The sequence below is a fragment of the Phycodurus eques genome, chromosome 15, assembly GCF_024500275.1.
Source record: "Phycodurus eques isolate BA_2022a chromosome 15, UOR_Pequ_1.1, whole genome shotgun sequence".
Classification (NCBI taxonomy): domain Eukaryota; kingdom Metazoa; phylum Chordata; class Actinopteri; order Syngnathiformes; family Syngnathidae; genus Phycodurus; species Phycodurus eques.
In genome coordinates this window covers 9,156,756-9,281,997 of record NC_084539.1, presented here as the reverse complement: position 1 = coordinate 9,281,997, position 125,242 = coordinate 9,156,756, and the positions used below count along the sequence as shown (strand labels likewise).

General features: G+C 41.5%; 1 protein-coding gene across 5 annotated transcripts; it reads right to left on the bottom strand.

Annotated features, from left to right (window-relative positions):
• Nucleotides 1-27,226: 27,226 nt before the first annotated feature.
• On the bottom strand, nt 27,227-108,829 carry ctif (CBP80/20-dependent translation initiation factor). 5 transcript variants are annotated; one of them, XM_061697996.1, is made up of 14 exons: nt 108,634-108,829; nt 102,451-102,578; nt 96,245-96,494; nt 91,974-92,045; nt 91,760-91,882; nt 91,583-91,656; nt 90,995-91,099; nt 90,807-90,885; nt 72,355-72,431; nt 57,367-57,874; nt 54,034-54,327; nt 49,558-49,713; nt 37,739-37,792; nt 27,227-35,570 (listed from the first exon to the last, which is right to left on the bottom strand). In XM_061697996.1, the coding sequence occupies exons 2-14, from the start codon at nt 102,495-102,497 to the stop codon at nt 35,346-35,348; spliced, it is 2,064 nt and encodes a 687-aa protein (XP_061553980.1). In that variant the 5' UTR covers nt 102,498-102,578; nt 108,634-108,829; the 3' UTR covers nt 27,227-35,345. The 5 variants fall into 5 exon arrangements, 4 of the variants coding, with proteins under 4 accessions (XP_061553980.1, XP_061553981.1, XP_061553979.1 ...); XM_061697998.1 differs by lacking the exons at nt 102,451-102,578; nt 108,634-108,829 and adding exons at nt 35,713-35,805; nt 96,586-96,835 and having other exon boundaries at nt 35,482-35,570; XM_061697997.1 differs by lacking the exon at nt 102,451-102,578.
• Nucleotides 108,830-125,242: the final 16,413 nt, after the last annotated feature.

The following is a 125,242-nucleotide window of genomic DNA, read 5'->3' as shown; positions in this document are numbered from 1 at the left end:
CCTGTAATATTTCTACTTTTCTTCTTGAAAAGAAATTACAAACATATTCTCAGAATACCTATATTTAAAAAAAATTCTGAATGAAATCTTTGTTTCAATCTGTCTTTGTTCCGCAAAACAATTTAATTGTATTTTCATAGTAAGACTTTGTTTGCAGAAAAAAATACTTTAATCTTGTAATATTGTACCTTTCGTTTATTAAAAAAAAAAAACAACACTGTAATGATAATGAGACTTTAAAAAGCAATATTAAGACTTTTTTTTTGGGGGGGGAGTGGTAATGTTCTACCTTTTGCCTCGAAACAAAAATAAAAAAATGCAGTCTCATAATATCTCGATATATGACTTTTTCTCAGAAATATAACACTCAAATCCTGTAATAGTTCAAATTTTTTCCTGAAAAAAGTTTTTTTAATACTATGCACATTACAAAAAAAAAAAAAAAAGTCTCATTAGCTTTTCCGTTTCAGTTACCATGCTAATGATAAATATACGCATGTTGTTCTGAGCACCGAACAGAAACTATACGTGCTCTGCATCTCTGGCAGAAAGATGAGGTCAATCTAGAGTGGTATTTTAAAGCAACAAGTCCTAAGGCAGTTTGATTTAATTGGCGGAACTCAGCACACTGTAACAGACAATTTCTCCTGTAGCTTCTAGTTTCTTAAGACAAGAGAACCTCTCCGTGACTCCGATCAATTCCACAAGGAAATAGAAACGTTTGAGTTTTCTGTCTGGTATCCACTCGAAGATGGCGAGGGCTTGCATGTCAGTTTGGCTACTGTCCAAATCCGAGAGGAACCGCGGAATTGCTATGCTGAAAAACACAGAAGTCAGTTTCAAGAAAAAATAAGTGATCCCTTTGGAATTAGCTGCATTTCTGCATTAATTGGTGATCAAATGTGATCTGATCATCATCCAACTCAAAATAGAGAAACAGTTTACTTAAACAGAAAAAAAAACGTATTTCTTGAAATGTTTGCAGATTTATGAAAAAAGTAAAACTGAAATATCACACAGCCATAAGTATTCAGACCCTTTGCTCAGGATTTAGTAAAAGCACCCTTTTGAGCTATAATACAGCCATGCGTATTTTTGGGAATGATGCAAGTTCTTCACACCTGGATTTGGGGATCATCTGCCATTTCTCCTTGCAGATCCAATCCAGTTCTGTCAGGTAGGATGGTGAACGTTGGTGGACAGCCATTTTCAGGTCTCTCCAGAGATGCTCAATTGGGTTTAAGTCAGGGCTCTGGCTGAGCCATTCAAGAACAGTCACCGAGTTGTTCTGAAGCCACTCCTTCGTTATTTTAGCTGTGTGCTTAGATGTCATTGTCTTTTTGGAAGGTGAACCTTTGGCCCAGTCTGAGGTTCTGAGCACTCTGGAGAAGGTTTACGGTCAGGATATCCCTGTACTTGGCCGCATACATCTTTCCTTCAATTGCAACCAGTCGTCCCGTCCCTGCAGCTGAAAAACACCCCCACAGCAGGATGCTGCCACCACCATGCTTCATTGTTGGGACTGTATTGGACAGGTGACGAGCAGTGCCTGGTTTTCTCCACACATACCGCTTAGAATTAAGACCAAAATCTATCTTGGTCTCATCAGACCAGAGAATCTTATTTCTCACCATCTTGGAGTCCTTCAGGTGTTTTTTTTTTTTTTTTTTTTCAAGCAAACTCCATGTGGGCTTTCATCTGTCTTGCACTGAGGAGAGGCTTCTGTCGGGCCACTCTGCCATAAAGCCTGGACTGGTGGAGGGATGCAGTGATGGTTGACTTTCTAGAAGTTTCTCCCATCTCCCGACTGCCTCTCTGGAGCTCAGCCACAGTGATCTTTGGGTTCTTCTTTACCTCTCTCACCCGATTGCTCAGTTTGGCCGGAAGGCCAGCTCTAGTAAGGGGTCTGCTCGTCCCAAATGTCTTCCATTTAAGGATTATGGAGGCTACTGTGCTCTTAGGAAACTTAAGTGTAGCAGACATTTTTTTGTAACCTTGGTCAGATCTGTGCCTTGCCACAATTCTCTCTCTCTGAGCTCTTCAGGCAGTTCCTTTGACCTCATGATTCTCATTTGCTCTGACATGCACTGTGAGCTGTAAGGTCTTATATAGACAGGTGTGTGGCTTTCCTAATCAAGTCCAATCAGTATAATCAAACACAGCTGGACTCCAATGAAGGTCGAGAACCATTTCAAGGATGATCAGAACAAATGGACAGCACCTGAATTAAATATATGAGTGTCACAGCAAAGGGTCTGAATACTTATGGCTGTGTGATATTTCAGTTTTTCTTTTTTAACCAATCTGCAAACATTTCAACAATTTCGTTTTTTTCTGTCAATATGGGGTGCTGTGTGTTCATTAATGAGGAAAGAAAATGAACTTAAATGATTTTAGCAAATGGCTGCAATACAACAACAAAGAGTGAAGAATGTAAGGGGGTCTGTATATATATATATATATATATATATATATATATATATATATATATACACACACACACACTATGTGTGTATATATGCATATAAACATGTACACACACACATATATACGTGTATACATGTATATATGTATATATATATATATATATATATATATATATATATATATATATATATATATATATATATACACATATATATATGTACAGTATATATATAAAACCCATCTCTCATAAGTGAGAGAATTTGCATTCATGTACACAGAGCAATCAATATTGTTTACTGACGCATACAAAAACATAAAAAATTTTTTTTTTTAAAAGGTGGATACAGCACTGCTGTTGCTAGGCAACAGCACGGCTCCAAGTCAGTGGAATTTAAGCCATGGGAGAGATCCAATTTTCCCCGGGACCCATTTCAACATTGCGCCAGTCCTCAGAAGTGTGTGCGTGTGTGTACATACAATATGTGTGTGTGCAGGTTAAACATAAGTGGGGGAGAAGTGGGTCTGACCATGTGAGAGGAAGAGGAAGGCCAAACGTGTAGTTTGTGCGTGATCATGTTCTACCTGGCGGGATTTGGACAAACGCTAACAACCTTGTTACAACGACGAGAAGATGAAACATCAGCACTGCAGAAAAGGTTTTTCCAGAAGCACGGCAAGCATTTTTAGATGTAAAAAAAAAGGGGAACGACTCCATATTTAAGATAACATAAATAAAAAATTAAATTAAATAAATACAAATAAAGGCGGCACGGTGTCTGACTGGTTAGAGCGTCAGCCTCACAGTTCTGAGGACCAGGGTTCAATCCCCGGCCCCGCCTGTGTGGAGTTTGCATGTTCTCCCCGTGCCTGCGTGGGTTTTCTCGGGCACTCCGGTTTCCTCCCACATCCCAAAAACATGCATGAATTGGAGATTCTAAATTGCCCGTAGGTGTGACTGTGAGTGCGAATGGTTGTTTGTTTGTATATGCCCTGCGATTGGCTGGCAACCAGTTTGGGGTGTACCCCGCCTCCTGCCCGATGATAGCTGGGATAGGCTCCAGCACGCCCGCGACCCTAGTGAGGAGAAGCGGCTCAGAAAATGGATGGATGGATGGAAATACAACTAAAATAAAATAACTTATTTGTCACTTCTCTAGGACCTTTTTTTCCCCGTACCGCTTCACCTCACAAGGGTCGCGGGCGTACTGGAGCCTATCCCAGCTATCTTCGGGCGAGAGGCAGGGTACACCTTGAACTGGTCGCCAGCCAGTCGCAGTTCTGTAGGACCACATGTCCCAATATCTTTGTCCATGTTGAAGAGACAATATATATACTGTACAAATTGTCTAAAAATACAACTCAATTGTCTGATATTTATATTAATAACCGTTTAAGTGGCAAAGGTGCAGTCTTCGCCGTGAAGATTACAACTCCCATGATTCTTTGGTACCTCACGATATTATCCATATTTCCCCCTTCATTTAAAGCCAGTTTACAAGTGTGTTTATTCTTTTTTTTTTGCATCCCCTGCTGTTTTCAGTGAACTGTCCTTCACGTTTTATTCCCTCTTGTGAGTAAAGTAATTTTTTATTGTCAAGCGGATTTAAAAAGACCGTCAAGCAGACAGAGATCGATTTCTGTGCCCAACAACGTCGTCGTTCACCAGTTGGCATTTGCTTCTCGTGTTTGGGTGTGAGTATTTATATTCAGGTTTGTCCGGTGCAGTACAGAGCCGTACGAAGTACCCACACAGAACATATTAGGTAAGCGACAGGAAGTGCATCTGTCTCGCGTTCAAGCCACTAGCTTACTACTACTTAAACAAATACAGTGCAGCTCAGCCTCTGGCTAACAGTTGTCATGGCGAGCAATATGCTATGGTGGTATGTCAAACTCATTTGAAACTGCATTTAAAAATATAATATTCTGTACATGTAAAAACAAAAATAATAATAATAAAAAAAAATAATAATAATAAAAAACCTCTTTATTCTTCTTAACTTCTATAAAAGTGGGTTGCGACTATGCAACAATCGTAAAATGTTGTCCCATGGTGACATATCTCCTCCAATACATTTACTTCAGTAACTTTTGGATAAATTGTACTTCCCAGAGTAGTTTTAATGCAACATACAGTACTTTGACTTGTATATTTTTTGTTCAGAAGAAACGTTCCTTTTACTCTGTTACATTGAGCCACTCGCTACTTTTTATCAGACAGGCAAGGCATGTTTAGCTCAGCCATGATTGGACCTTACTCTGATTTTATTCATACCAATTGACATTTTACAATTGATTAACTGAATATTCATTCAATATCCAACACATCTTTATTAAACACAATTGTATTTACATATTTGTGGCATCGATTAGATTTTTTTTCAATTTTATTTTATCTCTATTACATAGCATAATGTTTGTGACATAATACACAATGCAACCGTACTAATCATTTAAATTAAGCAGTAAGGTGCTTTTAACACTACAGTAAAGACGGCAGCTCCCATGATTCTTTGACACCCCAATACGACGTTTTTTTTAAAAAACAATTTCATTTAAATCCAGTTAAATCAAATGTACAATTTGAATTAAACTTGCCTTTTAGGTGAGTTTATTCATCTTTTATTCTCCAGTGGATTCAATGAAGCCGTCTCACACACTACAATTGATTTCTCTGCCTGACAACGTTGGCGTTTACCTGTTGGGATTTTGCCGTGACGTTTGGGTGTGAGTGAGCATTAGCGGGCAGATTTGAAGAAGATTATAAGCAAGGAGAGGAAAAGCTGTCTTCCTGGGCTTTTCTGCCAGCCAGCTGCTTGCATTAGCATCGCTCTCTCTTGACTCAAGCTTAGTAGTTAGCTAATTGGCTTGAAGCCTACGGGAAAAGTGACGTTAAACCAGACGGGTGTGTGCAGTTACAGTTACCAATAAAGTGTGTGTGCGTGTGTAACTGTGAATGTGCGGACCTCCTGGGAGAGAGCAGGACATCTGGAACAATTTACTACGTCGACACCACAGTAGAAATGTGATGAACCTTAGGGAGAAGTGGAGTTCTGGGAGTTACATTCAGTGACTAAGGTATGTTTACATTTTATGCCAATGACCTAGTTAAAAACCCTTTTTTTTCACAATTTTTGAAAAAGGTGCCACACAGACAATCGTCCAACTTTGTAATGAAAACATTACATACATGTGCACCAACTGCTTGTCTTAGTGTCATTTATTCAAAGGTGGGCCGATTGAGCTTAATAGCAACATTATGAATAATAGCGTTACTGTTGATACCAGTGTAATGAGATCAATACAGGGGGCTCTTGGAGTTCTGTTCCTATGGCAGCAACATAACCTGAATTTGTACAAGTTGTTCAACGCACACATTTTTAACCTTGAAATATCACATTAGGACCGTTCTAAACCAAGGACCCCCTGTACTTATAGCTGGGTTTGTTTAACCGATGTGAGAACCTACATTGCATGTAAACTGTCATACCACAGAAAAAAAAGAAAGGGGGCCCCAGTATAGAGACCAGTGGCACACCGTATGTGCTTCCTGTTTTTAGTCCCTATCTATCTATCCTGTGTAGTTTCCTGACAATAAGAAGTAGACTATACACCGATTTTCTCGGCCTAATCGGTATCGGCCGATAATTAGCATTTTATGCTGATCGACTTTAATGTCATAATTCGCCGATCTCTGCAAAAGACATTTTCTCTGCGTCGCCATCGTGCACAGTATATTTGAATCCATAAGCTAGTTTATTTTTAGCCTTACCGCGTGTCTTTTTTGTACTGTAAATATCTGACGGCCAATAAAGTTATTAAAAGAAAAAAAAACATGTCGGCGGTGTGGGACAGACAACACGTCTGAGACAGACAACACGTAATGTCTGGATCACATTACAAGACACATTTGCTCTTTCACGATTGCACTATATCAGACTACTGCAATAAAATCTTGCATTCCGATACCACCGCATCCCGTTTTTTAACGATCATTGGGCTTTATCTTGTCAACGCAAATGTGACCGGATACACTCGTTCCCGAGGTGACGACAACAAGAGTGGATCGCGCGGACTGTATTATAAGAACAAAATGGAGAAGAACGTGTGTTGGTGGTCACCGGTGCTCAGGACAGGAGAGGACGTTCGTTTAAGGCTTGCTTGAGGTATGTTCACGTACCTTTAATACGATATGGCTCGTAAGCAGGCAACAAAAACGTTATGTAGCCTAGCAAGCTAGTGCTAGCACTAACTGTTGTAAGTAAACATGCTGCCGTTCTGTCAAATCATGCTCTAAAGTTTCGGTGTAGGTGAAGTAATTTAATTACAGTAAAGTAATTTAATTACAGTAAGTTAGCACCCATTATTTCTGTCATGTTGTAATGTTGGTTTGACCTGACTGATTAGAATACACGACCTGACTAGAGCAGTGATTTCCAACCTTTATGGAGCCAAGGAACATATTTTACAATTGAAAAAACCCACGGAACACCAACAAACAAAAATGTCATCAAAAGTGGATACATTCATTTACTGTATGTACTTCCTGCCATCTAATAGAAGACCATTCATTTTTTCTGTCACTATGCCTCAATGGCATAAATAGATGAACAAAGATACATTATTTCTTGTAAATATAATTTTTTCAGCAATTAAGTACACAAGAATAGACAGTAAACGAACAGGTCATTTAAATCTTGTGATCGGATCGGTTATGGTTTTTTTAGACTCGCTGATCGGTCCCAAAAATCCTGATCGTGTAAAGCCTAATAAAAAGTGGGACAACTCTAGCTTTTGTAAAGATTTTGCCAAACCTTTTACCCCAAAAAGTTTTTAAACAAATTTTGTTTTAACTGTTTGTTATTGTCTTTATATTCGAGTAACTCCATTGCTAAGCTGCACTTATGGTTTGCCCTTTTTTCTGAGTCATTTTTGTTATTTGCACCTACCGCACAAACTCATTTCAGAATTCTGATTGGCTCGCCTTACAGTTAAAAACTTCAACACCTTTGAATGTTTGCTTTTTCGAGCTCCGAAATGCAAATCTTATAAAGGTGTCTGCAGTCTGGCATTAGTGTTTGGCCTTGGCGGAGGTCCATGATCTAGTTACTGTTGTTTTGTTATCAGCCACTCCACTATTGATCCACATGGGATTTCCCCTTTTTCTAGACATTTTTGTTACTGAGCTTTTTCGACAAAGTACTTTCTCTAGATTTCTGATTTATTTTGAAATTATCAAAACTATTTGCTCAAATCTTCACATTTTGTCACTTGTGCACATAAAACAGCAGTTTCCAATTTATTTGAACAAGTTGCAAATGCTTTGGCATATCCATGCAAATTATTATGGATAATTCTCTACTGTTTCTGACATTATCGTTTGCTTATGTCAAATTGCTCAAAATGTATTGTAATGAGTCCCACGACATTTAGGCATTTGTTCAAGTCTACATGGAAAATGGATGATGATGATGATGAGTTTTCAAAAGATGTCGAGCATATTTCTGTCCATTTCCAAGACCGGAAAGCAGCACAGATGTGCCAGCGCCCGTCCCACCAAACCTGGTGCCAGTACCCCAGGGGACCCTGAATGAGATATGAGTGTGCCCAATGTGCGGCGTATGTATAGTGCGAGTTCTAAAAATGTGCAGTGTGTGTGAAGTGTGATGTAAGACTCCTGCGGGTCCGGCCTGCCCCGACTGACTGGCAGACCACAGGGGTCTTAAATGACAAGAAATGATTGAGTCACATTACATACAGAATCAAGCTGCAAAGGTTCACCATTTGAATTAAAGGTGACCAACTTAAACTTATTCATTTGCTTATTACGTTTGGCAGAGATATTTTCTAGTGTTATATATTCTATGACAAAGTTCAATCGGATTCTTAAAATAATTGCGGCGTGCTGATAACTGGGAGGTCTGAAAGTTTGGTGCTATCGCAGTCTATCTGTTCTAGTTCCAGCCAAGATTGTTGTTCAACATTTGGATGGAACCATTTCATGAGGTACTGTATTTGGCTAGTTAAGTAATACTGTTTGAAGTTGGGTGCGTCAAGTTCCCCTTCTGCTTTACCTTTCTGAAGGGTAGCTAGGCTGATTCTATTACTCTTATTTCTGCAAATGACTTTCTTCAGAATTCTGATTGCTGGATATGTGAAAGGGGCTACAGCGCCACCCGTCTTTTTGATCACTTGGGAATGGGGTTATTTTTTTTAAAACCTATTTTGTTGCCGTTGTTTTAAAAAATAACCATGTGCATAGACGTATATGTAGCCTTTTTGTGTGGTGAGTCACCTTGCAAATAATACAAGACGGCACATCTTGTGCGTCTGTGGTGTGTTAGGTAGACAATTCGCCGCGAAGCTGCCCGCAGATAAGACGAGCAGCGGGCAAGATAGTGTCTGAAAGTGAATGCTCGCCACGCGGCGCGCAAGAGGTGGCGAGTGACAGATTCCCCATCCCGCGCCGTCCCTTTACGACCATAATCACACAGCCGCGTGCATTTAATCATGCGCACAGCGCCGAGGCTTCGCATCAAAGTGACAGGGGGGAAAGCGTTTATGCAATTTGAGAGGGCCGGCCGTGGGAGGGCCTGTGCCAGGCTTTATTTAGATCGACTTGATGTCTGCCTGCGCGGAGGCTGCGATTCAATCACAGTAGCAACCAAAAGGCTGACTTTGCACACCCAAATTTCACAAAATGACAACCAACGCTGCTCTTAATAGCCTGGACACGACTCTCTATTATTATATATTATTATTTAATTACGCATAACTCCCACGCCACCATTAATATCACTGAGTTCATCCCAACTACAATATTGTTGATTCATGTATAAATGCCTCATACAACGCTGCCGATTATTCTGGCTGCTTTTGTTCCCATTCACATCTGCATATTGCGGCTGGTTATTTCATTCTCAGCTGATCATATACATTATTTATTGATACATGTAGTTATTTGCTACATACAATGTTGCTGACTATTGCTGCTTCACATCTGCAGGTGCCGTATTACTGAAGACTCCTGTTGTTTATTTCATTCTCAACTACTTATATTCAGACTATTAATACATGTATAATATTTTATTTTTTGCACATATAGGTGTACTGAATATTTCTAATATTGATTTAATTCTTTGCTGCTTATATATAAACTATTGCATTGTATTATATTTTGCTACATACCTTGCTGCTGACTATTCTCTGCTGTTCACACTCACTTCTTTAGATATAGCTATTCATGTAGATACATTTTTATCTGAATATAGGTTGTTTATTGATACATTCCCCCCCCCTACAATGTTGCTGCCTAGTCTTGCTGCTACTTTAATACACTTCTACACATACAATATCCACATACTATATTTATGTAGCATTACCATTCACATTTGTATATACAGAACACTTTATTGATACATGTACAGTATATGTATTTTTGCAACACATAATGCTGCTGACTATTCTTGCAGCTGTTTACATTTACTTCCGTATACAGTATAACATTCTTGTCCGCAAAAATGACAGAAAATGCTATAATATGAATGCTAGGCCAATGACAATATCATGAATTATATAGCAAGCCGTATAAACCATACGGTGTTTCCTCTCACATCCGGGACCCGAAACCTCGGCCAAAAATATACAAAAATATATATAGAAATGAGTCAACAGTGAGATCCAAATGGAGAATACAGTAACATGGCGGCGCTGCCAGCTCACCCGCCAGTAAACTCTGTGACACACACACACACACGCAAAGGGTGTGAGACAGAGAGGAGGTGCGACCGCTTCTGAGAAAAAGCCAGATGAGATATTAAGTGGTTTGTTTGTGTGCGTGTGTGTGTCACCTCCTTTTTCTGCACTACTACCTGAGTGTGACAGCCACCCAGACAACAGGAAGCAGATGAGACTGCGTGCGTGTGTGCGCGCGTGTTTGTTTGTCACAATCAATATTTAGTGCCCCTAAAAGGGACATTTCCGGAAATAACAAAAACTTTCATGCTGTTTTTTTTCTCCAAAATAATCTGCACTGATGGACCGCAAAAAAAAAAACAATATTGAGCACACATTAAATTTTATAAAAATCAACTACCAGAGCACTTGATAGAGGACAGACCACCAAGGCAAAACAAATAAAAATAAAATAAATGTGATCAGGACAAATTTATATGCTGTAGTCCTGCAAATAGTGGCTAGTCATTTACTCAACTGAAGATGCGCGTGACAGGCATCTATAGGAGTGAGCACTTTATTTGTAATAATATTAAACAACGTTGCGGGTAAATTATACAATTTATGTCACATGAAAGTGGAATTAATATGAACGCACAAAACATTGTGGAGCGAGCACTTGTCAGTCTAAGGAAGCGGTTCTCAAACTTTTTACACCAAGTACCACCAAAAAAATACTTGGCTCTCCAAGTACCACAATAATGACTAACAATCAAATACAGTAGCGTAGTAGGCCCAAGTGTTCATCCAAAACAAGGTAGAGGTTTTATTCCTAAAATTCATTCATTCATTCATTTTCCGTACCGCTTCTCCTCACGAGGGTCGCGGGCGTACTGGAGCCTATCCCAGCTGACTCTGGGCGAGAGGCAGGGTCCACCCTGATCTGGTCGCCAGCCAATCGCAGGGCATAAATAAACAAACAACCATTTGCACTCACATTCACACCTAGAGGCAATTTAGAGTCTTCAACTAACCTACCACGCATGCTTTTGCAATGTGGGAGGAAGCCGGAGTACCCGGAGAAAACCTACAGAGGCACGGGGAGAACATGCAAACTTCACTCATCGGAGGCCAGATTTGAACCCAGGTCCCGAGAACTGTGAGGCAGATGTGCTAACCAGTCGCCCACCGTGCCGCTATTCCTAAAATTAAAAAAGTAAATTTCATATTAATATTGGCCACTGTACCATTTTGCACAGTTTGAACATTAACACTGCGCTTAACTATGGGAATGTTTTTTTTTTTTTTTTTTTTTTTTTAAAGTACTTAAAAGATAATTAACTTAAAGTATATTACACACAAAAGTTAAATAAAGATAAAAAACACAATACCGAAATGACCCAAGAAACCTGAGTCTAGGCATGTGTGTATATAACAATCTGTAACATGTCTGTCCAATTAAAAAAATCATAATGGCAAGGGAGACAATGCTGTTTCATTCTAGCCCTATAGGTGGTGGTAGATGTTGACCCAACAACTTTTTTTTTTTTTTATTATTTTAACCTCAGCTCCATCTGATGTATTGGATGGCCCCACTTGGCCCTGATGCAAGCTGATTCTAAAAAATAATTCCTCACTGCACCTTTATCCCAATCCGCACCAAAATAAATTCTGCAAACTTTTGGTGGAAATGTTTTTAGTGTAAGTCGTCCTTGGTGCCACAAACGAAGATGCCAGGTCACCCATGAATGAATAAAACAATATGTTTTGTATTGAACCTTTTTAGTTACATTAAAAACATTGATGACAAAAACCGAACAATGAGCTCAGAGGATCTGCCCATCACCTTTTGCTCAGACGAGTGGAGACATGACCTTTGAAAGCCCCTCTGGATGCTGACACTTTGATGCTAAGTGCTAGACTCCTCCACAGTAGGATTTCTACATTAAAAGAAAAAAAAGTGTCGCTGTGAGCCACACTGTTTACTGGCGGCACCTCGCATGAGCGCACATAAACGCATGTGTGAGCCCAGGTGGTAGCCGCTTTGAACCCATTCAGTTTGAGATGCCCTAATGAAAAAGTATATTTTCACTTTGACACTATGGACCTGGAATAAGGAATATATATATATATATATATAGCTTTACACTATGCCACATATTAACAATGAAAGAAAGGCCTGCGACCCTAGTGAGGAGAAGCGGCTCAGAAAATGGATGGATGGATGGATGGATAGTATTTCATATGTTTTAATGTTCCGGTTAATGACAAGTTTCCATACATAGGAAAATACTTCTTTTTTTTTTTAATGAAAACCATTTCTGTTTATGTTTTTCTCCACATTACTCCCATTGGTTTGAAAACACATTTCAATATGTGTCCTCCACTAATAGAGAGGTTAATAAGCCATTCATTATTAAAGTAATATTAATTATGATATTGAAATGCATCAGCGGTTAGATCAACAGTTTCCAGATCCTTGGATTGGATTGGTCCTGTAGAGTGACCTCCCGGATCCCCAGATCTCACCCACCTTGATTTTTATTGTTGGGGCCATTTGAAAGTCATGGTGTATTATAAAAGATACAAAACATAAATCATCTCGACGAATCTATCGCCAAAACCATTACAAGCATAACTCCATCTGTGCTAATACGTGTCCTTCAGCAGTGGAGGACACACATTGAAATGTGTTCTCAAAACAATGGTAGTCATGTTAAACAAATGATATGAATAAAATGGTTTTCATTAAAAAAAAAAAAAAAAAAAATATATATATATATATATATATATATATATATATACATACATATATATATATATATATACACACACACACACACACACATACACAGTTCAGGTTGGACCCCGCCTCTCAGCCAGAGTCAGCTGGGATAGGCTCCAGCTGACCTGTGACCCTAAGTGAGGATAAGCACTACAGACACTGTATGGACAGACAATGCTGCTGACTTTCATTCACATTCACATCTGCACATATAGTTGTACTGAATATTTCTAGTATTTATTTAATTCTTAGCTGCTTATTTATAAACTATTGCTTTTTGTATATTTTTGGTACATACAATGCTGCTGGCTATTGTTGCTGCTGTTCACTTTGGTACATATAATAACCATTTATTTATGTCTAGTTACCATTCACATCTATTGCATCGTATTATATTTTGCGACATACCTTGCTGCTGACTATTCTCGCTGCTATTCACATTCACTTCTGATTTTTTTGGTCAGGGGGTGAAAGATCACAACTTTTTTTTTTAATTTTGGAGTGCTTATATCTGAAATTCTATTTTTCTTTCAGAGAACATAAAGAAGAAATTGTTTAAGAAATTTCGAGTCAATCTGACTACTACTATCTGCAAAAAGGCTTTTGTGTTGGATGTCATGAGATTGTGCAGGTGTACCAAATGTGAATTTTAAAGGCCCACAAACAATGTGTGGCGTGCAGACGACAACAACCATTCTGTATTCATGACAGCATACACAGCTGGCAGCCAAGGCTTGACGCTGACTCGGGAGTGTGTGCGCGTGTTTGTGTGTGCGCGCGCACACGCGCACATGGTGGCCGCATCTAAAGTAGCCCCCGTTGTACACTCATGGCATCATGATTCAATTATATAGAGCCAGTGCTTAGCCTGAATATTAATCTGGGAGGGCCCCCCCCCCCAAATTTACCCTCCCCCCCCAAATTTAATTTGTCTGGCGATGGGGGTGGGGGGCACAAGCCCATCTGGCAACATGGCGTGTGTGTGTTTGTGTGTGTGTCTAGGTGAAGGGGGGCGGGGGGACTGTCTGTCTATTGACACACAGAAAAACATGTGACTTACTCTGAGGAAGATCACTTTGACGCAGGCAGTATCTAGATCCTATAGATGCATATACAGTACATACTATATACAGAATACTGCACGCATAACACACACATTGTGTTTATAATGGTGATAATCAGCTTATCACTTATATCACATTCACATTATTATCACAGCAGCATTACCGCGTATACTGTCGGCACCCCTGGAGTTTAATAAAAAAAAAAATGAACTGATAAGTGCAAAATGTTTATAGGGTGAAAAACCTGCTCATATTTTTCACAGGAGGCTGCAAATTTCCACATTCAACAGTGCATCATCCCCCTTTAAAGCGCCCTTTTTTATGTTTACCACAAATTACAATTTCCACAGATAGTGAATGTGTCATCCTCACATCTTTACCTTCTTTTTAAACAACACATTGAGGGAGGAACAATCTCCATAAATTGACATTATCATATCGGATGCTTCAAATTCCCACTAAAATTCACTTATGAAATTTTTACGTTCTTCACCTTCTTTAAAAAAAATGTTTTAATTATTATTATTTATTTAACTAGAACGTCTGAACAAATGGTTCAGTGGCAAGAACCTGCTTAAGTCTTTCACCTGAAACTGTGAATTCCCACATTCACTAATCCATCCTACCCACTGAAGGCACCCCCTTTTTCGATATATTTTCCATTGATCCATTCTCTGCAGGGTTGCGAGTGTGCTGGCACCAATTCTAGCTGATTTTAGGTGAGAGGCGGGGTACATCCTGAACTGGTCGCCAGCCAATCGCAGGGCGCATATAAATAAACAACCATTTGCACTCACATTCACACCTATGGGGAGGTTTGCATCTCCAATTAACCCACCATGCATGTTTTTGGGATGTGGGAGGAAATCAGAGTACCCGGAGAAAACCCACGCAGGCACAGGGACAACAATTTTTTTTTAATTATTTGTTTTTATTTTTTTCAAATATCTGCTAAGAATATGAGCATAAATGTTTACAGTGCCGGACATTGTAAACTCCCACAGGCTACAAACCCGTCATCGCCTTATTGCCTCGTCCTTGTCTCATCGCCAAGAGAACCCTTGGGAGCTAAAGTTGGCAGCCTCTCCTTGACCTCCCCCTCTGTGTGTGTGTGTGTGTGTGTGTGTGTGTGTGCGTGTGTGTGTGTGTGTGTGTGCGTGCGCGCGCGTGTGTGTGTCTGAGACCTTCCTGTGACGCGTAAGTTCAACTTTTTCTGCAGGGGGGCCGAGGTCAAAGGCAGCGTGAGGAGGATGTTATTGTGTGTGTGTGTGCATGTAGGAAATTAGCAGTTCGCGCAGCGTGGCTCGCACACTTTTTGTCATGTTCTTCTCTCTCATCACTAGGAAGGCTGCAGGGGCGAGGCGGGATGGAAGTGGGGGCGGGGGCGTCTGATAATGCAAGGCGACAGACATGCAAACCCACGCACAGACACGTCTGAGACTCTTCGCACGAACACATTATCTGTGTGAAGAGGTGAGACAAAAGAATCAAGCACATGATGAAATACACACAAACACACACACATTCAGTCATCTTCCGTTCTGCTTATCCTCACTACGGTCGCTGGCGTGCTGGAGCCTATCCTAGCTATCTCGTGCGAGAGGCAGGGTACACCCTGAACTGGTCGCCAGCCCATCGCAGACACACACATTCTCCACCCAAAAATGTTTAGTAAGCAGGCTTTACACGATCAGGATTTTTGGGGCCGATCACCGATCAGTAAGTATAAAAAAAACAAACAAAAAAAAAACAAAACAATAACCGATCACAAGATGGAGCAACGTGTCTATTTAAATGACTTGTTCATTTACTGTATATACTTGTTAACTGTATACTGAGTATCTTCAAAAAATATTCTCTAGTCAGGTCATGTACTCTAATCAGTCAGGTCAAACCAACATTACAACATGACAGAAATAATGGGTGCTAACTTACTGTAATTAAATTACTTTATTGTAATTAAATTACTTCACCTACACCGAAACTTTAGAGCATGATTTGACAGAACGGCAGCGTGTTTACTTACAACCGTTAGTGCTAGCACTAGCTTGCTAGGCTACATAACGTTTTGTTGCCTGATTGTGAGCCGTATCATATTCAAAGTACGTGAACATACCTCAAGCAATCCTTGAACGAACATCTTCTCCCGAGCACCGGTGACCACCACTACCACACATTTTTCCCCATTTTGTTCTTTTTTGATCAACACAATACACGCGTGATCCATTGTTGTTGTTGTATTTGTGGCCGTGGTTAACAAGTGTATCCGGTCACGTTTGATTTGACAAAGCCTAGTGATCGTAAATGACGTCAAAAGACGCGTGACAAGGCTAAAAATAAAATAGCTTTTGGATTCAAATATACTGTACACTATGGCAGCGTGGAGTAAATGTCTTTTGCGGAGCCGATCGATGACGTCATTGATCGGATCAGCGAATTATTACATTAAAACCGATCGGCATAAAATGCTAATTACCAGCTGATACCGATCAAGCCGATCAGATCGGTGTAAAGTCTATTAGTAAGAACGAATAAAGTGGAAATATAAGAATAAATAGTTACAAATTTTAAAAGTATATTTAAAAAGTTTTATAAGGGGGGGGGGCATCTTAGTTTTGCTACAGAAGTCATAGAACTACAAGACTAAAGTGAAAATGTTATGACAATAAAGTCAGAATTTTAACAAGCCTAAAGTGACATTTTGTTTTAAAATTTGTTTTAGAATAAAGTCAAATAATTACAAGAATACATTTTTTAGTTTACATGGACACTTTCAGAAGTGATGTGGTTTGGTTAAATACATAATGAGTAATTTAATATAATAATAATAATAATAATAAGTTATGGTTAAATGCATAATGGGTAATTTAATGTAATAATAAATTAATCTAATTTACCTCAAGTAAATATCTTACTAATGGTCTTTTTTTATTTTCAACTTCAACTGGGAATAGCAATAAACATCTTGAAGCGTGTTTTGCAACTTTTTGAAAGAATTGTTGAAGTTCGCGGCCTCCATTTAGCGCTTGTAACTGAAATGTTTGCCAGCACTTCAAGAAAATAAATTACACGTGGAAAAACTTCTAAGTCAGGTCACTTGTAAGTCGAGGTACCGTACGACTGCATTTTCTTTTTGCTGTACTTTGTGTCATGAGTCTGTGCAGGTGTACCAAATGTTGGCGGTGTGGTGTATTTTAAGGCTTTAAAAGCAAACAGCGTGGTCAGCACTTGTATTTCCTAAGGTCAGCTGTCAGTCAGCGTTCTTTAAATGGCTTCTTTTTTTTTTTTTTAATTCTATAAACATTTAAACACACATCGGCACTGTTCCGTTTCCTTCATGAGGCCCACTGACACAAATATAAATATGGCCGGCGAGACCGCTCAGGGTTGGTTGTTCCACCTGCGTGTTCATTCTCACACCAGGTCGTTTGCCTTGGCCATGCATGCGGCGTTAAGACAAACCTCTGTTTTAATTACGGCCACGTAGCAGATGAAAAGTGCGACGTTGATGAACGCGCGCTAGAGCCATCCCTCGACGAATTTGCCTCTGCGCCCGCCACCGACGTGAAAGTCAAAGTAACGATTGAGTCGTCAAAACACACACGACGGCCGGCTGTAATGAGGGATCAATAATATAATCAATCCGTCTGGGCGAGGCGGGAAAATTATGACGAGTCCGATGACGTCGCCAGTCGCAAATCAGTTTCAAGAGGAAAATCAATGGTGTCGATTGGATTGTCTCACAGATTTGTCAATTGGACGCTTTCACGTTTACATTGCTCCATGTGACAATTCGCAAATCAATTAGTAACTAATGAATGCTAGCTTGTTTAGTTGTTAATTCATTTATTCTTATTTGTTGATTAATGTTACCTGTTTTTTCCACCTCTTTATTTTATTGTGAAGCTCAGAGGGCTTGGAATTGTTTCTTCCGCCAAAGTTTTTTGTTTTTCCAAATGTCACCAATGCTATACGATTCCACCAATGTGTTTGTAAAAAATATGAGAGCGCAAACTCTGCCAAGGTCAAACTGCTAACAAAAGTGACTTGTGTCTTGAAAAAGACACAAATATTACGTCGATAAAGTCAATATATTATGAGACGGAGAAACTTGTAATTTTAAGAGCATTAAGTAATATTACACAAATTAAGTTGAACAATTACGAGAATAAAGTTGAATTAGTATGAGAACAAAGTCAAACTACAGCGGACAACCGCATGTTCGCGGAGTCACCTATTTGCAGACTTTTTGGGGCAACCTATTCCCCATTATTTGTGGAAACTACCTCCTATTTGCTGTATTTTTCCTTCCCGATCCACGGCTTATTCGATTTTTTACCCTCAAATTTTTTGTTCTCCTCTCCCCTCTGAAAAGTAAAGATATTATGAGAATAAATTAGGAATATTAAGAAAAACAAATAAAAATATTATGAGAATAAAGTCAAACAATTACGAAAATAAAGTTGAAATACTATGAAAATAAAAATGACTGTGGAAATAAGGTTTAATTATTAAGTAACATTACAAAAATAATGACAAAATTCTAGTGAAAATAAAATAAAAACTACTACAAAAGTATAAGAAATATGACAAAAATAATGACTAAACGATTTTGAAGTTGAACTACTATAAGAATAAAATCTCAAACTACAATGAGAAGAAAATCCATTAATATATGCATTACATATATATGTATTATATAATCTAATATGAGGATAAAGTCAAAATATTATATGATTAAAAATGAATCATTATGACAACTATTCAGTTGAGTCAAATTCCAAAACGAGAAAAAAAATAATCCATACATTTATAAAGATTTTCAAAGAAAATGTCCCACCCATCTACAAAATGTCATAAAAAACAAGGTTGTTTTTGGTACGTTTGGCTAAGACACCAAGAAAGGTAGCTCTAAACCATACCTCTTGCCTTCATGGTTTTGCAATAATTGATAATAATAACTTATTTAAATAAAGTCTTTGATGCACTGTATCGTACACACTCAAGAGGGAAAAAACCCCCAAATAAAAACACCCTTAAAGGGCCACCAATATATGAGCTATAGCTAAGTTGGCGCTTTTGCGCTGGCATGTTTAATATTCAGAGCCTCAGGCAGAATCCCAAGGCGCTGACATCAAACAATGTCGCCATTGTTGCCGCCACCGCTTTCGCCGCGGCGCTCGCCGGCGGCCTCGGCGTGACCGCGATGACTCCTCAATGCTCCTTTGTCTGCTGCCTTGTATCTCAAGTGCGGCCGTACGACACGCACACACGCACGCGGGCACGACACGACACCAGGGGGGAAATAGATCTAATGAAGGACTCTAAAGTGGTGCGAGATGCTCCCAGCCAACACACAATATAATTACCATATATATTATACTGGTGCTCAACCTGCAGCGAAATGAAAAAAAGTAGTCATTTAAATACAAGCACATACTGTGTGAGTTTGTGTGTAACAGACATGATATAATTAAGCTTATTATTGTTGTCATGAAGGAACACGGGCGGCTTCATCCATCCATCCATTTTCTGAGCCGCTTCTCCTCACTAGGGTCGCGGGCGTGCTGGAGCCTATCCCAGCTGCCATCGGGCAGGAGGCGGGGTACACCCTGAACCGGTTGCCAGCCAATCGCAGGGCACATACAAACAAACAACCATTCGCACGCACAGTCATGCCTACGGGCAATTTAGAGTCTCCAATTAATGCATGTTTTTGGGATGTGGGAGGAAACCGGAGTGTCCGGAGAAAACCCACGCAGGCACGGGGAGAACATGCAAACTCCACACAGGCGGGGACGGGGATTGAACCCCGCACCTCAGAACTGTGAGGCTGACGCTCTAACCAGTCGCCCACCGTGCCGCCACGGGCGGCTTCATGATCATGAAAATTCAATGCTTGACTCAAAGAGGCAAACTTTAGAGGATGACCTCAGCTTAAGATTTCGTCGAGTGAAAAACGTTTTATTACTTGTGTGAGTGAAAAAGACATTTTGGTTTGACAAAAAAAAAAAAAAACTTAAACCAGGAGAAAATGACTTCAGAGCTGAAGCATGATGATGATGATGTGGAGGCGGCACGTTGAGCGAGTGGTTATCACATCCGCCTCACAGTTCTGAGGGTGGGGATTCGAATCCGACCGACAGTGTGGATTTTGCATGTTCTTCGTGTGCTTACGTGGGTTTCCTCTGGGTACTTCCTCCAACATACGAAAAACATGCATGGCGGGTTCTTTGAAGACTCTAAACTGTCCTTATGTGAATGTGAATGGTTGCATATCTAAATCCGCCCTGCGATTGGCTGGCGACCAGTCCAGGGTGTTCCCTGCCTTTCGTTTGACTGAAGTATTGATTACATACAGAATTGCAAACAGGTCAGTGGTGCAAAATAGGATGCGGACTGCTGGACTAAAAGACTTTTTTCGAGCAAATCCATCCATCCATTTTCTGTACCGCTTATCCTCACTAGGGTCGGGCGTGCTGGAGCCTATCTCAGCGCGTTACAAAAATAGTGTCAAAAATACTGGTAGGAAAAGTACTGAGACTTTGCAAAAAAAAAAACTAACTACTCTGGTAAAAGTAATAGCCCTGAAGCCACTCCCTTAAGTACAAAAGTACACACTTGTGTACAATACAGGAACACAATAAATGTCTTCCCAAAAAACACTGAACTATAAGGTGATTTTTGAACACCCTTAACAGTTCACATGTAAATATAAAGAAAACAAAACACCAATAAGTTACAAGTCAATATCCACTAAACAGGCAGGAAAACGTCAGGACTACATTTCAGTACAACAAATTGTAAGAAATTCAAGTTTCCCAATCATTTGAAATGAAGCAGCACAGGCATAGCAGGCCTACATTTCAAGTAACACTGAACATGCAACACTCGAGTTCATCAGAACAGGTTGGTCATTGATGCACATTTCAAGTACAAAATAATGTTGTTTACCTGAGTTCGAGTAGTCCGGTCAGGTGCAATGACACTCCTTCGCATTTCTTTTACGACCGAAACGTCCCCAAATGCTTGTCGCTGCCCCAAAATCCACGCTACCCGGAAAGGAACATTCATTTGCTATTCCGGCTTCATTGGACATGTTTGGCTGGACTTGGGATACGTCTTTCATTTGGAAGAGCTGCTTAACGTTAATAAAGCCACGCGCTCGCCACATATGAGACACAACAGTTTGCAGCTGGCTTCTCGTCCATCCATTCATCTTTAAAAACTCGCTTTTCTGAGTTCACTTTCCTTTTGAACAGGCAATACAGCGTCCCGCTTCTTCAAGTCCGGAAATCTTTTCCGCTAAACAAACTATTTGATTGGCTCGCCTTGGTCACGTGATCACACGAAATACCGTAATACTGAAAATAGTTACAGCGGCGTACGTCAGGGGGAAAAAAAAAAAACGACGATGCCTGCCGTTTAAAGATACCCGATTTATAGAAATGAAGGTCGATTTTAAAAACACACTGGACATCTCTGGTACGTTAGCATAAATTACTGATAAACTTGTTACGGCATGGTGTCGTGGACTCAGAACTTTGTCTTGAACCATTCCGTATAAAGGCCTCCCCGCTAGGAATACGAAGGTGGCTTTGGTTGTTAGTCACGCATGGGGTACGGAGTCTCCCTGGACAAGCAGCACCTTGTCGACGAAGCCGACCTCTGAAGCCTGTTTACACGGGGAACACGGCCTTGAGCCACCGGGCCCGTTAAAAGTGGGCGACACGTGCAGATGTTTTCATAATGACGCCGCTCAAAGCCTCCCTCGGGGGTTAACTTGTTTTCTGACTTCATTTTTACCATGTCGGGAGAAACAAAAAAAAACCTAAAACAACACCAAAAAAAACGAGCGCTGCAGGTTGCCTGGCAACAGGGTCGAGCCTGACGTCGCTTGGCGGGAACCCGGCAACAAAGCCATTTGGGGCCACTTCCCGCCGCTCGTCCGCGGACGCTTGCCGCGACCTCCACATGCTACATTCGCTAACTGGGTGCTTTTCCCATAGCTAATTACAGTGTTCGTGTTGATTTCTGCTTCAGTGATCAGTGAAACAACACGCACACACATCAGATTACCCTGGCCAAGAGGAGCAGGAAAGCAAAGGAATTCCCGACCTCTACCCACTTCCTCATTCCTCGCGTTCTTCCCCTCTCATCCCTCAGCGCCACATTCCATCTGTTAGTTTGGCAGCGGCTGCGTGGAATAAGCACGGTCCAGCCAATCCGACGCTTGGTTGCACACGTGAGCGACAAAGACTTTACGCGTGTGACCTGCAGATGGGAACGTGGAGTATTCGCGATTTTGAAGCATGACCGAACGAAGAGGGGCAAAGCGTTAAGGAAACAAAAAACAAAACCAAAAAAAAATCAAGAACAAATATGGAATTTTTACGACATAGTTTTAGTATGATTTTTTTTTTTTTTTTTTTTTTTTACACAAGTCTGAACACATTCACTGCCATTGACCGCTTTAGAAGTCAAATATCCATGTTAACTGGGAAGGCTGGCAGTGAACTCAGAATTTTTACCAAAAAAAAAAAACATATTACAAAAAGGCCTGTATTTCTATGGCCGTCTAGAAATTACGGGGAAAAAAATAAGAATAAAGTCAGAATTTTTATGACAAAATGTCTTCATATTCATACAATAATCTTATATTAATAAAGAGTGAATTTTTGGGATGAAAAAGTTGTAATATTAAATAAAAAAGAAAGTTTTACAAGAATGAAGCCAGATTTCAAACAATGTAATTTTAAAAGAATAAGGTCATTTTACATCCATCCATTTTCAGAACCGCTTATCCTTACTGGGGTCACGGGCGTGCTGGAGCCTGTCCCATTTGACTCTGGGCGAGAGGCTGGGTACACCCTGAACTGGTCGCCAGCCAATCGCAGGGCACATGTAAACAAACAACCATTCGCACTCACAGTCACACCTACAGGCAATTTAGAGTCTTCGATTAACCTACCACGCATGTTTTTGGGATGTGGGAGGAAACCGGAGTACCCGGAGAAAACCCACGCAGGCACGGGGAGAACATGCAAACTACGCAAAAACAGGGATACTACGGGATTTGAATCTCAGAACTGAGGAAGACGTGCTAACCAGTTGGCCACCGACAAAATGAATTTAACAATGAAGTGAGAATTTTTACAGCAATACTGTAATTCTTATTATGCAAGTGTCATCTTACAAAAATGAAGTCAGAATTTTTGCAACAAAAAAAGATGTAATTTTACATGAATAATGCTGGAATTGTACGCTAAACTCATGTCATTTTACAAGCATGAAGTCACAACCATTATGACAAAAAGTCTTAATATGAAAGAAACGTTTTACTTTCAAAACAAGTTGATTTTGTTACAAGAATCCTCACTATGAAAGACAATTTTACAAAAATAAGTCCATAATGTTACTTTGCGGGAAACTCGTCATTTTACGAGAATAAAGTCTTATGAAGTATAAATCAGAATTTTATGGGAATAGTAGATTATTATATATATTTTTTTATATTATGAGCAAAACTATGTCACATTTACACAAATTAAGTTATAATATCGCGAGAAATTAGAATAGTCACAACTTCATGAGAAAATATAATTTTGTAAATGTCAATGTTATGAGTGGAAAACCCCTAATTTCAGGAGAATAGTCATCATAATACAAGAAAAAAGGTCACAAAATTATGAGAACACGAGAATTTTGTCCAAACAGTCTAAGAAAAAATTCTTATGGGGAAAAAAACAAAACATTTTAAGTAACAATTTGGGAGTTCAGCGTGGGACTTTAGGAGAATAAAGTTGGAATATTCCAAGAAAAAGAAAGAAAAAAAATCAAAATGACTACAGTCGTAATTTTTGCAAGAAAAAGTCTTATTACAAGAACAAATGTAATAAATTAATTGGTTGTATACTGAGAATATAGGTGTAATATTCCAAGGGGGGAAAACAAATCTAAATCTTACTAAACAACAACAAAAAAAGTCAGTTATGAAGATAACATTATTGGAGAAAATTTCATCGTGTCAGAATGAATTCCTATTCCGAGAAAAATTGTCATTTCAGCAATAAAGACGATATATCTTAATATTTATAGAAAAAAAATATCATTATACAACAGTACTCATAACGAATGAAGCTGTAATATTCAGTACGACAAATGTTGCCATTTTCTTTGTTTGACTTTGCGTACGACCCCAAAACGCCAGCGAACTGAGATTAGTTCACTTCAGTCACAGGAGAGCCAAACAAAGGATTTGGGAGAATTGATGATCTACTGTAGCTTCAGAAAGGGCTCCACGCAGCGCACGCAGGACTGAGTGTTTGGCTCCATTTGAGCTTGAGTTGCTGACTCGGGAGTTCCTGCACCCCAAAGGGCCGCTGAGGCACTTCATTCAGGAAGCGTAAAGGTCGTGATATCATTTCCTGCACTGCCAGTCCAGGAAGCGGCGACACAGCTTTCCAGTTTCCGCTCGGGTTGACATCAGCTTCTAAAAGTTTCCCCCTGTCGAAAAAATGTTGTTTTTCAAAAGTGCGTGACCGGTCTTTGCATCATTAGCTCGACAATTTGTTTTGGGTTGTACGTGAATGGAGGAAGACGTTGAAGAGGCAATTTTCTGGCTTCAGAGCTCTAACCAAGACACGGACGGAGCCTGTGCGTCAAGCCCGTTTTTACGCTGCTTGTAAAAGCTGCCATTGTTCCCCGTCATTTGAATTCACAGCAACGACGAAGGGACAAAGTCTACTTGGTAATTTTCCGCCTTTGGAGGTAGTATCCGATACTGTATGTAACCAAGGCATGAGACTGTGTGAAAAGCCCCTTTCACATTGCTTGAAAAAAGAATTTTCTTCTGTGCCACTGTTCTGTGTGAAATGCTACTGACAGGGAATGAGGGGCCAAATTCTACCTGGCGATTTTCCACCTTTGGAGGTAGTATCAGACCCGTAAAAAAGGTGGACTATGTTGTGTCGAAAACAATCAAAAGTACTTAAACCTCCACACGCTTAGATCGTCTAACTGTCTGATCACTTCTGTGAAAGCACACAGTTGCGGCGATATCCTGCTTTCCTGGACTTCTGTATAGAATGCCCCGGCAGGGAACTAGTGGCTGCTCCAGGATGATGATTTGGAAGTAACAAGTAGCGTGGTGTCGCTGGCGCTGAGATGGAGAGGTCCAGAGGTCGAGCTGGAAACGGCCGGTAGCCCACAGTTATTGATTTCTTTCGTATGGAGAAGAGTGTTTCCGTAGGTGAACATCTGGGGAGAAGCTTCTTGGGATTTTTAAGTCTACTTTGTCTTCCACAGCGTGCGGCTCTCTGACCTCCACACAGCCAAATTGAGTCCCCCCCCCCCCCTCCACGCTGTGCACTGCACCGCATGCCTGAACAGGAATGGGAAAGTTAGGGTGTCCAGACTGCTGACCTGTTCAAAACTGCTTTATCAAATAAGAAACAAATTAAGTAACCCAAAAAGTTTCCATTACATTCCATTATCAAAATGTCCATTAAATATTTTTTTTTGTCCAACTCTGAATTTTATTGTCCTTATTTTTACGATAAAAATGATCTCGCCCTGAATTAGACCAATAGTAATAGCATTGTCGCTGCATCTCTTGCAGTTCAGCCCTCAGTGCTGCTTGTCTTGCAACTCTAAATTGAATTACAACGGAATTGTCATATTATGACTTTATTCCTGTAACTCTGATTATTTCCTGACATTTATGGCTTTATTTTCCCAACGTTACCACTTTGCTGCTCTTTGTATTACTACTACTCCAACCTCCTAATTTTCTGACCATTTGCTCTAACTTCATTTTGGACTCCCAGAGTTCATTGGAACTAGAAAAATCCAATCACCCGAGGATGGTTTATCCTGTTGGTAGTGAGGCACAGCATATGAAAGTTTCAGCCGGTAGAGAGCTCTGACACTCCATGTACAGTGATGACCTTGGACCCTAGCTGCCTCAAGTGTCTGCGGATCAGACGGCATTCAAAATCAATAATGTTCTTGCTCGACACGGTGGAATAATCTGGAAGGAAACGAGGGGTGATGCTAGTCTGCATGGACGAACATCTCTGACCTTTACAACGTCAGATACTGTACCTTGAACATTTCGCTTAAAATCAATAGGGTACTGTCAATCCTGAGAGTTTGAAAGGATGTTATTTGAGGATTGGACTCACCGGAATAGAAGTGGACTGTAAGAAATACTTTCCTGATGATCAGACTTGTCTTTAAATTTCTCTTCAAATTAGCAGGGTTCTCTCTTAACATATTTTAACGTAGTTCCTTAACGTTTTTTCCACAATACCTTCGTTACATTACAAATCATTCATCCATTAAAACCAATAAGGACTTTGCTGTGACATATAACAATAATCCCAAAATGTTGGAAGGAGCGATTTTGGAAGCCCGAGTGCTGTCTGGAATCAGGTCTCATGAACCTACACATCATAAATTCCTTAAAAACGAGAAGGACCATGTTCGACATAGCACAATAATCTCTCAAGGTTTTAAGGAGCTTTTCTTTTGGGATGCTTGAGTGCTGCCTAGAATCAAGTCCAGCCTTTGAGTGAATACACAAATATGTCAAAACCAATAAGGATCTTGCTTTGATATAAAACTATGATCCCTCCAATTTTGAAAGAGCTTTTTTGGGGTGCCCAGGTGATGCCTAGAATCACCTTACTACCAGTCAGGGTCTTTGATCTCACCAAATTTAACAAATCATATCCTTAAAACCAATAAGGATCTTGCTCTGTAGAACAATAATCCCTCAAAGTTTAAAGTTCTGCATAGAATCATCTTCCAACCAGTGAGGGTCTTTTTCCCCCTCATTAACCTACAAATGATATGTCCCTTAAAAGCAACTTGGATCTTTCTTTAAATGTAATCTAATAAATGTTTGAAGGAGCCTTTTTTGGATGCTCAAGCACTGCCTAGTATCATGGTCATGTGTCAGGGCTACCCAAGAGCAATACTGTCCAAGGACGCACGCACATAGAATTACCACTCGGTAGTGTCGTGTGCCTAATGTGCGACGCCGTAACGGCCGGCATATAAACGAGGCCTGCGTTGTCAGTGCAATGACCCACTGTGGTGCCACGTTTGTCACGCGCTTCTGCCGCTAATAACCCTTGGAAACAACGTGAGCGTCTCCCTTTTTTCTTTCACACAACCACAAAGGAAAAAAAACCCTAAACATTCTTACATCGTCTTTTTTATGCTGTTCTTTTTATTTTCCACAAGTTCTGGAAAAAAAAAAAAAGCGAAACAAACAGGCATCCGAGTGGAGCCCGCAGGCATTTAAGTGTTAATATTCACAACAATATGCAAACCGGCATGGGGGAGGGACTGAGGAGGCTCCACGGGCACAGACAAGGAGGGGGCAGCCCCCCCCCCCCACACACACACTATTTTTTTCTTGCATAACAAAAACTTGCGTTGGTGGCTAAACCACAGTAATACCACCACTTACACACTTGCAAGCTAGGTGTCACAACTGTTTCACAAGTCTTTTCTCTTTTCCCCCCCGCATATATAAATGAGCTTAACTTCAATAGAAAGCTAGAAATGAAACAAGTTGACATCATCAAGACATCATCATCATCCGAGTGATGAGGTTTCTATTACACATGATCTGAATTCTTGATGCAAGACAGAGGAAATCATAATACAAAAAAAAAATAAACACGCTGTGTAAGCACAAGCATGTACACTGTGTATTAGGGGTGCAAGGGTACTTGACGTCACATGCTAAGCTATAGGCTAAATCTAGCCATGAGGCCGGATTTTAATTGGCTTTTGGGCTACTTGTCGATCTTCAATTCCCTCTAAGGCACTAAAAATAATGTCAAAAAAAGGTCATTTGTCGGCCTAAACTGGTGCAGAACTATGACGTTTTCGTCCCATTACACGCCTTTGGTGTCACTGTGTCCCGATTCAGGGGTAAGATCATTCGGAAGGACAACGCGTAACACCGCAAAGGGCGTCCAAATTACAACTTCATTCTTGTAATGTTACAGTTATTAAGTAGCTTTGAGATTTCTCGTAATATTAAAACTTTATTCTCATAACGTTACGACTTCTTTCCTGTATTATTACAACTTTATCGTAGTGTTCAGTTTTTTTCCCTGTAATATTACAACTTTATTCTTGCAATACTACAAATATTTTATAGCTCTGCGACTTTTCTCGCAGCATCACAACTTTATTCTTGAATCATTACGACTTTTTGTGTAATATCACGACTTTATTCCTGTACTATTACAACTTATTTCACGTAATATTACGACTGTTTCGTAGCTTCAATACTTCTCGTAATATTTTGTAGCTTTGCAACATTTTCTCATAATGTTACAACTTTTTCCCGGAACCTCAGGACTATTCTTGTAATGTTACAACTTTTTTTCCTGTAGATTTTCAACTTACTTAGTAGTAGTAGTATTTCGACTGTTTCGTAGCTTTGCAACTTCTCTCACAGCATTACAACTTCCTTCTTGTAATATTGACTTTATTGTCATAACCTTGACTTTTTTTCTAGAAGAAACATGACTTCATTTTTGCTACATTACATCTATATTGCTTTGTGCAATATTACATCTCATACAACGTTTTCCTGTAGTACGACCATTTCGTAGCGTTTTAACTATTCTAGTAATATTACAATTTGACTCGTAACTTTACTTCCCCCCGCAATATCATTATTATTAGTATCACATTATTATTATTTTTATAGTACGAATATTCCATAGCTTTGCAACTTTCAAAATATTAAAACTATTCTCATAATACGTTTTCCCCTCTGCAATATAACAACTTTATTCTTCTATTACAAGAAATATTTGGTAGCTCTGGAAATTTTCTTGTATTATTAAAACTTTATTATTGTAACATTACCTTTTTGCAAATTTATTTTGATAAAGTTACAACTATTTTCTTGCAATAGTAAATCCTTCGGAGCTTTGCGACTTTTTTAAATTTACGACTTCATTCTAGAAACCTTTTTTCAGAAAAAAGTATTTCATGCTTGTCATTTCAACTAACAGTACACCATTTTATCCCATAATATTCTGATGAACATGTAGCGCTGCAACTTTTTTTGTCATGACGTTACAATTTTTTTCATTTTTTTGCAGAATGCTTCGCTACTAGGAGTGTAACAATTCATTCACATCATCGATGTATCGATTCATATCCCTCCGATCCAACTGCATCGATCGACAGTATGCTCGGCAAGTTGGCCTCCCGGATGACATAACTCGATTTAAAATCGTTTTAAAAGGTAATGTATCGATACCAGGAAAATACATTGGATTTAAGCATGGCAGACTATATGAATGCATGTGTTTTTAGCACATTTAATGAAAAAGACTCAATTAAGTTTGCCTGCGACGTTGCATGGGATCATGGGAGTATCAAACAGTGTAGTTTCAGACTGCAGAAAAACGACACCAATGTAAAGGTTTTCACGCTAGATGTGTTAATTCTTCTTGCAACTGTAAAACTTCAGTTTAAAATACATGACGTTAATGAGGCTAATATGTAGCCACCTACCATCATAACGTAAAAAGTCACGATCGTCCCACTTAACGAGGGCCTTTCGTAGATGAATACGCCCCTCGAAGGATGCGGCCCCTGAATTGTGACACTGTTTGTTTGTGTTCATTAAAGCATCAAGCTAATTCCTGGTAGAAATTTTCCGGGTGTTTTCCCATAACATTTCTTTTGCCAACTTCAAGTGTTTTTTTTTTTAAATACTTGGAAATATACTGAACGCAGATTACAGAGAGCCCATTCACAGATGCTACATGACCGATCATAGCGCACATTAGCGTCATAGATAAATATGTATAGAGATTTTTTGGCTATGTGGTCTTCACAAGACACAGGTTAGTAAAGGTCATTATTCCTAAAACACAATAAACACCATCAAATAATGCCACACCAAATATTCACCGCAAAGGATGGCTCCAGGTAAATGTCAGATACATTTCATTTGCCATCCCCCGTTTTTTCCTATTCCGCCCCCAACACACAAAAAAAGTGTTATATCTACTTTTTAGCTCAATAATTTATTTTCACTGCCGCTATGCTTTCTATTTATCCATTTTGTTTGTTTAGTCCAAATCACCTCATAACACTGCAACCAACTCAAACGTGTGCAATAAGACCTGGTGCTAAATCTCATATGTACATGTTGAAAATCAGGAAACCGAGTATCGAGAATGTACTGTATGCTAAGGAGTATTAACACCACACTGAAAAGGCAAAAAGAATTACAAGAGAAGCGTGAATGGTTATTCTTAGAACACGGTCCGATGTTAAGCTTTTTTGAGTCGTGGTCCGGTAGTGGCTCTGAATATTCATATATGATATATTTGAAGTTTCAATGACTATTTTATATTAAGCATCTTTATATTGTTTATTTCAGCCTTTAAGAAAATATTACTTCGGTGGAATTAGTTGTTTTGCATGTTTTTAATGTGTCGTGACATAAATGATCAGATGATTAATTGTATAACCCCAATTCCAAGGAAGTTGGGACATTGCGTTAAACATAAATAAAAACAGATTACAATGATTTGCAAATCATGTTCAACCTATATTTAATTGAATACACTACAAAGACAAGATATTTAATGTTCAAACTGATAAACTTTATTGTTTTTAGCAAATAATCATTAACTTTATCATTAATTTTATGGCTACAACACATTCCAAAAAAGCTGGGACAGGGTCATGTTTACCACTCCGTTACATCACCTTTTCTTTTAACAACATTCAATAAACGTTTGGGAACTGAGGACACTAATTGTTGAAGCTTTGTAGGTGGAATTCTTTCCCATTCTTGCTTGATGTACAGCTTCAGCTGTTCAACAGTCCGGGGTCTCCGTTGTCGTATTTTACGCTTCATAATGCGCCACACATTATCATTGGGAGACAGGTCTGGACTGCAGGCAGGCCAGTCTGGTACCCGCACTAGTTTACTACGAAGCCACGCTGTTGTAACATGCAGAATGTGGTTTGGCATTGTCTTGCTGAAATAAGCAGCGGCGTCCATGAAAAAGACGCTGCTTGGATGGCAGCATGTTTCTCCAAAACCTGTATGTACCTTTCAGTATTAATGGTGCCTTCACAGATGTGTAAGTTACCCATTCCATTGGCACTAACACAGCCCCATACCATTACAGATGCTGGCTTTTGAACTTTGCGTCCATAACAGTCCGGATGGTTCTTTCCCTCTTTGGCCCCGAGGACACGACGTCCACAAATTCCAAAATCAATTTGAAATGTGGACTCGTCGGACCACAGAACACTTTTCCACTTTGCACCAGTCCATCTTAGATGAGCTCGGGCCCAGAGAAGCCGGCGGCGTTTCTGGGTATTGTTGATAAATGGCTTTTGCTTTGCATAGTAGAGATTCAAGTTGCACTTACGGATGTCACGCCGAACTGTATATACTGACATTGGTTTTCTGAAGTGTTCCTGAGCCCATGTTGTGATATCCTTTAGACATTGATGCCGGTTTTTGATGCAGCGCCGCCTGAAGGATCAAAGGTCACGGGCATTCAATGTTGGTTTTCGGCCTTGCCGCTTACATGCAGTGATTTCTCCAGATTCTCTGAACCTTTTGATGATATTATGGACCATCGATGACAAAATCCTTAAATTCCTTGCAATTGTACATTGAGGAACATTGTCCTTAAACTGTTCGACTATTTTCTCACGTACTTGTTCACAAAGAGGTGAACCTCGCCCCATCTTTGCTTCTGAATGACTGAGCAATTCAGGGAAGCTCGTTTTATACCCAATCATGGCACCCACCTGTTCCCAATTAGCCTGTTCACCTGTGGGATGTTCCAAACAGGTGTTTGATGAGCATTCCTCAACTTTCTCAGTCTTTTTTGCCACCTGTCCCAGCTTTCAGTTCATGATTATTTGCTAAAAACAATCAAGTTTATCAATTTTAACATTAAATATCTTGTCTTTGTAGTGTATTCAATTAAATATAGGTTGAACATGATTTACAAATCATTGCATTCTGTTTTTATTTATGTTTAACACAACGTCCCGACTTCATTGGAATTGGGGTTGTAATTAAGTGGAATAACGAACTTTTACTCCCATCACTCATCTTGACATTACACCTTTTATAAATGAACCACATAACGTTTTCGTAAAGAAACCATGCAAAGTATCACAATGGAAAGTGACAATGGATAAGTTCTTAAATGTCAGTCATCAGTTTTTAAATGTGTCAATTGGCAAATGTTTAAGCTTTCATTGAGTTCATTGATGTGCTGCAAGGACCTCCAATGGGCATCAAGTCCCTGGGCCCTGGAGGAGGACTTTCCCACAACCAGTGCACTACTGGGGTCACTAATTTGTCTGTTCTCCACACTGGGCTTACATTAGAGGAGAGCATTTTTTTTCCAAAAATTCCCAGATACTTCTGCAGCCATGACTCTAAATTGTCTCGGTCTTTTTGCTTTATACAAATTTGTATACGGCGGACGACTGGTTAGCACATCTGCCTCACAGTTCTGAGGCCCGGGGTTCAAATACGGGCCCCGCCTGTGTGGAATTTGCATGTTCTCCCCGTGCCTGCGTGGGTTTTCTCCGGGTACTCCGGTTTCCTCCCACATCCCAAAAACATGCAGGGTAGGTTAATTGAGGACTCTAAATTGCCTGTAGGTGTGAATGTGTGCGCGTATGGTTGTTTGTCCATATGTACCGTGCGATTTGCTGGCGACCAGTTCAGGGTGTACCCCGCCTCTCGCCCGGAGATAGCTGGGATAGGCTCCAGCATGCCCGCGACCCTAGTGAGGATAAGCGGAACGGAAGATGAATGAATGAATAATTTTTATACTTTCTGCAGTTATTTTTTCAATTTGGGAGGATGATGCTCCCGGACTTTCTGGTGCATTATTCTTGCTGCTTTTATTCGTCACTCCAAAGTAAAAAATACTTATTATACCATTACAACAATGCTTAACAATATTTATATTTTTATATCTCCCTGGGGATGAAATAGTGAAGTGTACAGTCTCTGTGGGCAAAATGCATGCGAGCAATGTGCGTAGCGCAGCGCACGTCATTGAATGAGGCGATCGATGCAGCCGCTCCGTTTAGCCACACTCCTTGATAAAAAGCAATAGTAATAGGTAAGTTAGCTTGCTGTGAACGTGGCAATGTATAGATTTATTTTTTCTGGGATTTATGAGAGGGCTTTAACCTGAATTCATGTGACATGCGCAAAAATCCAATAATAATATAATTGGATAAAACTCAAAATATTGAATATTAAATAATATTCAGAATATATTTTTAATATTACATTTAAAAGCAAGAATGTATTGATTTCATCGCTTGGTTTCATCGTATTTATTCATGCCATTTTTATTGGCACGGTCGGGCCAGTGTCTGTCTCGGATTCTGACCACAAGAAAGAGATCAACGCACATTACGCCAATTTTAACGTCTCTAAACTGGCTCCGAGTCAGCTATACAATACTTGAAAGTTCTGTTACTGGTCTATAAATCACTAAATGGTTTAGGTCATGGATACATTAAATAAATGCTAATAGAATATAAATCTAGCAGGGTTCTGAGCTCTACAGACTCAGCACAGATTCTAAAGCAAACATGGTGGAGCAGCATTTAGCTGCTATGCTGCACACAAATGGAATAAGTTGCCAACACAAGTGTAATCAGCCCCAAGTGCCAATAGTTTTAAGTTCAGGTTAAAAACTATTCTTTTTTTTTTTTTTTTTCTTCTTCTCATGGTTATCATTAAGCATTATAGAGCATTTCCATTATTTAAATGACCTTTCTTGCACTTTTGCACAAGTTTTCTGTACTTTTTAAAATGTCTTATGCTCTTTGTTTTTAAATGCTTTTAATCATGTAAAGCACATTGAGTTACCTTGTGTATGAAATGCGCTATATAGGCATTTGCCTTGCCTTTTTTCCTAGAAGTCAACTTAATTGTCCAAACTTGACAATTCACGAGACTTAAGACTTACTTTGCCCAAAATATTAGTCACATAACTATTATTCTTTTCACGTTACAATTTTTTTGTCATACTCTTTTTTATGTGTATCATTAAGACTGCCATTGTAATATTGACTTTTTTCCCCTTACAATACCAAGTTAATTTCCTAGCTTTACATCAACTACTTCTTATTACGACTTCATTCTCCTATGATGACTTTTTGTCGTAATCTTACATCTTTTAAATAGATAGTTCAATCGATCAAGTGATTGATCGATCCCGTGAGGAGAAATTAGATATTCACGTAAAGGGAAATTAGATATTATTCACATAACATTGCGCCTTGCTCGGAACATTGGTTCATTCTCGAAACACTACAACTTTTGTACACATTTATTTGCAGAACTTTACGTTTTCTTGTATTATTACAACTTTATTTGTGAATCAGTAAGAATGTCATTGTGAAATTACAACTTTCCCAATTCATTTCATAGCTTTAAAACGTTCGTTTATTACAATTTCTTTCTCCTATGATAACCTCTTTATTCACGTAACATTGCACTCTGCGCAATGTATTTGTCCAACATCAAAAAATTATTCTTATATTTCCACATTTTTCTCGTAATGTTAGCGTTTTTCTCTTTTCAGTGTGGCTCTAATAGTACTTGGTAAGAATCCGATGGTAAAATCAAATGGTTATAATAAATATATATTTTTAAAAAACGGTTATTATGAGTGTGGATGTGCACGGCTTGGGAGACAAAAACAAAAGGTTTAACAGCACTGTGTGTGTGTGTGTTTTTTAATGCTCCTCTAATGCTGACGACCCCCCTTATTTCCTATTTTTCTATGGTGGAGAGGGATGCTTGGTTGCCATGCATGCGTGTGTGTTTTGAGTGAGTGTCTGTGTGTGTATGCGTCTCTCACAAGGGCTCTAGCCGCCATCTGCCACCCTACTCTAGCCAGCCTGATCCTTATCCCGAGCCCAGCCGGGCCCAGCAGGCCCGCTGTCTCATCCCCACAAAAAAGGCTTCCTGCTAAGGGAGGGAGACAAAGGGCGGGGGATGGGAGGTTATGGGGGATGGTGTGGGCGTGCTTGAGTCCCGCAGCAGGACCTCCTGACCCAGGGTCCCTGTGGAGGGGAGGGCAGACGGTGCACACAGACAGCGGCACCGTGTCTTCTCCCTGCCTCCATTTTCTGTCTTTTATCAGCCACGAGCGCTGGAGGATGGAACGAGAGGAGGGGGTGGAGGACAATGAAGACACAGGCACCCCTCATCCTCCTCCTCTTAACATCTCTCTATTCCCAACGGATAAGCTGCTCCCATCCTACACTGCCCCTAGCGGCCCAAAACGCAATCGTCTGTACCAAAAGTTCGGGATGAAATGGCAGGTCTAGGCTGAGGCCATGGTGAGCTTGTGGATGGTGCGGTCGTAGTACTGCGTAGTGAGTGCTTCCAGGGGGCTCCAGCGGTGTGCGTGCAGCTCCACTACCTCCATGAGGAGCGAGCGGGTCAGGGGTGACTCAGCCGGGCTCAACATCTTGTCGCGCACGGCCGCAAGCAGCTCCGTCATCATCTCGGGCAGCTGCTCCTCCAGGAGCCTCCCGGAGCTCTGCAGCTGTGGAGTTGCAAGAAAAAGTGTGAGACAGTGTCTGCCACCTTTTAATCCGTGTAGCATCTGTTCTTTTCCATTTTCAATTGACAATCAAAAAATTTAAGGTGTTGTGATGGTGTCTATCTTGAATTAAGAGTGCACCAACCTACGAGTGTTTGGAGTTTTGCTTTGTCGATTTTTTGCTTTCCGAGCAAGATTTGAATGTTGCATCACTCTCCACTCCCGCCTCCTCATCTCTCTGCCCAAAGAAATGCTCCCAGCTCAGTACAGACGTGCCAAACACAAAGTGCTACCGGTTTGATGATGTATTTTTTGGAATGTATAATCAATAAAAAATATAAGAGAGGTGATCAACTTAACTGACGACCCGGTAGGAACGACGACGTCACCGTTTGTTCGTACGTCGGCGCCGGTGATATGGAGCAGCCCGTGTATAGGACACGACTGTTACATATGTTTAGCCTTGATTTGAAGTACAGAGGTGTCCAAATCCTTACTTTAGCTACTAACTGGAGTTAAATAACACTTCCAAGAAACTATAATAGCCTCATTATGTGCAAGGCGTGTCCCCCTGCGAGGCTGTGTGCTCTTGTGCAAATGACTGACAGACTATTTGGTCATGCCTTCAGTCGCTACAGTCACTGATTGGCTATTCATGTCGTGCCATGAGGCATTTTCTTAGGCCCCATGGTTAAAGCAGCAACACAAAGCAACACCAAGAAGCAAAAATCAACCAAGCTCAACCAAAGGAAGCGTAGTTGTTAACTGTGCAAGCAGAGTATAATAAAATATCTCCATCAAGAATGATGGTTTTGATTGCGTGGGGTTAAAGATTTGTGTGTATGTGTGGGCATGTATATGTGTTTACATACATACACTATATTGCAAAATGCATTCGCTCACCTGCCTTGACTCACATTTGAATTTAAGTGACATCCAATTCCTTACCCATAAGGTTCAATATGACATTGGTCCACCCTTTGCAGCTATAACAGCTTCAACTCTTCTGGGAGAGCTTTCCACAAGGTTTAGGAGTATGTTTATGGGAATTATTGACCAGTCTTCCAGAAGTGCATTTGTGAGGTCACACACTGATGATGTTGGACAAGAAGGCCTGGATTTGTCTCCGCTCTAATTAATCCAAATGTGTTCAATACAGTTGAGGTCAGGATTGCGCAGGCCAGTCAAGTTCATCCACACCAGACTCTGTCATCCATGTCTTCATGGACCTTGCTTTGTGCAGTGGTGCATAGTCATGTTGGAAGAGGAAAGGGCCAGTTCCAAACTGTTCCCACAAAATTGGTGCATGGAATTGTCCAAAATCTCTTGGTATGCTGAAGGATTCAGAGTTCTGTTCACTGAAACTCAGGGGCCACGCCCAGCTCCTGAAAAACAACCCCACACCATAATCCCCCCTCCACCAAACTTTACACTTGGTTACAATGCAGTCAGACAAGTACTGTACTCCTAGCAACCAACAAACCCAGACTCTTCCATCACATTACCAGATGGCGAAAAGTGATTCCTCACTCTAGAGAATGTATCTCCACAGTCCTGCAGTGTCAATGGTTTTCCCATTCCATCTGAAAACCAAGCGACGTTTTGCATTGCACTTGGTGATATATGGCTTGGATACAGCTGCTCGGCCATGGAAACCCATTCCAAGAAGCTCTCTGCGCACCTTTCTCCGCTGACCCCGCTCCATCAGTTTACGTGTCCTACCACTTTGTGACTGAGTTGCTGTCGTTTCCAACGGGCTCACATTTTTGATATGCCACACCTGTGAGGTGGGATGGATTATCTCGACAAAGAATAAATGCTCACAAACAGATTTAGACAGATTTGTGAACAATGTTTGAGGGAAATGGCCTTTTGTGTATGTAGAAAAAGTTTTAGATCTTGGAGTCCAGCTCACTAAAAATGGGAGCAAAAACAAAACTGTTGCATTTATATTTTGTTCAATGTATGTGAACATGCAGGAAAAAAACTGCAAGCATAAAATGCATGGAAAATACTGTATGTATCTGTGTGTTAGGTGGGGCCTGGTGGAATGGCTTGGGAAAATTTCTCCCCTGTAAAGGGTCCCTGGACCCAAAACATTTGAGAACCCCGTTTACAGTGTACTGTGTCTTGTGATAGAGTATGTAATTGGGTGTGTGTTTGTGTCTTACCGCCATAGAGCAGCAAAGCACGGCGTCTTCCTTGATGTCTTTCGACTGCAGCAGCTACATGGAACAAGAATAGATATTGTGCCAATTTGAATCAGGGCTGACCGAGCATTGCGACATTGCAAATGGACAGTCGTAATAATAATGCATAATGACCCTCCCCACCAATGTTACAGTAAATATAACCCTTCACACTATACACACGGAGCAGCCCAGAGTGTTGTATAATTATCTTCTTGTATGTTAACTATTATTGAGGACATGGGAAACAATTACATGCCTGCATTTACTATTTTGATCTTCAGAATGTAATGAAAGAATGCATGTGCAACAGATTACATTTGAGGTGAGTGGGAAGGAAAGTGTTACGGCATTTGTGAAGGGACAAACTTAGGTGTACATAAATCAAATAGAGAAATACGAATGCACAATATGTTAAAACGTGTAAGATAACAGATTGATTACAAATAAATGAAAGTGTTATCGATGTGCTAATAACTATACAGTATAACTGGGTGCATAACAGTGCATTTGTACAGGTAGAGGTCATACAAATAATTCAGTTTTGTGCTCTACTGAGCATATTTTCTTTTCTACTGAAGCTTTTATAAACTAACTGTCCAAACAATACAGAGAGGGAAAAAGTGAAATGTGTGCTGGTTTTCACGTCACGAGTATATTATCCTGTATTTTTTCACATTGCAATATATTGACATTGTGCGGGCAAAAAAAGAAAAAAGTCGCAATTATTTTTGCAGCCCTAAAATGATCTATCTGCCTCTCACTGAAAATGTGTCTGTGAACGAGCACTTCTGCACTTCCGCCACAACAGTAACGCTAATTTCCATAATACAAGGTCAGTTCTTGGACCCCTCCTGTTCAGCCTGTATATGCCACCCTTGGGTCAAATTCTTCAGAACTTTAATTTTGACTATCATAGCTATGAAGATGACACACAGTTATATCTAGCAGTGTCTCCAGATGACTACAGTTCAATTGAGGTTTTGTGTCACTGTCTAAAACGGATAAATATATGGACGAGCCAAAATTTTCTTCAATTAAACCGCAACAAAACTGAGATAATTGTTTTTGGCAATAAAGACAAGAGAATTGCTGTTAGTAAATACCTGGAGTCACTCTCTTTAAAAACCAAAGACCAAGTCCGAAACCTTGGTGTTCTGATAGATTCCGACCTGACTTTCAACAGTCATATCAAATCAATTACTAAAAATGCATTTTACCATCTGACGAACATATCCAGAGTGAAGGCTTGCATGTGTCAAGCAGACCAGGAGAAGCTCATCCATGCAGCCATGGCCCAATGGTTAAGATCATTGCCTGCCACCATGGGGGACCTAGGTTCAAGACCCCGACTGGACCAGTCAACATCCCCCGGACTCATGGCTGTGGTGTCCTTGAGCAAGACACTGATACCCCGAAATGCACCCTGGGCGCTTCAGCTGCCCCCTGCTCCAGTGTGTTCCACTAACATGCGTATGTGTTCACTGTGATGGGTCAAATGCAGAGAACAAATTTCGTGTGCATGCATGCATGTTCATGACAATAAAAGATGATTCTTCTTCTTCTTTTATCTCAAGTAGACTTGACTATTGTAATGGTCTTCTGACTGGACTCCCTAAATGCTTTTAATCATGTAACGCACATTGAGTTACCTTGTGTATGAAATGCAAGATACAAATAAATTTGCTTTGCTTTGCAAATAACCACACCCCACACAAAATTTCTCCGCACATGACAGAGCCACTTTCAAGTGACGACATTGTCACTATCATGTAGAAACACCCACGCCCCTTCCATCATGTCAAAGCCAAATGGTTAGCAGAGCTGCAGGGTTTAATTTGCTGCACAGATTTGAGTTAGCTAACAGCGTTAGCGTCTAATAAGCAGCACATACTTGATTGCTCGGTGAACTTATTGATGCAGTGGCATTTATGTTTGGTACTGTGTCTGAGTGAAAAAGATTTTGTTTTGTACATATAGCGGCACTCTTTTTTTGTCCATTCTGTGACTTTAGTCAGGAGGCATAGGTTCTGCCCCTGATCATTATGGTGACCAAAGGCAGACTTGCCATCGGCCCAGCAGTATATGGTGCATGGTATAGAGTCAGTGGCTCACTTGCATGGGACATGCTAATTTTAGTGAGACAAGGAAGCAGGTGTGTAAAATGTGTTTTTAATTCTTGATCATTGGGGTATTTTGACAAAAGCATGTCACACCTCGGAAATGTTTTTAAACTGTAAGAAAATGCAAGCTACATCTCCTTAAAAAGAGAAATGTCATAGAAATGTCACATGGTAAGCACAACTATGTGCCAACTGTCATCGAACAGCTTAGGCATCACCTTCCCAGTACGCGTAGATGGACACTGTGAAAGTATGAAGAGCCAACACAGACGGGTTGGTCTCCTAATGACTTCTCTGGGGGATCTTACTCAGACGTTTAACTCAAATACAGTCACTAATCATCAATTCTTCTGTGAAACATTATGAATGCTTTTTTTTTTGTTTTTTTAAATGTGGAAAACGAACAGTTTCAAAGAAGCTCCTGACAAGCTGGGAGCTGCCCGCCTGCTTGCAGTTACATTATATAACAAAGTTGAGAAAACCTTGGGAATCTCTTGTGATTCCCATTCAGTTTGTTTTTTCTACCGCACCAATCCACCTTTCTACATTCAAAAGACATTTGATCAGAAAAATGAAAAGTAGGTCAGCTGTGATTTTCTGCAAACGTGAGTGAAGAACATCCATATTTATGTCAGCGTTTTTGTCCTCTTCACGGATCAAACATCAGCGTGTTTGATGAACAAATGACATGTCACTGATGGCATTGTCAAAGAACGCAGTGATGGGAGGCACCGATTTCCAGCTGAGAAGCAAATATGTTTCATCTTTATACTCATAACACACGCATGCAGGGAGCGTTGGAACTTGGAAGACTTCAAATGAGCTTCCAATAGTTGCATAGCAACACTATTTCTGACATTGGGACGAGCGATCCCGCCTCTTTCATCAAGTATTATTCTTTATCCCATCACATCCACTCCACTGAGGTGTCCCAAACTAAAAGCATACGATGGACACATCATTACGTACGCAACGGGACAATCTAATGCAGCGTTTTCGTCACCTTTATTGAGCCAAGTCACATATTTTACATTAGAAAAAAAAATTCAAGGCACAACAATAGACAAAAATGTTAAAGAAAGTAGATGCATTGATTAATCATGTACCTTCTGCCATCTTATGGAAGAGCAGTTAATTGTCCTGCCTGTCACTATACATTTCTGGCATAGCTGAACAATTATTTTAATGAGAGAGAGAGAGAGAGAGAGGAAAAAAAGACCAATTAGGTGAAATTGGACAATCTCTCACGGCACACCATTTGTGCCACAGCATCCTGGTTGGGAATCACCAATCTAAAGGGGCGGCAGCAATTTATTCAAGAAAGAGAAAAATAAGGAGACATTTTATCTGAAAAAAGGCCGAGGGCAGTCAATTTTTTTTGTGGATACGTTCCAATTAGGGCTTTGACAAAATAGGTTATTTTTGGCACACATCAATGTCACAAAAGTGATATTTCAAACCCAAACTACAAACTATGAGTTTTCCCATTCATTGTGGGCCAGATGATCAACCAGCAGGTCTACAAAGAGATCTTGCAATAAATGCTTCATGCAGTGTGCGAGAAGAGCCAAAAGGCCAATTCGTGGTTGTTTCAACATGATAAAACACCCGCTCACAATGCCGAGAGCATCCAAGAGTTCCTGGCTGAGACGAACATCACAAGCAAACTCGGTACTCACCCGAGCTGGCTCCGGGTGATTTTTTCCTATTTCGCAAGCTCAATGGGGTTATAAAGGGATTCTTTTGAAGAAGTGGACGACATCAAGATAGTCATAACGGCGGAGCGGTGTAGGATCCTAGAAGAATCCTGCCAGGAGTGCATGAAGGCGTGGCTGAGAAGGTTGAGAAAGTATGGTAGACTCCAGCGGAAATACTTTAGAGGGGAACAATTGCAGTTTAATTGTAGATTTGAAATACAGTGGTGCCTTGAGAGTTTAAGTCATTCCGTGACTACGCTCGTAAATCAAAACACTCACACCTCAACTCATTTTTCCCCATTGAAAGGAATGGAAATGCCATTAATCCGAAAGGAGGCTAAGGGCAGTCCAATCGATGCTCATGGTTGGTTTTCTACTGCAAAACAGTACAGCGGGAAACCGCACCGCATTAAATGCATCGGTCGGAAAAAGCCATGCAATAAAAACAACAGTTTTACAGAAATAAAGGGATAAAATCAGAGAGGAGACTGAGGGCAACTAAAGAACAGAGTGCTGCAGCAAAAGGGAGACTGTGGAGGGTGCACGGTAAGCTAGTAATACACTGAATTTCGTTGCATTTTTGTAATTTCTAGCTGTGTGTCCTCAGTCACAATGACGGGTCGATGGCAAATCTGCTAGATACCAGAAGCCCAATCAATCAATGGTTCCTGGTATTACCTTTTTGAGCCAATAAAAAGGTTCAATAATGAGAGCCATGCAGTGGAAAAGAAAGTGTGTGGCCTCAGTGGTGTGCTGATACTTCAGTAGGCTACACGCACGTCACCGGCTTCAATAAAGGAGTAGGTTTTCTGCAGGAAAAAGTTTCCTGTGACAGGATAAGCATTAAAAAAAAAGCAAAACAAATCGGTTGTATTTTTTTCCCCCCTTACCTTGCCTAACACAACAACAGACTATGCTTCAATTAATCAAGCATTGTATTTAAGCCAACCGCAAGAGGAACATGCTGATACTTGCTGAATAATTCAGAGACAAATATCCCTTTCTCCGTGATGTTCTCCTGTTTACGCTACGAGGAAAAATGTACACAATTTAGCAAGGAAAAGTATTGTTTAGCAGTTCTCCAAACAATATCCAAAAACAGCAGACTAATCTTCTAAGGCTGCATTTAGGCTAGACGGGTCAAATCACATGCATGGTTTATGGGGATTGCTATTATGTGTTAACCGGTATTTGGCATTTAGGGGGCATTTTATAGTCGTTGTATGCAACTAGTACAAGAGTGGCACTTAATTCATTCACATTGCTCCCACTAGTCGCTTCCTGTAGGTGCCAGTGCTAATGAAAAAGTATCAACAAACCGACTGCGCGGCACCTTCGCTAAATGGATGAGCATTTGCCACCCGCTTGGTGTTCGTAGCGGAGTGCTTAGCAGCCAGTCAGCAGATATTTCCCCCGGCGGTGACAATGAAACAAGAGCGGGGGCCAGATATTTGGATGCAATCCAATGGTAATGTGGCTAACAACACTTTTGCTCAGTTGCCCTTATATGTCAGTTGTTTGCTTGTGAAAAAAAAAGGGCTTTCTGGCAAGGATGAGCAAACGTTTGTGCTCAAGGGCCACGTTGGGAAAGGACATTCATAGATTAAATATTTTTTTAAAAAACAGTTACTTGTATGTAAAATATGTCAACAAAATTAAACGAGGTCTACGGTTGTGAGGCTGGTTGGATGTACTGCCAAATTGTCTGAAACGCCTTTGGAGATGGTTTATGGTAGAGAAATTAACATTCAATTCACGGGCAACAGCTCTGGTGGACATTCTTGCAGTCAGCATGCCAATTGCACGCTCCCTCAGAACTTGCGACATCTGTGCCATTGTGCTGTGTGATAAAACTGCACATTTCAAAGTGGCCTTTTATTGTGGCTAGCCTATGGCACACCTGTGCAATAATCATGCTGTCTAATCAGCATCTTGATATGCCACACCTGTGAGATGGGATGGATTATCTCGACAAAGGAGAAATGCTCACTAACATAGATTTAGACAGATTTGTGAACAATATTTGAGGGAAATGGCCTTTTGTGTATGTCGAAAAAGTTTTAGATCTTGGAGTCCAGCTTATGAAAAATGGGAGCGAAAACATAAGTGTTGCGTTTATAATTTTGCTCAGTGTAATTATTTAGCGACTTTTTGACTCGCTCTCGCGACTACTTTAATTCCCACTATAGACAACATGAGCGGAATCATTTTCACATTGTTTTACAAATAAGAAAGGAACCTGGCGGAAGACCATTGTCAAAGACCTGGTGCCCTTTTCAATGCAAAAACAGTGATTTAGCGACACGATAGAAACTTTTGACTGTCTAGCTTCGATAACGGACTTGGACCAGCCAAGTCTCGCAGTCCGATGGCTCAGTTTATAATATTAATTTGTTGAACATTTAAAATGAAATATATTTATACACTTTGTGACAAAAGGGCCATTTTATTATAGCATTTATTTTAAGATTTTCTGTAAACAAAAACATTATTTCTAATATTTCTGTGGAAGTTGATGCACGTTAATCCTTGTTTGGTATCAGGAGAAATAAAGCAAAAAACAAAAGCAAAACTTGCTTTGTCGTTTTCAATAGTTTGTAAGGGGGGGAAAAAAAATCAATTATTGCCTACCCAAATTAATAATATACAGAATTTGTTTTACTATAAATCATTTTACACTTTTACATGATTACTAATGCCTATACAAGAAACATTTTGCAAGGAACTGATTACATTTCTGTTATTTCCTATAGGGAACATTTATAATAAATGGTGTACTAAAGCATGTGCTGCACATTTAAGTAAATTCATGCTGGTCTCAGTAAATTCATGCTGGTCTTGTACCTGTCATGTTTCCATTGCTTCCTGTGCAGCAAGTGCTGACTGGACCGCAATCTCTCCCTTCAGCTCCCCCCCCCCCCACTTCCTTCTTTCAATACCCCATAGGTCGCCGACCACTTCTGTATGGCGGTCGCTCTGCTGCTGTGACCCTATATGTGGTTCCAATGAATACCAAGAAGAGTACTTGCAAGGCGGCTTGGCCTGATGATGTGAGTTAAACCCTGGGTCGTTTGCTTTCCTGGAAGTGATGGCGTCCTGGCGGGTTGAGCCATAACGAAAAAGCCACTGCGGTGTCTAGCGTCTAGACTGGGTTGAGGGCGGAAAACAGGAAACTAAACTTGTGAAGTGCAATATGCACTTAAGTACTTTCTTCTTACGAGAAACGTGGACAGGGATGGTTGACTGTAAATCGTAAATTTCTAGAGAGATGAAACCAACTTTACAAATTCATATGCTTTCATCAAAATGTCCCAAGGATCGAGAATTGTAGCACAGTTAAAACATATTTTTGGCTTGCTGAAATTACCCTGTTACGGGCATTTCTGTCTCATGCAAGTGACCCAACATGCACCCCGCCCATATTGCTAGCCCAAACACGAGTACAGGTTTTGTTACCATGACAACTAAAGATGAACAACAGAGTGTGCGAACTGCGAAGCGCACGCGAGTACCCAAAGAGTCAGCACGGATTGTATTTTCTTTCATGGAGGAAGCAAATCACAAAGGTGGTGAATTACATATGTCAATTAGTGTGGGAATACATGTATTTGGTGCAGGCAGCAGAGACACCGTCAAACAAAAATCAACAGCGCCCGACCACTCCCAATGGGCAATCAGTTATTGTATGTGATGCTTATCAGAAGCTAAAGGTGTGCAGCAAACAAATCTCAATGCAGCTCTGTTTAACTTTTGGCTTTGACATGATCGTGTCTCGGACAGGGTATACTAGCTGTGGCTTAAAAATGGCCCTGAATCTGTGCCCAGCCTATCTTCAAAGTCATGGGTAAAGAAACTCGTTGTGGGTGGGCTGGTACTATGTAAATTAGTCTCACTGTTATATCACGATCTGGCGAAATACTCAGGTTTCCAAGTACTGTTCTCCAGCGTTGGCGAGTGTTTCAGTGCCATGACAGTTGTTCATGTGAATGAGCAATAGAGTTCAGCGCTGTTGCCCATTTTATTTTGGCAGGTTTCTACTTCCTACTTTTGCAGATGATTTGATAAGACTCAGCTGTTATACAGAGCAACCTTTTGTGGCTTTTAGGTATTTGATCTCCTACGACTTGTGAATTTGTGTCCATCTGTTTGTGCTGTTTGACAAGAGGATGACAGAGTGAAGACAGACTGCTAACATTAGCAGCTGACTGGTTAGTGACCACGTTAGTCACTTGTGGTCAAAGTAGTATTAGACTGGGGGTCTTCGGTTTACGAAAGGGTTCTGTTCCTACGGGGGCAACATTACCCAAATTTGTACGGAAGTCAGAATCACTAATGTAAATATTTGTATGAAAAACACTCAAACCAAAGATAATAAATACAAAACAATAAGTACGGTTGTACCTGAGTATGTCTTCTTGTGCTTCATGAGTCGTGACCACGTAGTCTTACGTCGCTGCGCAATATAGCTCAGTGTGTTCCTTTTTATAACCTTGAAGCTTCTTGTGTCAGGACCGTCGTAAACCGAGGACCCTCCTGTAAGTGTATGTGTTGCGCATAGGGATGCATGATAACTATTTTTTCCATCGATACTGATAACCAATATCATCTGATCATTTCCAAGCCAAGGACCCCCCCAAATTGATTGAAGCTGCAACGGTGATGCCATGTATAAATGTTAGGGGTGTCCCGATTCAATCTTTGCTATCGGATATCACTCCGATATTAGCAAGAGTATTGTATCGGCTCGGACTGGATCTAAAATCTCAGATTTTACAACTCTTATACAAGCAGTCCATTCCATGCTCCGTTCCAACATTTCTATCCAGCACCATTCAGACGGCATACAGATCCCACGTGATCACAACAGGTTGCTAAGTTGCTAACATAGTAGCAAGGAGTAACAGCGAATGTTCCTTGCTTAAAGTCGTTCATTGGGACTCCAGTTGACGTTCACTGTAAAACTAAACACAAATAACAAAAGAATTACATCTATTGAATGTTGAAATACATCAGACTTTGTTGCTTTGTTTTTGCTAGCTCACAGCTAACACAATGAATGAAAAACACCACAGATGAGCTAACAAAAATTAGCATCGACCTCGCGGCACTTATATCTCTCAAAATAATTTATATTGGTACACAAATTCTGTATAATTACATACAACAGGCAATATAACTACTCTCTGGCATATAGTCTTCAAACTGTGAAAAAAGAGTTATCTTAACAAGATTCAATCATGACGACTACTTTTTTTGATACTGAGAGTATCTCATTGCGTCTGGCTCTCATAGGTCAAAGACATGCACAGCACAGTTACTCTATGTAACCCATCCAACCATACATTTTCCATACCGCTTATCCTCACTAAGGTTGCGGGCATGCTGGCACCTATCCGAGCTGACTCTGGACGAGAGGCGGGGTACACCCTGAACTGGTCGCCCGCCAATCATAGGGCACATATAAATAAACAACCATCCCCATCCTGCCTCAAAGTCTGCGCGGACCAGCTCGCTCCAGTCTTCACAAAGATCTTCAATAGATATCTGGAACTGTGCGAAGTACCATCCTGTTTCAAACGCTCCACCATCATTCCAGTCCCCAAGAAACCTACAATCTTGGGTCTGAATGACGACAGGCCTGTCGCCTTGACATCTGTGGTCATGAAGTCCTTTGAACGTCTCGTGCTGGACCACCGGTCCCCTGCTGGCGTTCAACAGCATCATTCCTGAACTCCTTTCCTCCAAGCTTCTCCAGCTCAGCGTCTCGCCTGCCATCTGCTAGTGGGTTTACAGCTTTCTGACGGGCAGGACACAGCAGGTGAGGCTGGGGGAGACCACCTCATCCACACGCAGCATCAGCACTGGGGCACCCCATGGTTGTGTCTTCTCTCCGCTGCTCTTCTTTCTCTACACGAAGGACTGCACCTCAATGCACCTGGCTGTCAAACTCCTGAAGTTTGCAGATGACACCACTGCCATCGGCCTCATCAAAGACGGTGACGAGTCTGAATATCGACAGGAAGTGGAGCGGCTGGAGCTGTGGTGGGGTCAACACAACCTGGAGCTAAACACGCACAAGACTGTAGAGGTGATCGTGGACTTCAGGAGGCATCCTTCGCCACAGCTACCCCTCACGCTGTCCAGCTGTCTTGTGTCAACCGTTGAGACCTTCAAGTTCCTGGGAATTACAGTCTCTCAGGACCTGAAGTGGGCGATCAACATCAACTCCGTCCTCAAAAAGGCCCAGCAGAGGCTGTACTTCCTGCCGCTTCTGAGGAAGCACGGCCTGCCACGGGAGCTGCTGAGGCAGTTCTACACCGCAGTCATCGAATCAGTCCTGTGTTCTTCCATCACAGTCTGGTTTGGTGCTGCTACAAAAAAAGTACTCCAACTGCAAAAGACAATCCAAACTGCTGAAAAGATTGTCGGTACCCACCTACCGACCCATGAGGACTTGCACGCTGCCAGAACTAAGACGAGCGTGCAAAATCCTCTCGGACCCTCCACATCCCGGTCACCAGCTCTTCCAGCTCCTTCCCTCAGGTAGGCGCTACCGATCAATGCAAACTAAAACTAGCAGACATTCCAACAGCTTCTTCCCTCTTGTAATCAACTTCTTAAACAGCTAACCTACAATTCCATTGTCACATGCTGCCAATTTTTTTGTCTTGAGTTTGTTGTCACATTTCTGTCGGGCCAATTATTCATACTCGTGCACTCACTGTAGTAATCTCGCAACGCTGTACTATTTGCATATCTGTTGTTGACCAATACTGGCCACTCATGCCAGAGAAGCATCTGCCCCACTTGCACACTGACTGAGCAGTATCTGCAACATTTGCACAATCAACATTGTCCCAGATTATCGCGCTACTAGTCACTTTAAATTGCATACACTCCTTGAAGTCTCGGCGCCCTTTGCACAATGGTCATTGCACCGGACAATTGCTATATTAGTCATTCAAACTGCTCTCATTCCTAGAGAACTCTACATCTTTTTCCACAATTGTCGAAAAATAAAAAAGTGGACCATCATTTCCAGATAACTAGCAACTCTTTATTGCTCAGTGACTGTTTTTCTCAATGTCTTTATGTCTCAAAAGTGTTCTCTGTCAATTGACTGTCTGTTGTCGTACTAGAGCGGCTCCAACTACCGGAGACAAATTCCTTGTGTGTTTTTTTGGACATGCTTGGCAAATAAAGATGATTCTCATTCGCACTCACATTCACACCTAAAAACAATTTAGAGTCTCCAATTAACCTACCATGCACGTTTTTGGAATGTGGGAGGAAACCGGAGTACCTGGAGGAGGCAGGGAGAACATGCAAACTCCACACAGGGGAGACTGGATGTGAACCCGGCCAGGTTCTCAGAACTGTGAGGCAGATGTGCTAACCGATCGTCCACTGTGCCGCTCTTTATGTAATCCACTGTTTAATAATAAAAGGGTAAATTTCTCATATCTACTGTTGCTGATTTATGTGCTCTGTTTGAGTAATATCACTTGATTAAGCCTTATCTAACATTCCATAATACAAAATAAGTAAATTTTGTATGATTATTGCTGATATCGGATGGGACTGTTATCGGTATCGGGCAAAACTCAAGGTTGCAATATCGGTATCGGATCGGAAGGGAAAAAGTTGGATCGGGACATCCCTAATAAATGTATCTTGTTCCATTGCAATTTCAGCAAGTAGTAATACGCTAATTTACTTTGGATATTGACTATTTTTGGTGTCGTAGCCAAAGAATTTTTGACAAAATTGTCTTACTGTCATAAGCCAATGCAACAGCAGCCACTGGTGACCAGTATGCCGCTGAATGAGACGGCGCTTGTTATCGGACTAGTTTTTTTCATATTGGACCGATCTGTGTGACGTTATTTTTTTCCCCCAATATCAGTCGATAATTACCGGTCCTGATAGTTATGGTGTAATCCCCAGTTATGCAACAATCCTTTCTGATAACTATACACACCTCTCGCAGGCAGGTGTAGATGGGACACACCAGGACCCGAAAGGGCTCTCCGGAACTGCTCCTCATTATCCCAAACACCTCGCACAGGAAAGTGATGAAGCCCAACCACACCTCCACGTCTGACCGCTGCAGCTCCGCACGACGGGCAAAGTCCTTCTGTGGATAGATAATTGCAGAGGGAGAGAGAGGGGCTAGGAGTCTATCTCTCGGGTGTCCAAACTACATAAATATAGAGCTTTTCTAAATGTGCAAAGATGAAAATAAACTATTTACAACTAAAACATTAACTCAATTTCTCTACATCATGCTGAATAAATATATGTTTTTTATTTCAGAGGAAAAAACGGTTTCCTCCACTTTCTGCTCCATACAAATAACTAGTATATATAACGATATATAACTGTTTGATTAATTGATTTTAGTGTGTTTAATAAAGTCACAGATTTTCAAAGTGTCTCTTGTATCCTTGCATTTTTTTTGTATTAGGACCTCAGTAGAAAAAGTTTGGAAATCCTGCTCTCTCTGGTAGGTGGATATTAAGAATATTACATTCATCAGCGGCGGTGAAAGCTATTAACATCTGCAATAGGAGTTTATGTAGGTGGTGTACACATTAACCTTAGGGCCTTATAGCTAAAAACCTGAAACAAAATTAATCAATTTCTAATGCTAATGCATTACAAAAGTGGCGGCCAGTGAACCATAAGAGCGTTTGGGTTAATACTGGTTGAGCGCACTCATACAGATGTTCTGCCTGGAGTTTAAGTAAAACTTTGAAGAGTTCCTGCACCCACCACCGTGACATCTGACATTTTTCTCTAATAACCAGCACGCATACGGCAGAGAATTAACCCTCAAGTCAAGCGGAGGTGATATAAACAAAGTTGGGGGAAAAGGTCAAACTTACTTAAAGATGACGTGTGACAATTGACGTCTTGGCTACTAATGAGCAGAGTGGTCACGCAATAATTGTCCCCCTTATTGACACGTGGGGGAGTCTTGAAATAATATCATTAAGCAGGGCCTTTGTGAACCCACGTGTGACATTTACAGTGTGTTGAAGCAAAATGTCAGAAACAAAAGGGGAACGAGAAGGAAAAGGAAAGGAAGAATGGAAATGAAGTACAGTCTTCCCCCAGCATGTTTGTGGTTCACTATTCAACTATTCACTTCGACGCGGTACGCACAATCGGCTGTTTTTGTCCTGGTTTTGCAATTTCCCGACCAAGCACGTTAAATGCCAGACTATTTTGTTTTATAAGATTATCCTTAGCTCTGAGGTGTGTTAAGAGCAAATTTGGTCCCGATAATAGGGTCCGAAACAAGTTGGGGCGGACAATATTAGAAATTTAACGCGTTCAATATTTATGACCAAATCTTATCCGAAGTTGTTTTTTGCTCTTTCTGAAACATCCTAAGATGCCGCCATAATCCTGTCTAAATAGTAAGGTATTACACTTTGGTATCAAAGAAGTACTTTGAAGTGATACATCTGGCTTGTTGTTTGTTGTTAGCAGAAAATACAGTCTTGACCATATGTCCATCTATATGCACACCTCCAATGCATCGGTAAGCCATTTATTTTTGTTAATGTAAAATGTGTTTTAATTGATATTAACTGAACTGTAATATAGTTTCTGGCATAGTTATGGTTTAAGATATTAATGTAGGCAATTATAAACATGCTTTGGGGATACATCAATTAGTTATGTTTTTTTTGCGATTTGCGGTAGGGCGCAGTCCCGTGGCTTAATGCAACTCCAGTTTTCGGATTCAACTTGATAAATGTTCAGGGCTGCATGTGAGCTGCAGCTTATCCCAGATGACTCTGGGGAAAATGCAGACTATACCCTGGAGTGGTCGCCAGTCACTCACAGAAATATTGCTTTCTTTTGACTTTTCCATTATGTTATAGAAAGCAGCTGTGTGTTTCAGGTGTGTGTAGTTAAAATACATCCACCAGTGCTAACTAATTAACTCCGATGTTGACAATACACGTATCAGAAGCTTCCAAATTAATGAATCAATCATCTGGGGTTTCCCAAATTGTTCAAAGGCATAGCAATCTTACGGTGTGGGGTTTTTGGTCCCTCTTCTTAAAACGGGGGACCATCACCACAGTCTGCCAATCCAGAGGCACTGTCCCCGATGTCCACGCGATGTTGCAGAGGCGTGTCAACCAGCACAGCCCCACAACATCCAGAGCCTTTAGGAATTCTGGGCGAATCTTATCCACCCTTGGGGCCTTGCTACCGAGGAGCTTTTTAACCACCTCGGTGACCTCAACCCCAGAGATAGGAGAACCCGCCTCAGAGAACCCAGACTCTGCTTCCTCAAGGGAAGGCGTGTCGGTGGAATTGAGGAGGTCTTGGAAGTATTCTCCCCACCGATTCACAACGTCCCGAGTCGAGGTCAGCAGCGCCCCATCCCCATTATACACATTGTTGATGGTGCACTGCTTCCCCCTCCTGAGACGCCGGATGGTGGACCAGAATTTCCTCGAAGTTGTTCTCGTGGCCTCACTGAACTCCTCCCACGCCTGGGTTTTTGCCTCAGCGACCACCAAAGACGCATTCCGCTTGGCCAGCCGATACCAATCAACTGCCTCTGGAGTCCCACAGGCCAAAAAGTACCTATAGGACTCCTTCTTCAGCTTGACGGCATCCCTCACCGCTGGTGTCCACCAACGGGCCCGGGGATTGCCGCCACGACAGGCACAGACTACCTTACGGCCACAGCTCTGGTCGGCCGCCTTAGCAATAGAGGGACGGAAACATGGTCCACTCGGACTCAATGTCCCCCGCCTCCCCCAGGACGTGGGTGAATTTCTGCCGGAGGTGGGAGTTGAAATTCCTTCTGACAGGGGATTCTGACAGATGTTCCCAGCAGACCATCACATTACGTTTGGGCCTGCCACGTCGGACTGGGATCTTCCCCCACCATTGGAGCCAACTCACCACCAGGTGGTGATCAGTTGACAGCTCCACCCCTCTTTCACCCGAGTGTCCAAGACATGCGGCCGCAAGTCCGATGACACGACTACAAAGTCGATCATCGAACGGCGACCTAGGGTGTCCTGGTGCCAGGTACACGTGTGGACACCCTTATGCTTGTACATGGTGTTCGTTATGGACAATCCGTGGTGAGCACAGAAGTCAATAATGGAAAACCGCTCGGGTGCTGATCGGGGGGGCCGCTCCTCCCAATCACGCCCTTCCAGGTCTCACTGTCATTGCCCACGTGAGCATTTAAGTCCCCCAGCAGAACGATGGAGTCCCCAGCGGGTGCGCTCTCCAGCACCCCCTCTAAGGATTCCAAAAATGGTGGGTACTCTGAACTGCTGTTTGGTGCATAGGCACAAACACCAGTCAGGACCCGTCCCCCCACCCGGAGGCGGAGGGAGGCTACCCTTTCGTCCACCGGGGTGAACCCCAACGTACAGGCGCCGAGCCAGGGGGTCGGGGGGGGGCAATAAGTATACCCACACCTGCTCGGCGTCTCTCACCGTGGGCAACTCCAGAGTGGAAAAGAGTGCAACCCCTCTCGAGAGGACTGGTACCAGAGCCCAAGCCATATGTGGAGGCGAGCCAGACTATATCTAGTCGGAACTTCTCAACCTCCCACATCAGCTCGGGCTCCTTCCCTCCCAGAGAGGTGACATTCCGCTTCCCGAGAGCCAGCTTCTGTAGCCGGGGATCGGATGGCCAAGCTCCCCGCCTTCGGCCACTGCCCAGCTCACTCTGCACCCGACCCCTATGGCCCCTCCCACAGGTGGTGAGCCCATGGGAAGGGGGACCCACATTACCCTTTCGGGCTGTGCCCGGCCGGGCCCCATGGATGCAGTCCCGGCCACCAGGCGCTCGCCTTCAAGCCCCACCTCCAGGCCTGGCTACAGAGGGGGGCCCCGGTGACCCGGGTCCGGGCAAGAGAAACCTAGATCCATATATTTTGTTCTTCATAGGGGTTTTTGGAGCCGTGCTTTGTCTGGTCCCTCACCTAGGACCATGGGTGACCCTACCAGGGGCGTAAAGCCCCAGACAACTTAGCTCCTAGGATCATTGGGACACATAAACCCCTCCACCACGATAAGGTGACGGCTCAAGGAGAGGGTCCCGTGTAGCTGTTCTGTATAAATGGTACTGACACGGAAATTATGTGAAATTGTCCTGCAAACATTCCACTTTCTGAGGTAGCATTAGAGCCATAACAGAGGTGAGATGGTGCCCGTGTTTCAGGGACTGCCAGAAAGGTAGGACGGGGGTGTAAAGTTTGACACTTTGACAGTCCTTTCTCCCATCTTGTTGGGGTGAAAGCAATTAACCACAAAGTTATTATGTTACACCAGACTCTGGTGGTAATAATGAATGCTGTTGCACCAATATTCTCCAGTACTTTGCTGAGTTTTGTATAAAATGCACACGCGGATCAATTCCAGATATTCTGTTACTGCTCTGATGTGACACTGTGGAAGATTACCTGCAACAGGTTGAGCAGCAGGGACCTAAACTTGGTCCCATCCACCATGAAGAGCGCCATCTTGTCGCACAGCTTAGCGGCGGTGGCAGCGAAGCTCCGGTCCAACACTGTCTTGTCATAGATGGTGCCCACCACCTGGGTCAGGGTTTCCTCGGAGCGCGCAGAGCTCTGCGCCTCCTCCATGAAGGAGGTCAGATGCTCCTCCACGCCACTGCTGTTGCTCCTCATGCTGTTGAGAAGCCTCACCAAGCGGTCCATGCTGGGTGCGCCTGACGCCTCTGTTAGCACCTCCTCCTGGGGAAACAGAGTTGAGTTACTCTTATTGGGTATACCCAGGACTTGTTACAATACAAGGATTCACACTCACATTCACACCTATGGACAGAATTTTTCAATGAATGTAACATGAATGTTTTTGGAATGTGGGAGGTACCCAGAGTACCTGGGCAGGGCATTAGGATGCGACTAATTTGGTCGCACATGTGCCCTAATATCTGAATAGTGCACCCGTATGCCCAGCAAATGTGGGTTAAGTATTTTGCCCAGGGACACGACGACGACATGCGCTTAGGCGGGGATACAAACTGCTGACACTCTGGTTGCAGGGCCGACTCTTACCCTCTGCGCCAAACCGCTCCAGTTTGTTTTTATGAAGTCACTACAAATACAATAAAACATAAACCTCAAAGTGACAAAATCTATTTAAAACACATCCATCCCACCCACGTGGCTGGGTCTTTCAGCATGACAATGATCCCAAACACACCGCCCGGGCAACGAAGGAGTGGCTTCGTAAGAAGCCTTTCAAGGTCCTGGAGTGGCCTTGCCAGTCTCCAGATCTTAACCCCATAGAAAATCTTTAGAGGAAGTTGAAAGCCTGTGTTGCCCAGCGACAGCCCCAAAATATCACTGCTTTCGAGGAGTTCTGCATGGAGGAATGGGCCAAAATACCAGCAACAGTGTGTGAAAACCTTGAGAAGACTTACAGAAAACATTTGACCGCAGTCATTGCCAACAAAGGGTATATATAACAAAGTATTGAGATAAACTTTTGTTATTGACCAAATACTTATTTTCCAGCATAATTTGCTAATAAATTCTTTACAGAGACACAATATATATAAAACAATGTGATTTTCTAGATTATTTTTTTCCTCATTGTCTCTCATAGCTGAGGTATACCGATGAAAATTACAGGCCTCTCTCATCTTTTTAAGTGGGAGAACTTGCACAATTGGCTGTAGACGAAAAGTAGTCCCTATCTTGATGCAAAATGGTTTGGTTAGATCTGCTTGTTGCGCTGTTATTACTGATGTTGTATTACTGACTACTTTGGACTTTTTCATTTTCTGTTAAGGCATTATTGATTCTTTATACCTCTGTGCCAAATATTTAATATTTTTAAGTACAATTTATTATAATTATAATAATAATAATTATAGTTTTTTTAATCAAAAATATTTAATTTATTAAGTTCATTATAGTTGAATTATGCAGTTAATTATAGTTGAATTATGCATCCACCCAGTTTCCGTATCGCTTATCCTTACTGGGGTCGCGGCCGTGCTTACCCTATCTCAACTAACTCTGGGTAAGTGACGGGGTACACCCTGAACTGGTCGCCAGTCAATCGCAGGGCACACAGACAAACAACCATTCACTCTTACATTCATACCTACGGACCATTAGAGTCTTCAATTACCCTACTATGCATGTTTTTGGTGTGTGCAAGGAAACCGGAGTACCCAGAGAAAACCCACACAGACACAGGGAGAACATGAAAAACTCCGGACAGGCGAGGCCGGATTTGAACCCGGGTCCTCAGAACTGTGAGACAGATATGCTAACCAGTCACTGGGAAAACATACCATCCTAAAAATGTTATAGTCACAGGCCTAGGTTAGTGGCCAAGGCCCTTCAGATTTCGAGTGGAAATAGCCACCGATGATACGATAAGAATGATTGACAACTTCGTGAAGAATGTGAAGTTCAGGCCTGATTCGTCCAAAGGTCCTAACCAATGCACCAAAGCAACACTTTTCAGTAAGTCACCTGTCTTGTGGAATTGTGCCTCAAATAAAGAACTTTATTGACTGCATTGATAGTTAATCATTTACCAGTCAATACTGTCTGAAAAGACAGGCAGCTATTTTTTTGTTTCTTTTTAAAGTGAGCTAGTAAGACTACGGTGTTGAATGTGATGCAATGTTTGTGCACCCAACAAAAAAAAGTTGGGAGCACCAGTGCAACCAGTGGAAAAACTTAGTTTAGAGCCCTAGTAGAGAAAAACAAGCAAGCATGGGGAGAACATGCAAACTCCACACAGGAAGCCTGAGACTTGAACCCCTAACCTCAGAATTATGAGTCAGATGTGAGAACAATTAGTCTACCGTGCTGTGAGTGTGAAAATCTATTTTCTGTACCAATTACTCTAGGGTAGTGGATGAGCTGGAGCCTATTCCAGCTGACTTTGGGTAAGAGGTGGGGTATACCCACCCTAGATTGGTCGCCAGTCAATTGCAGGGCACAGATAGTCAAACAACCATTTATTTACACTCACATTCACACATCTGTACAATTGACAGTCTTAATTTAACCCAAGATGACTTTGGGTAAGAGGCGGGGTACACCCACCTGGGATTGGTCGTCAGTCAATTGCAGGGCGCATTAGACAAATCACCATTAACACTCACATTTACACCTTTGAGGACAATTTTGAGTCTTCAGTTTGGGCGAGAGAGGTGGCATACTGGTTGCCAGTCAATCGTAGGGCACATGAATGAACTTTGATTAACCTGTAATGAATGTTTTTGGAAAGTGGGAGGAAGCTGGACGACTTGCAGAAAACCCACGCAAGCACAAGCAGAACATGCAAACGCCACACAGGAAGGCCTTAGCCAGCAATCGAACCCAGAACCTTGGAACTAGATGTGAAAAAAACACTATTTCATGGTGTTGCCCTTCTTTAGGGCGATTAAAAAATATATGATTCAACTCTTAAGGTTTCAGGTAAACTGCGTAAAGCAGCGGCTCAAGCATCCTTCAGAGGCGTCACTAAGGAATAATGTTCATGAATTGTGGCTTTGCTGTCAGTTCTGAGAAGCCAAGCATCAGAGAACACAGCTGACTCATGCAACAGTTGAGTCAAATCTAAGAAGTGGCTAAATGACTAAACCACCGTGGTGTGTGTGATAAAGATGAAAGTAGCCTGCCCACACACACACGGACACACACACACACACGGACACACACACACACACACGGACGCACGCACGTACGTTAGTCTTGATTGGCTTAATGATGAAGGACAGGAAGTAAGCAGCTTTCCTGTACCTTGTCCTTTAGTCTCCTCTGCAACCTCTCCTTGGACGACTGCAGCAAGCTGATTTGGGGCTCCCTAGATGGACCTTGGCCTGATGAGCCGAGGCTTTCTTTGCCGGCTGTCACGTCTGACGAGATGTTCGTGCCCAGCGCTGACTCAGACTTGGGCGAGTCAGCTGGACTCTTGCAGTCCCGAGGCTCCTCAATCTGTCGCGTGTGCTTGTCGCTTGTCACTTTTACATTCTCTGTCTCTTTGGTTGCTCTCAGAGGTGGTCCTCTATCGGAACCTGCTGGGTTCTGTTGTCCTGGACCTTTCTGATTGGGGTGCCAGCGTCGGTTCTGGCTGTAACCATGCGAGGGTCCACTGGGGCGTTGCCCATGTCTGCCCTGATAGTGGCGAGGTGACCGGCCATTGTTTCTGTTGTCTCCCGCATCCGTTGGGCTGGGTGACTGCTGATCCCACTGGTGTTGTGGGGATGATGACTGGTTCTTACCTCCTCCCTGACCCCGCTGTTGTCTCCTAGAATGGGAGGTAATGGTTAGCTCAGTTGTGATGCTGCATCATGACAGTCAACTCCCCACCTCTACCACCACTACCCCAACATTTAAGTAACACCGCTTACATGTGGCTGCACGGTGAGTTTTCCCATCATACATAGTTCCGTTCTACGGCTGTACTACCTCTGTGTGCTTGTCAAGATACTGACATATGGTCCGGGGGATTAACCACACCGTCACGAAGAAGGTAACCTATTATCTACCTCAGCCTAAGCATGAGCAAACACAACCAGCTTCGCACATGGCTGTTGCTCCACCACCTCTGTTTTTTTAGGACACAACTACCCCGAGTCTGACAATGCATTGATGCTCGAGTTTCGCCGACCTTGTTTGCTGCAACCAGAAGGAAACATGTTTCTTTACGTTTCAATTGGAATAGGTCCCAAAATCCCAATCTGAACAGACAATCCCAATCTGAACAGACAATCTGAACAGACAAACTTTGTAGTTTTTTGGAGTGAAGTTCACAGTGGTAGACTTTGATATGGAATTAGACACTGAAAGAGACTTGGAGACACTGAAAGAGACTTGTTACTGTGTGTTGTATTGACTAACTTCACCCTTTGGTAAGATTAGTAAAGGCGTAGTTAGTAGAAGAGGGCTGGGGTCGCGCAGAAACTTACTGCGCAGTCGTTGATCTCGTAACAACTTTTGCAAAGCTCAAAGGGCCTTCCTTGATGCTCGTCAGTACAGCTTACGACAAGGCTGTCAAAGTTTTGCGTTTCCCCTTTTTAAAGGCAACTTCAAGTTAAGGCACTTTAGTGTTGAGTAGTTGAGTGACAATTCAGACTGGCAGCAGCTTTGTTGCTCTTTTGATGGGTTCAACCAAAAAGTAAGGGGAAATTAAAATACAGATATCACTGATAAAGAGTACAGTGCACAGGGGACACATTGCAGATCCACCCACAATATAGGAAAACCATATAAATCCTATCCCATCTACATGCTTCAAAAACATTTTAACTTGTTAAAACACACATGAAGCTATTAAAACACACTTTTGAAAGTATTCCTAAACACCTGTCCAATGTGCAATCTCTCTCTTGGTTGCACAGTTCTCCAAATAAGATGCAAAGCGTGCTTCCTTCACGCTTCTCATTTCCCATTCCCAGTTGAAGTTTACAATAAAACTAACACATAAAACACAAGAGAATAAAACAATGTATATTTAAACACCAAAATGCTCAACCAAAGCACAAAATTCTGCTAGTTTTATGCTAACATAATGTGAAACACTTTTGAAAGGCTAACGGAAATTAGCATAGATGCTACGATTACTACAAACCTTCAAACAACTGCTACTTTACCACACACAGCACAAACAGCGCATAAAACAATACTCACGGGTGGGTCTGGACCGTATCCCCCCACAATAAATGGGGCATCACTGTACTCTTTATCAGTGATATCTGCATTTCAATTTGTCTGACATTCTGGTTAAACTCGTTTGAAAAGAAACAAACCTGCTCCCAGTCTGACTCAGGCCATTCAAACACTCAACAAAAAAGAGGCTTTCTTGAAATTGCCTTTAGGAGCCAACGCAGGCGTACTCAAAACTTTACCAGCCTTGTAGGAAGGAGGCTGTACTGACGAGCAATAAGGAAGGCCGTGAAACTTTACAAAAGTTGTTAAGAGATCAATGACTGTGCTGTCTGTTCCATCACTCCTCACAAAACCCTGACTCTCAGCCTTTATTTAAATGACCAAAGCTTTCAGTACCAGTTCAAAAATTGGGCCAAAATGAAAAAGAAGAAATTAATAGAAGCTGCACTCTTTGAGAAAGCAGAAGAAAACCAGAAAATAAAAGATTGGCTAAGCTCGTGGGCTTTGCTTTCATGCTGGGAGAGCTAAGAAAATATTTAGCACTATCCATCGATTTTCTATAGCACTTATACTGTTCAGGGTTGCTGGTGAGCCGGCCCCTATCACAGCTGACTTTGGTCGAGAGGCGGAGTACATCCTGGATTGGTCACCAGCCAGTTGCGGTGCACATACCTGTATAGACAGTGTTGGAGGCTAACTAATTACATGTAACAAGATTACATAATTGAATTACAAAACGTATGTAATTCTAATCTATTACAATCCTGGGAGAAAATATGTAATTAAGAGTTTCTTTTGGAAATTTTCATGATTAAACTTTTAGTTACATTTGGAAAAATCGCCACAAAAGCTCTGATATTTTTCAACATATGACTTCTCCCTTCAAAACACTTGTGATTGGCTCTCTCTGGTAATAAGTCCATTCGGCCATAGTCTCAAACATGATGTACTTTTCCAAACATGACCTAGAAGCACCACCTTGTGGTGCAGTACATTAGTTTGTCTGAGAATTTAAAAACGTTAGACTCATAGTTAAAACTTTTGGTATGGTATGCTTTTGTTGTAAATCCTCAGTATGTATGGGAGGGCTTAAATTCCTGAAGGTACACAGTCTACATAAAAACAAAACAATACAATCCTTTCTTCTCCATTCATACATACCTTTATGCATAGAAGCAATATTCGATAATATTGCTTCTATACATAAGAGTTATTATCTTCATGTATCACAGGTGTCAACCTCAAAGCCTAGGAGCCAGATCTGGCCCGCCACATCATTTTATGGGGGCCAAGAAAGCAAATCAATGTTTCAAGATTTCAAATTGTCATATGTAATAAATAATATTAACCTATTGCAAATATGTTTTGTAACCAATACCGTTTTTCTACAGAAACTGAACAACCTGTTATCATTGTCATCTTCGCAGTACCGCTAAGATACGGCCCATCCTATCCGCTAGTGACACAGAGATCAGTCCACGCATGTGTTACATCTTGTCTTGACTATTGTAACATGCTGCTTTCTGGTCTTCCCATGTCTAGTATTAAAAGCCTGCAGTTAGTACAAAGCACTGCAGCAAGACATTTGACAAGGACGAGAAAGTTTGATCATATTACACCCATTCTGGCCAACTTGCATTGGCTCCCAGTCTACTTGAGATGCGACTTAAGGTCCTGTTATAAAATATTACACGGGTTGGAACTCCCTTATCTCACTGACTTAGTTGTACCATATGTTCCTTCCTGAAACCTACACTCACAAAACGCTTGTCTTTTGGTCACTACAAGAGCCAGAAAGAAGTCTGCAGGCTCTCAAGCATTTTCTATTCGGGCTCCAGTACTCTGGAACGCCCTACTTGCAGATATTACAGCTACTACCTCAATAGAAATTTTTAAATCCAGACTTAAGACTCAGTCCTTCTCTTTGGGATTTAGTTAAAGTACATGTAGACCTGTTTTAATGCCGCTTGATCTATCTCTTCGCCCCTCATCTCCTGCTCGGAGAGAGGGCTAGGTGACGTTGACCAAATCTGAGGGTGTTGCGGTTTGGGTTCTGCACCGACCAACTGGGACAAGATTTGAGGTGGACCACTTCCCTTGGAGTCATTGCCATGGAGGATTTTGCTCCGACCAACCGGGCTGGGTTCTGAGGCAGAACCACTTTCCCGAAGGCGTCTAACCTTCAGCGCCTTTTCTCTTATGCCATCATAATGAACATTGTACAGCAACTTGCCATCGTAATGAACATTGTACAGCACCAGACTATGTGATAAATGTTGCCCACACGACATCCATTGTGAGCTGGTCACCGCCTGTGTGGAGTTTGCATGTTCTCCCCGTGCCTGCGTGGGTTTTCTCCGGGCACTCCGGTTTCCTCCCACATCCCAAAAACATGCATGAATTGGAGACTCTAAATTGCCCGTAGGTGTGAATGTGAGTGCGAATGGTTGTTTGTTTGTATGTGCCCTGCGATTGGCTGGCAACCAGTTCAGGGTGTACCCCGCCTCCTGCCCGATGACAGCTGGGATGGGCTCCAGCACGCCCGCGACCCTAGTGAGGAGAAGCGGCTCAGAAAATATATGGTTAGCACATCTGCCTCACAGTTCTGAGGACCGGGGTGCAAATCCCGGCCCCGCCTGTGTGGAGTTTGCATGTTCTCTCCGTGCCTGTGTGGGTTTTCTGCAGGTACTGCGTGGTAGGTTGTTTGACGACTCTAAATTGTCCGCAGGTGTGAATGTGAGTGTGAATGGTTGTTCGTCCCTGTGATTGGCTGGCGACTAGTTCAGGGTGTACCCCGCCTCTCGCCCGAAGATAGCTGCGATAGGCTCCAGCATGCCCGCGACCCTAGTGAAGATAAGCGCTACAGAAAATGGATGGATGGATGGATAATTGTAACAGACATGCAAACACCAAATGCGTGAAAATGGTGACCAAAAAAAAAAAAAGAAAATAGGGTGGAGGGTCTGGGGGGATCCCCCAGGAGCAGAGATTTTTTTTAAAATTATTTTAACATAAATTAAGCAATCTGGAAGACTATGAAGAGTACAATAAGGAAAAACAAACAAACAAAAAAAGAACATTCACGCAGAAAAACAGCACTCAAGTACATGTTGATGTACAAATGTAAGAATCAAATTAAATTTGCCTAATTTCTTTGCAATTTTGTTCTAGCATCCAACTGGAGCCAGGCCCATCTCCACTCTCACTTGATGCCTGCTTCAAGCTGTGCCACATGAAAAGCATTCTCCTCTTTAAGCACTCTCATTCTGGAAAAGAATTGACTAAAACCATTGTCTGTTTCACTTCATATTTCACTATTACCAACTTCAAAGGCTAATCCCAAACGCATCCTCCAGCAAAATATTAAATCCAATATGCTTCTGTTTTCAGTGGCCATTTCTGAATTTGAAGTTAGTTCATTCTGTGTTGTGACATACTCCCAAACATTGCTCCGTCGCTTAATACAACATTAACATTAACATCTGTGAACTAATTAGATAATTGTAGGCGCGTTTCCTAATTAATACAAAATGTACTAGCGGATAAACTCTTGCCGATGTTGCGTGTGCTTCGCGGTTCCGCTGGGACCACAACCAGGGCCACGACCCGCAACACTTTAACGTGAAAATACAAAATTAATGTACAACCCCAAGTCTAATGAAGTTGGGACGCTGTGTTAAACATAAATGAAAACAGAATATAATGATTTGCAAATCATGTTCAACCTATATTTAATTGAATACACTACAAAGACAAGATATTTAATGTGCAAACTGATAAACTTTATTGTTTTTAGCAAATAATCATTAACTTAGAATTTTATGGCTGCAATACGTTCCAAAAAAGCTGGGACAGGTGGCAAATAAGACCGAGAAAGTTGAGGAATGCTCATCAAAACACCCGTTTGGAACATCCCACAGGTGAACAGGCTAATAGGGAACAGGTGGGTGCCATGATTGGGTATAAATGGAGCTTCCCTGAATTGCTCAGTCATTTACAAGCAAAGATGGGGCGAGGTTCACCTCTTTGTGAACAAGTACGTGAGAAAGTAGTCAAACGGTTTAAGGACAATGTTCCTCAACGGACAATTGCAAGGAATTTAGGGATTTCATTATTCTTCTCCCCGATTGCTCAGTTTGGCCAGACGGCCAGCTCTAGGAAGGGTTCTGGTCGTCCCAAACGTCTTCCATTTAAGGATTATGGAGGCCACTTCCTTTGACCTCATGATTCTCATTTGCTCTGACATGCACTGCGAGCTATAAGGTCTTATATAGAAAGGGGTGTGGCTTTCCTAATCAAATCAGTATAATCAAACACAGCTGGATTCCAATGAAGGTGTATAAACATCTCAAGGATGATCAGAAGAAATGTACAGCACCAGAGTTAAACATATGTCTCGGCAAAGGGTCTGAATACTTATGGGTGTGTGATATTTCAGTTTTTCTTTTTTAATACATCTGCAAAGATTTCAACAAAACTTACCAACAGTGCATATGGACAAAAAAAATCCTTAACATTCACACCTATGGATAAATTTTGAGTATTGTACGAATCTAATGCTTGCTTTTGGAAATTGGGAGGAAGCCAGAGACCTGGAGAAAACCTAAGCAAGCACGGACCGAACATGCAAACTCCGGAGGAAATTCAAACCTGAATCTCATGTCTGTGAGGTATGCGTCCAAACCGTTAGGATGTCATGCTGCCCATGGTAATGGACTAGTTTGCGCAGCAGCATAACGATACGTGGTCACAAGAAGGCACACTCATTTACTACAATGCAAAGATTTACTGTAATTGTTATTGCTTTAGTGCACGTTAGTGATAGACTGCAGCAGGTTCCGGCTTGTTTACAAATTCAAGTTACATTGAGGGGAACGGAACTTAGTCGTAAACCCCTTTCCTTAAGAAAAGTTTTGAGCTGAAAAGCCTGCAATAAGTAATTGAAAAGTCTAAAAGGTAAGAAGTTGACTATTCAAAGGAGAGACTTAACTTCCTTATCAGACATCAAACAGTCTTATGTTGCAGAAATTTGCTTACTTTAAAGTATTTCCCCTCTTCATAAAAGCGCAAGCACAAGTAAATGCAAATGAAATATATTTATAGGTCGCTTTGTATGCGTACATTGGCTGTGTGTCCTTTCAGGCACCTCGGCACCACTCTCCCAGGGAGGTTGGGAGACAGTTCATCTGGTGGTGAGCAAACAACTGCCTCAAATATTCAGCATCTTTCAGAGAGGTTCGTTAAGCTGGGTGGAGGGTGGCCGCGCTTATCTTCACCTCCTTCAACAAAGTGACGGCAGCAAAGCCGCTTTTCAAGGCTGCGATATTTCCACCGGGGTTTTACGTGACTAATCCCAATCAGACTTAATGCTGACCGACAAATGGCGAAATTGTGTTTAATGGGACTAAAGAGGTCGAGGTATTAGAATCTATCGTGGAGCCACGCGCCGCACATAGGAGACGTGAAAGTTGAGGAGGACAATATCTCGCTCACGCTAATGATTAATTTTGTCTTTCCGACAGCTGTTAGTAGAAGCTCACGTCTCGTAAACCTTTCCCCAAAGCGCCGGAGGCGAGGGGGTGAAAATGAGACGGTAATAAAACATTAATCATATTTAATGATGGCTGAGCTCGGCGGCGGCATTACTCGCGCCAACCGTCCATCAGTTACATCGCTGCCGGGGAGTCTGCCCTGAAAATGAAACAACAGAGGCCACTGATGAGCTTTCAAAGTCGCCTACATGCAAACTCGGTTGTCTCCAAAGCCATCAACTAATTAAATAGCAGTATTTTCAGCATAATGTGTTTTGTAGCATCAATGTAGTCATCATAATTAACTTGTTTGAAGTTGGCTAAGCTGATGGGTTTTTCTTGCAAAAGCTCATCAAGATTATAAAAAAAAAAAAAAAAAAAAAAAAAAAAAAGCCTCCTCAAAGTCCCGCAACAATCCTAAATTGGATCAGTACCAAACTGGATACTCTGATGCATGAATCTCATTACGATGTATGCATTAGTCACATAGAAAATGGCAGAAAATACCCTTTTTTCCTCAGAAGTGAAAAAAAATCTGAACTGAAATCTGAACAATCGCAAACATCTCAAAATGTAATGTATATTTGATGTTCTTCCTGTGTTGTCCTACTGTCCATTTTTTGAGGAAAAAATTTCACCCTATTGCAGGACAATTAAAGGCTTATTTTATTCTAATATATAGCCACTTGGGTATTTACCTTGGATCTGCAACAAAACTTTACACCTTTAGTCCATGCTTAAACCCCATCAAAAGCAAAAATCTTTGGTTGTGATAATGTTTGATGAACCTTCCAGAGTGAGACTTTAGTAAGAATACAGTTATCGTCACTGTCCAATGAAAAACATGCCAGTCCAAATTTTACTTCATTCTTTTATCTGAATAGCAACAAAAATATGTTTAAATAAAAGTGAAATTTTTGAAAATGAACATACATGCTTTTTACTGGACAGTGGCATTATGTCATGTCCCCTGTTCCAAGACTAACCTGGCATAGACGTGCCGCGTCCCCTCAGGGCCAGTTGGCAGAAGTATGGTTAACCGTTGGCAGTGACCTACAGCTCTAGAAGCAGGAGAGGAAGGATGCGCCACAGTGTGGGTGAACGGAAGGATGGAGAGATGTATTGATGAGGAATGCATTAAGTGGGAAGAACAATTGAAAACAAGCAGGATTTTTGTAGAAGAGGCAAGCATGGAGGCAAAAAGAGGACAGAAAAACTACAGGTTGATAACTGTCATCTGAGCAACATGCAGAGAACGAGAGGAAGTGAAGGTTGCCACGGCAACTGAAGAGATGAATGAATCATTGATATATGCTCGTGGGATATTGGTGGTCGATCAGGGTTGCTGCTACAGGTGTGTCCATTGACCATTAGTTGACCCAGACAAATTGATTAGCCCGGGCGGGGACAAGGGGAGCTTTGCAGGCAGACAGTCAATATCATAGTCTCAGCTTCATACTGACCACTACACACTGTACTTTAAGGGAGTCTGGGGACTGCCTTATACCAAGTCTTTGTGGTACAGCCTCAACGTTACAAGGTTTTAGCTGATATTATGAAGAGGACATTGTCCAAAACTAAAACATAACTGAATTAGACTATCATAATGTATTAATGATGATGATGTATTGATGATAATATACACAATGAAAGTTGTCAGGCCATTTCACATTACAGAAAAGCAGAGCAGACATTTTCCACCTGTAATCTGTCTTGCTGTTATGTATGAATGGCACAGACACAGAATGGGGAGGGAAATGCGATTCTCTGCCTTTGCCAGTACTATCAGAGCCCTAAGGCCGCCTATGTGTTGAGCTCATTTCACACAGCTTGCAAAAGTCGCATTTTCTCACTTGTGTTCTGTGTCGCTGTTCAGTGAAACGGCACTGACACATGGGGGGTTAAGTCAACCAGGGAAATTTCCACCTTTGGAGGGTGTGTCAGATCTTGAGGTGGGATGACACCAGTGTGAAAAGCCACTTTCACACTGTTTGCACAAGCAATCTTTTTCTGCCTTTTTTTCCTGTGTCGTTCTTATGAAAGGCACAGACAGGATGAAGAAGACAGAAATTTTGTGCCTTTGGAGGTATTATCAGAGCCATAAGAAACCCTGTGTGTGAACCCCCTCTTACACAGTCTGTTAAAGTCCACATTTCTTTCTATCCTTCCCTTCAATTCTCATCGGTGTTCTGTGTAAACAGCACCAACACAGAATGGGGCAGACGATGTTGACATGGGAATTTTCCACCTTTGGAGGTACTATCGGTGCCGTAATGACATCTGTGTTAAGCCCCTTTTACACAGCAATTGAAAAATGACATTTTTTCACCTTTTTTCTCCATGTTGGTGTTTTGAGTAAACGACACTGAAGCAGAATGAAGTCGACCCATGAATTTTCCCCCTTCTTAGCTCTTAACAGAGCCGTAACAGAGGGGAGCGGCCACTTGTGTGTAAGGGGATTCCGTAATGCAGAGACAGGGTGTTAAGTTTTACAACTGACACTCACTTATCCCTCCCAGTCGTTCCTGTCTGACAACAAGTATTTTATTAGTGACACCAAGATGGTCGAGCTGATTTCATATAATTCTCTAATAGCGAGATGATGTGTGAAAAGCGCAGCTGGGGCAATATTCTTCGCTGGGCCCAGCATAAAAGGTGAAATGGTAAAGACAACCCCAATGAAGTTGAGACATTGTGTAAACAAATAAAAACAGAATACAATGATTTGCAAATCATGTTCAACATATATTTAATTGAATACATTACAAAGACAAGATATTTAATGTTCAAACTGATAAAACTATTGTTTTGAGCAAATAATCATTAACTTAGAGGTGTCAAAAAAGACAGAAAGTTGAGGAATGCTCATCAAACACCTGTTTGGAACATCCCACAGGTGAACAGGCTAATTGGGAACAGGTGTGTGCCATGATTGGGTATAAAAGGGGCTTCCCTGCATTGCTCAGTCATTCACAAGCAAAGATGGGGTGAGGTTCACCTCTTTGTGATCAAGTGCGTGAGAAAATAGTCCAACGGTTTAAGGACAATGTTCCTCAACGTAAAATTTCAAGGAATTTAGGTATTTCATCATCTACGGTCCATAATCTCATCAAAAGGTTCAGAGAATCTGGAGAAATCACTGAATGTAAGCGGCAATGCCGAAAACCAACATTGAATGCCAGTGACCTTCGATCCCTCAGGCGGCGCTGCATCAATGTGTAAAGGTTATCAACACATGGGCTCAGGAACACTTCAGAAAACCAATGTCAGTAAATACAGTTCGCCGCTACATCCGTAAGTGCAACTTGAATCTCTACTATGCAAAGCAAAAGTCATTTGTCAACAACAACCAGAAACGCCGCCGGCTTCTCCGGGTCCGAGCTCATCTAAGATGGACTCATGCAAAGGGGAAAGTGTTCTGTGGTCCGACGAGTCCACATTTCAAATAGTTTTTGGAAATTGTGGACGTCGTGTCCTCCAGGCCAAAGAGGAAAAGACCCATCCGGACTGTTATGGACGCAAAGTTCAAAAGCCAGCATCTGTGATGGTATGGGGCTGTGTTAGTGCCAATGGCATGGGTAACGTACACACCTGTGAAGGCACCATTAATACTGAAAGGTACATACAGGTTTTGGAGAAACATATGCTGCCATCCAAGCAACATCTTTTTCATGGACACCCCTTCTTATTTCAGCAAGACGATGCCAAACCACATTCTGCACGTTACAACAGTGTGGCTTTGTAGTAAACGAGTGCGGGTACTAGACTGGCCTGCCTGCAGTCCAGACGCATCTCCCATTGAAAATGTGTGGCACATTATGAAGCGTAAAATACGACAAAGGAGACACCGGACTGTTAAACAGTTGAAGCTGTACATCAAGCAAGAATGAGAAAGAATTCCACCTCCAAAGCTTCAACAATTAGTGTCCTCAGTTCCCAAACATTTATTGAATGTTGTTACAAGAAAAGGTGATGTAACACAGTGGTAAACATGACCCTGTCCCAGCTTTTTTGGAACGTGTTGCAGCCATAAAATTCTACGTTAATGATTATTTGCTAAAAACAATAAAGTTTATCAGTGTGAATATTAAATATCTTGTCTTTGTAGTGTATTCAATTAAATATAGGTTGAACATGATTTGCAAATCATTGTATTCTGATTTTATTTATGTTTAAGACAACATTCAAACTTCATTGGAATTGTACATTTGAAGGGGCAACTTGGCGACATCTTTGTGTAACAGAGGCTTATGTTACAGGATCTTGGAGGCAGATACTGACAGTTATTGGCGATTTAAAAAAAAAAAAAAAAAATGCCACATGAATGAAGTACGGAAAACTAATTAACTTCTCAATACAAGGCTTAAAAAAAAAAAAAAAAAAAAAAAAAAAAAAAAAAAAAAAAAAAAAGACCGGGCAACGATAAGTGCCGATGTGAAAAGGCAACACAACAAAGTAATACATTCAAGAGATGAAGGAGCATATTGAGTCGTACTTTGTCCCTTCTCTGCAAGCACCACATTCCAGTAAATCATAACTAATTTCAGCCCTGCTTGACGTGCCTTCTAAAGTAGAAACACATGTAGTGCCTCCCCTTCACTCCTCTTACTAGACAGTTTTGCGCCTTATGGAACGCCACAGCCATATCATATGGTACGCTTGCTATTGAGCTTATTACAGGTTGCATCTGCGCGTATTTCTAATCATATACAATTTAACAAAATGGCTGTTCACCACTTCTTTTAGTTGACATGCCGAAGGACTCATTAACACCTGCATTATCTCTAATGACGTGCAGGGGGTAGAATAGCAAAGGTTGTTGTTGACGCTTGTCAAACTGATTTGTAAGTTTGAATAAATTTTCCCTAATAGGAAATCTTGGCAGTATAATGTATCTGTGCCTGGGTAAAGCTGCTGCCAACATAAAACCTTTATTAATTATACAATTAAAATTGCCATAAAAGTGTAAAAACGAAGTTAACCGTGTCAATAAAATTGCTCTCAAACTTTGAAGACTTCTAGAATGTTAAAAAGTCCCATACGTAATACAAACATAAAAATAAATTAAACTAAAACTTAAAGACAAATTGTGTGCTGGCTCTTCACTTTGACAAGTGATGGAAATGTAAGGCAAAAAAACACTCACGGGTTTCACTTTTTAACATTCTGAAATGTCAAATGAGCATAAAACTAGTATAAAAAGAAGTTTTTAATGACAACAAAAATCAATAAATTGTTAAATTGCCCATAACCTTGACAAGTGAAAAACACGTATGGGGAAAACACTTCTGGGGTTCCACTTTTTAATATTCTTTAAAGTCATACAGGCAGAAAAAAAGATAACGATGTTAAACTAAAATGTTAAGGAAAATTGTGTAATTGCCCTTAACTTTGACGAGTTATGCCTAGATCACACTACAGGATTTTAGCCTCGATATTGGGCCGATTTGCTATCGTGGGCAGATCCCAGATCAGACCCAAAATATTTTGTCGGGAATAACAAAACTTGTTGTAGTGTGACAAAATCTACAACAAATGATTTGGCCATACGATAGCACTACGATGTCAAAATGATAAGTCTTGTATGTTTGATATTTTGGATATCTTCCGTGTAGTGTGTCAATGACAATTTGACATCGACCAACAGGACTGTGTATTGTGACTTGTGCGCTTAGCCTCCCGTGCTTTGCCAGTCAACATACTTTGTCAACGTTCTTAACATGTAGTCGCGCGCACAAACCAATGTTTATCGAAGTTTAAGAGCATGATTTGACAGAACGTCGGCATGTTTACGCACAAATGTTAGTGCTAGCTCTAGCTCGCTAGGCTACATAACGTTTTGTTGCCTGCTTGCGAGCCATAATGCATTAAAAATATGTGAACATACCTTACCGTACTCTGTGACACTGCACATATTTTTCCACTTTGTTTTTTTCCCCCCCAACAATGCCACGGTGATTTGTTGTTTGACAAAGCATTGTTGTCTCCATGGTAACGGCTGTATCCGGTTATGGTCAAAGGTGACACGTTTACTGGTCACACCTCCCCGACAGTGATCGATTTGACAAGGTAAAGCCCAGTGATCGTAAAAGATGGGATACGGTGGTATCGGAAGACTTGTCGTGTTGCCACTGTCTGACAAAGATACAACAAGATTTTATGGCAGAAGCACTGTGATATAGTGCAATCGTGAAAAATCTAATTTGTCTTGGAGTCGGATCCAGGCATTACAGACAATGAAGTACGGAGAAAAGACTTCTGGGATTCCAACTTTTTAAGATACTAACTGGTAAACAGGTTTAAGAAGTTGACCAATAACCGACTCATTGCAGGAAATATTTGGGTTTACATAACACTATTTTAATTATTTTTGTCAAAAATATTGTACCGGCATTACCAGATTACTAGCAACCTTTTATTGCGCAGTGACTGTTTTGTTCAATGTCTTTATGTCTCAAAAGTATTCTCTGTCAATTGACTGTCTGTTGTCGTACTAGAGCGGCTCCAACTACCGGAGACAAATTCCTTGTGTTTTTTGACATACTTGACAAATAAAGATGATTCTGATTCTGATTTTCAAGGCATATTTTCCCCCAAAAGCTTTTGATTGAATTCCAAATTGGGGGCATTCCACTTCAGAGAATTCACTGAAGTTGTTCTCTGAACTTTATTTTTCCTTTGCTATGACTCAAACATGCAGAACAGGCTTTGGTCTTGTGTGGCTAAGTACTTTTTGACAATAAATTAGCCTGCTATGCTTTGACATAAGCCTGCAGAACAGAGTGGTCTGACTCTTATTCGGCCAAGATGTTGTCGATCCCTCATCAGAAGGAACTCTGACATGAGGGTCTTTGATGGGCGGGCTACGCTAATGAGCCAATGCGTAAATTTAACGTAAGAAAATAAAAACAGTTATTAGTGGTGGTGTTGCACCAAATGCACACAAACAGATAAAAGTGTGCTTGGAAATATGAAGTCTTTGGTCTTTTCCTCCTATATTGTTTGCCCATGTACAAAGCCATTGTCGCACAAGAGCTCTGAACAGTGCCAATTTTTTGCTGTACTTTGCTTTGTCCATTTGATACTTCAATAAAATACGTAAATTTAATGTTTAACCAAAAATACAACCCAAATATTTTCTCTTTCCTGGTTGCTTAGTAACCCAAGAACAATTTTCCAGTGACATCAGGGTAGGGAGCGAGAGAATCAGATTCCCCTCGACCCGTCCTTCACTCTCAAGACACTGCTTTCAATGAAGTCGCAAATCAGACTTCATTGTGTATGCGATAAGATCAGACATGCCAGGACAAAGTTAAAAAACTGAATCAAAATCAAGCATGTTTTGTTAAAAAACCTCGAATGTGTCGGTTTTATTATTTGTCTGCAGTCTGCATTCCTGCGTGGACATTATTTGGCAGACGAGAGCTGTTAAGGCCAAAGGATTGGCTGCTTGACATCTGACTTCATCGCATTAAAACCTTCCCTGGAGTGTTTTTTGTGTGTGTGTTTTGTGTGTGTGTGCGTGTGTGCATGTATGCGTGTGTGTGTGCGCGCGTGTGTGCATGTGTGGATTTCCATGCGTCATTACCGTCGGTCGTTCCTCTTGCGCCGGAAAAGCTTTTTGGTGTGCGCGATCTCAGCCTCATTAGGAAGGGGTGGGAAGACCTGTTAGGAACAAATCATGGAGACGGCTGCTGTCAAGACCAGCAATGTGCACTACATCACTGCGTGGAAACTTAATATACAAGTAAAAGTGCATTGGAAACATGCTCATTATATATATGACATAATCCAATAACTTTATGCCCTTGGGTCTGCTTTCAATTGAATAGGAAGTACTTGATGTATTCATCCTATCAAAAAAAAAAGTCTTATCGTTCAGTTTGGTACAATACACAGTTTGTTTGCATTTCCATTGGTAAAAGTTGTCCAGGGTATCAAAATAAATAACCAGCACGGTTCAGTTTGGTATGATTTTTCTTTCAGCCACTGAAAAGCAGCGGTGGCCTTACACAGCCATGCCATCATTGGACGGTCTTCATGTCAATCACTTCACAGAGCATGGATTATTTTTGTTTTTTTGGCAATTATTCACCCACTTTGAATTTGATGCCTGCAAAACATTCCAAAAAAAGCTGGGAAAGGGGCAGCAAAAGACTGGGAAAGTTGAGGAATACTCAAAAAACACCTGTGGGGAACATCCCACAGGGGAACAAGCTAATTGGAAACAGGTCAGCGTCATGATTGGGTATAAAAGGAGCATCCCCAAAAGGCTCAGTTGTTCACAGGCAAGGATGGGGCCAGGTTCACGACTTGAACAACTGCGTGTGCAAAAAGTCCAACAGTTTAAGAACATTTCTCAACGTGCAATTGCAAGGAATTTAGGGATTTTATCATCTACGGTTCATTAAATCATCAAAAGAATCTGAAGAAATCTCTGCACGTAAGCAACAAGGCCAAAAAGCAACATGGAATACACAAGACTTTCGATCCCTCAGACGGAACTGGATTAAAAAACTCCATCATTGTGCACAGGATACTGGCCCGTGGGCCCAGGAACACTTCAGAAAACGATTGTCAGTTAACACAATTCATCGCTACATCTACAAATGAAAGTTAAAAATACCATGCAAAGCGAAAGCCATATATCAACAACACCCAGAAACGCCGCCGGCTTCTCTTGGCGTGGGCGATGGACTAACGCAAAGTGGAAAAGTGTGCTGTGGTCTGACAAGCCCACATTTCAAATAGTTTTTGGAAATCATGGATGTTGTGTCTTGCGAGCCAAAGAGGAAAAGGACCATCTTGGAATGTGCTGCAGAGGCATAAAATTAAAAATGAGTGTATATTTGCAACAACAACAACAAAAACTATCAGTTTGAAAACTAAATATCTTGTCTTTGTAGTATATTCAATTGAATAAAGGTTAAAAAGGATTTGCAAGTCATTGTATTCCGTTTTATTTACACTGCACACAATATCCCAACTTAATTGGAATTGGGGTTCGTAAATGTTAATTGTAGTTTCACCGTGTTGCCATTAGCCAGCTTTTTAGTCAACGTTCATACAGTCATTGAATGATATTCATGTCAATCATTACACCGCACAGAAGCACATGCAGTAGTTTAACTACACTGTCATAGGAACGTGCAACAAGGACTACCCACGGAACGATTTAACACATTTACGTAGAATGTAATTTATAGTTGGACAGTTCAGTCATTAGCTGGCTTTTTAGTCACTGTTCATCAAGTCATTGGGCAATCTGCATGTTAATTACACTTCCTAGCAACAAGCATTATCCTCAGGAGTTGTTGATGTGTTAACAGTAGCACATAGCACCTGGCAAGTAAATGTAACTCATTGTTTGACTACTCTTTCATTGCCTGACAGTTGTAAAATCATTAGGTGATGTACATGTCAATCAAGATACAGAGCAACAAGGACTATCCTTGGTAAATGTTAGTGTTTACGGTTTGACTACACTTTCTTTGCCTCACTTTTCAGTCTCTGTTCCTGCAGACATTGGGCTGTCTAAAATGTGTTATTTGAATTGTATGGACTGGTGGACTTTGGTGTACCTAGGATCCATTTTTGGGCTCCACAGGTGGAACCCCATTAAGTAACAGGGAGACCATGAATACAGTACATCAACAGCCCTTGTAACATTTAATCATATAGTTGTGTGTGTTTTTTTTTTTGGAAACACACTTTGGAATAAGGCATGATACAAGAGTGTAAAATTTGCTGTGGGGGGGTCGCAATCACCCAGCTCTAAATATACTCCGCAAAACATTAGTGCTACCAATCAAACGGCACACTTCCAGCAACACTGTTTGCATCACTGCGCATCGTTGCCATGGTTACCAGTGCCGGTGAAAGGAGCCCTTCTACTTCTTGGTAGACAATACAACAATATGACCAAGGAAAGCTTCAATAAACTGCTTGTCTTATCCATGTCCTCTGGCTAACATGGTGGATCAGATATGAGTAGGTCTGTGCACTGATCATTAACCCATATCTCAGCCCTGGACTTTATGGCCTCCCTCAACCGTGTCACCTTTATGGTAGCAGGTCTCAAAAGCAACGGTCAACGTCAGGATGCTATTTTCTGGAGGTTAAACATGGCTGCGGCATCATCATTGTCATTCATAGCGCCTTGATGGGTGGGCCAAGTGCTGAGTCAGCGCACTCTGGCTTCTGGAGGTGTAGCAGGGATGCAGCTCAGACGCTTTATTAGCTATCTAATGAAGACCGAGATGTACTGATATTCAGTACTTAAGTAAAAGTACTAATACTTGTGCAAAAAACAACTGGTAAAAGTACTGATCACAAACCTTAACTAAAAGTACAAAAGTACACACTTATAAATGTACTTAAGTAAAAAGTAAATTGACGTTTTCCAACCCAATAATAAAAGTAGTAGTAGTAGTGAGATTTTTGTATCTCTCCAGAAGATTGGCATGCTTTCTCTGTGGGCAAAAATGGACAAAACAAACTAAAATAAAAACAGGTAATCTTAAATGAAAAGACTAGCATTTATTTGTACTACTGAAATAAAGTTATATATAGAACAACATAAATAATTAAAAATCAAAAAGCTATATTTGTTTCAATTTTCAATCACATTTATTTGCCCACTTGCCAAACATGAAGGGGGAGGGGGGATTGACTGAAACTAATCAAAAATTAGCAAATTATGGCTATTTTTAGGTAGGTGTTTTTCTTTTTTTACGGTTTTGTATGGGCAGTGGGAAAAAAAAGTATTGGAAATATTATATGTTAATTCTCTAACGCGACATGATTTACTGCCAGTGAGCCAATTTAAAATATTCTTCCCTATGAAAGGTTATTCCCAGTTCAGAGTTCACTTGTTGTGATTGTTCGACGTGTGTGCTACCGTAGGCAGCACAATGTACAGACATTCTTATTGTTTTGGTTTCCGACCGTGCTGTCTGTCCACAAACATGGAATGCGCCGATCAGACTCTCTTGGACACTTTGCCCCACGACCTTAGCTATATGGAATGCGTCGATAGTTTGCCCCTACTAGCTTAGCGTTGCTGCAGACACGCGGCTCAAAGGGGAGTGTCTTATCTACAACGGAGTCTCTTAACAACAATGTTTATGATCAATGTGCTTGACTTGCTTACCTCCAGCTTTTCGGCGTTCTGCTTTTTACGTAGCGTCGTCGCTACCTTTAGAAGGTTTAGAAAGTAACAAGCTTAATTTTAAAATGTAAGGAGTAGAAAGTACAGATATTTGTTTGAAAGGTAAGGAGTAAAAGTAAAATGTTGCTAGAAAAACAAATACTCAAGTAAAGAACATACATGAAAAATCTACTTCGGTATAATAACGAAGTATAAGTAATTTGTTACTTCCCACCTATGAATGAAGTTTAGCTGTATAAAAAAATTCTGCCTTACAACGATAAGGTAAAACTTAGACAAAAAGGTATTCGATGAGCAAAATGTGTATTAGATTTTTTTTTTTTTTTTTTTTTAAATCGACGCTTCGGAGCTGTAAAAAGATTAACCCTGCCTTTTGCACAGAAACCCAGTGAAGCGGAATATTGTCGCAATTGTGTGCATGTTTACACATTGACACAGCATTCCACAATCAGCACATATCAGTGGCAGTTTTATAAATGTATTTTTAAACTGTACTGTATATATACAGTATAAGCATTTGTTTGGGGTAAGGCTCTTATTTGTATCACTGCATTTCTATAAAATTACATCGTAAGACCATGCCATTTTCTTCCACAAATGATACCAATGATTATTACAGCTTTTAATAGTATTATAAATAATTACCATATAATGATTAGGTTACATGAAATACATATCTTGTATTACGGCCTCCAATTTCAATTTTTTGTTTTTCTAAAATGTTGCACAGCTTTTTCTCTGGAATTCTCTGCTGCGTACAACAGAACTATCTTTCAACTCCCCCATCCATGTCAGCTTTACAGATGCCACGTTTGCATGGTTGGTGGTGAGTTTTGTGGTAAAGGCAACTACTGCGACACATGGTGGGATAAATTAGATAAGAAACCACTGCTGACCAAAAATAATATAAAGGCTCGTCTTGAATTTTGCAAAAAAAAAACATTGAATGATTCCCAAGACTTTTGGGAGAATATTATATGGACTGACGAGATGAAAGTTGATCTTTTCGGAAGGTGTGTGTCTCATATTACATCTGGTGTAAATGTATCAAAGCATTTCAGAAAAAGAACATCATACCAACAGTCAAACATGTTGGTGGTAGAGTGATGGTCTTGGGCTGATTTTTTTTTCCTTCAGGACATGGGCAACTTGCTGTGATTGAAAGAACCATACAGTCTCCCCTTTAATAGAAAATGAGTGAAAATGAAATGAAAAGAATGTTCAGGCATCAGTTTGTGACCTCAAGCTGAAGCGCACTTGGGTTCTGCAGCAAGATAACAATCCAAAACACACAAGCAAGTCAACTTCTGAATGGCTTAAAAAAACAAAATGAAGGTTTTGGAGTGGCCAAGTCAATGTCCGGACTTGAATCCCATTGAAATGCAGTGGCATGACCTTAAAAAGCGTGTTCATGTTCAAAAACCCTTCATTTTTGCTGAATTCAAACAATTCTGCAAGGAAGAGCAGGCCAAAATATCTCCACAGAGATGTGAAAGACTTATTGCCAGTTCAAGAAAACACTTGATTTCAGTTGCTGCTGCTGAGGATGACCCAACCAGTTCTTAGGTTTAGGAGGGCATTACGTTTTCCACACAGGGCCACGTAGCTCACATATTTGTCTGATTTTTACATGTGTTTGATGATATTAAACAAAGTGGGGAATTTGAAAAGGAGGCCAATACTTTTCCACGGCACTGTATATGGAGCGTTTTCATTCGGTTTGGGCTTCTGAACAGATTCTAATCGAAATATAAGGCTCCATGTAAACCAGGCTAGTCTTTCAGCTCTTTATTCTTTATTTTAGATAAGGGGATCCATATCAAAGAATAAAGAAAAACTATTTAATGCAGAAACAATAAAGTAATTTCTGATAATAACAACAACAACAATAATAATAATAACAATATCAATTTAAAAGCAATAAAATAAAAAAATAAGGATTTGCCTTATTTTGCAGAATTTTAGAGTCATTAAAAAAAACTATCACGTTTTTGGGAAAATACGTCGTCATAAAGACATTTTATCAGGACAGGCCTATAAGAAAGTTTATTCAATCAGATTCATCGAATCTCAAACGTCAAAATTAAAACTCAGCACTATTTCGCAAACAACATTGTCGATAGATTGAATTGGATAGTTTATGTATGGACAATAGTTTTGGTTTGTATTTTGCGCAAAGTACTTTTTGTATGTCTTCTCTTGCTTGCTATTTATATTCCATATATTTCCCATATCCATTTCTGCTGAAACAATGCACATTTCCTCATTGTGGAACTAATAAAGGTTATTAAATATTTATTAATAATAATATACATTTAACCTGCCCACGTTCTGAAGTGACATGTGCAGTATCGTACTAATAAATTGGCCTGTTATTTTGTTGTTCAAAGTTGGTTACTCTCCGCAAAAACACGGTTCCACGATGTGGCAATTACACTGTATCACCAAATCACTTATTTTGATGTTTTGCAACTGCATATAACGATATCTTAGCAATTAGCATGGCTTTGAAATTGCTTATACGCGCCTCGCCCTTTCTTCCTGACAGTTGTAAGAAGCATGGTAAGAAGGATAGCTTAGGATAGGATAGTTTCGGATAGGGTTTTGCTACCATAAAGGCGATGATCAGCAACTTAAATTGCATTGACACTGGACACAAAGAGAACTTTCGCCTCAGAGGCTTGGCAGCCAGGGGCGTAATAAAATAGCGTGCAACCAAACAGCTGTTCAATGTGGATGCGCCGGTAATGTCAGATGTTGGATTCCCTCCCCCAGTATCCGGAACAATCAGTGTTACGGCCGTAGCGAGTCAACGCTCAGTGATTTCCGTAACAAAATGCGGATGCTCCATAACGTTTGACAGCCCTGCATATATTTTTGGTGCAGCGCTTGTTTATTCAAATAATCGACACATGAAGCACTGAAATAGCACACTTTGTCGATTAGATTTTCATCTGTGTGTAGACGTGTGAATCCCAGTCAAAACTACAGCTAACTGATATAACTCCTAGGTAGTGTGCACTGGATAATGCACAAGCATGAGTCTCAATGAGAAGATGTTGACATAGCTGCGTGAATTCCTCGGAATATCATGGAGCCCCTTGATGCTATTGGGATGACGCGTCTCTTGTAGCCACGTAGCAAAAAGGAAACAATGTATGCTAGATAACAAAGGGCCTTGTTTTAACCGGCTATATGAAAATATCCCAGGCGTAGCGAGAAAGGTCATGATCTCAATACTATTGTTAATCATTTCATTAGAATGGAGGCTGCTGTGGTCGTGAAAGGAGGTATGAAGAACAAGGAAGGAAAGTAGGGAAGCGGGGAACGTAAATAGAAAAGAACACAGTTAAACAGGACTTTCTCGCAATAGCCAAAAAAGTGAAGCGTATTGTCTTTGCCGTGCCTTCAAGTGGAATAACAATTCTGCTATCATTCGGAGCAGTCCATTGTTTCACTCACTCACTCTCTTTCTGCTTATTTATGTTGCCGGGGAACATGGCCAAAAGCGATAAATCTAAAAGTGCCCCAGGAGTGGCGTTACAGGACAGGTTGTTGAGAGCACTGAGGGATGGGGGAGAAGTAGCACAGGAATGACAACATGAGAGATTGTAAATTTAAGGCTGCGAGCACATAAAAGCTGGAGGGATGGACACTAAAGTACAACAACATTTTCCCCACATTCCCACATGGATGAATGATACTTGTTTCCATCTACAAATGAGCTGCACCCCATAAACTCACATCTACATGCACAAAGGTGCATATAAAATAACATCACGGTGTTGTGTTCAAATAAAGATGTGCATGTTTGTATGTGTTGACAGATTTATGTTTAAATTGTGCTTGTGGATGAAAAACAAATGGAAAATGTACAGTATTACCAGAGTATTGGCTTCTTTGCTGTCTCCACTTTAAGAAAGTTGAGAAATAATTCAATCGTCTTTGAAAACGTAATCTGTATGAGAGCTAAACTATAAAGAAAAAAAAATCCGCTCAGTCATTAAACTAGCAATGTGACAAGTGGCCGCCATCTTTGTGGAATTTCCTAAAAAGCACAGAATGAGCACTTCAAACGCCTCCACAACAAACTCAGGTTGGCCTTTCCAAACAGACTCAGCATTGCCAGACTGTCATTTTTGGGAAATCTTGTTACGTTGTTTATTAAATATATTTTTGCTTTTTTTCACACACCACACCCACCAAGCCGCACCATCGACCAACATCCCACCTCTGACTTCTGCGTTAACAATCCACGAATAGGATGTGAGACGCATCTTCAAACAACAAAAGATTAAAGCGGCAGGCCCAGACCTTGTGTCCCCATCCTGCCTCAAAGTCTGCGCGGACCACCTCGCTCCAGTCTTCACACAGATCTTCAATAGATCTCTGGAACTGTGCGAAGTACCATCCCGTTTCAAATGCTCCACCATCATCCCAATCCCCAAGAAACCTGCAATCTCGGGTCTGAATGACTACAGGCCTGTTGCTTTGGTATCTGTGGTCATGAAGTCCTTTGAACGTCTCGTGCTGGACCACCTCAAGAGCGTCACAGGTCCCCTGCTGGACCCCCTGCAGTTCGCCTATCGAGCGAACAGGTCTGCGGCTGATGCAGTCAACATGGGACTGCACTTCATCCTAGAACACCTCAACAATGCAGGGACCTACGCGAGGATCGTGTTCGTGGACTTCAGCTCAACGTTCAACACCATCATCCCTGAACTCCTTTCCTCCAAGCTTCTCCAACTCAGCGTCCTGCCTGCCATCTGCTAGTGGATTTACAGCTTCCTGGCAGGCAGGACACAGCAGGTGAGGCTGGGGGAGGCCACCTCCACACGCATCATCAGCACTGGGGCACCCCAAGGTTGTGTCCTCTCTCCGCTGCTCTACTCTCTCTACACGAACAACTGTACCTCGGCGCAGTCAAACTCCTGAAGTTTGCAGATGACACCACTGTCATTGGCCTCATCAAAGACGGTGACGAGTCTGCATATCGACAGGAAGTGGAGCGGCTGGAGCTGTGGTGCGGCCGACACAACCTGGAGCTGAACACGCTCAAGACTGTTGAGATGATCGTGGACTTCAGGAGGCATCCTTCACCACAGTTGCCCCTCACGCTCTCCAGCTGCCTTGTGTCAACCGTCGAGACCTTCAAGTTCCTGGGCATTACAGTCTCTCAGGACCTGAAGTGGGCGATCAACATCAACTCCATCCTCAAAAAGGCCCAGCAGAGGATGTACTTCCTGTGGCTTCTGAGAAAGCACGGCCTGCCACGGGAGCTGCTGAGGAAGTTCTACACAGCAGTGATCGAATCAGTCCTGTGTTCTTCCATCACAGTCTGGTTTGTTGCTGCTACAGAAAAGGACAAACTCCGACTGCAACGGACAATCAAAACTGATGAAAAGATCGGTACCCCCCTACCCACCCTTGAGGACTTGCACGCTGCCAGAACTAATACAAGAGCGTGCAAAATCCTCTCGGACCTTCCACATCCTGGTCACCAGCTCTTCCAGGTCCTTCCCTCAGGTAGGCGCTACCGATCGATGCAAACTAGAACTACCAGACATTCCAACAGCTTCTTCCCTCTTGTAATCAAGTTCTTAAACAGTTAACCTACAATTCCATTGCAACATGCTGCCAATATTTTTGTCTTGAGTTTGTTGTCACATTTCTGTCGGGCCAATTATTCATACCCGTGCACTCACTGTAGTAGTCTCGCCACGCTGCACTATTTTCATATCTGTTGTTGACCAATACTGGCCACTCATGCCAGAGTAGCCTCTGCCCCACTTGCACACTGACTGAGGAGTATCTGCAACATTTGCACAATCAACATTGTCCCAGATTATCACGCTACTAGTCACTTTAAATTGCATACACTCCTTGAAGTCTCGCCGCCCTTTGCACAATGGTCATTGCACCGGACTATTGCTATATTAGTCAATCAAACTGCTCTCATTCCTAGAGGACTCTGCATCTTTTTCCATAATTGTCAAAACAAAAACAAAAAAATTGTACCGGCATTACCAGATAACTAGCAACCCTTCATTGCTCAGTGACTGTTTTTCTCAATGTCTTTATGTCTCAAAAGTGTTCTTTGTCAATTGATTGTTGTTGTACTAGAGTGGCTCCAACTACCGGAGACAAATTACTTGTGTTTTTTGGATATATTGGCAAATAAAGATGATTCTGATTTTGTGGGGGGGAAAGGTTTTAAGAAAAAAGAAAAAGCTAACAACGAAAATAAGGTCAATTTATTTAACAAAAAAAGACTGAGTCCTACAAAAGGTCTTTGTTTTAACCCTTGGATGCACAACCTACCAATACCTACACTCTTCCACGAGTGGGGTCAAAAATGACCCCAATTACAATCAATGCATTTTTGCAATAAACTGGGTTGTTATTCTTCAAAATCTTTAAAACGAAGAGTTGTAATATTTTCATATTGCAGGTAGTCCTCATAAAACATGTTTGTGGCATGAGGCCATTTACATTTATATTTATTTTTCCATTAATTTTAAGAAATTGCAGTTTTTGTATCACTACTTCACTCTTCCACAAGTGGGGTCAAAAATTACCCCAGTTAAAATCAATGCGTTTTTGCAATAAACTAAAGTGATTTCTCTCATTTTGGTTAAGATGATATATTTTGTTCAAACAAACGAGTCATTTCATTTTTGACATGTACATTTGTTACTTTTCATTCACATTTTAGCACTTAATCAATAGATCAGGTCAATCAGGTGTCAAAACATGTTTGTGTGTCCCTATGTCTGGACGACGAACAGAGAACATTCAACAGGTCCAGAGCCCATAACACTGTCCACGCATATGTACACACACAGACATCATATCTCCTCTCACTGTGTGCAGTTGTCAAAAACTACTTGCTTCTGGCTGTGACCATTGCACACACGGCGGGTACTGCATTTCCAACAGCAATCAGTGGCTTTGCGATCTTTGTTTCTTGGACACAACTGGCACATCTTTTTCTGCTGGCCCTGTGTGCTTCTTTCCTGTGGCTGGATCGCAGCAGTTTTTGTCACGCCACACCTTCCCATTGCTTCAGTGATGTAGGGTGGTAGGGTGGGGTACCTTCCAGTCGACTTTTCATGTGAGGTGTCACAAGCTCCTTTGAGAGCTCTGCGAGGAAGTGTCGTCGTCCATTGGTGATGCCTGTGTAAAATTCAGGGTGCTGAGCGGCGACATCAATCATGTATTAAAGCACCATGGGCCATCTCTGCGTCTGGCGTTTGCAGGTGTAGTGGCTAACCATCTGGTCCATAGTATCTACTCCTACCTTTGGTCTGGTTGTAGAAGAGGATCGCTTTGGATTTTCTTTGGGCTGTTTTAATCCGCTATCTTGGTGTGGTGCAGTGTGCTAAGCAGCAGAAAAGTCTTTCCCTTTTTTCTCACATAGCTGATCATGGTCATGCTGTTTTGAACCCAAATGCAATGCTGTGGACCTCTCTCGACCTGGAAGCTGTCATGACTGGAGCTACTGTTAGCTAACACAATGCTGTGTTACAATACTGCTACCTAGCAACAAAGTAGGCTAATCTGAACACACATTTGATCACACATTATAATTGGTCAATGAAAAATAAGTTTATCAATGGAGATAATACTTGCATGTATGTTGCTGTGTAAAAATTACCTCCTGGGTGGTGAGACTGCCGACATCAGATGTGTAAGTGGGCCAGTCAGAGTTGCTAAGAATTAAACGTTTCCATAGGAACTGCTTGTGGTCATTTTTGACCCCACTTGTGGAAGAGTGGGGTAGTGATACAAAAATTGCCATTTCTTAAAGGTAATGAAAAAATAATAAAAATGCAAATAGCCTCATGTCACAAACACGTTTTATGAGGAATACCTGGGATATGAATATATTACAACTTTTCATTTTAAAGATTTTAAAGAACAAAAACCCATGAGGTCATTTTTGACCCCACGTGTGCATCAAAGGGTTAAGCAGAAAAAAGGCAGAATCGTACAAGAAAGTCTTTTTTTTTTTTTTTTACAGGTTAAGTTGGAATGCTACAAAATGAAGTCAGAATCTTACTTCAGATAAAAATTTTAAAGAAAAAAGTAGTATTCAAGAACAAAGCAAAAGAAAGTAATCTTTTAAGAATAAAGTATATTTTGTCACAAAACCTTAATCTTACAAGAACAAAGTTGTAATGTTGCAAGAATCAATTTATTTCTAAGAGAGCATGAATTTTAAGTTAAAAATAAAACAAGATTCAATAAAATCATAATTGCAGAAAATCGAAGCAGCTTAACTGTTGCTGGCGTAAATATGAGCAAGAGGATTTCAAGTTATACTCTAGTAATGTAAAGCCTTCAAAATAATAGTCTTCTTGCAATTTTATGACCTTATCTATAACAAAACTTGTATCTACAAAACAAAATTGACTAGCTAGAAAAAACATTAAAAATTAAACAACATGGCACCGAAAGTGTCAGTGCTGTACTCTAATAACATTAATCTATCCACACGGGTTCCTATATAGGAGATACAGGAGGTCTGGGCAAATTTGGAATTTTTAAAACTAACCCATTTGTCCTCATGCGGTCCATGTTTAATCCAGGTTTAGTCCTAGTTTAATTCTCATTTAATGTAAGTTCCATGTTCATGGTTTCCTCTATATATCGCAACTATCCTAAAAATCAAGCATTTCATTCTCCTTTGGGGGATATCAAAGAAGAAAAAGAAAAACTTGCTTCCGGGTCGGCGGCACGGTGGACGACTGGTTAGAGCGTCAGCCTCACAGTTCTGAGGACCAATCCCCGGCCCCGCCTGTGTGGAGTTTGCATGTTCTCCCCATGCCTGCGTGGGTTTTCTCCGGGCACTCCGGTTTCCTCCCGCATCCCAAAAACATGCATAAATAGGAGACTCTAAATTGCCCGTAGGCATGAATGTGAGTGTGAATGGTTGTTTGTTTGTATGTGCCCTGCGATTGGCTGGCAACCAGTTGAGGGTGTACCCCGCCTCCTGCCCGATGACAGCTGGGATAGGCTCCAGCACGCCTGACAGTCGACCGCTATTGCCGCCAACGGAAAGTCAAGCTTGCACATGTCAGGTATCACACGTCAACGAAGAGAATTTGACAAGAGGGTTTTCTTGTAAAATCCCTGTAGTATAGGATTCCCCGTAGCGTCGGATTTGCTTGGCGTTTGATGATCGCTACTCAGGGGCCCTTTTGATCTAACTCTGTAAATGACGCTCATCCACAGTAAAGAAAGGGGAGATTTGGAGCCATCACAGTCAGGTACAGTGGGTGATCAGTGATAGGAGGCGAAAAGATACGAGGTCCTGACATCCACGTCTCATTAAATATACGTGATCTGAGGACGGTGCCACAGCAAAGCACCGTTAGATAGACAGCTACATCAAAGCAGCCGGTGGTCTGGATGCAGGAGGAGATGGCTCCATTGAGGGATCAAAGTGTCGGTTGGGGTGGTGGACTGTAGTACCCTGTACAAATGTAATCATGCGTCTCCCTCTGCTACAGCAGCAGGTTTTACGTGCTCACCCCCTCTGTTCTTGCCACAGCTCCCAGTAAGACTTTAATCATACGCACGTTCGATGCTATATTACGTTGACAACCAGCTCATCATATCACATGAATTAAAGCTTTATGCTTGTGTGCTGTGGTTTTACATTAAGGTGCGTTTATGTGAAAACAACCAATTAAAACGGTTTTAAAACAGTTCCCAGATGTCTGAATGTCTACGACATGCTTTTGTTTAAATACTGTATCTCAAGGATCAAGAATGTTACAGTAAACCCCCCAAAAAAGGAGTAGAGTCACCTGCACAGCGCTGATACAGTTAGTTTTATAGTAGTTAATAGAAAAACATTATTTTTTCTTAAAACTAATATTACAAGGAAAAAAGTCAGGAGGCTAAAGTTGTAGTTTAAAAAAAAAAGTTATTACTGGAAAATAGTTCTTTTTTTAAAGCAAAATTTTGCAATATTAACAACAATCAAAATTTGGAGATGCAGCCTTTTCATTGGACAGTGACCTGATGCAAAGCCTTGGCAGTGGCTAAGGTGGGAAAAGACCCAGTGGTCGTATTGCAGAAGTGACTAGCGCAGAGTCAACATAGTGCAGGATCAAGAGCAGGGACAATAGCAGGAAGAGACCACAGGGTGGGGGGCTACCGGTCACCGTGACCCCCCTTACCCCTCCCTGGATGTTGCTCCGTTGCCCACCAACATTTGAAGGATGTGGGGAACTGCGAAGGATGCGACGCATGCAGAGATGTCAAATATCAAGCGTGATGGGAGATGAAGTCAGACTGGTGGGGGGAGGAGAAACATGAAAGAGACAATATACGGTAAAGGTTGACAGCTGGCAGAGAGACACTGCCACAAAGAGTCCAGCCCAAGAACCCCCTATCCCTAGGTCCACTTCCCGACCCAGGTCCTGCTTGGCTGCACGTACGCGTCCAGGCACTGGGGCCAGGCAGTCTGTGACACATCTCAGCTCCAGGCTGCCGCTTTGTTCCCGGGCCAGAGAGCGGATATGTCCTCAATGACTGCTCTCACCTAACCTTCCCTTTCTGCTGCCTTTCATTCTTTTAAGACATTGTAATCGTCTACCCTACAGGGCCGTACATCAACACTGTTCATTCCTTCACGCAGAAACAAAATTACAGCAGTACGTCAGTGTGGTCATTTGGAATTTGAGGTTATGTTTTCTTTGGCATGGCTTTGTGTGAAACCTCCAGGCAAGTTTTCATATGGTCCTGGGTCAAGTAGGTATTCTTCCTCAAAGCCACTATGATGTCAGAAAACAAGAAAGGCATAGTTGTAGATGACCAAACTGTATTCCTCCTCCCAAAGCTTCATCCAGATCTAATCCAAATTGCAAATTTGAATATAATGTGGCAACACTAAATTCAGCATGGTAATATAGTGGTGAGCACATCTGCCTTAGAGTTCTGAGGTACGGAGTTCGAATTTATATTTTTTGTGTTTTCTTCAGGTACTACGGCTCCCTCCCACATTCCAAAAACATGCATGTAAAGTAGGGCTGAAGAATAAATCATTTGAACATTGTCTATTAATGAGGACACAGGAAACAATTCCATGCCTACATTTACCGTTTTGATCTTCAGAATGGAACGAACAAATGCATGTCACAACAAGTTACATTTGGAGTGAGTGGCGAGGAGGGAGCTATGGCATTTGTGAAGGAACAAACTTCGGTTTACATATGGCAAATATAAAAATACTAATGCATATTTCGTTAAAATAGATGGTTTAAAAATAAATGAATAGTGTTAGGGTTGTGTTAATGACTATACAGTATAACTGGACATGAAAAGAAATGATTTTAACTTGAAATCTATAACCTGCTTACTACTACAGTACGTTTCTACAGGTAGACATAGTGCTCTATTGAGCATAGTTTCTTTTCTACTGAAGCTATTATCAACTAAATGTCCAACTAATACAGAGAGGGAAAATGTGAAATGTGTGCTGGTTTACAACGTATATCATGCTGTTTTTTTTCACATCGTAATATATATCACAGGCTAAAAATTGTAAAAGATCACAATGTATTTTTTTCCCAATATTGTGCATCCCTAATGTAAAGCCCGCTGCACATCATGCAATGCAGCCGAAACTGACTTGGACTGAACCATTGCATAAAAATGGCAGATGGCGACTTACACCGGCACAGTGAGCGATTTGATCGACGGACGCCCTGCGACATTGAACTGTCAGCCTGTATAGGGTTTTGAGTCTCCCCATACATTATATTGTACTGTATTACTTTTATTAAACCATAAAAAGATAAATTGACAGTCAAGGGAGAAATGGGTTGCTACAGAGAGACGACGTGGATGAAAATAAAAATGAGTGTGGGGATATTATTGAAAAGCTCAGCTCGCTCCCATTCACTTAAATGTATCCTTAATAAAAATGATCTTAGGCTACATGTCAAGGTGTGAGTCAAGACACATCTCATGATGGCTAAGAGCAGAGAGCAGTCTCAAGATAATCACAAACTAATTGTTGCAAAACATAACGATGGCATTGTTTACAGGCGTATATCTAAGCTTCTGAACGTTCCAGTGAGCACGGTTGGAGCCATAATACGTAAGTGGACAGCCAATCATACCACCGTAAATTTGCCTTGATAAGGTGATCCTCGCAAGATTTCGGACAGTGGAGTGCAAAGAATAATCAGAAGAGTTGTCCAAGAGCAAAGGACCACCTATGGAGAGCTTCAAAAATACCTGGAATTAGCAGGTAATGGTCTCACAAGGAAAACTGTGAGTAATGCACACTGCCGCCATGGCCTGTATGCACGCTCACCACGCAATGCACGCACCCCATTGCTGAAAAAACAACAACAACGGTTGTTAACGTTTGCTGAACAACATTTGGACAAGCCAGTTAAATACTTGGATGCCATAATACACACCACGTTTGGAGGAGAAATGGCACTGCACAGCACCCTAAAAACATCATACCAACAGTGAAGTTCGGAGGTGGGAACATGATGGTGTGGGGCTGCTTTCAGCAAATGGTATTGATAAACTTTAAATTATTGAAGGAAAGATGAATCTGCAAATGTACAGAGACATTCTTGACAAAAATCTGCTGCCATCTATGAGGATGATGAAAATGAAATGAGGGTGGACATTTCAGCAGCATAATGATCCAAAGCATACTGCCAAGGAAACTCTCAATTGGTTTCAAAGAAAAAAATAAAGCTGCTAGGATGGCCCAGCCAATCACCTGACTTGAATCCAATCGAAAATCTATGGATAGAACTGAAACTCAAGGTCCATAAAAGAAGCCCACTGAGTTTATTTATTCTACTTTTTTGTATGCATGGAATACTTGGGTTCTTCCCAACATCTGATGAAAATTTCATGTCAATAGCACCTTTGGAAATATATTTAATGAGAAAAATGATGACGAAATACTTATTTCAGCCAATGTAATTTCTCCAAATACTCGATTATTCGATAAAATTTTTAGTCGGATACTCGAATACTAAAATATTTGCTAGCTGCAGCTATCCCTTTCAGCACTTCAAACATATTTAATGTATTTCGAAACAAAACAAGGATTTATGTTCTGGAGCATTTTAAAGCTCAAAACCTATGGCTGTTCACTTGTTGCTTTTGCAGGTGACAAATGTTGCACGTAACTTTTTGGAGATGGAGAATAGTGTTAGTTACTATACAGTAGATGACAGTTAGGGAAGGTAAGACAAAGACTCTCATGGTTTAATGTTAGCAGAGCCAATCCTAATCACATGTGAGGTCAACCCCATCTTTCTTGTCTGTCCTACATGAATAACTGGAAATGCTGTTCTTTCCTCGTGATCTATACAATGAGGAAGCCAACCTTAACAGTGTGAGCGGCCAAGTCTTGGCTCAAAACGCCACAGCGGATAAAGGTACAGACGACCCAAGGGCTGAGAGGGGAAGGAAAGGAGAAAGAGGAGCAACTAGAAGACATTCTGGCTCGAAAAAAAGGGAAGGAAGAAAGGGTGACATTGGTGAACTGAGGCCACCACACAATGCTAAGTGTCTGATGATAATAGTAACACATCTGCCAAAGCAATTAGACTCAAGTTCAGTTGTTGGCAATTTATCTTCAGGAAGACAATATCTTGAAAATATGCACCGCAAAAATTACCTAGACAAAATATAAGAACTACAGTATTAACTTGTTTTGAAAGGATTCAGACTAGAAACAAGTAGACTTTACACCGTAAGTCATATATAATAAGTCATTTAAATAGACACATTGCTCCATCTTGTGATTGGAGATCAGTTATCGTTTTCTTAAACTCGCCGATCGTTGATCGGCCCCAAAAATCCTGATCGTGTAAAGCCTAGAAACAAGTGAAATTATCCGCCAGTGTGGTAAGAGAAAGACACTTGGAAAGCTTTCTTGAAATAAGAAAAATATGCTGGCTCTCCAAAAGAGAGAAAAACCTTAAAATAAGTGGTGAAATATTAATTCCAAGGACTATATTAAATAAAATATACTAATTTGTGTATTCTTTTTTTGACAGCTTGGTTTATTCAACTTGAGTGAAAAGACCTTATAACGAGAGCAAATAAGCAACATGTTTCTTCCTTATTCAAGAGTTGTAGCTTTCTCATTGTCTGCGTCATGGGGGGCATGCGGGCATTACCTCCCGGCATATGTCGAGAGCCAGCACGCTGAGCGAAGCAAAAGAGGAGACAGCCAAACAGCATACTAAATGAACATATTAGCTAGCAAGATTCAGCCCGTTGTTAACCATACTCTTGCTGGAAGGATGACGAAAGCACCCCATGAAGAATCTCTTGTAGTAACGCTCAGGCTCTGGTAAGAAAGGCCATATTTGTCATTGGCCCAGCAGTATAAGGGGCTGGCTCACTTCGATGCGACTGGGCCCGGCACATAAAAACAGCCTGATTTGAGCAAATAAACAAATACAGTGTGTAATGTCCATGGTCTGTGGGGTATTTGACGAAAGCATATCACAGATATGTTACCTAGACACATGGGAACGGTTTTACATTGTGCAAAAAAGAAAAATGACGATGTTAAATGGACCTCTATTATTGTACACGCAAGACCACCAGGAGGCAGTGGTGCAATTTGGAGCAGTGTACGCCGCAGTTTAGCAATAAGCCACCAGGTGTCACTAGAGGTTAACATATTGTCAGCCTCTTCAACTGGAGGTTGATCATCTATTTTCTTCCCCCATTACACATAGAGAAGGCGCGTCCACAAGAAAGACATTAAGGTTTCCTGCTGTATGCTTACAATCATGAAATAAATGTTTGTATTTCTTCTAACATAAAACAACATAAAAACAAGAAATGGGTCTATAACTCACAGAGCACAGGTGGGGCAGGAACCTCTCTATGTCATTTAAGTCTATGCCGTCGTCATCCTCAAACTTGTTTTTGCTCATTCTGAAACAGCAGAAAAAGAATGGACATCATCAGGGATGGCATCAAATGGCAATATGAAATATTATCGACAAGCAGAACCAAATTTTGAACACAAAATGGCAGATCGTACCCCTCTCTGTCAATGTGCGGCAGGTGCTTCGGCACAGCTCTTGTGTGTTTCCTGTGGAAGTGGCTGAAGTCTAACTTCTCTGGCTGCACATCCCAACCTGTACCCCTGCAAACCACAGACAAACATGATAACGCTAAAAAATATACAGTAATTTAACTACTATGCACTGCCTTTTAAATAAGACTTTTTCCACCTTTTTTCGTGTTGCTGTTCAGCATAAATGGCACTGACAACACTGGCAATATTCCAAACTAGGTAGTATCAATGTGAGAAAAAGCCCCTTTTACACAAAACATGACATGTTCTGGATAAACAGCAACGACAGAAAATGAAGGGACAAAGCTGACCTAGCAGTTTTCAATGGATGGAGCCCCTTTCATCCAGCCTGTAAAACCCGGCATTTTTAAGGCTTTATCATGTTGCTGTTCGGTATAAAAACCACTGACAGAGAATGGAGGAACAAAGTTGAGCTGACAATTTATCGCTTTTGGTAGCAGTATTATAGCCGTGTGACGCCTCCTGTTGCGGTAGTGTAGCGATGCCTAAATCAGGAGCAGGTTGGGTGAGGATGAGCAGCAAAGCATGTACCCGCATGAGTCCATTGTGTTAGCCGCCCATATGTCTGTGCCCAGGATGTCGAAGGAGACATCTTTGTTCCCATTCTACAATGCAAACAGCAGAAAGGAAAAACAACCGTAACATACATCGTCAGTACATGACATCATGTAGGTTAAAATCACAGACATGACATGATTTAGCTGGTACCTTGGCAGAGCCTTTAAACTGGTTGTTTCGACCCCTGCTGTCAGATCGAGAGCCAGAACCCGGTCTGGACCCGGAACTGGGCCTTGACCCTGAACTGCCATTACTGCTGTGCTCCCACTCATCCTGCACACAAGTGGGGGAAAAAAGCAATGTTTCTGTTTAATCTGGCGAGGGGGTAGAGGGCCGATTGCCACCCTACAGAACACACACTTACTGGCTTTGAGGAACCTCTCCCCTGTGAGGAGGTCCAGCTGCCGTCTTTGTAGTCACTGCAGTTGTCCGTCCACTGGAAGAAAGAAACAACATGGAAGTTGTTATTGGATTTGCATGATATAACGTACTGCTTGTATGTTACTGTATTAACAAAATACACCAATCAATACATATGGAAAATTGAGATTCAACCAGTTCTATTTATATTTTCTTATAGAGTGGAATTTCCAGTCGGATGTCAAAATATATTTAATTGTGAACTTCACCCATAATTGTATGGGGGGGAAAGATTTTTAAAACAAATATCAGTTGAGACCATAATCTCTGCGCAAGATGTCAACAAATTCCATGAAACTTCAGCTAAGTGAACATCTAAAGGATTAATTCCAAACAATAATAATCAGTTTAGCGGTTTCTTTGGCTTGTGCATGTAAACACGTCTATGCCCTTTCAAAAATAAATTTCTCAACTTAATAATTTTGATCAAAAGACCTCGCTACCCTCAGTCACACGATCCATGTTGATGTGGCCTGACATCATGTCAAGCAGCTCGAAGCTGCACCTGCCATAGGTAAGTTGGTCTGACATTCTCTCCATTTTATTAAGTTCATATTTAATTTCAGTAGTCTCACAATGACCCAAAGCAAAGCATAGCATATTGTTTACTGCGGAAACTGATGCATAACTAATCGAATTTTAATTTGATCACTCAAAGTATTTGCCCCTTTCTCAAATTATTATTTGCAGTTTCCCCACTTTAATGGCAAGATCATCAAACAAATGTAAATATCAGTCAAAGATAACCCAAGTAAACATAAAATGCAGTTTTAAAATGGTGATTTTATTCATTAAGGGTCCCGTATTTTGCAAAAACAACTTTTTCTAGTATTTGGGATGTAATATTGTCTATGGTGCCTCAGTTAACGCGAAATATGAAATAAAATCACTCTCGCATTCCTGAGTTCCAGACATTTTTCTGCCAAGAGGCCGGAAATCAAGTCATTCGAATTTCTCGAGCTGATACTACGTCACTTACAAAGGTCTCCGCCTACCTCTCCAATCACGAGCCAAGTGCTGTCAACATAAACACATATACTCTCACAAGTGGGTCTTCTACACTGAGACAACCAATCAAAGGGGCAGCGAGGCTTGAGTTAATTGCCGCCAGCAGCCACTTTCATTCACATGGGTGGGAGTGAGAGACAAACTCAGAATGGCCGCCTCGCTTGTGTCTCGGCGGGCTCATGTTCTCTATTGGGGGTCAGCGGTCAAGCACTTGGTGAATGGTGCTTTGCTTTGCAGTGATTTGTGCACACTTGGGCGGGCACCCATCTCGCTAGCGCTGCGGCAACACCAACACGACAGCCCGGTCTTCTTAAGCGGCAACAAGAGATCGCGCCCCTCACTCCCGCTGCACTGCGAGAAGCCACGGTGGAGGGTGCTTCTGGGACGCCGAGGCAGCGCAGCGGGAGTGAGAGGAAGTGCTCTCTCGTCGCCGCTTAAGGGGACCGGGGTGGTGTGAAGCCGTGGCATGGGTGTGACAGCCCGGGTGCCCGTTTAGTGTGTAGGTCATTGTGAAGCACAGTTCACGGGTGTAATTGTTGCGAGTCGCTGGCTGAGATGTGAAGCTGTGTGTGACATGGCAGAGGTGACTATTGTGAGCTAGTCTTTTGTTCCTACTTATGTGAATGCAAGTGGCCAGACATGAGTTCAGGCCCGCTATTTCAGCCACCAGTTGCATCGGATGTTGCAAATATAGTTACAGTGGGTACGGAAAGTATTCAGGACCCCCTTAAAATTTTCACTCTTTGTTATATTGCAACCATTTTTCCTCTACCCTTGTCCTGCATGCTTCTTCTCCTGTCCTTGTCCTGTTCTATCTTGTCCTGTCCTTCCCTCACAGGGTGTAGCACTACAGTCCCATGCAACACTCATGGTGGCAATTTAATGTTTCATTGTTGTAGATAATGTAATGATTTACATCTCTCATCCTGTTTACAATTAGTGCTTTGTCCTTTGTCTTTGTTTCTCTCTCCCTTCTAGAAAGTTTGTTCTGTTCGACTGATCAAGTCTGATTCTCAATAAACCTAAATTATAATACCACAGCGGAAGCTTAAAAACTCAACTGTGACACAGTCAAACTGTTCCGGCATGAAAGGGATACAGATTTTCCATTCTGCTTGACCTAACAGCCGAACAGGACGACAAAAAAAAAAAAAAAAAAAAAAAAAAAAGAACCTTTGCTGTGACACTCATATATTTAACTCGGGTGCTGTCCATTTCTTTTGATCATCCTTGAGATTGTTCTACACCTTCATTGGAATCCAGCTGTATTTGATTATACTGATTGGACTTGATTAGAAAAGCCACACATCTGACAGCTCACAGTGCATGTCAGAGCAAATGAGAATCATGTGGTCAAAGGAACTGCCTGAAGAGCTCAGAGACACAATTGTGGCAAGGCACAGATCTAGCCAAGGTTAAAAAAAAAATATGTCTGCTGCACTTAAGGTTCCTAAGAGCACAGTGGCCTCCATAATCCTTAAATGGAAGACGTTTGGGACGAGCAAAACCCTTCCTAGAGCTGGCCGTCCGGCCAAACTGAGCAATCGGAGGAGAAGAACCTTGGTGAGAGAGGTAAAGAAGAATCCAAAGATCACTGTGGCTGAGCTCCAGAAAGGCAGTCGGGAGACGGGAGAAAGTTCTAGAAAGTCAACCATCACTGCAGCCCTCCTCCAGTCGGGGCTTTATGGCAGAGTGGCCTGACAGAAGCCTCTCCTCAGTGCAAGACACACAAAAGCCCGCATGGAGTTTGCTAAAAAAAACAAAAACTTAAAAACACCAAGATGTTGAGAAATAAGAGTCTCTGGTCTGATGAGACCAAGATAGAACTTTTTGGCATTAATTCTAAGCGGTATGTGTGGAGAAAACCAGGCACTGCTCATCATCTGTCCAATATACTCCCAGCAGTGACGCATGGTGGTGGCAGCATCATGCTGTGGGGGTGTTTTTCAGCTGCAGGGACATGACAACTGGTTGCAATCGAAGGAAAGATGAATGCGGCCAAGTACCGGGATATCCTGCACGAAAACCTTCTCCAGAATGCTCAGGACCTCAGACTGGGCCAAAGGTTCAACCTCCAACAAGACAGTGACCTCAAGCACAGAGCTAAAATAACGAAGGAGTGGCTTCAGAACAACTCTGTGACTGTTCTTGAATGGCGAGAGCCCTGACTTAAACCCAATTGAGTATCTCTGGAGAGACCTGAAAATGGCTGTCCACCAACGTACACCATCCAACCTGACAGAACTGGAGAGGATCTGCAAGGAGGAATGGTAGAGGATCCCCAAATCCAGATGTGAAAAACTTGTTGCATCATTCCCAAAAAGACTCATGGCTGTATTACCTCAAAAGGGTGCTTCTAATAAATACTGAGCAAAGGGTGTGAATACTTATGGCTGTGTGATATTTCAGTTTTTCTTTTTTAATAAATCTGCAAAAATTTCAACAAATCAATTTTTTCTGTCAATATGGGGTGCTGTGTGTCCATTAATGTGGGGAAAATATGAACTTAAATGATTTTAGCAAATGGCTGCAATTTAACCAAAAGTGAAAAATTTAAGGGGGTCTGAATATTTACAACAACACCTACAGTGTGTAGGAGTTGTTGTAAAACACAACATACTGCATATACTTATAAGACTGAATTTAAATGTGTGTTCCAAGTGTATAAGTAACGCCCACGATGAAACTCGTGAGGGATTTGAGTCCGAACTCTGCATCGGAGGGTGACATCCATATCGCCAACACAATGATAAGGACCAATCAGAGCCAAGCTGTTCTTCATATTTAAATTACTGAAGATGAGCGATCCAAAAAGACCAACTTGAGTAGCTTGATAAAGGACATTTTTAGCATTTCCAACCAAAATGTTCATGCAAACCAATAAAAGGACATCAAACATTTTCAAAATTAAATAGTAAAACTGGGATGGAAGGGGACCTTGACTCAATTTAGCCTGACCCTGAAGATCGATACGATCAATTCAAAAAATACTTCCATTATAATTTTTACACTTCAGTTTATATCGTGATATACACCGTTACCATGAAGGGATTCATTTTATACAGTGATATGAATTTTAGGTCATATCGCCCAGCCCTACAATGTACAAAATTAGTAAAAGTATGGACAAAGGTTTGCCCACCCCAGAACCAGACGACGTTGATTGTAAAGTGTCACTGCCATTCTTCTGTGAAATAATGAGCTAACCTGTGGCACCTTCCTGCCGTCGTCCAGGTCCAGGTCCAGGTCCAAGTCTCCGTCAACCTTGTCTCCCAGCAGCCCTTGCACCTGGTACTCCAGCACATAGCTGTCAATGAAGCGCTCCAGCTCCTCAATCTCCTGCGAGCGCGTGCTGCCAGCCTCTGACGACGCCGACGCCACTGATGAGTTCTCCATGAGAACCGAGGCAGCGGCGCCAGGTGGGCGTTGAGGAGGGGAAGCGCAGGAGGAAAGTGACCTATGGGGGGAAAAAATTGTGAGGGCTGAGTCAGCATCAGCAGGATGTCATATTTCGTATGAGCGCATCATAACAACGGCTGATCTCTCACCTCATGATCTGAAAACAACGCATCACATTACTGCTGTCAACGAGCATCCATACATGCACCATCTTTTCACAATAGCCTTGATGAGTCTGATCTTAAAACTTCATTAAAGCCTACAAGCTTCCCTGTGCTACTGTCAACATCCTCACTTGCCTCTCTGTTTGTTTTTCCACCTATTTTCACCACCACTTCATCTGCCTTCCTGTCAGGGTTGTTGTGTGTGATCACCTGACCCCCTGGCATTCGCCGCTAAGCTCCTTTACGTCACAGCTTTGATCAGCGGCCATGCAAAGAGGATTTATCCCCATGGAGCATGCGGAATGCTCTATACCTAGGCCTGGCGATTCGCTGGGGAGTCCTCAGCATTTGCTTGGCTTTAGTCCTGGTAATGATGAGGACTACACGGAGGACAACACTCAGAACGAGAGGCAGTGTTTTTTGTGTTTTTTTTTTTTGTAATTAAAAACAAAGTAGGGATTCAATAACGAGGGACAAAAAGTCTCAATACTGGAATAATGTAGAGGACTCGCGATACAGGTCCACGCAATATTTGACTCACTTCCGCATTGGCAAAAATAATCTGAAGTACAGTGCCCCTAATGGTGCCACCACTGGTGGGTGAAGAAGTCACCTAGGTTGGTGCTCCAGCAGATTATTTCATATAAAATACTGCAGATCTGAACACAACAAAAAGTAGATTGCTAAAACACTAAGCAATTCACACAAAATCTAACCTCAGCATCACAATCTCAGTATGTGAACAGTGTAACCTAATAAACCTATACATTAATGCTTGATGATTAGCCTGGTCATTACTTTTGTGTAGCTTCAATATTTTTATTGACTGTATTTACAGCCTAGTCAGATGTGCTTGACATGTAGCCTACAATAAATGCTGCAGGAGAAACTGATGTCAACTGAAAATGACCTGTGCATTAATTCAGATTTGGAATAAATTTTAACATTGTACAGCAAAAACACTCCAACACACTTGTCTAGTATCCTAGATGTACGCGGTTACATAACAAGCAGACATAAAGAAGCATAAGCCTGGAGCTAAAACACTGGGAATGCCAGTCAGGGTTCCCACCACATACAGCGAGGGTGGCTAATACATCTAATCTGGTCTACTACAGACTGGCTGTTTTAACAATCTCACACAGCAGGTTTACACCGACTTTGTCTTTTTATATTTCCGAGAGCAGGGTCACGACGAGGGCTATCGCTGCTTATTGAACAGCAATGACTTGTACCAACTTGAGTTAGTACATTAAGATATAATCCTTTTATCAAGTTGATTTCTTGCTTAAATGTAGTGCTAAAAAAAAGTCACGTTAAAAATGGTACAGGTGCAGTGGTGTGATCTCAATGAAGTTCCTCATCATCACTCGGTCCTGGGCAATCGCCTTCGTCCAGTTCCAGATGCCGAACTACTTGCTGGGTTGAACTCCTCCATGTTGTCTTTGGTCTTCGTCTGCCTCGCTTTCCTTGTGGATTCCAATCTAGTGCCAGACATCCAGTTTTCTGTTGGTTTCCTAAGTGTGTGTCCTCTATTACCACTTCTGTTTCTTGATTTGAGTTTCCCTGGACGCCTTTTGTCTTTTCTTCCAAAGCTCTGCATTAGCATTTTTATCAAACTATCTGATGTATAATATTTGTCTCAGGCATCTGTTTATGAATGTCAGAGCGCTTTTTTTTTTTTTTTTGGTCGCTGTTTTAGTGGTGCACAATGTCTCACAGGCATAAAAAAGGACACATTTTATGATTGTGTTTTGCTAATGTCTAGATCAGAGTACAGGATTTTATCCCCAATATTGGCCTGATTAGCTATCACTGGTGGGGGATTTCCCAGATCGGGCCCGAAATATTTTGTCAGGAACGACAAAACTTCTTGTAGTGTGACATAATCCACGACCAACAATTTGGCCCTACTATAGCCCTACAACGCCAAAATGAAAAGTCTAGCATGTTTGATTTTTTTTATCTTCCATCTAGTGTGACATATCAACGACAACTCTCCGACAGCGCACCTTGATGTTGACCAATAGGATTGCGTATTGTGACCGGCAAATTGCCTCCCGTGCTTGCTGTTGTCAACAATTATTCACGCGCACAAACAAATGTTTACCGAAGCTTTAGAGCATGATTTGACAGAACGCCAGCATTTTTACATACAACCATTAGTGCTAGCACTTGGTTTCTAGGCTACATAACGTTTTGTTGACTGCTTGCGAGCTGTATCATATTAAAAGTACATAAACATACCTCAAGCAACCCTTGAATGAACGTCCTCTCCCGAGCACCGGTGACCACCACACGTTTTTCCTCATTTTGTCCCCCTCCCCCCGAAACAATATATTAGCACGATCCATTATTGTTGTCACCACAGTAACGGGATTATCCGGTCACGTTGACCGGTGACACGTTTTCTGTTTCCGCCTCTCCGACACTGTTTGATTTGACAAGATAAAGCCCAGTGATCGTAAAAGTCGGGATACGGTGGTATTGGAATAAATGTCGTGTCGTGTTGCCACTGTCTGCCCGAGATATGGCAAGATTTTATGGCAGTAGTCTGACAAAGTGTAATCGCCAAAGACCAAATTTGTCTTGTCGTCTGATCCAGGCATAAACGGCTGTTGAAAAGCATTTCATCCATATCACGGCTATCCAGTCTTGATCTTTTTGTTTACGAATGTTTACTGAGGCAATCTGTTAACAGGCAACGAAGAAGACATTTTTGACTAGGATGGGAGAAATTGTTCAATTGTGATTATAACCGTCTAAAAAAATTTAATGCCATAAAGACGGTCATCGCTTTATGACACCATCGACATACAATGTTTCAGGGCTACAAATGTTGTATAATGACCTAGTTTGTAGAATAAAAATCCCGCAGCACAATAAGATATGTGGTTACCGCCTTAATTTTTTCATTGATGTTATAGTTATATATATATAGTTATAGTTACATATATATTTGTAGTTGCTATTTACTGTAATTGTGACTTTACTACTTAGTGATAGACCACAGTGAGATATAACTTAAGTGCAATTTCAGGTTACGTTGCTGCTGTAGGAATGGAACGTTGTCATAAACAAGGAAGTTCTGACCTTCATAACATGGAACAATGATTGAACAGCTACAGTGAGAGATGGGCATGATAATCGATTAATTGATTGAAAAGTATTGGGTTGATTGTGTGAAGCTAAGGTAAGTAAGATGTGTGTGTTGATTACATAAAGTGAGACGCATAGATGAAGTTACAATGAAAGGTTGAAATTATCAGCTAACAATCCACTGTAAAACCTGTTTGAGATGTTTTGTCGCGTGAGTTGAATGACTTAAATACGTGAAGGGGTAAAGAGCAGCCCACATATGCCACATTGGGGCAAAAGGGGGCCGACATGTTTGTGTATGGGGATGCTTGCATAGGTTTGTGTTCACAATAGACTCATTGTCTCTCAGTGGCACATTGGTGACCCGATGAGAGAACAGTGAGCATGTGCAAGCAGTGTCAGTACCACTATTATTACACTGAGCTGACAATGACGTGTTGTGTGCCATGTAGAGCACACCCACAATCAAACGCAAAAGCTGTACCAAACACTATAGGCTTCTATATACTCGCACGGGCGGTGACCGCGCTGACGTCACTGCGGCTAGCCCGCGTGCAATTTGCCTTTATACTCGAGTGGAACCCACGCACGCAGTTTTGAAAATGTGCTGCAGTTCACCTCCAAGTCGGGGGTGTCGCTACAGCTGGTATTGGCTAGGACCCCAAAGGGTGGAGTTTCCTCTGCATTTTTGGGCCATTTCCAGTAGCTGTTTTTCCTTTCCGTAACAAGGAACAAAGCAACAACAATGGCAACCGTGGAACCAGACTGGAGAAGTGAGTGTTAGGGTCTTAAACTTCACACCTCTTTCACACCTTTCTGGTATTCCCTTACATACGTGATCTGTCACACCCGTCTTACACCTCTGATACTACCTCCAAAGCTTAAAATATTGCTTAAAATTTCTGGGTTGATGCAAGTTGTACATTAATAAAATATATTTAATATTTATAATGTAGGATAAACTTTTAGTCCCGCAATGGGGGAATGTGCATCATTTCAGCAGCAATAGTGGATACAGGAAGGCTGCAACTCATCCACCATTACAAGATTGATGCAGTAAATACATTAAAATAAATATTGAAGCCATAATTTATTAACAATTACAGAGTAATGATGAAATTGTTGTAGATGATCGAAAAACTCTGTCTGCACCCACCCTTTATTCATTCATCTTTTGTTCCGCTTATCCTCACTCGGGTCGCGGGCGTGCTGGAGCCTATCCCAGCTATCTTCGGGCGAGAGGCGGGGTACACCATGAACTGGTCGTCAGCCAATCGCAGGGCACAACCATTCACACTCACATTCACGGGCAATTTAGAGTATTCAATTAACCTACCCTGCATGTTTTTGCGATGTGGGAGGAAACCGGAGTACCCGCAGAAAACGCACGCATGCATGGGGAGAACATGCAAACTCCAGACGGGGCCGGGAATTGAACCCCGGTCCTCAGAACAGTAAGGCAGATGTGCTAACCAACCGTCCACTGTGCCGCCCCTCCCCCTTTATCTATTATTATATTACCAACCAAAATAAATAAAACAAACACATTCACTCCGGTTTAAGCACTGTCCCTGAACGCATTTTGCGCACTTACACAGCTGCGTGTGCCTGCCTAATTTCATTCTGAAGCGCAAAATAGGAAATGCAGTACAATCTTTTAATATTTTTTGCAGGTCCAAACAGACCCTGCAATGTGACTATTGTTCACACGTACATCGCAATCTTTTAATCTTTTTTGCAGGTCAAAACAGACCCTGCGATGTGACTATTGCGTACACGTACTTCACGATGACGATGGTCAAACAACATATCGTGTAGCCCTAACAGTCCCCTCCAAAAGTATTGGAATGGCAAGGTCAATTCCTTTGTTTTTGTTGTATACTGAAGACATTTGGGTTTCAGATGAAAAGATGAATATGAGACAAATGTCTGGCAATTTAAAGAAAAATGCATCCAAACTAATCGCGAGAAGCTTCATAATGCAACAAGACAATGACCCAAAACACACCGCCAACACAACAAAGGACTTCATCAGGGGGGAAAAGTGGAAAGTCTTAGACTGGCTAAGTCAATCACCAGACCTTAACCAAACAGAGCATGCATTTTACCTCCTGAAGGAGACTGAAGGGAGAAACCCCAAGAAAGAAACAAGAACTGAAAGAGGCTGCAGTAAAGAATTGGAAAAGCATTTCAGATGAAGAATGCAACAGTTTGGTGAAGTCAATGGGTCGCAGGCTTGATGCAGTTATTGCAACTAAGGGTTATGCACCAAAATATACAATTTTATTAACTTTAAGTTTATTTCATCATGTCTGTTCCAATACTTTTGCTCACTTGAAAAGTGGGTGGCTTCAAACAAAAGGTGCTCTGCCCTGAGTAGTTTAACACATCGGGGGGGTAATTACTTTTTCCACATAGGGCCAGGTAACTGAATAGATTTTTTCCCCCCTAATAAATAAAATCATTTGAAAAAAAACATTTTAACTTCACTTGGGTTATTTTTGTCTGATAGGTACCGTATTTTCACGACCATAGAGCACACCGTATTAAAAGGCACAGTCTCATATACGGGGTCTATTTCTGTATTTAACACATACATAAGGCGCACCGTATTAGTGGGCATGGTAAAACATACGCTAGCTTAAAACATACGGTAGCATGCATGCACGCTAAAACAATGTTTTTAAAAAGGCAGCGTGACCAAAACTGAGTTCGGTTGTACTTTATTTAAGTATTTAACAATGTACTCACGCTATTTTTTGATCCATCCTCATCCACAAATCCATCAAAGTCCTCATCTTCTGTATCCGAAATGAACAGCTGGGCAAGTTCTCAATCAAACACGCCAGGTTCGAGTCAGTCTCGTTGCCTTGCGAAAGCTCGAACAACAGTGCAAGCAGACACGTTAGCCCAAGCATCCACAATCCATTCACAAATTGTGCCGTAACTCGCCCGGCGCTGCCTCCCAGTCTTAGTAAAGCTGTGTTCGCCATCTGTCATCCATCACTTCCACGCCGCTCGCAACTACACTTTGAACACCCTGTTTACACCGATGTCCTGCGGTTTGTCAAGCTTCCCGCAATGATGGCATGCCCCGAGTTATTCTTTGCTCAATAATCCATTGCTCCAGTTGGTCTTCCAACTCGGGCCACCTCACCTTGTTTTTCTTTTTTTCCACGCGAAAACTCAGTTTCGTCTTCTTGACTTGGTGAAGCTTATTTTCCTGCTTCCTCCACTTGCGAACCATGGATTCGTTGATCTTGAATTCTCTCGCGGCTGCTCGGGGGTCCTTAGCCAAACCGATGTTGTTTTGCACAATGCACACCCCGGAAATGCTCCCAATCAGTAAAGCGGTTAAAAAAAACAAAGAATAAAAAAATAAAAGAACAGCGCTCTATCCCTACTGGGGGTGTGGCTTTAGCGTCCTCCCCGTCCTCAGCCACGTCCACTTTTCCTCTGCGTAAGCAGCGTGTCGGCAGGAAATGCTTAAAAAAAAAAAGTCAAGCAGAGCGCTCATCACAACAACATTTATAGATGTTGGAACACGGTGCACATATAAGGTGCGCAGCATTATAAGGCGCCCCGTCCATTTTGGAGAAAATTTAAGACTTTTAAGTGCGCCTTTTGGTTGTGAAAATACGGTACAATTGTTTGATGATCTTAACCATTGAAGTGTGAAAACTATGCAAAAATATAAGATTTTGAGAAGGGGGCTGATACTTTTTTACAGGATTGTATGTACTTGAAAGCATTTGGGCTTTCTCATTGTCTTAAAATCAGATGCCATACATTTTAATATCACTCTTATTTTTTAGTCTTTATTTTTATTTTTTGCATTAATGTTGTTGAGTTATATACTGTATAATTTCTGCTGCCTCGTGGCTTTTGAAAGAGAGATTTTATCTCTCAATAAGTTTTTACCTGGTTAAATAAACGAAATATAAAATAAGACCTGCGCACAAGCTGCTGGACTGTGATGTAAGACCTTCACCTATCAATACAATGAAAATGGGTTCGCTGAAATCAACTACTGCCTGAATATCGGTGTGCAGCTGTCCTGATGGTTCATAAGCAGTTAACTTTCCCATATGTATGTGTGTGTGTGTGTGTCTGTTTTGTGAGACACAAACACACACAACTCCAAGCGCTGACGTTTTAACAATGGCGCCACAGTCAAGTGAGTTTTTAGCGTCGGTCCTTAGCTTTCTAGCTCGTTAGCTTGCAGGCTAGCGAATGTAATAAACGGTTAACTTTCCCTTAAGTGTCTCAGTTGTGGCTGTGTTGCAAATGCGTTCTGCCAGTGGCTTGCTGCGTCGTGAGCAGCGCGGCGGGTGTTACCACAACAATGAAAATGATGATTTTAAATTTTGATTTTGGCTGCCACAATTAAATGATAGTGATAGACCAATTATTTTGGTGCACATGGGTTATTTTTGCTGGGTTATTTTGGCTCTGATGCAGCCGCAGCCAGCCTCTCTGTCTGTGACTTCTCTCTCCAACGTTGTCCCGCCCACAACACCACGCGCAGTAAAATCTCTGCAATACATGCCAAACACTCTCAGTCTAGCACACACGGGACAGAGAAGAGAAAGTTATACATTAATATGAACCGATTAAGGTTTTTATATATATATCGCCCGCAGTCCCTGAAGACGTGTCTGTTAGTGTTAATTCCGTGAATTTCCTTAGAGTGAATGTTGCACTTTCAATCATGTAATGCACATTGAGTTACCTGGTATATGAAATGGACTGTACAAAGAAAGCTGCCAGTGCCTTGCCTTGCGCTAACCCTTACCAGTAGACAATGGGGGAACATCAAACTGGTGACCTGCTGGCCAGTAGCTCTGTTGAGGATGAGCTACATCTGTACCTCAAGGAGCCAGTGATCGACAGGTAGAAAGGGGATCCACTCCAGTGGTAGACGTGACAACTCTAATTTTGTTTTCTTGACTTTATGAAACTTAAGGGAACTATTCATTTAAATATGCAGTTAACTTAATAAGAGATGCTGCTGACTCTGGGAACGCCCTGCACGTTTTGTTTTTGAACTTAAAATTTGTATTATTATTATTGTTAAAATTACAAAGATATAGAAATTTGGGGAAATTATTTACTATAAATAACTTTATAGAGCTATTTATCTGCTAAAGTTTTCATTTAACTTTGTAAGACATGTTGCTGAGCCTGGGAGCTCCCTGCACTTTTTGTTAGAATTTTAAAACAAAGATGACTATTTTCTAAGATTTATTAAAAAAAACATGTTGCAAATCTGAAAAGCTGTTTAATGTGCTTAAAGGCATTTAAATGAAGTCATGTGTTGGAGTTGTTATTTCAAATTTAGAGGCCAATATTTTCCTCTTTACCGCAAAACAAGTATCGGTTCCAATTTTCGGTTATCGGCCTCCTTGACTACTAATAATTGGTGTCGACCCTGAAAAAAACATATCGTTCTATCACTATTAAATGAACCTGATCGTCAGCGATTTTTTTTACATGTAAAATGCGGCCACTGCTACATATGAAAAGTGTTTCATTTGCAGCCTGCCACCAGGGGGCGAATGCATTGTTCAGGCTTCTTTATACTCGCACGGTCACCGTGCTGACGTCACTGCGGCTATCCCCCACGCAGTTTGCCTTTATACTCGAGCACAACCCACGCATGCTGTTTTGAAAATGTGCTGCAGTTCTCCTCCAAGTCGGGGTGTCGCTACGGCTGGTATTGGCGAGGACACCACAGGGTGGTATTTCCTCTGTATTTTATGGCAACTTCCGGCAGCTATTTTTACTTTACTTTCCGGAACAAGGAGCAAAGCAACAACAATGGCAACAGTGCCTGTTAGAACAAATGGACCTACATGAGCAGATGATACGTTTAATTATGCTGCAAAATCGATCAAGAAGGCAGCGGGGTAGGTGGTATGTGGTACCAAGGGGAACGCTGAGTACGTCATTACAGCATGTGACTAAAATGGACCAATCACGAGAGATGATCTCCGATGTTTCTACACGCAGCAACAATTTTTGCCGTGTGCGCGTCAAGTGCGGCCCAATGCGTCGGTAACGTGATGCAATGCGGGCGCGAGCACGTGAGTATAAAGAGGCCTTGAGGCTGGTATGCCCAAAGTCTGGCCCCCGGGCCAAATCTGGCCCGTGTCCAAATTTCCTGATCTGGCTCACAGTTTTGAGGACCAGGTTCAAATCCCGGCCTCGCTTGTGTGGAGTTTGCATGTTCTCCCTGTGCCTGCGTGGGTTTTCTCTGGGCCCACATCCCAAAAACATGCGTGGTAGGTTGATTGAAGACTCTAAATTGCCCATAGGTGTGAATGTGAGTATGAATGGTTGTTTGTTTCTATGTGCCCTGTGATTGGCTGGCGACCAGTTCAGGGTGTACTCCGCCTGCTACCCGAAGATAACTGGGATAGGCTCCGGCAACCCTCGTGAAGAGAAGCGGCTCAGAAAATGGATGGATGGATGGATGGATTATTTTAACATTTAACTATCCTGGTAATGCAATTGACAACAGATTCTCATTTGCAATATCGACCTAGCTGCAGACAGCAAAGTGATATAGTTACTAGGCTTTACACGATCAGGATTTTTGGGGCCGATCACCCATTAGCAAGTTTTAAAAAAACGATAACCGATCACCGATCCGATCACAAGATGGAGCAATGTGTCTATTTACATTACTTGTTCATTTATTGCACATACTTGTGTAGTGTATACTGTATCCGTCCATTTTTTGTACAGCTTATCCTCACAAGGGTTGCGGACGTGCTGGAGCCATCCCAGCTCAAATTATTCTCTAGCATTTTCGACAAAAGTTCAAACACCAATGACCACTAGGGGGCATTAAAGGATTGGCCACTGACATAAGTTTAGGTCAAATCAACATTACAACTGACAGAAATAATGGGTGCTAACTTTCATTCATTCATTGATCTTCCGTTCCGCTCACTAGGGTCACGGGCGTGCTGGAGCCAATCCAAGCTATTTTCGGGCGAGAGGCGGGGTACACCCTGAACTAGTCTTCCCCCTCGTCCCCCCCCCCACGGTGCGTTGCTTGAATGCGGCATGCTCCTCGTGTAAAGGTGCTCGATCAAATTTGTGTTGAAGCATTTAGATGGCGTTCCCCACAACGTACTTCAGTTGTGCACAGACTGCAAATAACGTATGTGTTGTTTGTCTGAGACGCGGCATGGTGGACGACTGGTTAGAGAGTCAGCCTCACAGTTCTGAGGACCCGGGTTCAATTATTATTCTAAATTGCCCGTAGGTGTGAATGTGAGTGTGAATGGTTGTTTGTTTGTATGTGCCCTGCAATTGGCTGGCAACCAGTTCAGGGTGTACCCCGCCTCCTGCCCAATGATAGCTGGGATAGGCTCCAGCACGGCCGTGACCCTAGTGTGGAGAAGCGGCTCAGAAAATGAATGGATGGATGTTTGAGACACCGCAAAATAGTCCCACGCCGATGACGTGTTTTTTTTCCACCGACAAGATTGAAAAAACTTTTACTGGCCGTCAGATAGTTACAGTACTGCGCAATAAGACATGGGACAAGGCTAAAAATAAACTAGCTTTTAGATTCAGACATGACAAAGACGCAGAGTTAAATGTCTTGTGCGGAGCCGATCGATGACGTCATTGATCAGACCGATGACTTATGACATGAAAGCCAATCAGCATAAAATGCTAATTATCGGCCGATACCGATAAAGCCAATCAGATCGGTGTAAAGTCTAATAGTTACATATTTACATGTTAATTTACAATGCTAATGGTTTGAGGAATGTCAGGCCAAATGTTTGGACACCCCTGATTTACACAAATTACCAATGGGATATGAGCCATATACTTTAACCAAATATACAAATACAGGTCAAGTATCGAGACGTTTCGCCTTCTTAACCTTTTCCAATCAACAACTGAATGATTAAAACGTACTTGTCTGCATCAAGAGACTCGTAAAAACGTAAATCTTTTGTGTGGGCCAATATTAAAAGTTGTCGATCATATACATCATATACTCAGGTCCGGCCAGGTGAATGGATTTGGGCTCCATTTGTCCGTAATTTCGTATTTAAGGCAAATCTTGGTTGCCACTTTAGCTTTGGTGCATATCTTTGCCTTGCATTAGCTGGCACAAATGTGCATACTGTGATAAAAATCCACGAAAATGAAGTTTCTCAGTCAATATGTCATGGAAATGGTTGGCTCTTTGGCCAATTTCATGCGTATGTGCAAAATTACACTACGATGACATTTCCCAATGGGGGGGGGGGGGGGGGGGGGAACGAACTACGAACTCGTTCATTTTTGAACAGTGAACTTAATTAAAAATTTTGAATTACGAACTGAACCATTTAATTTAATTTTTTTATAACTGAACGTTCGCATTGAAAACACGCACGCACACACACACACGGAATTGTGACACCACCTGAACCATCCAATGATGCCCCCCCCCAAAAACAAACCCCCACAGTCTCCTTGTCTCTACTCGACCATAACCACGCCCATATTGTCTGAAAAGCTACATCCGTTAGCCACGAGCTTTAGCGTCTTTAACAACAAAAACAAAACAAACTAACAAAAAACACTATAGTGGGAACAAGTGTCCACACATAAGGAAAATCACGAAGGTGAAGCCTCCGCCCAAGTGAGTCAACCCACGCGTGTAAGACAACAAAGATGACCTGAAGCCAACTTTGCGGCTAACCGGCCGGCTAATGCTAACAACTGCAAGACAACAAGAGCACACATTATAGACTGGAAATCACATTTTGAGCCAGACCGAAAAAAACACACACAAAAAAAACGTCATAGCATAAGGAGACTCCAAGAACATTTAACACGTAAACCTTGGTATGTGTACTTGTTAGCTCTGGAAGCACATACATAAACCAACTGGTTTATAATGAGATTAATGCTCACCCGAATTGAGAATGTGTCTCTGAAACCCGGGTTCACCTCCTTCTCGTATCAAACCCGCCGCGTCATGACTGTGTTTGTTGGGGGGAGAGAGAGGGGGGGGGGGGGAATGGGAAGAAATGTAATGAAGGGGATAAGGTTAGCTCACGACAACGTAGAAAACCGGGGTGAGAAAGAGAATGCAGGAATGTGACGTCTAGTCCGGTTTGCTGGCAGCGTTGACACGTGCAAGTCGGAGGGGTGCCTCATGGGAAATGTAGTCTTGAATGGACAACAACAACAACGGTGACGTCAGGTTAAACGTCATTTAAAAAAGGCTGAGAGAACGCGTAAAATCCACTCTTGTGACAATTAGAATGTATCGAGGCTTAAATTTACTGTTCGTAGCAAATTACTAGTACTGTATATGAAATCAATATTTAGCTCAATGCTTGCCAACAGGGAACAAACTCTCAGTTTAAAAAAAACCTCAACATTGTTTCTTGATCAGTTTAGCCCCAAAAATACTTTTATTTAACAGATTTCATTTATATACCCCATTATGCTTCAATACATATTTTAAGTTTCTCTTATTGAAACACATTTGACGACAACAATTGTTTTTAAAAATAAACATTTTTTAAAACGTTTATTCCTATGAATCACCATTGTACAGTACTCAATTTGCTGTAATTCACGTTTGCTGTAATTTTGGAAGCCTAATTGCAATGTTTCTAGTACATACACAAAATTATTTTATTGTTTAATGCGCAATGTGATAATATTTTGTGTACCGTTATCAATATTGCACACTAGAATTGTATTGATTGCATTATATTTCATTATTGTGTTTTTATTTTATGCACTATTTCAACCTGTGTCAGTGTCATTGCAAAAATTGAGCGTGATTGTAATATCCTGTATTGTATCTTAGGATAGAGGTTGGATCGTGTTGTTGTACCTAATGAATCGTCAAGTGAAGCATAGAAAAAGATGCAAACATGCTGTCCACCACAGTCGAGGACCACCTTAACAAAAACATGTAATCATGACCCCTTGTGGACGCTATGAAAAGTGGCGCTTTCTGTAAAGCACCTATGTATGATGCTGCAAATGTGGATTTAGATTATTATAACACGTGTAAAAAGGAGAACATATTCACTGCCATTGATTGCTTTAGAAGTCAGATATCCATGTGAACTGGGAGGGCTGAAAGAGTTTTAGGCATAAACATAAATGCTAATGTGGTGATCGACTCCTTGGCAAATGTTTACTGCTGCTTTCTTGGGAGTTGAGCCTTTTCACATAAAAACATAAAGACACATAAATGTCATTTCCTGATCTTTGACAGATACTTTCATAACTGCGCCACCACTAAGTCGCATTTACAGTTCTATGGTTGTCATCACATAAATCCTCTTTGTCATCAATGGTACCATAGTGTAAAATCACATTTTCAAAACTCAAAGAAAAAGTAAAGAGGAGGGTTTTTTTAATATATTTTTTTTACAGTCATACAAGTGTATAAACAAGTTAACCGGTTTAAAAAAAAAACAGAACCATGATCTGTAGAACTGGACGTCCCTCCAAAATTGATGACAAGATGAGACGAAAACTAGGAGGCCAACAATAACATTGAAGGCACTGCATTCGTCCGAGATGGGGTACACCCTGAACTGGTCACCAGCCAGCACACCTAGCCAAATTTCAATTTGCCCTCACATTCTCACCGAAGGACAATTCGGAGGCTTCATTCAACCTAACATGCATGTTTTTTGGAATGTGGGATGAATCCTAAGCACCCGGAGAGAACCCACACAAGCATAGGGAGACCATGAAAGGCCCTAACCCAGATTCGAACCCCCAACCTCAAAACCGTGAGGCGCATGTGCTAACCACGAGAGACACCCTTCATAGTAAACTGTAGAAAGAATACATGCATGATACAGAAAGAGCAGTTTTTCATTACTCCTCAGGCTGCGGGATGGGTACCACCAAGGCAGCAATTAGCAGTGATGATATTTCCGTGTGCCTCTGGCTCCATCTGCGTGCGTTATAAAAGGAAAAAAACAAAACACAAACATCAAGTCAGGACAGTACACCGCTCCTAAAGTCACAGCCTCTTTTTTTTTTTGTATGTAATTCAACATGTCTGCAGATAATTAGCACATTGTGTGTAATATTAGCTCATGAGGCCTTGTGTTGCAGTGTTGTGCTGCAATTTGACTTTGGGATGTGTGTCTGTGTGGGAAGCGACTACCCACTGACAAATGGGCCCGGAGCCATTTTGTTGAGTAACAAAAACAATGTTAGATTTGCAGCCAGTAGGTGGGGGCAGCACACAACTGAGAGATGGCGCTGAATGCTCTGTATCTAATACAATACAACATACTTCAGTGGGTGTCAACTCATTATATCATCATCATTATAAAACATGTGGCACGACAGAGCAGTTTCATGTAGGGAAAAAAATAAAATAAAACGTTTGAAGACAGCTACTTAAATCTGGGACTAAATAATGTTACATAATGTAAATGTTTTTTTTAAAGATAATCCCCACATGCAATGAAATACGTGAATATCATAAAATGTACTGGGTTGTTTTTTTTGTTTGTTCGTCTGCCAAAAGAATTAATACATTGGAGTTATAATCCCACCAATCACAACATTAGGTAACACTTGCATGAGCTGATTCAAACCAATGCAAGAGCTAGGCCCAAAATTCATCATAAAGACAGATAAAAAGAGTGCAGACCTCCGTCAAGGCCAACCAATAATGCCATATACAGTAGTAGTGGTGCATTACTTGCTAATTAGCAGACTATTCTCTGATTACACATGTTTTTTTTATATGCAAGATATCCGTCTTCACGTTTTCCGAACCGCTTATCCTCACTAGCGTCGCGGGCGTGCTGGAGCCTATCTCAGCTACCTTCGGGCGAGAGGCGGGGTACACCCTGAATTGGCTGCCAGCCAATCGCAGGACACATACAAACAAAGGGGAGGAAACCGGAGTACCTGGAGAAAACCCACTCAGACATAGGGAGAACATACAAACACCACACAGACGAGGACCGGGATTGAACCCCGGTCCTCAGAACTGTGAGGCAGACGTTCTAACCAGTCGGCCATTATAATTATAACTATATAATGTGTCCTATGCTAAAAGTTAATTCAACGTTTTAAAAGTTATTTAAATGTTTAATTCTTTCTATTTTTCAGTGTAAAAGGTTTTTAGTTTAGTAGTTTGCTTAAAAGTAAAATGGAAAAAAAAAAAGAAACAAGCGAGGTCAGGTTGTCATTTTGAGAGAGAGCAAGAGAGAGAGAGAGAGAGAGATAGGTTTAATGTTGCACAGGGAACTTGTATGTAGTAAGTCTAAACACACACGAAAGTGTGGAGCGACTGCATGTAGTTGCTAAAAAAAAAAACCTCCAGATAATGTAATCATCATCACCTTTAGTACTGTGCAGGAAAGTCTACATTTTAACTCATTCAAGAGTCTGTTCACATGCCTCAGGAGGTTCTGCTGTTTTGGTTAGCATGGACAGATGCAACATTGTGGAGCGACGACATGTCCAATATGAACATGGCATTCCTAATATGAGCTTTAGCTCCACACTTGGAAGCTGCAGACCCAAAGCTCTCGACACCCGGCAGCCCGACAGACCCCCCTCCCGCTGAGCAAGCGCACCAGAGCGGGGACGCCTCGTCTGCGTGTATGCACGCTGAGCACCCGTTGAGTAGGTGGGTCTGCTGCGAGGCAGTGGGAGAGGTGGCAAAGGGGCAGATGGAACACTGAGGGAAGTTCAACCGGCAAACACACAGCTCGGAAGGACGGTGGAAGGAGGGGTATTTGTGATGGCAAATGCATCGGGGAGTTGAGGCTGTTGGGGTGGGGGTGAAAATGATATCAAGTGCAGGAGAACTACAGGAAGGGAGGAAGGGAGGAAGGATACAAGGTGGAAGAAGTACAGAATAATCGTGACCTTCAACGCTTGACAAAGGAAATGTTAAACATTGGTCCTCTGCATATTTTCAGTTCAGCATTCACAAATTAATCTATTCATGGATATTTTTTGGGGAGGTGGGAGAACATATCTTCTTATATTTGCGGAAAACATTTGCGATTTTCTGTTATGTGGCAAAAAATGTCTGAAGATGATGATTTTTCGGGGCCAAAATAACCCTAACCGTCTACTGCATTTGTACATATAACTTCCGTTCAATCAAACTCCGCGGTGGAAGGCAGACGTTCCACCTACACACACGCTCGTCCAAACACAAATCTAACATTGTATTGTAGCGTCTCTTTAAATGAGAAAACGAATGGTTACTGTCAGCCGTAAACTTGCCAAAAAAAACATCAAATCATTTGTCCGCTCAACTAAACTTCCACTCAACCAAACATTGGTAGCGAAAGGCAGGAGGTGGAAGTACCGCCTACACACACTGGCTCATCCAATCACAATCTAACTGCAGCCACATTAGATTATTGATGGATAGTCAGTGGAGTGGCTAGCTAAGGTCGCTGCGCCATGTTGTTTAATCCAATAGTTTCACCAAACTCGGACTAAACACGGCATCAAAACCAATGGAATCCGTAACAAAAGTTCAGTGGAACATAGCTAACCCTATTAACGACCGCCAGTTCGCGTTGTCGCTGCGTGGATCCGCTGGTTTCGTGTCAGTAACCACTGAAGTGCGAGCCATCCTACGCAGCAGCAGGATTTCCTACAAAGCAGCGGCATTTCTGACAGCACGGGCTGCCCCAGGAGTGTTGGCACTATTGATGTAACTCCTGCGCTTTGCTGTACAGTCAAATGTTTAGTTTTTACATCGTACGTCCAAATACTGTACAGTATATGTGCATTCTTAGCTGTAAACTGTTTACTGTGCTGTATTTTAAAGGGTACAGCAATGTTGGAAGATGTTTGTAAGTGTTTGACATTCTATTAAAGTGTTTTGGGATCATAGTTGGTGGTGTATTTCTGCTTAAACTAATAAAATAAGACATTATAATCACTTTTAGGGGAGCGTCAAGTATTCGCGTAAGTTTACATTTCGTGGTTCTCACTCCCTATTTCTCACAAACAGCTTGTATTGTTAATCGCTGCCACAATATAAGGCACACCTCCATGATCTAATGAGTTAGGGTTATATACCCAATTGTTCACACACAGACATAAACAATTTAACAGCTGAGCCCATTTGAACTCTGTTGCTAACCAAAACAGCAGCATTGAAACAGTCCATCAGATGAATTCAAGTGTAGGGACTTGCTGCATGCTGCAAACGAGTTTCCCTGCACAGCAGAGATAGTTCTGCTGAGTTCGCTTTGCTTCCTTCAGTCCACAATGTTGTGACCAACTTCATGTGGGGTCATCGTGTGAGGTGTTCTTGTAGCTGCTCTCCATTTTTCCAGGCATTTTTATATATTTTTTTCTGTTAGGGAAGTTGTTTACAACAGGCTGTTAGACTGCATACCATATTTCTTTTGTGCTACTGTTTATGTGCCTCGGCATGTGCTGCTGTTTTTGGTGAGCAATTGAGTTTAAACGCGCTTCGGCGTGAACTCTTTGAAGTCTGTTTGTAAACAATAGCGTCTGTGAAGTGAGCTAGTAACAGTTATAAAGCCATTTTGTTTTCCTGAGGGGGAAAATCAACTTCTATTTGAGGGAGGTGTCTTGAGTGGATGACTGTTTTTGAATGAATGGGAGTGACTCAAAATGACTTATTCTCACTTTGCATTCAAGTTCACTGCTAGTTTAGAGACCTTTGTCGCTTGTTTTCATTCATTCTTCTTTGCTTCATTTGGGAACATTGTCTCTGAATATATGTGTGCGTGTGTGTGTGTGTGTGTGTGTGTGTGTGTGTGTGCCTGCGTGTTTAGTGGGAGGACTCGACGAAGGAATGTTAAAACTTAATAATCTGCCCACTAAGTGACCCTTCCTGACCTGTGTATATGTGTGTGCGTGTGTGTGTGTGTGTCTGTGTACCAAACAGCATCCCACACAAGGCTGAGCTGAATGTGTATTCTTGACTCTTTTTTTTAATTTAAACTTGAATTTGTCCTATACGTTTCTCAAGTGAGTGTTGTATTGATTATGAACATTTCTGCATGTTTTTACATAATTGTATGTGAATGGGCGGCACGGTGGACGACTGCATCACAGTTCTGAGGACCCAGTTTCAAATCCCGGCCCCCCCTGTGTGGAGTTTGCATGTTCTCCCCGTGCCTGCGTGGGTTTTCTCCGGGTACTCCGGTTTCCTCCCACATCCCCAAAACATGCGTGGTAGGTTGATTGAAGACTCCAAATTGCCCATAGATGTGAATGTGAGTGCGAATCGTTGTTTGTTTCTATTTGCCCTGCTATTCGCTGCGGACCAGTTCAGGATGTACCACGCCTCTCGCCCGAAGATACCTGGGATAGGCTCCAGCACGCCCGCCACCCTTGTGAGGATAAAGCGGTACAGAAAATGGATGGATGTATGTGAATATTTTATACATGCGCAATCATTAAAAAAAATTCTTGTGGGAAATAAGTATTATAATCTTATTAGAATTTCAGTGTAACAAAATATAGCTGTTATAATTATTATAATATAAATATTAATGTATCTGTAATATTTACTTGAAATTATATATATATATATATATATATATATATATATATATACATATATATATATATATAGTAATTCCAAATTCGTTTTAAATTTTAAAACAACGTAATAGTGAAGAGTTGTACATAAAGCACTGATGTCCATATCATAAAGTCCCAGGTGAAAATATAACGAAACTAACTCCTGCATTTTCATTTTCACACAGAAATGCAAACTTAAGTCTACAGGGTGATTGAAAAGTAACTCCCTATTTTAAAATACTTACAATTTATTCATATGTTGTAAAAATGTTCTCAATGTTTTTGTGTATGTTCCATGATTAAAGGACCAAGTCTATTCTACCAAACCAATGACTCTGGAAGAGCTTATGAGAAGTTAGGTCTTCCATCCCACAAGAGTTCCTTGTGAAATCAGTTAATGTGGTTCCCAAGCGGCTTGAGAAACTGGTGGCTCATGTTGGCGCCCATATCGAACTTTTAATAAAACTCCATGCAAAACACTTTCTTCTCATTTTCATTTCTTGTAAGAATTATAGTTCAGAAATAAAATACAAGTACTTGAAAATAGGGAGTTACTTTTCAATCACCCGGTAGTTAAGGGCAACCATAATGCACACATTCAATGGACTACTTTCTTGTTAGGACAAGAAACCTTTCTCATAAGTCTATAAGTTAATATTGTGTATTATTTGCATCTATAGCTTACATACATTACACATTTTAAATCATATTATATAACATTTCTATAATATACACTATATTTTACACTATGTGTTTAAATCTCCATTTGATAGAATGTTACACATTTTTTATGTTGTATTAATATTTTATTTGCATCTTTTTTTAATTGATATTTTTCATGGTGGCTCTTAAAAAACTGAACATAGTTGCTTTAGTTGCTATGGTATTCACATTAGCCCCACAGATATATTTAGTTACTGCAGGGAGTAATTTGAAAAATAAAAATAGAGAAACGTCTGTGGGATACAACAGCAAGTATTTGTGAGCACAAGGAAAATGTATAAATAATACATGTGAATATGAATATTATTTTGTGCTTTTTGTCATGTGACAGACCTTGCGTCAAAAAAAATAATTAAAAAGCACCTGCTGGGCGTCACCCATGAAGTCAGACCCCTAATGATGGCCTTGAGGGACCAGGCAGGAGTGTGTGCGTGTATGTGTGTGTGTTTGTGTGTGTGCATCCGTGGGTTGGCCTGTGGTCACCAGGGCGAGGGGAGGCTGGGGGCTGTGGCTACAGATGTGCACTGCAGCGTGGAACAAATACACTCCTAAAGTCGCACAACTACCTCAGACTTTGAATGAGAGCTCAGGTCCCTGAGCATCCAAAGTGCAACACTGTTGTATTTGGCTTTTTCTTTGGCCTTTCGCAACACTTATTACAAGAGAAGAAGAGGAAGAAGTCTCCAGCATTAGATTTTGTTATTGTAGATTTTTGTTTTGAATTAATGAGGGTTAATATCTGTCCAAGTGTTAAAGACTGACACATACTTTTAAATGTGGTTTTCAAATACTTTTGTCCAGAGTCACCATATGTATCGTCACTTATTAAGGTAGAGTTTACTTGGGGCATTTTTTTTTACACATCACAGTGGTAAAGTTCTTTTTACAGTTGTTAATAATTTATATACACTATATTTTTATATACTTTTGTACAGTGTTGGCATTTGTTAAGGCTGATTTTTGGTCATCTTGTTACATTTTACAGTGGTTCATTTTTAAGAATAAATTGATATATATATATATTCATTTGTCTTCTATTTGGCTTGACCTCATTAGGGTTGCGGGTGTGCTGGAGCCTATCCCAGCTGACTTCAGGAGAGAACATGGACTGGTCGCCTAATCACTGGGCATATAATATTTATATATTTAGAAATGACACAGCCAGTTACATCCATCCATTTACTGTCCCGCTGGAGCCTGTCCCAGATGACTCTGGGAGAAAGGCGGGGTCCGCCCTGAACTGGTCGCCATCCAATCGCAGGGCACATATAAACAAACAAGCATTCGCAGTCACATTCACACCTATGGGCAATTTAGAGTCTTCAGTTAACCAACCATGCATGTTTTTGGGATGTGGGAGGAAACCGGAGGACCTGGAGGAAACCCACACAGGCACGGGGAGAACATGCAAACGCCACACAGGGGGGGCTGGATTTGAACCCGGGTCCTCAGAACTGTGAGGCAAACGTGCTAGCCAGTCTCTACCGTGCCGCAGGTTAAACAGGCTTGTCAAAGGATTTGAAGGACGAGAGTTGTTTTATAGCAGGGGTGCTCAAACCTTTTGGCTCAGGGGCCACATTGACGTAAAAGAAAAACGGGCCAGCATGAATTGTACATGCTACCGACGAGGGGAATGCTTTTTTGTATTAATTTTTATTTTACTTTGTTTCACTATGCTGTCTGCTGCCAGGTAGATCTGACAACTACCTGACCTGGATAAATGAAGGTTCAAATAAAAATTAATTAAATGCAAAATAAAGTATTTTTATGAAATTTGACTCAAACTCAAACTTTATTCATCAGAATCAACAAACAACATGTTTGCAATAATGTGAAGGGTGATACTGAGATCTCGACTGCAGTAAATGGGGGAGGTCTGGCTCAAAAGCGATGATGTCACGAAGGTGGGAGTCACTTCGTCTTGTCCTCACGCGGTTCTTATTCATGTTCATGACTGAGAATGTCTTCTCGCACAAGTATGTCGATCCAAACAAGCTCAACATTTTCTTTGCAAATGTGCGAATCTCTTGGAACCGGTCTTTATCCAGCTGCTGGTAAAAGTTGACAAGAGGGACTTGTTGGTACCGGCTGCGATACTCCGTGTTACACAGCAGCTCAATGAGCTCCAACTGCAGGTGGGCTGGAACGTCACTGAGATCCACGGAAACGGGAGAGGAAAAAAGCGTTCATTTCACTGTCCACTCCTCTCAAAACAAATCCGTAACTGAGCGGTGTCGGATGCATCCGTGCTTGCGTCACAGGCTAACGAAACAAATTCTAACGCCACTCCTTTTGCCTCCAACTGTCTCTTAGTGTCAGAAGAAACTTCTTCGGTCCTTCGTGACAGTGCTACGAGACAGGCAAACATTGAACTGTTGCTTTTTCTCAGGACAAATCACACAGTCTGTAATAAATTCACCCTCAGTAAAAGGTTTGCAGTGCTTGGCAATCAGCGTTGCCACCTCATAGCTTGCCTTTGTTGCATTTTCATTCGACTCACTGGCTCTTGTGTTGCTGTCCCGTTAAACCGGCTTCCAGTTGCTTCAATTTTTCACTGCGTTCGTTCCCAGTTAGCTTGTCATAATTAGCATGTTTCTTTTGGTAGTGCCTCTTTATATTGAACTCCTTGAGCACAGCCACATTCTCTTGGCAAATTAGGCAGACGCAGTTGTTTCTAAACTCAGTGACAAAATATTCAGACTGCCATTTGTCCTGGAAACGGCGGCCCTCGCTATCAACTTTCCTTTTCTTACTTCCAGTTGCCATTTTAGAAATGGGCAAAAAACAGATCATGCGCAAAATGGCCCCGCGAGAGTTCGGACACAAGTTGACTGCCATCCTGTGGTGAAATATAAAATTGCGCGTGTATTTTGTACTGCCGGGCCACATATTATTGATTTTATGACAGAGGCTTCGGGCCAGTGGAAATATGAACACGGGCCGGATTTGGCCCGGGGGCAGGACTTTGGGCATATCTGTTTTATAGGAATGAAAACTAAATATTAACCTGCCTGGAAATGTTTTTTCCTACTATACAACACACACGCACACGCGTGCACACACACACACACACACACACGTAGTTGTATTGACCACATGTGAGGAAAAAATATCAAACAGCACATCTTGTACTCACCAATCCTCATGTTGTCCTATCAATTCATCTTTATTGCTCTTATCTCTTCTCCGTGCATTTGTATGTGTACAACGGGTATAATTATGAGTGTATAATTGTGTGTCCATGCACCTTGTGTATGTGTTTGTGCGCATGTGTGTGTGTGTGTCGTACACGTGGTAATTACACAGCAGTTGACTGGTGGTGGAGGACAGTAAATTAAGAGGAGAATGACTTAGAGCCCAAAGCGGTCATCGGGGTGGGATGCACACTCAGAATAAACACTGTTTGTGTGTGTGTGTGTGTACACATGTTTATAGCCAGTATGAAGTGGTGGGGAAAGAAATGTGTGCAGCCATAGAAGTTATGAAAAAAAAATGGCTGCTTCGGTAGCTGTAGCCACACATTTTCCTTCTATCAAAAAAAAAGAGAAATAAAAACACTCACCGCAAAAACCACAATGAAAGATGTATCTCGCCATCGATAAAACAGTTTGCACATTTTACCAGGTGGCCCTGCCTTGCGGAAGTGGAGCCATGGGCTATTTTTATGATAATACATATATTCCAAAATATAACATTGATGTATTATTATAACATATGAATTCTATATATGATAAAAAAAATGGACAATCTATTTTCTTCATTTTGGTAGTTTAATACCTTTTTATATATACCTATAAAGGTGGGGCAAAAAAGTATTAGTCAGCCACCAATTGTGCAAGTTCTCCCACTTTAAAAGATGAGAGAGGCCTGACATTTCATCATAGGTATACCTCACTTATGAGAGACAAAATGAGAAAAAACAAATCCAGAAAACCACATTGTCTGATTTTTAAAGAATTTATGAGCAAATTATGGTGCAAAATAAGTATTTGGTCAATCACAAAAGTTAATCTCAATACTTTGTTATATACCCTTTGTTGCCAATGACAGAGGTCAAACTTTTTCTGTAAGTCTTCACAAGGTTTTCACATACTGTTGCTGGTATTTTGGCCCATTGTGCCATGCAGATCTCCTTCACAGAAGTGATGTTTTGTGGCTGTCGCTGGGCAACACAGACTTTCAACTCCCTCCAAAGATTTTCTATGGGGTTGAGATCTGGAGACTGGCGAGACCACTCCAGGACCTTGAAATGATTCTTATGAAGCCACTCCTTCGTTACCCGGGCGGTGTGTTTGGGATCATTGTCATGCTAAAAGACCCAGCCACATTTCATCTTCAATGCCCTTGCTGATGGAAAGAGGTTTTCACTCAAAATCTAACGATACATTGCCCCATTCATTCTTTCCTTTACACGGATCAGTCGTCCTGGTCCCTTTGCAGAAAAACAGCCCCAAAGCATGATGTTTCCACCCCCATGCTTCACAGTAGGTATGGTGTTCTTTGGATGCAACTCAGCCTTCTTTCTCCTCCTCCTTTTTTTTTTTTCACAATTGTCAAAAAAAAAATGTACCGGCATTACCAGATAACTAGCAACCCTTTACTGCTCAGTGACTGTGTTTTTCTCAATGTCTTTATGTCTCCAAAGTGTTCTCTGTCAATTGACTGTCTGTTGTCGTACTAGAGCGGCTCCAACTACCGGAGACAAATTCCTTGTGTGTTTTTCGACATAGTTGGCAAATAAAGATGATTCTGATTCTGATTCTGAAACACGACAAGTTGAGTTTTTACCCAAAAGTTATTTTTTGGTTTCATCTGACCATATGACATTCTCCCAGTCCTCTTCTGGATCATCCAAATGCTCTCTAGCAAACTTCAGACGGGCCTGGACATGTACTGGCTTAAGCAAGGGGACGCGTCTGGCACTGCAGGATTTGAGTCCCTGGTGGCGTGGTGTGTTACTGATGGTAGCCTTTGTTACTTTGGTTCCAGCTCTCTGCAGGTCATTCACTTGGTCCCCACGTGTGGTTCTGGGATTTTTGCTCTCCATTCTTATGATAATTTTAACCCCAAAAGTTGTGATTTAGCTTGGACCCCAGATCGAGGGAGATTATCAATGGTCTTGTATGTCTTACATTTTCTAATAATTTCTCCCAGAGTTGATTGTAGGTGACCAAATTCTTATTTTCCACCCTAATTTGCTAATAAATTCTTTAAAAATCAGACAATGTTATTTTCTGGATTTTTTTCCCCCCTCATTGTCTGTCATGGGTGAGGTATACCTATGATGAAAATTTCAGGCCTCTCTCATCTTTTTAAATGGGAGAACTTGCACTAAATACTTTCTTGCCCCACTGTATATATGGAGTGCAGTCAGTACCATGAAGTGGTTGTGTATTTTGACTTTCTCGTGAAATGTCAGGCTTACACTTCTTTTTTTCAGTTTTGGGGCTGAAAACCGAATTTAAAAAAAATCAGTGTACCTACTCCTCGTCCTGCTTGTCCTCCTCCTAGTTTGAGTCATTTCTTTTCGGGCCAGTCCTGGGCCGCGTCAGTACCGCCTGCGTGGCCGGGTCCGATTTGTCGCCCTCAAACCTGCAATTGTATTCAAGGCCAAATTTAGGGGTGGGAATGCTAGGGTGGGCTGTCTATGTGTCACACAACAAAGCTGCAGCTCAAGGGTGTAGCCCTCTCCCTTACATCCTCCCACCTAACCGCCTGGCATGGCCAGCTTGTTTGTGTGTGTGTGTGTGTGTGTGTGTGTGTGTGAAGCGAAGTCCAAAACCCTTCCCACCCTCCTCTCCTCTCTGGTGAAGGCAGAGATTACATCCTCCCTCCCTTTCCTCCCCCTGGCTGCTTTATTTGGAGACTTTCTCAGAGTTTCGCCTCCCGTCTACAACACTGACCTTCACTGGCTGGCTCGCTCGCCTTTTCCCCCTTTTTATCTGTCTTGCCCGTCCATCCCCGAGCTTTCTTTATCCTCATCCCACTCGTTTGGATCATCGCCACTCTGCAATGTTGGGAGAAATGCCATCACAGTCGTATTACTTTGTGCTTTTTTTGTCACTGGTTAGCTTTTCATTTATTGTTCATGTAGTTAGTTGGTCTACATGTCGACTCCGAAACAGGGACAGACCTCGGGACCTGTTAACATGAATGTAATTCATAGTTTTACTGCACCGTCATCAGCTCACATCAGCGTCACTGTTCAGGCAGTCATTGGGCCGTCTTGTGGTGAATCCGTAAGAATAAAATTCTGGACCAGTTAACGGGTTTATAGGAGCACATGGTTCTTGGCGAGTGGTGCTAAGACTTGGCCCCTAAAATCCTATTTGCTGTTTGTATTGACAGTAACGAACGACTAGCAAATCACAATTGAATCATTACTCCTTGTACCATTTTGTAATAATAGTCCAACAAATGAAAAATCCAATTTGATTATTTGAAAACTATCTCTTGAACCTGTAAGAGAGGGCATTGTTAAGTTTTGACTGACAAGTTTCAGCTGCCATATCGCCATCCAGAAAAGTTTTTTCTTTAGGTTTAAAATGGCTTATTTTAACAAGGATCCCTCACTGTTGAACCCCAAGTCTGTTTTGTGCTCATCGGTGCCATAAATCCTCGCGGACTGCACCAAGCTGCCACCTTTCCACCTAGTCTACTAGCTACTCAGCCTCCTGGCTACCTCGCCGGTCTCATCATCTTTCACGCTGTGCTGGACGAGCTTTCTCCCATTCAATCTGCCGCGGTCGCCCCTCCAGCGATGGCTCCTTTCCGCTGGCCTCTGTTGTGGTGCTCCCATGTTATCCGTGCAGCATCTCGGCGTTAGGCTAATAGAACTCTCCTCCAGGGGAGAGCTCTTGTTTTTTTTAAACAAACGTAATTGAGCTACACTGCGTACATGCGCAGAAACTATGTACAGTAAGTCAAAATAGCGTCGGCCAAAAGCGAAGCCTAAACATTGTGGCTCTTGTCAGAATAAAGTAAGTAGTGTGTTATTCTTTATTCTTCATTGTGATTCAAATAAAAAAATTCTGATTCTGCTTCCATTTTTTCCAGCGGACTCGAATGCGCCACCCATTCGTTCATAGCCCTACTGGTAAGTAAATGTAATTAATAGTTTGACTGCACTTTCATCGGTCGGCTTTTTAGTCACTGTTCATATCCAGCAGCAAGGATTAAACTCGGTAACCAGTTAACCTGTTTACTGCAGCACGTAGAACCTGAGAAGTTCATTTATAATTGGACTGTCCTGTCATTGACGCACTTTTCAGTAACTGCTCATGCAGTTATTGGGTGATCGACATGCCAGTCATGATACTGCGGTACAAGGACTGCTCTCGGGACCTGTTGACATATTTACAGTAGCGCTAAACAACTAATTACTTTCAAATCACAGTAACTATTGACTTGGCCGCTGAGTGACTTGACGAGCCCAAAAATGAGCAGAAATCTGTCAGAATGTTGTCAGAGTCTCCTTCACACGACAAAGTGGGAATAAACCCCAACACGGAAACCTTTTGATGGGATGTGATTTGTAGAAAGTTATAAGCTGTTTTTGTGGAAGTCCCCTTTTATTACACACTAGAGAAAAACGAGTGGCCTTTAATGTCAGGAGATGATTATGGTCTACATGCGAGGACATCTCGATGATGTGGCCGGCGAAAGCCACGCTGAGTCACATGGCCCGCGATAGGACGCGCACGCGGGCGACGAACACGCACGCGTATGGCTGCAGCGTAGACGAAAAAAACATTTCGGGTATTTTCATCCGCCATGTGTTTTAATTTGGCACAGGTTAATTTTAGTAGAGACGAAAAAAATCACTTTAAACAATATTGCTCGCCGTGAACTGTGTTGAAAGGCCTCAAAGGATGATTCAAAATTTGATAAAATGCTGTAAAATCGATTTGTAGAATAATTTTCCTATAACAAAAGATATGAATCTGTTCCCTGGTCAAACCGTCACCATCATAAAAACTTTATTAATTGTACAGACAATGTTTTAAGTAACATTTAGATATTCTTACTAATGTAAATTAAGTGAGTTAACCAAGGTAAAAATTGAGTACTCGCCCTTTTGTGTAATGTAGTAGCTGTTTTTCATTTCTGGTTCTACGGTTGTCATCACACTTTTCTTTTGTCCATCACTGGGAAACCTTTGTGGTGACGTCACGTGGGAAAAAAATATAAAACATATTTTCAAAGAAACAAAGTCACAATTTAAAATAATGATGTCATGTTTTATTTTAGAAAAAAAGTCTCAATTTCCAAAGTACCTGCAGCATTTTTTCAAGGAAAGAAAAAACAGTCATAAATTACAAGAATTAAGTCATATTTAGGGGGAAGTTCCAACTTTCAAGAATAATGTAATATTTTTTCGGGGAAAAAAGTCTTAATTTCTGACAATAAAGCAGCATTTTTTTCAAGAAAAAATCTTAAATTGCTGGACTTAAGTCAGTTGCAATTTACAAGTGTAAAGTCAAAATTTTCAGAAAAAAGGTGCACTATTTTTGAGAATAAGGTCATATTTTTCTGGGGAAACTTTCAATGAAAGAGAATATATTGATTGTTTTCTGAAAAGAAAATCACCATTTAAAAGTCCCATATTTTGCCAAACCAACTTTTTCTCGTATTTAAGATGTAATATTGTCTCTTTGGTGCCTCAGTTAACATGTGAAATATGACTTAAAACCGTCGACGCCTTCCTGAGTTCCAGCAGTTTTTCTGCTGAGAGGCCTGAAAGCAGCTCAATCGAATTTTTATACTAAGTCCCATGTTAGAGAGTCACTCTATGGAGGTCTAAATAGCCACAAAACGGGACCTTTAAGAGAATGAAGTCATATTTTGGGAGGGGGAATCTGAACAGTTAGCCTCTTTGGTATTAACTCATTTCCAAGCATGTTTGCGTTTTCCTTTTTGTGTGTGTTGTGTCAACAACAGAAGGATACCAGTGATGACAAAGAGGAAACATCTGATGATAACCATGGACATAAAATGATGTCATGAACCCCAAGAAGTGGCATTGTCCTTTCATTTGAACACACACAAGTGCACGCACACGCGCACATGCTCGCACACGTTCACACACAGACTCCCATCAGAATGGTTTGTGTATGCTCTTCGGGCCCCTCCGCCCAAGTGATGAAAGGCCTCAAATATGCAGTGACAACAGCTCCACCTGTGACTCACCTGCATCTACGTGTGCCATAAATCCAACACACACACACACACACACACACACACACAAACTCACGCTCACACAAAC

Coding starts and splice junctions, on each gene's coding strand:
- ctif (XM_061697995.1), bottom strand. CDS start 96,647: ATGGTGCATGTATGGATGCTCGTTGACAGCAGTAATGTGATGCGTTGT. Junction 92,046..96,244: donor ACGGCAGGAAGGTGCCACAG/GTTAGCTCATTA, acceptor TCTTTCTTCCAG/TGGACGGACAACTGCAGTGA. Junction 72,432..90,806: donor TCCTGCCCCACCTGTGCTCT/GTGAGTTATAGA, acceptor TGTTCCTAACAG/GTCTTCCCACCCCTTCCTAA.